We start from the raw sequence: 107,188 nt of genomic DNA on the forward strand, positions 1-107,188 counted from the left end.
TCAGCCTGGCGCCTGCTGGGCCTGGGGCCTGGGCTTTCGATGCCACTGGCATCCTCTCAGGTGAGGAGGGGGCAGATGGGCCAGGTAGGCAAAGCTGTAGCAAGGATGTGCCTTGCTCTTTCCAGTTTTGACTCGAGCGCCTGGCTCCTCACAAGCTCCCCCGGGCGGTGCTGGGGACCTTTGGCCCCAGCGGAGCCAGACATGAAAGAGAGAGCGAGGAGAGGGTTTCCTCACTTCTCCCTGGGTCAGCTCCAGCTACTTGCACCCCCAGCCCCTCTCCCCGACTCCGGCCATCTTCTTCAAGCCTCCCTGGCCCCTCCTGTAGTCCCTAGCTGCAGTCCTCCAGAAGGCCTTCCCCTGCTGCTTCTGGAAAGCAGCCAAGAGTGGACAAGAGCGAAGTAAAGAACTTCCCCGGGGGGAGTTCCTGTTGTGGCACAGCGGAAACGAATCTGACTAGCATCCATGAGGATGCGGGTTCAATCCCTGCCCTTGCTCACTGAGTCAGGGATCCAATGTTACCGTGAGCTGCAGTGTAGGTCACCAATGTGGCGTGGCTGTGGCTGTGGTATAGGCTGGCAGCTGTAGCTCCGATTCAACCCCTAGCCTAGAAACTACCATATGTCAAGGGCACGGCCCTAAAAAAGCAAAAAAAAAAAAAAAAAAAAAAAAAAAAAAAAGAGAGAGAGAACTTCCTGGGTCCCTGGCCTCTCTAACATTCTCCAGCTGTTTGACCAGAGTCAGGGCTTGCTGGGGCCTCCCAGGCTGGCGACAGGGCCGTGGATGCTGGAAGCCTCACAGAGGAGTGACAGACATGACACGGCGGCCTGCTGAGAAGGCTGAGAGCCCTGTGCTACCAGCACCTGCCAAGCAGCCCCCAGGGGCTTGATGTTTGTGTCCCGGGTCTTTGGCTGCTGGATGCTCTTGTCCACACCTGCTCCCCCTGTCTGGCCTCCAAGGCTTGTTTACAGTTCAGCCCTTGGCAGACTAGAGGCCAGGATCCAAGAAGAGAGAGAGAGATTTGGGTGGCCAGGGACCCTCTCCAGGCTTAGCGGTCTCTGCCAGAGCTCTGCAGCCCAGCCTGGCCGTGGAGAGATGTGCTCACTGAGGGGAGAAATTCAGGCCTGCTGCTCCCTTCCCTGCCAACTCCACTTTCCCCATCATGACCATTCCCTCCCACCTTCTGGAATTCTCTCCCTTTGGGATTTTCTCCTCTCCATCTCCTTCCCTTTCACAAGGCAAATACAGCCTCTGGGGGCCGGGGAACTGGCCCACTTTGAGACCGTGTCATGGGTTGTCTTCCTCAGGCTGTTCAGGATGTGTCCCTTGCTCGCCGCATCCCCGTCTGTGAAACCGGGCGGGTGCCATCCTGTTGTCAGGACGGCAGAAAGGCAGTGGCCTGCCCCAAAGATCTTGATTGCCAGAAGTCGTATACCAGAAGGTTCTCGTTACCGTGTGGCCCTCCTCGGGAGCCTGAGGGCAGAGCTGGGGGCAGCTCGAGGGCATTGAGAGAGCAGGTGAGGCCCTGGAGTGGGTCTCCAAAAATCTCAGGCAAATGAGAGTCGGCGGGCACGGTGTCTCTGGCAGGCTTGCCTTTGTCCAAGCCCGTCCTTTCTCCTTCGCTGTCTCCCAGGCCCTCTTCGTCTCATTTCTTCGCTTCTGTCTGGGTTTCTCTCCTTCATCTGGCCTCTCTCCTCCCTCCTGGCTCTGGCTGGCCCCCTTTCCTGCTCAGCCGTCTTCCCCTCCATCTCTCCCCATCGGGTTCGGTCAATCTCTGCCTCTGCCTCCCTCGGAAATACTCAGAGTGGTACCCAGAGTGTGGGGGCTGGGGTGGGCCCAGGGTTCTTGGCGTGACATGACAACTCCTTCCAGCTCCTGTGAATATGTCATTGCTCCAGTTCCCTCTCACTGCCTCTGTCAAGTGACAGGTGAGGGGGGGCTAAATGCAAGGATCTTCCCGCTAACTCTGCCACAGCCCAGTGGCAGCAGCTTCAGACCTTGTGACCCGTGATGCCATATGGCATCAGCCTCACATCTGGCACAGCCCTCACATCTGTCACCGGGCTGTCAGCCCCAGCAGGGAGGGCTTAGGAGCGTGTCTGGGCCTATTAGGCAGCATGTGTGGCTCCCAAGGTGAGAAGTGGGGAGGGTCGGGGGCGGCAGCCCAGAGGGTCCTTGGCAGCACCCTCTCAGAAGCCTCAAGGGCTTGGTCTTTTGTGAGGTGACTCCAGCCCCACTAGGTGTTTGTGGAAGGACAAATGCATGGCTTTGATCTCTACTTGCTCCCTTGTGACCTGCTAGAACAGGTGGCAGGTGTCTCCATTCCAGCTCACTAGGGAAAAGCAACTGCTTGGATAACCAGAAAAATATTCCAGACACTAGCAGGTTTTCCAGAAGATGCCTCTCCAAGCTCAGCTGAGGAGGGAGTTGCAGGACCACAAAGACCTGGAGGGAAAGAGGGAGGAGGGCCCTGGAAGGAGCCCTGGGAAAGTAACCAGAGTGTCTACTTGGAGGTTCTCAGGGATGGAAAGACTATCCGGAGTCATCCAGCCCACGCCCTGGGCCTCTGGCCCTTCCGCAAGAAGGGTTGTTTGCCCTTTAAAGAAGCACTCCTTCCCTGAGAAGGAATTAGCCATTAGATGTCCCACCCCGCTCTTCCTAAAAGGACTAGAGCCATTGTGGCTCCTGTTTCTTCTTAGACTGTAGCTGCCTGATACGCTTCTTTTTACGCCATTCTCTCTCTGTTTTTGTCTTTGGCCAGAAATGTTGAAGGCTTTCTCCCAGGGACCAGACTCCTCATCTAGAAACCTGACTTTCACAGCTGACACGAAACCAGTAGGCACTTGATAATGGATTGCATGGAGTTCCCCGGTGGCCTAGTGGTTGAGGATCTGGCATTGTCACTGCTGTGGCTCAGACTGAATTCCTGGCCCAGGAACTTTCATGTGCCGTGGGTGTGACCAAATTTTTTTTTTTTTTTTTTTTTTTTTGCTTCTTAGGGCTGCACTTGCGCCATGTGGAGGTTCCCAGGCTAGGGGCCCAATCGGAGCTACTGCTGCCGACCTACAGCCCACACCACAGCCACAACAATGCGGGATCCGAGCTGCGTCTGCGACCTACACCATAGCTGGATCCTTAACCCACTGAGCAGGGCCAGGGATCCAGGGATCAAACCCACATCCTCGTGGATACGAGTCAGGTTTATTACCACTGAACCGCAATGGGAACTCCTGGTCTGGCCATTTCCAAAAAAAAAAAAAAAAAAAAAAAAAAATTCTTATATATATTTCTACCATGTGCCAAGTACCGTACGAGGTGGCAGAGCTCCACTGTTGAACACAAGTGACATCGTCAATACTCTTATGGGGTCCAGAGCCCAGTAATCACAAAGATGAAGATGTAAGAACAGGTCATGGTGAGTCTCAGGAAGGAACCGAATAGATCAGGTGCAGGGGCAGAGTTCTCAGAGAAGACCTCTGTGAAGAGGTGATGATGTTTAAGGGGAGGCCTGAGGATGGAAGACCAGCCAAGTGAAGAATGGGGGAAAGAGGTTTCCAGGAAAAGAGGAATACCAAACAGGGAAGGCCTTGACCTCGCACGGTACTTGATAGGTTCAGACACTGAAAGAAGGCCAGCGGGGCTAGAGTGTTCTAGGCACAGTAGCATAAGAGAGCTTCGGCCAGGAGGGCAGGAGGAGATCACAGCAGGGCCTCGTAGGCCACGGAAAAGGGCTTTGGATGTTCTTCATTTGCAGTAGGAAACGTCTGCCGGGTTTTAAGCAGAGGCGTGACAGGATCTGATGTGGGCTTTTGCAATATCTATAGAGACCAGACTTAAAAAGGGGGCAGCAGTGGCTACGAGGAGACCAGGAATGGGGCTGCTGCAGCCAGCCCGGGGAGAGGTGGTGGGGGCCTGCAGCTGGGTGATAGCCGTGGAGATGGAGAGAGTTGGTCAGATTCTGAAGGAACAGCTTCAAAGACGACAGAGTGGTGAGAAGTGGGGGTGAGGGAAAGGGAGACACAGGACTCAAGAATGACTCTCAGGAGGTCCTGCTGTGCTGCAGCAGGTTAAGGATCTGGTATTGTCTCTGCAGGGGTGTAGGTTCGATCCCTGGCCCAGAGAACTTCCATGTGCCCTGCGTGAGGCCAAAAAAGAAGAAGAAGGAGAAGGAGAATGACTCTGAGGTTTATGGCTTGAGTCACTGGAGAGATGAGGGTGCCATCTTATGAGATGAAGAGGGCAGAGGGAGGCTAGGCTTGAGGGAAAAAAAATCAGGAGTTCCGTTTTAGACATGCTACGGTTTTTGTTTCTGGGTTTTTGTTTTTGTTTTGCTTTTTAGGTCCACACCCGTTGCATATGGAGGTTCCCAGGCTAGGGATCGAATCGGAGCTGCAGCCACCGGCCTACATCAGAGCCACAGCCACGCAGGATCCGAGCCACGTCTGCAACCTACGCCACAGCTCACGGCAACGCCGGATCCTTAACCCACTGATCGAGGCCAGGGATCAAACCTGCATCCTCATGGTTCCTAGTCAGTTTTTTGAACCACTGCGCCACGACAGGACCTCTGACATGTGATTCCTGGGAGACACGGGAGCAAAGATGTCAGAGTAGAGAGTTGAGATGCAAGACCTCGGGAGCTCATAGAAGAGGTGCGGGTAGAATGGGAATTTGGGAGTGGGCTGCCCACTGATTGTGTTTCCAGCCAGGTTCCCAGTGACCTCACCTGGGAGAGACAGCAGAGAAAGAAGAGAAGGCCTGGGACCGAGTGGGGAAGAACTACAGTATCCAGGGATTGAGCGGATTCAGCCCACACAGAACACTAAGAAAAAGGGGCCAGAAAGGTAGTTGAAGCATCAGGAACTCATCACAGCAGCTAGGAGAGGAAGGGGTGGTCAACTGTGTCCAAAGCTGGTGGGAGGCTGAGCAAGGTGAGGGCTGAGGGATAACCACGAAGGCCATCAGTGACCTTAACATGAGCGGCTCTGTGGACGTGGAAGATGGGGAAGCCAGATTAGAGTGGATTGAGGAGCAAGGAGGAGATGAAGACGTGGAGACAATACATGGAGAAAACTCTTGAGCAGTTTTGCTGTGAAGAGGAACAAGAAGTGGGGCAGTGTAAGGGGATCGTGGCGTGGAGCCGGGGAGTTTCTTTCTTTCTTTCTTTCTTTTTTTTTTTTTTTGTCTTTTTGCCTTTTCTAGGGCCGCTCTCGCGGCCTATGGAGGTTCCCAGGCTAGGGGTCTCATCGGAGCTGTAGCCACCAGCCGACACCAGAGCCACAGCAACGCGGCATCTGAGCTGCCCCTGAGACCTACACCACAGATCCTTAACCCACTGAGCAAGGCCAGGGATCGAACCCACAACCTCATGGTTCCTAGTCCGATTCGTGAACCACTGTGCCACGACGGAAACTCCTGGAGCCGGGTAGTTTCTGTTAGTTTTCTTAAGGATAGATGATTTCCTTCAGTATGCTCACACGATTCTGGAGGGCTGAAAAGATTGACGGCGTGGAGAAGAGAGCGAATGCCCAAAGGAGGGAAATCCCTGAGGAGAGGAGAGTCCCCTCTGTGGTCCCAGGGCGTAAATGAAGAGATCTGCCATGAATCATTCATAGAAGAAAAGAAAGATCCTCCATTTTGGGGGGGGGGGGTGCCTGCAGCATGCAGAGGTTCCCTGGCCAGGGGTCAAACCCAAGCCACAGCACTGACAATGACGCCAAGTCCTTAACCACAAGGCCACCAGGGAACCCCAGAAAGGAAAAAGAAATCATGGGTTGAGATCCATACAGGGCCGTGTACAGATTTGATGATGGTAAGAAAAAGGAGCTCTCATTTGATGGCTTCTGTTTTCTTGATAACATGGGAGAAGGTCAACTGGTGAGACTTGTTGGGACACATTGGGGAAGGCAGGGAAGATCCAGGAGAGAGGAGGAGGGCCTTTGAAAGTCATCGTAGAGAGAGAGAGAAAGCGGTAGCCAGATAGAATTGAGAGCCCACGCCAGGTTTGAGACCATGGAGATAAAGTGAAAGCCATCTACCCAATTGTGTGGTTTTTCTCCAGTTGCCTTTAGCTACTTGCAGGCATAGAGAAGGTATATGGTTGAGTTTATTGAGGAGTACTGCTTGCAAGGCAAGCAGAGCAGAGGAAGAGGCAGTAAGGAATCCATTGATGGTGTTTTCAAGAGAATGGTCATAATGATAGAACAGGAGCTCTAATGTGGACATGAAAGGAAGGAAAGATAAGAAGGAGGAGCTTGGCATTCCCGTTGTGGCTCGGTGGTTAACGAATCTGACTAGGAACCATGAGGTTGTGGGTTCGATCCCTGGCCTCGATCAGTGGCTTAAGGATCCGGCGTTGCTGTGAGCTGTGGTGTAGGTCGCAGATGCGGCTCGGATCCCGAGTTGCTGTGGCTCTGGCGTAGGCCAGGGGCTACAGCTCTGATTTGACCCCTAGCCTGGGAACCTCCATATGCCGTGGGTGTGGCCCTAAAAAAAAAAAAAAAAAGGAGGAACTTGGAGGAGAGTAGAAAAGCGAGTAACTGGTGGAAAATGCTGAAGGAAGGCCTCTCTGAGGAGGTGATGTTTAAGCTGAGACCTGAAGGATGAAAGAGGAGTTGGCCAAGGATGGAGAAAGAGATTTCCGGGGAAGGGAATAACAAGCAAATAGGTGATCATGATTAGTCCTGCTGTGGGAGTCCTTGTGGAGGTAAACTGGCAGGACCGATGGGGCACACAGAGTGGAATGTTGGCAAGGGAGATTCAGGAGGTGGTCCGTATCTGATGATGACCCAAAATCTAGGTGTGATGATGGAGTGAGTGACTGCATGACAGCATAGGAAGCAGATTATGGAGGCTTCTTCATTATTATGTGGATGTTGGATTCACCAGTGATAGTATCAAGAGTTAGAGTGGGCATACCCATTAGGATGGCTACTATCAAAAACACTGAAAATATCAAGAAAGCAGGAGTTCCCTGATGGCCTAGCGATTAAGGTTCCAGCATTGTCACTGATGCAGCATGGGTTTTTCCTGGCCTGGGAACTTCTGCATACCACGGGCACAGCCAAATAAAAAAAAAAATCCCCAAAATAGAAACTAATAATAACCAGTATTGTTGGAGTTCCCGTCGTGGCGCAGTGGTTAACGAATGCGACTAGGAACCATGAGGTTGTGGGTTCAGTCCCTGCCCTTGCTCAGTGGGTTAATGATCCGGCGTTGCCGCGAGCTGTGGTGTAGGTTGCAGACGCGGCTCGGATCCCGCGTTGCTGTGGCTCTGGCGTAGGCCGGTGACTACAGCTCCGATTCAACCCCTAGCCTGGGAACCTCCATATGCCGCGGGAGCGGCCCAAGAAATAGCAAACAACAACAACAACAAAAGACAAAAAAAAGACAAAAAAAAAATAACCAGTATTGTTAAGAATGTAAAGAAATTTGGGAGTTCCCGTCGTGGCTCAGTGGTTAACGAATCCGACTAGGAACCATAACGTTGCGGGTTTGATCCCTGGCCTTGCTCAGTGGGTTAAGGATCCGGCGTTGCCGTGAGCTGTGGTGTAGGTTGCAGACGCAGCTCAGATCCCGCGTTGCTATGGCTCTGGCGTAGGCTGGTGGCTGCAGCTCCAATTGGATCCCTAGCCTGGGAACCTCCATATGCCGTAGGAGCGGCCCAAGAAATGGCAAAAAGACCAAAAAAAAAAAAAAAAAAAGAATATAGAGAAATTGGAATCCTTGTGCATCGTTGTTAAGAATGTAAGATGATACAGTCACTGTGAAAAACAGTATGGCAATTCCTCAAAAAATTAAACCCAGAAAGGGGGAGAGAGTGGGATGGACTGGGAGTTTGGGGTTAGTAGACATAAACCATTACATTTAGAATGGATAAGCCATGAGGTCCTACTGTAGCACACAGGGAACTATATCCAATATCTTGGGATAGAACATGGGGGAAGATAATATGAAAAAAAGAATATATATGTGTGTGTGTGTGTGTGTGTGTGTGTGTGTGTATGTGTATGACTGAGTCATTTTGCTGTACAGCATAAATTGGCACAATATTGTAAATCAACTATAATTTAAAAAAATTAAACATAGAATTACCACATGATCCATCAATGTCACTTCTGAGTATATACTCCAAAGAAATGAAAGCAGAGACTCAAACAGATATTTGTGCCCTCATGTTCATCGCAGCATTATTTACAACAGACAAAAGTTGGAAACGGCCCTAGTGTCCACAGACAGATGAATAAAATGTACATATATACAATGGAATATTATTCAAACTTTAAAAAGGAAGAGGGAATTCCCGTCATGACACAGCAGAAACGCATCTGACTAGTATCCATGAGGATGTGGCTTTGATCCCTGGCCTTCCTCAGTGGGTTAAGGATCTGGTGTTGCCATAAGCTGTGGTGTAGGTCGCAGAGGTGGGCTCGGATCTGGCATTGCTGTGGCTGTGGCGTAGGCTGGAAGCTATAGCTCCGATTCGACCCCTAGCCTTGGGAACCTCCCGTGTGCCATGGGTGCAGCCCTAAAAAGCAAAAGTAAATAAATAAATTAATTAAAGGAAATAAAAAGGAAGGGGCTTCTGCTACATGCTACAGGATGGATGAACGTTAATGACACTGGGCTAAGTGAAATAAACCAGTTAGAACAGGACTAAATACTGTATGATTCCGCTTATACGAGGTTCCTAGAGTAGTCACCATCTTGGAGCCAAAAAGATGGAATGGTGGTTGCCAGTGACGTGGGGAGAGGGGAATGGGGTGCCAGTGTTTAACGGGTACAGAATTTCAGTTTGGGAGGATGTAAAAGTTCTGGAAATGGATGGTGGTGATGGTGGCACAGCAGCGTGAAGGTACTTAATGCTGCTGGACTGTAGGCTTCAAAATGATTAAAATGGTGACTTTTATGTTATATGCATTTCCCCACAATAAAATTAAAAGTCATGGAGTTCCCGTTGTCGTGCAGTGCGTTAAAGCACCAACTAATATCCATGAGGATGCGGGTTCGATCCCTGGCCTCGCTCAGTGGGATAAGGATCCAGCGTTGCTGTGAGCTGTGGTGTAGGCTGGCAGCTGTAGCTCCGATTGAACTCCTAGCTTGGGAACCTCCATATGCCTCGGGTGCAGCCCTAAAAAGCAAAAAGAGAAAGAAAAAAAAAAGAGAGAGCGCCAAGGGGACAACCCCATGTGACTAGGAACTGAAGTCCCCAGTGAGTTTGAGGACTACCCAGGAGGTCATAGACAGCAATGAGGAAGGACAAAGAGTGGTTGAGGCTGGTGGCAGGTGTGTTCCTCCAGGAAGCAGGGTGTTTGGCAGAAGGGAGGAGTGATGGCCTTGGCAAGCAAGGAGGCACCTGCACCCCAACCCCCTGCAAAGGTCCTGAAAGTCTTGAGATTTGAGAGGGGGAGAAGAAAATTGAGCTTCCACTCAAGAGAACTGGTGAGCAGAGTTCCCGTTGTGGCACAGTGGAAACAAATCTGACTAGGAACTATAAGGTTGCGGGTTCAATCCCTGGCCTCGCTCAGTGGGTTAAGGATCCAGCGTTGCCTTGAGCTGCAGCGTAGGTCGATGTCAAGGCTCAGATCCTGTGTTGCTGTGGCTGCGGTGTAGGCCAGCAGCTGTAGCTCCGATTAGACCCCTAGCCTTGGAACCTCCATATGTGTGGGTGCAGCCCTTTAAAAAAAAAAAAAGAGAAAGAGAAAGCGAGAGAGAACTGGTGAGCAAGTGCTGTCTTCCAGGAATAAACCAGGCATCCATTGAGGAAAGAAGGTGAAAGGGCGCTTTGAGAGAGTAAATTCAGGATGTAGAGGAGCTGGCTGTTGACTGAGGGTTCCAGAGGGCACAGCGGACGGCTTCGAAGGGAAGAGAAGTGGGGGACATCAGGGGATGGGCAGACCATTGCGGGGATGAGAGTCTGGGTTCAGACTCTGGGTGACCAGAGTTGAGAGGACTTCTCTCTGGGGGTGACTGAAGGGAACAGGCACGTGAGGCCTGCTGGGCTGAGTCTCCCAGAGAGGAGGGTGCACCTAGAGGCACATAGGGAGCCAGTTGTGCAGCAGGAGTCTCCAATTTGTCCCCTCTGCTGTGGTGGTCTTGGTTCACTGGCAGAGGACCAGTCAGTCTGCTGGACACCACCCCTCCTCCCGTCTACTCATTGTCTGCTCCTTAACCCTCACCTTCTTGGGCAAAAATCGGGTAGGAAAATTGGCTGTGGAGTTGCACCCACCGGGGGTGACAGTGTGGCTCCACCACAGTCTACAGGTGGATGTCCTAGAGCAAAGGTACTTAATCTCCCTTCCCAGATCGCAGTTGCCTTCTCTGTAAAATGGCAATAGTATCTCCTACTCGTGGGATTGTCGAGAGGCTGGAGTGTGGCAATCGATGCCTGGTACCTGGTTCCCCATGAGTCCTCAGTAAGTGGCAGCTGCTGGTCGCAGCACCGTCCCCTCTCAGCATCTTCCTCATCTTATTCCCAGATGTCGTGAGTCCTCAGGCTCTTCTCTTGCTGACCAACTCTTGAGTCAGGCTAAATCTTTCTCTCCTTTTCCCTAATGCAACCTGACCTGATTTCCTATCCTTTTTGAGCCCCCTCCCTGTTTTCCCCTGGGGTCAGTCTGATGCAGCCAGGGAGGCTTTTGTTTGCCTGACTTTATGTGTCTTTTCTCCAAGATAGAGCATTTGAGTCATTGTTTTTTGTTTCTGTTTTGGTTTTGGTTTGGTTTTTTTTTTTCTTTTTTTTCTTTTTTTTTTGCTTTTTAGGGCCACACATGTGGCATATGGAGGTTCCCAATCTAGGGGTCCAAGCGGAGCTACAGCTGCCATTGCTGTGGCCACAGCCACAGCCACATCAGATCTGAGCCGCGTCCGCAACCTGCACCACAGCTCACGGCCATGCCAGATCCTTAACCCACTGAGTGAGGCCAGAGATCGAACCTGCAACCTCATGGTTCCTAGTTGGATTTGTTTCTCCTGTGCCACGATGGGAATTCCTACATTATTTTAGATCTTGCACCTCCAAGTGTGGTCTGTGGACCAGCAGCCTGGGCACCACCCTGGAATTTGCTAAAATCTTAGACCCGATTCCAGACCCTCTGCATCAGAGTCAGTCTAGCGTGTTGCCCACGTGGTGCGAAGGCACGTTCAAGTCTGAGCAGCACTGCTGGAGTAAGGAGCAGCTAGCGGGACTGAGGGCTCTCTTACCAGAAGAAGGCTTTGTGTTCAAGCTCCTGACAAGAGGGCACCCAGAGCAGCTCCTTCAGAGTCCCGGGGAGGAGCTCCCATCCCTGCCACAAGGAGGACATGGCATCTCTGGGGGTCCCAGCTGCCAGGCAGGATCTCTGGAGTTTCCAGGAGAATCAGGCTCCTATGATTGGAATCAGAGTGCTAATTGGCCCCATGTGGCTCCATCTCCTGCCAGTTGGGAGGGGAGCGACAAGGCTCCCCCAGGAGCCAACCAAATGTAAAGAGAAAGGAGCCAAAGGGAAGGAGGGATGCCTCAGAGTTTCACTGTTTCCTTTCTCTCTTCCTGCCCAGGAGTGCAGGGGAGAGCGCAGCAGCTCAGAATCGATCCATCTTCTTCTCACTTCTCCTGTCCTTCAGCTGTCGTGCCTGGCGACAGTTGTCAGCCTGAGCTCCAGCCACCAGTCTGTCTTTGGACAGTGATGGGGGCATCAATTTAGCCCACAGAGGAACTGGAGTCAGGGTGTCCACAGGGAGCTGGGTTGAGACAGCTGCCTGGAAAACAAGGGGGCAGAGTGCGTGGCGGGGCCGCCCCTTAGAGGCAAGGAGTTGATGGGGGAAGAGCCTGGACTGTGTGAAGTGGGTGAAATTTATCTTCAGCTCCCATCCTCCAGCTCCCCCAGCCAGTCTGAATGATGCTCCCAGTAACATCGCCACCTCACCATCTCCGTGATACGTTTAACCTTCCGAAGTGTTTCCAGAACCATGATCTCATTTCATTTTCTCAACAACGATATGGAGTGAACGGGATCAGAGGCAGATGCGTTAAGATGTGGACCAGCCGACCCGACTCGGCTGGGATGGAGAGAGCTGCTGGCCACAGGGTTGGACCAACCCTGCCATGGACACTAAATAGCTAGAGGATCCAGGTCCCTGAGCAGCCGTAGATGGGGGCGCTGGGATCGTGGGCCCTGTCCGAGAAATTTGGCTCTGGCCGAGGCCCTCGCTGGCCTCCGCTTGGAGGCTGGGATGGAGGAGGAGCATAGAGCTAGCTTATTTGGCAGGACAGTTAGAGACTGTGAGGAGAGAATGGATGTGAAAGCACCTTTTCTTGGATGACGTAATGGGTGGAAAAATGAAAAGAACCACACGGCTAGAAGGTGTTATTTTCATGAGGCGGAAGAAAAATGGCTAGACCTTTCCCCAGGTCACTGACTAGAGAGGGCAAGCCTGGCGCAGGGTACCTGGATGCCTTTGGGGGCCTAGGGTAGGAACAGGACAGACTGAAAGCCTTATGTGCTTTGGGGCAAACAGAAGAAAATAGCAGATCCCGGAAGCAAAGCTGGGCAGGGGGGTGGGGGTGGGGGTGGGAAGAGGACCACAAGCTTTGGCTGCTTCATAATTTTGCTCAGCGTTGCCCTGTTTGAAGGCACCAGAAGCCAAACGTCGTTCAAAGTCAAAGTGTGTATTTCCCCCAGGAGGCCAGTCACGTGACCCGTGGCCAGCTGAGCTGTCATCTGTCACCACTGGCCTTCAGTGTCACTCCCTAGTCTCCAGGCACTTGGCAAATTTCAGAGGGGCTGAGCTGCCGACACAGAAAGATGCTGGGACGGCCCAGGCAGTGTGAAAAGAAGGCTGCTTGCCGAATTGGGGAAGGATGAAGTTAGGGACAGGTAGTCTGGCTCCATCAGGGACAACCCAGGGATGAATGGGCTCCAGTCACACCTGGAGACACGCTTGTGGCTGTGGGAGAAGGAGCTCGGTCCCCTGTGGGAAGATGGGGGGCACCCAGGGACAGAGCTTTAACTTCTCATCGCTCTTCCCATCACTGCCCTTTCCTGGCCTTGCAGCACAGCTCCCGCCTCCTCCAGGGAACCCTCTCCAGCCTCTCCCCTCACCCCCGCCCCCATTAGACTAGAAGATCTTTGAAGGCAGAGATCTATAACTTCTCTGGTGTACCCCCAAACTCAGACTGTCTGAGTAGGCACTCAATAAATACTTGTTGATGGATTCACATAGTCAAAACAGTAAAGCAGAAGACTCGGGTCACAAAAGGCTCTTGTTGGTTCCTCTGGCACCAGGAGGGTCTATTTTCATGACTCCTGGAGGGGCCTCAAGGCCCAGTGGAGACTGAAGTGTCCCCAGCTTGGGAAAAAGAAAAAGGCAGCAAAACCAAGGCTGCAGTGACCAGGGGGCCCCAAGCACAGGACAGTGTATCAAGCGTTTCCACAGGCGCCGGATCTTCCTTGCGATGTCCCTGCTCCACGCGCCACAGCCCGACAGGCTGTCATCGTCCAGGCTGCCCTGGCTGGTGCCCATGACGGAAATGAGCAAGATGAGGTCGGATGACGGCAGGTGCAGGGCTCCTTTTGGAAGCAGCCCAGGGGTGAGGCACGGCGGCAGCTACCACAAGACGTTCTCTGGCTCTCTTCAAGGCCAAAGCTCCTTGCCTGCCACCAGGCACAGAAATGAGAGAGGCGCCGGCCTGAGGCCACCCTCCCCGAGGCCCTGTCCTAGAAGGGTGCCTCTCCGGGACACCAGCCAGCCACGTTCCAGCTTCCAAGGGACTTTCTGTTGAAGAGTGACCATTTGCCTTACCCGTGTGGGAGGGCAGGAGCTGGTTTCTGGATTCATCTGCAGGAGACTTGGCCTCATCCCAGCAGCCCCTTCCATCTCCCTCAGGGGCGCCGGACCGGGCCCGAGCCAACCTGGGTGCAGCAGGAGCTAATGTGGTCAGATTCACATCAGCCAGAGTCTGTCTTCCTTCCTGAGTTCTTCAATGAGAGAGACAAGCCTCGGACCATGCATTTCTCTTTTCTACAATTACTCTAAATCTTCCCACCCTCCCCACCATCCGTAGTCCGAAAGCGCCTCTCTAATTACCCAATCTGTGTCCTGATAAACAACCTAATTGCTCACGACCGTTGGCTCCCGAGGAATTTGGTGTTCTTAGCTAGTCAGCAATCACTCTCCTTGTGTCAGACCCTCTCCCTGCTCTTACAAATCTTATTCTAGTTTGATTAATGAGCTCCTGGTCCTCCGTATCTCCTGCAGAACAGACCCGCCTGGAACCTTAATTTTTGAAAATGCAGACAGAGGCTAGGAAACGCAATACCATTTAGTGGCCAGAAAGCATCTGCCAAGTCAGAGTGCTCATGCTCTGGGTCTCTTGGCCCTGGTCCCCTCTCTTCCACCTCCACCTGCCCTATTCCATGTGCTCTGGCCATGTTTGCCTCCTTCCTCGTCTCTGCACCAGTTCCTTCACAAACCCAGCATTCCCAGGCCTTCACCCCTCTGGGCTCTTCATTCACAGGCTGCCCTAGAGCCATCCTTGCCTGCAGTGTGCCTCAGCCGGGCCCTTGCTGTAGACCCTTTGTGAAGTCCCAGTGTAACTGCAAAGCTTCTGTTAAATTAAGTTGTGGGCATCAGGAGCGCCATCTATAGTCTCTTCCAGGTATTAGCGCAGCGATTTCTCTTCTCCCAGCATGTCTGGGTTCAGGTCTACCTACTGGCAGCCATAGGAGGCAGCTCTCTCTTTTTTTCTTTTTTGCCCATGGAAGCCATTCTCTAGTTGTCCCATTAGTGGAAATAGGTTGGCATTATGCCCAGGTATCTTCCGTGATGGTCCTCCACATGAGCCCGTTTATTTACACACGGCATTTCGATAGTTTATTTTTATAGATAACCCAAAGGATATTAAGGAGTTCCCATTGTGGCTCAGAGGAAACGAATCTGACTAGAATCCACGAGGATGCAGGTTCGATCCCTGGCCTCGCCCAGGGGGTTAAGGATCCGGCGTTGCCGTGAGCTGTGGTGTAGGTTGCAGACATGGCACGGATCCTGCGTTGCTGTGGCTGTGGCATAAGCCAGCAGCTGTAGCTCCATTTTGTACCCTAGCCTGGGAACCTCCATACGCTGCAGGTGCGGCTCTTAAAAAAAAAAAAAGCCAAAAAAAGGATTTAAAATTACACAAGGACTTCATGAAGGTGTTCCACGTTCTGAAAAGACGACACGTTCTTTCTCCAATTAGCTGCCTGTTTCGTGGTCCCTTCCCTCGGGTTTTCATTTCTCTTCGGGAGTTAGTAGCCAGTTCAGAGGGTGCTACCAGTGAACCAGCCACATATTTGCCCTTAGGCTCCTTCGAGAGTCCCAGGATCTTGAGGAAAGGACCGATTCTAATGTCAGGCTCCACGACACCAGTTTCCTCTGTCGCCCCTGGCTCTGTAGACAAGTGGCTTCTCCTTTCTTGACTCTTCTTTCTCCAGTCTGAAATATAAGGCAGTCATCACCTCTGCGGGTGCCAGAGGAGGTAGGAAGCTATGTGCGTGAATTCCCGGGTGCCATGGCCAAGCACCACTATCGGTGTCCCCACCAGCTGCTTCTGAGGCTTAGAAGTTGCCTTTGCATCTTGTTTTGCTCCCATCTTCCCCTTCCCCCAGTCATGTGATGCAGGAAGAGAGCGCAAATGATATGGAATGTGAGCAGCTGCCAGCAGAGACGCTGCGACAAGTGACCATTCACCGGGACCCTATATATGGCTTTGGCTTCGTGGCCGGCAGTGAGAGGCCCGTGGTGGTGCGATCTGTGAGGCCAGGTAGGTGTCGCTCAGTGTCTCCTCCTGGCCCTGGCTCCTACCCCTCAACACTCACACATCTTCCCAAAGAGCAGAGCACCTGAGAATACCACGTGGCCAAGGAATTCAGAAAGAGCGGGTGAAGACTTGCCAGCCAATAACTGTGCGAGGGAGCTGGTCTTTTAGGACTTCTCCACGGCCACTGTTGAGGCTGCTTGGGCTCTAGACAGAGGCTGCGGTTGATGGTTTAGTACGGTCTGGGTCTTCATAAAACGTTCCTTTGCATAGAATCTTCATAGAGGAAGCATACTGCCTTGGATGAGCACTACCCATCCAGTTCGGTGCAACAAGTATTTATAGACTGCCTACTCTAAGCCCATCAGGGTTATAGGGAAGTACAAGACAGAGGTCCTGCTCCCAAGAATCTAGCCACCAGGCTGTGGAGACAGGTACATGCTTAAGAAACTGTTCATCCACCAAAGACTGGAATCAGGATACAGACCGCAGGTGGGAGAACGGGGCGAGGTGGCGGTGGGGGGAAGGAGAATGAATCTTTGAATGCCACAATGGTAAAAATAATGCCTACCATTGATGAAGCCCCTACTGTGTGCTTTACATCATCGGGTTCAGTGCTCACAGCCACGCCTGCAACTTAAGCAATAGCATTCTCATTTGACAGATGAGGAAACTGGGGCATAGAAATGATTTGTCCAGGGTCACTCGACCAGGAGGCGGCAGAGCTAAGATTTGCGCCTGAGCCTGTGGGATGCCACGCGGGGGAAGCAGGGCTTGGATGGGACCACTTGGGGTGGCCCAGGCAAGAGCCCCGCGGGCAGTGTGAAAGCGTGCCGTCCTGAATGAAACGGGAGAGGGCCTGAGCACTGTTTTGTTCCGAATCTTGCTAGGCATTGACAAAAAGACAGACGGAAAAGAACTCTATTCCTGACTTGCTGGGCCTGAGGCTTTAGATGTTTACAACAGCTTCTCGCTCAGTGAAGAGGAGCAGCCGGAGTACAAACTGGTCTAGCAGAAAGTTGATGAATTTGGCAATCCTCAAAGGAAAAGAGAAAGATTTTTTGTAAGCTCGCTCTTCAACTAGAGGGCATAAAGGAAAAAAAAAATTTTTTTTTCAGTATAGGAATTTGTGGCTGACCTAAGGCTCCCGAGTCGGTCATGCAGTTTGGTGAAAGGCTTTGGAGTCTCAGGTCCAAAATCACAGTTGTCCTGGGAAAGAGAAACCAGTTGAAACTTAGTAACAGACCACCAGGAGCCCCTGCTTTAGCTTCAGAGGAGACAGGATTCACAGGGTCGCTGCTGGTGGTGTGAAAATGAGGAAGAAGGGATTGGAGGAATGGAGAGAAGGAAAGCCACAGGCGAGAGCACCGGAGGGCGTGGGGCCAGCAGGCTGATCGCGGACCTGCCTCCAGCCCAGGTGGCTCCCACCTGCAGAGAACTTGTTTCTGAGACCCCAGGAAAAGATAAGATGCATCCTATAGAGGAACAGTTGTGGCTGAACAAGCCAACAAACCATTCCGTGAAAACAGTAGTAGACTGAGTAGACCACTGCCATCAGAAAGCCAGGACCTGTGATGGAGCTTGAGTTCCGGGAGGACCTCTTCCATTCAGAGGAAAGATGGATGGATGGATGGATGGATGGATGGATGGATGTAAAGGAAGGAAGGATGGATGGATGGATGGATGGATGGGAGGGAGGGAAATAGGTAGAACGGCCTCCACCTAAAAGACTGGCATTTCAGGAGGAAGTAGATGGGAGAAAGGAAATGACTTGAAGGAATTGCCCCTCGGAGGATACCATAACTACCCTTTACAGAATTCTTACCAATATCAATCAGTTGTTTTAAGTGCCATGCCTTCATCATCCCATTTATCCTCCCCACATTCTTATGATGTTATTTTCCCCATTTCATAGATGAGGACGGAGAAATTCAGAGAGACGAAATGTCTGGTCCAAGGTCCCACAGCTAGTGGATTGTAGATTCGAGTGTAGGGTTCAGGCTGGCTACAAAGATTGGACTCTTCACCACCATGTTCCCCATTTCTTTTCTTTTTTTTTTCTGTTTTTTTTTTAGGGCCGCACCTGTAGCATATGGAAGTTCCCAGGCTAGGTGTCAGATTGGAGCTACAGCTGCCACCTATACCATGGTTCACGGCAACACCAGATCCTTAACTCAGAGGGAGGCCAGGGATTGAACCTGCATCCTCGTGGATTCTAGCTGGGTTCATTACTGCTGAGCTACGATGGGAACTCCCTCCCATTTCTGAAGAGTCACTGGGCTATCGAGAGACTGGACCAAGTGGGTCCAGAGCCACCACCCTCAGCACACAGGCCCCACACTCCAGAGCCATTGATCTGTGCTCAAGTGACACGGTTGCCTTGTCGTTAACGTTGTAGGATTTGCACAGCACACTTAGGAGGAATAGTTGGGATCTGGCCCTTTCAAGTGCGTATAAACAAGCATCTGGGCTGGTTTGAGAGTGCAGCAGGTCATTCAGCATCTCTTTCGGCTTTGACTTAGGCTGGGTCGGATTGCTCATTCTAACTAAATCTCTGAAGCGCTTTGCTCCAAGAAGATCTTTGCTAAACCCCAGAGGCAGCACAGCCTGGGGCACCCCTCAACCCCACCGGGAAACTAAGGCCCTCAGACAGGTCTGCTTTTCTTTTTTGGCTTTTTCTAGGGCCATACCCGCGGCATATGGAGGTTCCCAGGCTAGGGGGTCTCATCGGAGCTGTAGCCACCGGCCTACACCACAGCCACAGCAACGTGGGATCCAAGCCACGTCTGCGACCCACACCACAGCTCACGGCAACGCTGGATTGTTAACCCCCTGAGCAAGGGCAGGGATCGAACCCTCAACCTCATGGTTCCTAGTCGGATTCGTTAACCACTGCGCCACAACGGGAACTCCAGACAGGTCTTCTTTCTAAACCTTGATGGTCAACGCAGGGAGGAGAGAAAGCAAATTTCTAGCTGCCCGGCTTTAGGGTCTGTGCCTCGTTCACCTCATTTCTCAGAGAAGAGCATGTCTCAGCGTTGAAAGAAGCTCTTCTAGTCCATTCCTCTGTCTCCAGGCAGGCTTTTGCCTGCATCCTTCCAGACCAGCGAGAATGAATCACGCTCGAGGAGGAAGATTCCTGGTCGTCCCCTCCTGTCACCTGTAGCACCTCCAGTGGTCTGGAAGGCCTTCCTTGTGCCCAAGCACGTCCCTCCTGGTGAAACGGAAGTCCCTGTTTCCCTTTAGGCCCTTAGCCAGGAAGCACTCCTTAGCCTTGTCTGGGCGCCAGGGCTGTGCTACCACCCGACTCCCAGCCAGAGGAGGGCCGCTCCATTCTCTTTCTCCAGTTCCCTGCCCTCGATCTATCCAGGCTCGAAGGGCAGCCCTACCATCCGCACCGTCTCAGCCCGCGCCGTCTCAGTCCTCAGCGCTCACATCTGCTTCTTCAGCTGCTGGCGACTCCCTCCTGCCCAGGCCTCGTGCTTTCCCGGCAGTGGCCCCAAGTCCTCACGCTTCTCTCCTCTCCTCTCCTCTGCAGGGGGCCCCTCTGAGGACAAGCTCCTGGCTGGTGACCAGATTGTGGCTATTAACGAGGAGAACGTGAGCGAAGCCCCCAGGGAGAGGTTCATAGAACTTATCAGGTAACAGGGAACTCGTGGGCCTGGGCAAGGGCTGGGTACTGCCCTCCCCATCCCTCCAGTGGCATCGCGATGGTGGCCACAGCCCTCCCTGGCCTCAAGAGAGGGGCCCTCCCAGAAAGGGCGGCCCTAGCCATACTCTGGCTTAGTCCAGTGATGTGTATAGACACAAAGAACAGCCAGAGCTCACCTCACCTCCCTCCCCAACTGCTCCCTCACCCCCTCACCCAAGCCCTGTGGTTTTTGACTTACTGTGCAGTGGGACAGACCAGGTGACCCATGAGGACCAAATAAGCCATTCAAAGGACATTCTGAGATAAGCACAATGTGAGCAAGTCGTAGTTCCCCCTCCCCCGCCAAAAAAAAAAAAAAAGAGGAAAATCTAGGGGTTCCTGTTGTGGCTCAGTGGGAACGAATCTGACTGGCATCCATGAGGACGCAGGTTTGATCCCTGGCCTCACTCAGTGGGTAAGGGATCCAGCATTGCCGTGAGCTGTGGTGTAGGTCACAGACATGGCTCAGATCCTGCGTTGCTGTGGCTGTGGGGCAGGCCAGCAGCTGTAGCTCCTATTAAGACTCCTAGCCTGGGAACCTCCATATACCGAGGGTGTGGCCCTAAAAACACAAAAAGAAAAAAGAAAATCCAAATCCCTGGCCAACCTAGTCCTGGGTTGAGGAAGGCAAGCTGCCATAGTGAAATTTGCTTACGGTATGTGCGACCCCTTAGTGGCCTCCCCCATGGTGGCAGGTAAGACAGTGAAAGGAGTTTTAGGAGAACTGCCACCATCTGTCCCTGGGAGTAACCACGCTGACTTTCCCCCTCCCTATCTCTGTACACACCATGCCACCACATACCACACACACACACACCATGCATACCGTATACACACGCAAAACATACCACCACATACCACATACACACATCATTCATACTGTGTACACACAAAAAACATGCCACGATATGCCACCCACACCCACACCCCCACACCATGCATTCCTTATACACACAAAAAACATGCCAGCACATACCACACACACACACACACCATGCATACTGCATGCCACACACATCCCCTTGCACACGACATACACACACCAAACATGCTACCGCATCACCTCCACACATACCATGTGACCACATACCACACACATACACACACCGTGCATGCCATATACACACACGAAACATGCCATCACACACCACATGTGCACCATACACACCACATACCACACACACACACCATGCCCTACAAACATGCCCACACCCACATGTGTCACGTGCTCACACACACACATACACATACCATATACACTCCCCCCCCATCCCACACTCCCACCACATGTACACACATACACCACCCACCCGTCCCTTGCTCAGACTTGATGATAAGGAATGAGACGATAGAGGTGACGGCTCTAAACTCCATGGACGGACCTCGGTTTGGGAGACCCTGGCTCTCTTCCCCTCGGGTGGAACCAAGTGCTCATTCTCGGACTCTCTCTCGCTCTGCTGGGTGGTGTCTGCGCCATCGCTGCCTCCGTCTCCTTCAACCCCACCTCGGTTTGGAATGTTTTCATCCTACTTGTCTTGCTTGTTCTCCGAAAGCTCACCTGCCTCCAGAGCCCCTCCCTCACCTTCAAAGGCAGACTTAACGCCCTGTGGTCCAAGCGGCACCCCCTCGCCAGCTCTGGAGGGGGTGGCAATGCTCCCCCACCCCTGAAGTCCAGAGTAGATCTTCCGCGACATGCTCCCCTTCAGCTCAGTATCCTGGCATGTGTCCCGTCCCTAGTGACCTTGAGTTTGTCTCTTCTCCACATTCCATTCGCCATCCCCACTCCCTACCCTGCACCCCTCCCACGCCACCACTACACCAATAAAGGGGTGAGTTCTTTCAACCCCATCAGGGCATGTTGGGGTTCTTTCAGCCTGGCCCCTCAGAAGTCTCTGCTGCTAGTGGATATCTTTGTACCCCAGAACAACGTAGCCCAATTTTGTGAGGGAGTCTGGAGCACCTTCGGGGTCACGATAGAGCTCACTCATGTGATACCCTCAGGGGCTAGCAGATCACTCATTCATTCAGTGAATATGTATTATATCGAGTGTCCTCTGTGCATCAGGCATTGTTCTAGGCACTGAATATACAGCAGTGAATAAGACAGACGAAAATCCTTGCCCAGTGGCGTTTCCATTTCCAGTGAAAGGAGATGCACTGTCAGCAGTAAACCTGATAAATGAGTCATCGTACAGTATATGAGAAGCTCATGAATGGTACGGAAGAAGAGAAAGGGGATCAGGGAGTTCCCGTTGTGGCTCAGGGGTAATGAACCTGACTGGTATCCATGAGGATGTGGGTTCCATCCCTGGCTCTGCGCAGTGGGTTAAGGATAACACCATGAGCTGTGGTGTAGGTCGCAGATGCGGCTCGGATCTGGCATCGCTGTGGCTGGGGCATAGGCCGGCAGCCGTGGCTCCCATTTGACCCCCTAGCCTGGGAACCTCCATATGCTGCAGGTACAGCCCTATAAAGACCAGAAAAAAAAAAAGAAAGAAAGAAAAAGAAAGGAGATCAGGTTAAAGAGGGTTAGGAATGCCCGGCACAGGGGTCCAGCGTGCAACTCATAGTAGCACGGCCAGTGTCGGCCTCCATGTGAAGGTAGCATTTGAGGAGAAAGACTGCAAGGAAATGAGAGCGTCAGAGATGGAAGAAGGGCCCGTGTAAAGGCAGAGCGTGTCAGGCGTGATTGGGGAACAGAGGAGAAGCCAGCGTGTGGAGCGGGGTGAGGGAGGGAAGAGTCGCAGCTACTCTAAGGACGTCGGCTTTGTTCTCCATGAACCCGGGAGAGGTGGCAGGGGCTGGAGCACAGGAATCACATCATCTGATTTCCTCCAGGCCCCTGCCTTGTTCCAGAAACAGCATTTTCCATGGTGTTTTTCCCTAGCACACAAGTCCCGCCTTCTCCAGGGAGCTTCCCAGAGACTCCTCCCTGGATGCTGCCTCACAGAAGATAGGAAATGCTCCAGGTCCTTGAATACCCAGAATCAAGGACCATCTTGACTCTGCTTCTGGAACCCCTTTGTTCCCAGAAACATTTGCAAAAGGCCAGCCAAGAGAGGGGAAGCGCCTTCAAGGCAAACTCTTTCCATTTCTTTTCGTTCTTTTTAAAAGATGATGTATTTCTCGGAGAGAATTTTCATAACCTCACAGCCTGTTGGATCATTGGCATAATTCCGATCTCAAGAGCTTCGGATTCTTCATCCTTGTGAATATTTGCTATCTGGAGAGTCTTGCCTTCCATCTGTTGCTCCCTGGCTCTCATTTTTCGGTCCTTCAATTAAAACAAATCTGCTGAGGATGAGTCATGATGACCAAATGACCTCCTTTGGGTTTTTTCTTTGGATCTCTCCTCTTGCTTAAATACCAAATTGCCAATAATCATGGTACACAGTTCCCAGGACTCTGACTGTGCACCCATGGAGTTCCATAATTCAGGTCTTTCTTTTTCTTTGAGAATTTTTTTTTTAGCCCAAAGGGTTTGAGGTTTTCTACTGAGAGCATATGAGAAGGAATATAAAAAAAGAAGACCTGAAAAATGACACCCCCGGAGATAATGGTAATACCATCTTCAGCTGGCTGTGTGGACCTATATGGATGGTGGATGTCAGGCGCTGCGAAAAATGGGAGGCGAGGCAACCATGCAGATATTTAGATTGCCCTCTGTCCTAATCCATATACGTGAATGCAGCCCAGGGGAAAATTCTGGTGTGGCTTCCTGTGCTAGATGAATACCCAGTGCATGATACACAGCTCTCCTGTTCCCTCTTCTCTCTGTAGGAGCGCTAAGGAATTCATCGTTCTTACAGTTCTGCACACTCATCAGGTGAGTGAGCGTCTTTGCCTTCCGCCCTGCCTCCCGACCGAGGCAAGCGCAATCCCATGTTGGAAAGTGGCAGTGATGGAGAGGGGGAGGGCAGAGACGGGGACCAACACTCTTGTGAGCCAAGGATTTAGGAGTGAACTTGAAAGCATCCCTCCTGAACATCTTGTCTACACGCACCTCCCGGATGCGAGGAGTTGGAAGGGCTCCACCCAGGGCTGTGTTCTGCCTTGTGCTCTCTTCTTTACGCCGCTTAAGCAGCTCGCTGCCCTAGTTCCAGCGTGCTTTCCACCTCCTTTTTGCTGTGCCCCATCAAAATCTAGCTGTCCAGTGTCTAGCTCCCTTAATCCTTGCAGATGGTGAGTTCTGATCTTATTCCTTCATTCATACAGGTGTATGCTAATTGGCCCATGCTGTATGAGACCTAGCACTGCAGGTAGGGGATTAACCATAAAGTTGCTGGGGAGGTACAGTTGGACATACAGGCTCATCTTTGTCCTGGTTCAGTCATTAACTGGCCATGTGACCTTGAATGAGTCAATTTCCTTTTCTGAACCTGTTTCCTCATCTATAAATTGAGGGATTTAGATTTAGACTAGAGTAGTGTTTCCTAGACTCGCCTGATTATAATGATCTCCAGGAATGTTTATTAAAAGTGAAAACCCCAGAGTTCCCGTCATGGCTCAGCAGTTAACAAACCCAACTAGGATCCACGAGGATGTGGGTTCCATCCCTGGCCTCGCTCAGTGGGTGAAGGATCCGGCATTGCTGTGAGCGGTGGTGTAGGTTGCAGACACGGCTCAGATCCTGTGTTGCTGTGGTTGTGGGGCAGGCCGGCAGCTGTAGCTCCTATTAGACCCCTAGCCTGGGAACCTCTATATGCCGATGTGGGTGCGGCCCTAAAAAGCTAAATAAATAAATAAATAAAAGCGAAAATCCCCAGGCTCTTCTCAAAAGTTGGAATCAGAATGCATGGTGTCCATTTCTAGGTCACATCCTTATAGCAATCTTAGCTCAAATGCACGAAAACTCAGAGCCCTTCTTCCACCTCCAGCCTAGCTGTCCCTTTCCAGTGTCCCCAGCACTCCCCTGCACCCAGCACTGATGTCCCCCCACCCCATAGCCACAGGAGAGGTCACATCTGTTGGGGATGGAGGACATGAAATCAGGGGAAGCTTCACTGAGGAGGCGGCACCTGAGCTCTACCTTGAAAGATGGGGCAGGATTTCCCAGGCAGAGATGGAGAGAAAGATTTTTCCAGAGAGAGAAGTGACAGTGGTGTGCAAAGCCAGGGGCAATGCATAGGTGCAAGACATGGGCTCGTGAGTCAGGAGGATGGGGTTCAAATCAAACTCTGGCACTAACTGCCTCTTCTGTGTCAGTGAACCTTACACACACACACTTACATACATACATGCTTTCTGGTTTTAGACTTATCTCGATGGCTGTTCTGTCTCTGGGCATGCAAGCTCCGCCCCACAGTGGGTGGTACCTATAAGCTCCTCCCTCCCCACCTTACTGCACATGTGCAGTCGCCTGGTGGGCGGTGGCCCGCAGTCCCCACTCCCCAATCTCCTGCCATGAAAATGGCTACCAGTTCTCCCCTAAAATGATGCTTGTGGTGTGGTTAGAATTTACCTCTCTGATCAGAGACCCACTGTGGATTGCTTCGTTAGTCAAGTCTCCTCAAATGTCACTTCCTTGTAGAAGCTTTCCTGGACTCTGGTTTCTAAGATGGCATCGACCCACCACTATTTCCTGATACTGCTTAATTCTCCCAGCAGAGCTGAAAGATTATATTGTTAACCCCCACTTTTTTTTTTTTTTGGTCTTTTTAGGGCCCCACCTGAGGCATAGGGAGGTTCCCAGGCTAGGGGTCGAATCAGAGCTGTAGCTTCTGGTCTACACCACAGATAACAGCAGCTTGGGATCTGAGCTGCATCTGTGACCTACACCACTGCTCAGGGCAATGCTGGATCCTTAACCCACTGAGCAAGGCCAGGGATCAAACCCACATCCTCATGGATACTAGTCAGGTTCGTTAACCACTAAGCCATGACGGGAGCTCCTGTTAACTTTTTTTTTTTTTTGCCTTTTCCAGGGCCGCACCCTCAGCATATGGAGGTTCCCAGGCTAGGGGTCTAATCAGAGCTGTAGCCACCCGCCAACACCACAGCCACAGCAATGTGGGATCTGAGCTGCATCTGCAGCCTACACCCCAGCTCACGGCAACGCCAGATCCTTAACCCATGGAGCGAGGCCAGGGATCAAACCCACAACCTCATGGGTCCTAGTCGGATTCATTAACCACTGAGCCACAACGGGAACGCCATGTTAACCTTTTTATTTTGAAAGAATTGTAGATTCACAGGAAGTTGCAAAGCTATGACAGTGACATCCCTGTGTAGCTTTACCCTCTTTCTTGCAACAAAGGTTACATGTGATGTAACTACAGCATCATATCAGAACTGGGACATTGGAGTTCCCTGGTGGCCTAGGGGTTAAGGATCCAGCATTGTCACTGCTGTGGCTTGGGTTGCTGCTGTGACGCAGGTTCGATCCCTGGCCCGGGAACTTCCACATGCCGCAAGTGTGCCCCCCCCACCAAAGAACTGGGACATTGACATCAGTACAATGTGTGTTTGTGTTTCATTGTCAGTCTGTCACATGTGTGGGTTCATGTTTCAACATAGTCAACATACTGGACAGTTCTGTCACTGAAAGTGTCCTTCATGTGCCCTTTGATGGGGCACTTACTCCCCACCTGCAATCCCTACTACTCTGTTCTCCATTTCTGTAATTTCATCATCTTAAAACCATCGTAGAAATGGAATCATAGAGTGTGGAACCTTTGGGGATGGGCTTTTTTCACTCAGCACAATGCCCTTGGGATGCATCCAAGCCATTGCTTGTCTCCACAGTTTGCTCTTTTTTTATTGCTGAGTAGTATTCCGTGGTATGGATGTACCACTGTGTAGTCATCCAGCCACGGTGGGACATCTGGGTTGCTTCCAGGTTTTGGCTAGCACGAATAAAGCCGCTATAAACATTCATGTACAGGTTTTTTTTGTGAGCATAAGTTTGCCTTTCTCTGGGACAGATGCCCAGAAGTGTGATTGTTGAGTCATATATTAAATGTAGATTTAGTTTATTAAGAAACTGCCAGTCTACTTTCCGGAGTGGCTGTACCATTTTACATTCCCATGAAATATTATACTTATATGTATTTATTGTCTGTCTCCCTCATTGGAAAGTCAGCTCCACGAGGATAGGGACTATGTTTTGTTCACTGCTGTATCCCCAGTGCCTGGAACAGCACCTGGCATAGAATAGGCACTAAATAAGTATTTTTGGAGGGAATGAGGGAAACCCAGCTTCCAGCTGTCAGGGCAACCTGATCTAAAATGAAACGCAAGTGTTCCAATGCAGGTGCAGACCGAAGAGCTTAACACTCACCATCTGTGTCTCAGCTCTTATCCCAGTGCCCCAAACACTCCTTGGCCCCCCAGTTCTGATATCCCCACTGCTCCATCCCACGCCGTCTTTGCCATGGCCAGGGCACTCCCTTCTCCTCCTTTGTACACTTCTTAGATCTTCCTGCCCTGCAGATGTCTGTCCTCGTCCTGGTCCCCTATCCTCTAATACATGACTGTTTCCTTGAAGACCTGGCTTGAGACTCATGTCTTCCAGACTCCTTTGCCTAACCTCAGCGAGAGTTTGTGATTCATTCATTTGTTCATCAAACATTTACTGAAGGCCTGCTATTCTAGGCGTTCTTCCAGGCTGGGAATCCAGCAGTCCCCAGGGCAGACATGGTCCCTACCCCCAGAGAGCTTACATTCTAGTTCTTGGCCTTGTGCTCTCTAAACCTGAGAAACATAGAAACGTGGGCGAGCACAAATAACACAGGCGTTAAAACAGTTAGCAACCTGTACAGGAGGGGCCTTCTAATCAGAATGAAAGCCATGGAGTTCCCGTCGTGGCTCAGCAGAAATGAATCTGACTAGTATCTAAGAGGACACGGGTTCGATCCCTGGCCTTGCTCAGTGGGTTAAGGATCTGGCCTTGCTGTGAGCTGTGGTGTAGGTCACAGATGTGGCATGGATCTGGTGTTGCTGTGGCTGTGGTGTAGGCCAGTGGCTGCAGCTTGGATCGACCCCTAGCCTGGGGACCTCCATATGCCACGGATGCGGCTCTAAAAAGACCAAAGGAAAAAAAAAAAAAAAAAAAGGAATGAAAGCCAGCCACAAGCACCAGAGCAGTCTTGGAGTCTGCCTAACTGTGCCAGGTGTTAACCCTTTAGTTGATCATGTGTAAAAAGATCCCAGGGGAGAAGTCAGGTGACACCTAGGAAGTTTAGGGTCAGTGGCTACTGACTGATCAGTGGGAAAGGATCCCTCAATATTTTACAACAGGTATGGCCATTTCAGTGCATCCCAACCAAATGTCAGCCTCGCATATAGTCAATCCTCATTATTCACGGATTCCATATTTGCAAATTTGCCCACTACCTAAGATTTATTTGTAACTCCAAAATCAATTGCCACGGCGCTTTCCTGGTCATTTGCTGACATGCACAGAAGTGTGAAAAACGTGAAGCTCTCAATGCACACATTCCCAGCTGAGGCCACCCAGATAAGGCTCTGTCTTATTTCACCTGTCATACAGAGGTGTCCAGAGGATGGAGAGGGTAGGGGCAGCCCAGTGTAGTCCAGGAAATTCCGGCTCCCGGGACAGCTGGATGGGGTGAACCCCAACACTGATACCTGTTAGTGCGGCGGCGTCAGTCAAGTCACTTAACACGTCAGAGCCTCATTTTCTCCCCGTGACATAAAGACAGTTGAATCTACCAGGTTGAGTTTTTGGAATTTAAGATTATAATCTATCTCTTTCTCTCTCTCTCTCTTTGCCTCTCTCTCCCCTCCTCCCCCCTCCCCCTTCTCTCTCTCTCTCTCTCTCTCTCTCACACACACACACACACACACACACACACACTTCCTCTAGAAATACCCATTCACTAGTCATTCGTTCAGCACTCGAGGTGACTTTACAAACCATACAACTGTGAAAAACACAAATTAACTGAAGCTTCTCTCTTACACTAAAAGCGAAAGCTTCTTGAAGGAACCCCCCCTTCCCCCAGCCAGCACAAGTTCACTGTTATAATGTTATAGCCCCTACATGGTACTTCGTCTGCAGTAGGCACTTGGCATCTCATGGGTGCATGGAGACTGCCACCTTTTACCAAACTCATCATGTTCATGCTTGACAATCTCCCAGAAGACAATTTCCCGATAGGTCCAGGATTGGCCCAAGACTCTGTCCTTTGAATAAGAGCCACAAGGAATTCTGATGCTCAGTAGACTTTGGGAAACATAGGACCAGACAATCTCTAAGACTCTCGCCATTCCTACATTCCAGTGGCCAGTAATGGTCTAATACAGTGGTTCTCTATCCTGGCTATCCAGTAGAGCCTCCTGAGCAGCTCTTAAAACATTGATCCTTGGGTTCTAGCCCTGACCAATTGAATTCGAAGCTCTGGGGACAAAGGTCAGGTATCAGTCTTGTTAAAAGGCTCCCTTGATGATTCTGATATGTAGCCAAGGTACATGGTTTAATGTGTAGTCTCTCTCCGATGATGTTTTTTCTTTTTAAAAAGAGTGACTCTTGGGAATTCCCTGGTGGTCTAGGTGTTAGGATTCAGAGCTTTCACCGCTATGGCCCGTGTTCAATCCATGATCTGGGAACTGAGATCCCACATCAAGCCATTGCATACGTACCACAGCCAAAAAAATAAAAGAGTGACTGTGACCTTGGCAGATCTTTGGGAAGTATTTGGGCAGTCATAGGGATCCTCAAACCACACTGTATAGATAACCACCTCATAAGTCTATATGTATTTAAGAGTGTTCTTTAGTCTTTGAATAACAAGACTATTATTCCCTATGATTGACTGAATACTTGTTAATTTTGGTACCCTTAGGAATTTCCTTGTGGCACAATAGGTTAAGGACCCAGCACTGTCACTGCAGTGGCTTGGGCTGTTGCTGTGGCTTCGGTTTGATCCTCGGCCCAGGAACTTCTGCATGCTGCAGGGGTGGCCAAAAAAAAAAAAAAAATCTCTCTCTATGTAAAGAAATTTGGGAGTTCCCTTCGTGGCACAGCAGAAACAAATCTGACTAGGAACCATGAGGTTGCGGGTTTGATCCCAGGCCTCGCTTAGTGGGTTAAGGATCTGGCGTTGCCACAAGCTGTAGTGTAGGTCACAGTCATAGCTCGAATCTGTCATTGCTGTGGCTGTGGTGTAGGCCAGCAGCTGCAGCTCCGATTAGACCCCTAGCCTGGGAACCTCCATATATCGCAGGTGCAACCCTAAAATGCTAAAAAAAAAAGGGAATTTGGTACCCTTAGACTTTCGTACATCATATGTCCTCAATAAATATTTTTAAATAAAGTACTAGCTTGTGACCTAGCATAGCCCTGAAAAACAAGCAGACACTCCCTTCAAATGAAACCGTAGTTTTCTGCTTCTGCAAACTAACCTGTACCAAGAGTCTCAATCCCCTCTGCTGGAGTCACCTGCCCAGTAAAAAAGCCAAAATAACAGGAACCACTGAAGAAAAACTAGTTTTCCACAGAGCTTCTTGAGTATAGTGCTTTCACAGACCACAGGGCCCTAAACCCTATTTGCTGAATTGATGGACTAATTAACCCTCCCTGGCAATCAACTACTATATTCTGTGCCTGCTCTGTGCTTGGAGCTGGGGGGAGACATAGTAATATAAAATGTCATCTCAGGGTTCCTGTTGCGGCCCAACAGTGACGAACCTGACTAGTATCCATGAGGATGCAGTTTTGATCCCTGGCCTCGCTCAGTGGGTTAAGGATCCGGCGTTGCCGTGAGCTGTGGGGTAAGTTGCAGACGCGGCTTGGATCCCGAGTTGCTGTGGCTGTGGTATAGGCTGGCAGCTGTAGCTCCTATTTGACCCCTTGTCTGGGAACTTCATATGCCGCAGGTGTGGCCCTAAAAAGGCAAATGATAATAAAATAAAATGTCATCTCTCCTACAACCAGGGAGGAGGATGCTGGAGCTCGGGAAGAATTCAGGACCGAGGTAGAATCTGAGCTGGGTTTTAGAGATGGCCTTTAGCTGAGCAAAAGGGACACTGGGACATCCTGAAGGGTGAGGATCATGAAGAGAGCACGAGCTGGGCACAGAAGTTGGAAGAAGACTGTGTGTCCAGGGAGCTGTACGCAGAACTACCCAACTAGGCAATAGATGGCGAGGGAGGGTTCTGTGTGGTTTGTGGGGGGCCTGGGGAGCTGGAGAGAGGACGTGGTCCCCTCTAGGCAGTCCTGAGTGTGGGAAGGAAGGCCCCCTGGGTCCCTTATCCGTGGGCCCACGAAGCCAAGATGGCCCTCCATTTTCCCAGGCTCCCACCGTGGTTGCTATGGGAATTGCTTATAAGTAGGCTCAGGTGTCAAAGAAAATGAGCCAGCGGGAAGGAAAATCAGGAGGCTGTCAAAGCTTCAGGGACCCGAGCTCCATCTTTTCAAAATCCTTGCACACTTGTCAAAGTAGGGCCCTATCATACACGAAGACATTGGGCCCCATACCTGTCTTTAGCCAGCATGCACGTGAGCACAACCCTGAAACCTGTACTAATAGAGCCACCAAATTAAAAAATGGTCAGAGAATTGGCAGTTGCTGAATTCAGTCCTAAGGGATGAAGGCAGGTTCCTCGCTTCTATTGCTTATTCCACTGAGCTGCTGGCTTCATATTTACTTCAAGGGACTTGCAGTGGCCCCAGAGGTACTTAGCAATTCTGGTCCCGTGTTTCAAGCCCAAATTCATTTTAGCCAGAAAGGGTGCCTATTGCGAAATGAGCCTCCCAGCTGCTTGGAGGAAAAATGGGGTCAGTGAAGGGCTCAGATGTCCCCGCTTTAATCTATGCCTAGTCGGTTAGGACATTTTCAACAGTATAGACTCCTGGGCCCTACCTTCTCTTGCAGTCTGGTGTGGACCTCGAAATCTGTGTTTTAATGAGCATTTCCCAATGATTCTTATCAGGGAAGTTTTAGGAACACTGGATGAGTGCATGCCAGAGTCAGTGCCTGAGTCTTCCCTTCTTCTGTAAAGGGCCATATAGTAAATATTTTAGGCTTTGTAGGCCATACGTGGTAGCTCACTAACGGCCATGGGCAATGCATAAATGAAGAGAATGGCTCTGTTCCAACAAAGCTTTATTTGCAAAAATAAATGGGCAGGCGCTGGCCCACACAGGTGCCCGGTCTATTGGCTCCTGAAGTATGTTCGTGACTCCTTCCTGACACCGTGTTCGAATGTTGACCAGGGCCTTCCCAATTCTCCATAGTTTAATTCAAGGGAATAACTCTAGTATCAAGAACGCCAGGCCCCTGGGAGTTCCCGTTGTGGCTCAGCAGTTAATGAACCCGACTAGGATCCATGAGGATGCAGGTTCGATCCCTGGCCTCGCTCAGTGGGTTAAGGATCTGACGTTGCTGTGAGCTGTGGTGTAGGTGGCAGATGTGGCTCGGGTCCTGAGTTGCTGTGGCTGTGGCTGTGGTGTAGGCTGGCACCTGCAGCTCTGATTCGACCCCTAGCCTGGGAACTTCCATATGCCACAGGTGCAGCCCTAAAAAACAAACAAAAAAATTTTGAAATTTTAAAAATCAAAAAAAGAACTTCAGGCCCCATAGTTGCTCTTCGAAGATGCTATAGGACAGGGCAACCTTTGAGAGCCCCTCACGTCACGCTGCAAGGCATTTGTCACCTGTGTGGAAACATAAGGCTAGATGTGACTCCGTGACATGTAGCAGAGACCAGCTGGCAATGAGTGAGTCACAGTCAGTGATCGAGGCTGAAGACTGAGAATAGGCTGGAGTCTTAGAAACCAACAGGACAAGGGTCAGTGAGGAATGAGGCACAAACAAGCTGAAAATAGCTGTACAAGAGACACTGGAAATGACTATAATCCTTGAAAATACTGGCAATTCCACTTTATCTTTTCTGACTTTGCTGCTATAAATATCTGACTTTTTTTTTTTTTTTTTGGTAGTGGCATCTTTAGGAGAGGATCTAATCGTAGACTTTTGGTAGGGATAGCAAGGAGGCTGGCCTCTCTCCGTAGGTGAATACATAAAAAAATACCAGTTCAGATTCTTCATATGTTCAAACCCATTCAATAGGACCAAGGTAAAACCAGACCAGGGGACCAAAGACCAGGAATGGACTTCCAGCTTCAGTCTGCTCTGCATGATGATGGCCGATCCAAGACTCGGAAAATCAGGGTGCTGGTTTTGGCTCCACTGCCTAATTATTTTGATGCTTTGAGTAAACTATATCCCCTTCCCCAGCCTCCATTTCCCATGTGGAAATGAAGGGTGGACTCCCTGGCCCATTCAGGTCTCTAGAGATCCCTCTTTCTACATCGTGCATGGGGACACTGGGTGACAGATGATCACAGAGAAAACAGGGTGGCTGTCAGGTAGAACAACGATTTCACCTACCTTGTGCCTGGCACCTCTGGCAGAAATTCGTGCAACACACAAAGGCATTTCTCCCATGAGCAATCAATACTGTGAGCACTTTCTGCAACGATCTCCAGCCCTGGATTGTGCTCTATTGGGTGCTGCCGACCAATTGTCCTTGTGGCTCAGGATGAGAAGTCTAAGGTTCCCTTAGCACAGGGGTTCCCAATCTCTTAGCTGCATTTCGAAATCATGGGAAACTTAAGAAGATACCAAGGAGTTCTCGTGGTAGCGCAGTGGTTAACGAATCCGACTAGGAACCATGAGGTTGCGGGTTCGATCCCTGGCCTTGCTCAGTAGGTTGAGGATCTGGCGTTGCCATGAGCTGTCGTGTAGGTTGCAGACGCAGCTTGGATCCCGAGTTGCTGTGGCTGTGGCATAGGCCGGCAGCTACAACTCCAATTAGACCCCTAGCCTGGGAACCTCCACATGCTGCAGGAAAGCGGCCCTAGAAAAGACAAAAAAAAAAAAAAAATACCAATACCTGAGCCCCATCCCCAGGAATGTGATGTCATCAGTCTGGATGGGGGCGGGGGTGGTGGTGGTGGTTTAAACTCCTCCCTCTGGTGTTTCTGTCACTTAGCCAGGACTGAGACCCACTGCCTGAGGTTCTGCCGGACTCGGGTTGAACAGGTGGCTTTCTGCAATTTGCCCTCTCTGGGGAAATGAGATTGCTGGCTTCAGAAGGGAACACAGCTGGGACCAGAGCCCAAGAGCTGATGAGGATGTTTGTTTCTTGTGTGTCTTTATCTTAGGGTCCTGCCCTCCTGTGGCTGCTCTGGTAAAGGAAACTCAACTGTGGCTTTAATGGCAGAAAATAGCTTAAGTTATTGCCTTCCCAGCTGGCAGGGACCCTTCAGGGCCTTAATCCAAGGAATGCTTGATTGTAGGGCTCGCAGGCTCCATGGCAAGGCTGGCAGGGGAGGTGGTTTGGAAGAGCCGCAAACCTGGCTGATTCCCCCACGAAGTCTTCCTTGTCTCAGTAAATGGCATCTCCATTCTTCTCTTTGACTCCTGTCTTGCTCACTTCCCACAATCAACATAGCGTCTTGGTTCTAACTTCAGAATCTATCCAGAATCCACTCACTTGCCATCCTGCCGGTTCCCATGATAACCATTTCAGCCCAAGCCTCCATCACATATGAACTATATTCCAACAGTAGACTCCAACCTGGTCTCCCTCCTCTGGCCACCGCCTCCGGCATGATTTTCCACCCAGCAGCCACAGGCATCCTTTCAAAAATGCAAGTCAGACCCTGTCTGCCCAAAACCCTCCAAGTGAAGCAGAATCCGAAGGTCTTGCCACGGCTCACAAGGTCCTCCATGACCCAGCCCCAGCTGCCTCTCTGAGCACTACCTCTCTGGCTCCATCATTCTGCTCCAGCCACACTGGGCACCCTGGCTCTTTCTCAGGTGCCCATCCTCCTCCCACCTCAAAGACTTTATTGTTCTTTCCACCTGGAAGTCTTTCTGCGGGTATCCTCATGGCTGTCGCTCGCTCACTTCCTTCAGGCTTCTTAAATGTCACCTCCTTGACAAGGTCTTCCCTGACCAGCCTGTCTAAAATAACACCACCCATCACTACCACCCATCACTGCCTGTCTCTGCTGTGATGCCTTATTCTGCTCAACTTGTCCTCCCAGTCCTTACTTGTTCCCTAAGAGGAATTTCTGGTCTGTCTGTCCTTGATTGTGTGGACACTCCTGGAGGGAGCTTTGTCCCTCTTGTTCACTGCTGGGTCCCTCATCACCTAGAACGGTGCCTGGTGCAGAGTGGACCCTCCCTAAATTTGCCACATGAAAGAATACATGCATTTCCTCGAATCCATGGCACACTCAGGAAGGACTGAGTTTCCAGCATTTGCTAGCCATGTGTCCTGCTGAAGTCATAGGCGTTTTCAAGAACTAGAGAGACTGGCGTTCCCCGCTGTGGTGCAGCGGAAACGAATGTGACTAGTATCCATGAGGATGAGGGTTTGATCCCTGGCCTCGCTCAGTGGGTTAGGGATCCAGCATGGCCATGAGCTGTGGTGGAGGTCGCAGACGAGGCTCAGGTCCTGCATGGCTGTGGCTGTGGCGTAGGCCGGCAGCTGTAGCTCCGATTCAACTCCTAGCCTGGAAACTTCCGTATGCCGAAGGTGCGGTCCTAAAAAAAATAGAGGAAGTAGAGAGACTAGCTGATTCTGTGGGATAGAATCGGATGACCCAAAGTAGCAAGAGAACCCAGAAGACCTGGGTAAAATCCCCAAGGTCTCTATTTTCAAATAGTGCAGGAATTGTGGGTAAATCCTTTTGGGGTGCCAGGCCTCCTTCTTCATCAAAAATACTATTTTCTATGAGCCTCCTTCCTAGAGGCAGGGCATATTTCGAAATGAATAAGATCATTTCTATAAATCCTTTGAGATGTTCATATTCCGATGTGAAAAAAAAACCCACCATTTAGGTATAGCTCACATTAAGGAAACCAAATATATAAACCTTCAGTGTATGTTATTACCAAGAATTTTTGCAAACTCCCCTAGGCCTAGAGCATTAATAATGGGATTCAATTTAACCAAATTCGATTCATGCCCCAGCTTATTCAGAACATACCAATCATCTCAGAAAGCACTTAGAACATTGCCTTGCACCTAGCAGGGAATCAATACTGATTTATTGACTTATTGATGAGCAAGGCAAAGGGTATCCATACTGAGACATCTTACTTACTGAGACATGTGGCAACGGTCAGGGTTGTCCCAGGGATCGGGAACTTACTGGCGCTCTGCTCTTTTTCCAGTCCCCCAAATCTGCCTTCATCAGTGCTGCGAAGAAGGCCAAGCTGAGATCCAATCCTGTGAAGGTCCGATTTTCCGAGCAGGTGGCGGTTGGAGAAACACATGCAGTAAGTGCGGCTTCACCCTCCTCGCCTCGGTCCTTGGCCAGAGTCAGCCTAGCCATCGAGCTCGGGGTCAGTTGCCCATCTGCTTCATCTGACAGCATCACAAAGGAGTTGGAGGGGTGACCTTGACGCTCCAGGGAGGGTGGGTTAGCGAGTGAGGGGGGTGTGGTATCCAGCGAAGCCCTGGGCATTGTGTGGAGAAGGAAAATGTATCAATTTCACTCAGAATCCTCATGGTGCTCGGAGAAAGTTCCGTGTCTTTCACAGTAGCTTATGCTTAGAACAGGTGCTTCCTAAACATCTTTTGGCTCCTTGATAGAAACAGGAAGGAGGTAGCAGTTTTCTGAAGATCTGGTGACACTGAGCACTCTTCACAAAAAAAAAAGTAGAGGAGTTCCCGTCGTGGCGCAGTGGTTAACAAATCCGACTAGGAACCATGAGGTTGCGGGTTCGGTCCCTGCCCTTGCTCAGTGGGTTAACGATCCGGCGTTGCCGTGAGCTGTAGTGTAGGTTGCAGACGCGGCTCGGATCCTGTATTGCTGTGGCTCTGGCGTAGGCCGGTGGCTACAGCTCCGATTCAACCCCTAGCCTGGGAACCTCCATATGCCGCAGGAGCGGCCCAAGAAATAGCAAAAAGACAAAAAAAAAAAAAAAAAAAGTAGAGAGACTAGCTGATTCTGTGGGATAGAATCGGATGACCCAAAGTAGCAAGAGAGCCCAGAACTAGGACGCCAGGACACCTGGGTAAAATCCCTAAGGTCTCTATTCTCAAATAGTGCAGGAATTGTGGGTAAATCCTTTTGGGGTGCCAGGCTTCCTTCTCCATCAAAAATACTATTTTCTATAAGCCTCCTTCCTAGGGGGAGGATCGTGCAACTCCACGTCTTGAGCAAAGACGACTGTGCAAAGGAGAGCAAAGCAGTCTGAGGGAAATGATACAGACTCACTGAGTCACAGAGCTTTGAGTAACTTCTGGGAACCTGCTGCGGTTCCCTGAACTATAAGGAATGCAGAATAAATACCTGTTCCCTGCCTCTGGGTACCTCTCAGTGATGTTGGGAGGACAAGTGGTTCAGATTGAGATGGTATAGAATCCACCTCAGCGAGGTATGGTTTTAGGTGGCAGGGGATGCTTGACAGCTCAGGCCACGTGGCAGCCAATCTGGGGGGGGGGCATTGATCATGGCCAGCCCCCCGGTCTTTCTCACTGCTTTGTGGGGCTAACATGAACTGAGCTGTGTGCCCCAGATAAGCAAATGAGAAGAGATGGCTGGAGAGCAGGGAGATGTGTATTAAGCGGCCATGGATGATAACTGAGTCCCCCTAGGAATCCGCAGAAGCTGGCGATGCCCTGGGGGGGGGGGTGTGTGAGGGCAGGCTAGCCGGAGCTATCAGGCACTGGCATGCTTTTGCAGGCATTTCTGTACTGAGGCACAGCTGAGAAAAGCTAGGAGGCCCAGCCTGAGTGGGGAAATCAGGGGAGTATCAGACACCTCTCTAGGTCTTTAAGGCAGAGCCACTCAGAAGGGAAGGACAGAAGTTCCATTGTGGCTCGGTGGTAACGAACCCGACTAGTATCCATGAGGACGCGGGTTCAATCCCTGACCTCGCTCAGTGGGTTAAGGATCCGGCGTTGCCATGAGCTGTGGTGTAGGTCACAGACACAGCTCGGATCTGGCGTTGCTGTGGCTGTGATATAGGCTGGCAGCTGTAGCTCCGATTGGACCCCTAGCCTGGGAACCTCCATATGCCTCGGGTGAGGCCCTAAAAAAGACCGAAGGCGGTGGCGGGGGCGGTGGGGGGGGAGATGGACAGAGAACACAGCTGTCTTCCATCTCCATTTCCCTGACTCTCCTCCCCAATCTCCTCTTTCCATGCTCGAGGAAGCCAAAGAGACAACTGGGCCCTGCTGGCCGAGCTGTTGGAATAACTGGTGGCTGGGCTCCATGTCAGCCCCAGCAAGAGGTTGACGAGAAGCCAGGGCCGGTGAACAGAGAGAAAAGGGAAGAGTGTGGTCCTTTTGGATCAGGGTAAAGCTGACTCCGACTCTGAGGTCCTGGTCACTAAGGGGACATTTGGGTTCCGAGCCCTGCAACACCCAGAGGAAATGAGACTTGAATTTGGAAAGTGCGGACAGGTGCAGCCTGTCCCAGCTCAGCATCAGAGTAACCCACCAAGGCCAGGCCACCAGTGAAGAACCCCTCCCCTCCTCTCCCCCCCTTTTCTCCCCTCTCTGCAGCTCCCTGGCACTCTTCCCTCCTCTCCCCTTCTTCTACACGACTCCCCTGTCCGCGTCCCCTCCAGCCGCAGGCAGAAGCAAGCCCTCCCTCCAGACCAAGCTGAACATGAACGCCCCAGAGGGGCTAGAACCCACCCAGGGTTACTCTGTCGCTTCTGGACAGGCCACCAGGTGTGGTGGGAGGCTCTTGTCTGGGAGGGAAGCATCCACCTTCCCTGTGCTCAGGAAATGACCTGATGTCCCAATGCCACCACCACCATCACGACCGTCGCCACTGGGGACCAGAGCAGACTCACCACTGGGCCGGACCTGGGGGAGGCCAGGCCCAGGTGACTCTGGGCTGCCCTATCATCCATTTCTCTTCATGTTCCAGGGCTTTATTAAGCAGCCAGAGCAAAAAATAAATCCTGTGGGCGTTCCTTGCCAACTCTATTTTTAAGCAAAATCAATTAAGTAATTATCTGAGTCCAACCCAGCGTGCTAAATAAAACCAGCCACCGCTGAGCGTCATCAGTCTGGGAATCCGGGGCCTCTGGGCTTGGCGGGAGCGAGGCGTCTCGGGATCAGGGAGAGAACTGGGGAGTCACTTTTCGAACTTTAGATCCCATCACCCCCCACCCCCCGGCACTGTGGCTTGACTCCATGCGGAAATGCCCTGATGTCACAATAGCACACCCCCGCCCCCACCATACCCCGACCCAGGAGGACTTGTTTGTTTGTGGTTTCATACTTTGTCCCCAGATCTGGACTGTTCTCTTCTGGCCTCTCTCGTGGGCCAAACCTGCCAACTCCTTTAAAATCAAAATCCAGTTCATTGACAATTACTATTGTGGCTCCGCAGAAACGAACCCAGCTAGTATCCATGAGGATGCGGGTTTGATCCCTGGCTTCGCTCGGTGGGTTAAGGATCCAGTGTCACCGTGAACTGTAGTATAGGTCGCAAGTGCAGCTCAGATCAGGTGTGGCTGTGGCTGTGGCACAGGCCAGCAGCTCCAGCTCCGATTCCACCCCTAGCCTGGGAACTTCCATATGCCGTGGGTGCGGCCCTAAAAAGACAAAAAAAGAAAAAAATCCAATTCATCCAGGAAACCTTGACTATCTTATAGCCATTGGTCTGTTCTGCTTTTATTGTTGTTCTCCAGTGGATTTGTGTGTGTGCATGCAATGCATAACTCCAACAAGAATGTAAGGCTAGACTCCGGTCCTCTGCTTTTGCCGTAGTCCCCATGGGGCTTGGCATGATGCTGGGTACATAGCAGAGGCTCAGTGAATTCAGGAATCTGGCCGTCTTCTGCAGCTTTTCAGTTCCTATGTAACTGCTGATGTTGGCCCGAGGAAATGGTCGGATTCTCCTAATGAGTCTAATCATTCCAGTAAGCACATATTAAGCAGCGACTGTTCATATATTCAGCAGCCATTTATTGAGCACCAACTGTGTGCTGGGAACTCTGCCCAATGTCGAGACTACAAAGATTGAATAGGACATGGTTGTGGTATTCCAGATTCTCTGTTTGATTGTGAAAGGCAAACATTCTTCGAAAATATAAAAGCACTTAAGAGAGGTGTGTGTAAGTTGCTATGGGAACAAGTGTGAACACCAGGTCCAAGTACCTGATGATATTGGCCAGGCGTTACAGAATTCATATGTGATCTGGGTTCTGGAGGATGAGTAGGAGTTTGCCAAGGAGCAAAAGAGGAAGGCAGAGGGAGCCGTCTTTATTTAGTAAATACTTATTGACAACCTAACATGGGCCACTCTATAAATACAGAAACACCTGGGCCAGAAAAGCAGTTGTTAAGGAATTATCAGGGGTTCAAAAATGGACTTTGCCAGTGATGCTCAATCAGGGTCAGTACCGCCCACTCTCAGAGAGCTTTGGGAAATGCCTGAGGGTGTTTGGGGTCATCCCAACTATTTGGCATGCTCTTGGCATTTAGTGTCTCAGTTAGAGATGCTCAGTGTCCTACAGGGTGTGAGGCAGTCCTTGCATGATGAGTTGTTAGAGGTATGGAGGCATGAAAGAGCAGTGTGGGAGTTCCCGCTGTGGTGCGGTGGGTTAATGATCCGGAATTGTCTTATGTGGCGGCGCAGGTTCCATCCCCAGCCCAGCTCAGTGGGTTAAGGATCCAGCGTTGCCACAGCTGTGGTGAAGGGCAACGCAGTGGCTTGGATTCGATCCCTGGCCCAGAAACGTCCATATGCCAAGGGTGTGGCTGAAACGGGGGAAAAAAGAGAGGGTGGTGTGGGTACCTCCAAGACTCTGGAGAAGTAGGCAGGAGCCCGGTCAGAGAGGACCTAGGGGACCAGTTAGGAGGGAGAATGGCAGAGCAAAGGCCTGATGTGGAAGCAATCTCAATGTGCGAAGGGCCCAGTGGAAAGGAAAGCGGCCGTGGATGATAGGAGGTGAGAGCAGGTGAGTGAGGCGGGCCGCTAAGGCCTTCCATCAGCCCTCTGTGTTTGGTGGTCCCTGCAGGCCAAGCCCCACTCTGATCTGTGGAGCTTTGAGCCGCAGTGGACTCCACGTGTGCTGTGACATTGAATGAAGGGGGAGCTTTTGCTATGGCCCCGTGTCTTCTTGGAGGATTTGTTTCTGGTCTCCACGTAACGTTATCATTGATCAATTGCTCCCTCTGTCTGTCTGTCCCTCCCTGCCTCTGGCTCCCTGTCCCCTTTTCTCTTTTCTCCTCCTTTCCTCGCCCCTCCTCTGGCTTCCCTCCTCCTTCTGTGTGAGCCCCTCTCCTGTCCTTTCCCTGCCTGTTCACAGAAAATGATGAAGAAAGAAGCTCTTCTCCTCATCCCCAACGTCCTGAAGGTTTTCTTAGAAAACGGGCAGATCAAGTCGTTCACATTTGATGGCCGGACCACTGTTAAGGTACGCAGAGTCCCCTCTCCCGGGTCAGCTTTGTCCTCTCCAAGCGCGCACAGCTGCTGAGCCCCGGGGTCCTCTGAGTCTACCCAGAGCCACTCGCTGCCAGAGCAAGGTGGCCTTGGCCTTTGAGCTCCTGCTGCTGGGAGCACCAGGTTGAAAAAGCATACACTCCGCAGTGACTGTGCTGGGGGACGGTTGTGTGCCCAGCTGGGTGTAGGACTGAAAAGGTGTGTGCGTGTGTATATGTGTGTGTGTGTGTGTGTGTGTGTGTGTGCGCACGCGCGTGCACCTGTGCGCACGCATCTGCTTCCGAACTGCTCTGTGTTGCTGTTGCCCTGCATCCTTCAGATTCGGCGGAGCTAAAGACTGTGACGATCATTAAACCATTTATAAAGCCAAAGTGATGTGTATTGATACAATAACACCTACGCAAGTGTACACACAGAAATCAACAAACCATCTCTCGGGAGATTAGCTTATCCATGCCTTGCTTTTAAAATAACAACCAGATTTTAAGCACTGAACCAAGATTTGAAAAGTCCACCAACAACAGTCCCTTTGGCGATTCCTTTCACAGGAAGAGCAATTACTGAGCTCCGATTCTTAACGGCTCAGCCAGTAGTTACTCCCCTGAGGAGGAGGGGCGATGGTACTATTAACCTCCAGGTTCGAGTCAGCTCTGGAACAGAAATATCAGCTCCTGCTTCTCCTGGATTCTCTCCAAAGAGAGAATACCAGAGTTCCCGTTGTGGCTCAGTGGGTTAAGAACCTGACGTAGTCTTCTTGGAAATCCTGTGAAATTAGGTTGTTATGATCATTATACAACTACAGATGTGATAAATTCATTTGAGTAATAAAAAAAATGAAAAAATAAATTTAAAAAAACTGCAAAAAAAAAGAACCTGACATAGTCTTCTTGAGGATGCGGGTTCAATCCCTGGCCTCGCTCAGTGGGTTAAGGATCCGGCATTGCCTCAAGCTGTGGCGTGGGTGCAGATGTGGCTCAGATCCGCTGTTGCCATGGCTGTGGTGTAGACCTACACCTGCGGCTCCGATTCGACCCCTAGCCTGGGAACCTCCATATGTGGCAGGTGCCGCATTAAAAAAAAAGAGAGAGGGAGAGAATACCATCCCCCAAATGAATGTTTCCATGCTATTAATGCTGCCCAGACTGCTGGGAAGTTACAGCGCCTGCCCAGAAAACCCACCTTGACCCACAGGTGTCCTGCTGGTACCCCTGCTGGGACCAGAACAACCCTATAAAGATAGAAAGCCCTGGGCCAGGAAGCTTTCCCTAAGAGATCTTATCAGGTGCCCAGAATTGGCCTTGCCAGCTGTTCTCAGCCAGGGTCAGCCCTGCCCCCTCCGAGTGTGGTTTTGGGGAATGTGTGAGGGTATTTGGGGTCATCCCTGTAGTCTGGCATTTAGTGTCTCCGGATCAGAAATGCTAACTGTCCTGCAAGGAGTGGGACAATCCCTGAATGATGAAGAACTGTCCTGTCCCAAGTGTCAGTAGCGCCCAAGTTGCGAATCCCTGGGCCATGTTGATTGAACCAAGGCCTTGGGCTTGAGTGGGGCCCCCAGGTGACCTGGGACAAAAACATAGTCCTGAGGTTGCCCCAGGATGGTGTCTTGCCTATGGAAGGCTTCCGTCTGTGGGAGAGACATTGGAACTGGGCCCCCCGGGGGTGTCCAAGTGTCCCTCCTCCAGATGTGGGTGTCAGAATCCTCCTTGTTTTTTCTTTTCTTCTTCTTCTTCTGTATCCGTGGTGTGCAGAAGTTTCCGGGCCAGGGATCGAATCCACACCACAGCAGCGACCCAAGCCACAGCAGTGACACTGCCAGGTCCTTAACCTGCTAGGCCACCAGGGAACTCCCAGAATCCCCCTTGGTGTTAATTGATGGGCCGCTCTGTCCACCGTAGCTCTGTCTCCACACCGGTGCATTTACTCCTCCCAGTTCACAGCATCTCCTCCACTGGGGCCTGCAGGTACCCTGCCGTCCAGGACAGCACTGTCCCCTGGCTTGTGATCTTACACGTAACTTGCAGGGAGGGTGCACTGGCTGTTCATTGGAACTTGGACAGGCTGCCAAGCCACTTGTCCCAGAGAGGTACCTGGGTGAATCGACAGCCTGGCACGGGGGCTGTTACACTTGTAACACCAGTTGGCAATCACCAGCTTGGCTATCCACAGTCCCAACACAGCCGAACTGCAAAAAAAAAAAAACACCTCATTTGTCGCTGCCAGAACTCCAACAACACTGGCGCCTCTGTGACTACTTGGATAAAGAGATGCTCTCAAGTACCCACCAATTGCCAGCCTAACATTTGAATAGCTAAAGGGCTGTCCATGTTCACTGAGGGGCTTGTTTGGCAACTCTGGCTGGAAAGCAGCTTCGCATTCCCAAGCCTGCTTCTTGCCGGCCTTTGGGGGGGTGGGGGGTGGGGCTGAGTGATGCCAACTCTACCAACGGACCCGCTGGAGGCTGGTGTATGCCGAAGTCACAGCAAATAGATGGCAGAAGTCTCAAAAGTGGCATGTGGACAGCCCCCATGGGTAGGTTTCCAGACACCCTAATATTCAAAGGAGGGCAGCAGAGCAGACGGAGCACAGAGGTAATCAGATTCGTGACTGTACATGAAACACGTGACATGGTTCCTCCGCCCAGACACATTTTTCAAGTTGTTAAATTGATCGTCTCGAAAAGCCAGCTACCGAGTTCCCATCATGGCTCAGCAGAAACGAATCTGACTAGGATCCATGAGGACACAGGTTCAATCCCTGGCTTTGCTCAGTGAGTTAAGGATCTGGCATTGCCATGAGCTGTCGTGTAGGTTGCAGACGCGGCTCGGATCCCGAGTTGCTGCGGTTGTGGTGTAGGCCGGGAGCTATAGCTCCAATTCGACCCCTAGCCTGGGATCCTCCATATGCTGCGGGTTCGGCACTTAAAAAAAAAAAAAATGCCAGCTACACTCAGCAGTGAACATGATTGCCAGTAACTCCAGTCACTTGATTTAGATGATGAATCCCAAAGTTGTCTGCTTTTTAATCATGTAATTATGGCTTTGGCTTTTGTTAATTCCTATGGAAAGAGTTGCTGGACAAACCAGAGTGAACATTCTGACTTCTGTGAGAAGGTGAGGGCAGAGCCAGCACAGTGCCTGGCACTTAGTACGCACACAGGAGATAAATGTGTTGAATGGAAGGAAAGAGGTGGGGAGGGACATAACCTTATTATTATTATTTTTTTTTTTTGGCCGCCCTGCGGCATATGGAGCTCCCGGGCCAGGGATCAGATCTGAGCTGTAGTTGCGACCTAAACCGCAGCTGCAGCTGTGACCTAAACTGAAGCTCAGCAATGCCAGATCCTTAACCCACTGTGCCAGGCAGGGATTAAACCTGTGTCCCAGCACCCCCAAGACACTGGTGACCCCGTTGTGCCACAGCGGGAATGCCAATGACCTTCTTTTGGTCTGTGCCCAGCCAGCCCAAGTTCAGAAACCTCATCTCCAACCCCCTGCAACTTTGGTGTTCCCCAGGCCTCAACAGCACTTGTGGGTCACTCTCCTCTGCCTAGCCCACTTCCCCAGCCTCAGTTTTCTCCCCAGGACTATCTTTCTTTCTTTTTTTTTTCTTTTGTCTTTTTAGGGCCACGCCCTCAACACATGGAAGTTCCCAGGCTAGGGGTCGAATTGGAGCTGTAGCTGCCAGCTTATACCACAGCCACAGCAACTCTGGATCCAAGCCACATCTGCGACCTACACCACACCTCACGGCAACACGTATCCTTAACCCACTGATAGAGGCCAGGGATCAAACCTGCATCCTTATGGATACTAGTTGGGCTCATTACCACTGAGCCACGATGGGAACTTCTTTTTTTTTTTAATCTTTCTTGATGTTCAGTTGCCCTCCCCTATCTTGGGGACTTGGGTATCTTAAAGCTGGAATAGATCGCTCTCTCAAAGTTCTTCTATCTTCCATAGGATGTGATGGTGACATTACAGGACCGGCTTTCCCTGAGGTACATTGAGCACTTTGCTCTTGTCCTTGAGTACGCTGGACCAGAACAGAACCACAAGTTCCTGCTTCTCCAGGACAAGCAGCCCCTGGCTTATGTAAGTAACTCCTTTGTCCTGGCTCGATAGCTTTGCAGGTGGCCTCTAGTAGACCACCAGGTACTCTCTTTCTGGACAATTTATTATATTGGGTTGAGCCAGCTCCTAAAAGTCACAGTTCTCAATCGAGGTCTGTACAGCCCACCTGCAGAGGCCTTTTAAGAATGTCCCTTACGGGAGTTCCCATCGTGGCGCAGTGGTTAACGAATCCAGCTAGGAACCATGAGGTTGCGGGTTCGATCCCTGCCCTTGCTCAGTGGGTTAAGGATCCGGCGTTGCTGTGAGGTGTGGTGTAGGTCACAGATGTGGCTCAGATGCCACATTGCTGTGGCTCTGGCGTAGGCCGGCAGCAATAGCTCTGATTAGACCCCTAGCCTGGGAACTCCATATGCCACAGGAACAGCCCTCGAAAAGGCAAAAAGACAAAAAGACAACAAAAGACAACAAAAATGTCCCTTATGACCCAAAGAAGGCATGAAGGTGATAAGTCATAGCGGTCACTAGTGGAGAAAGCCTGGGGTGGTGATTCACTGCTAGACTTTTTCCGCCTCCGAGAGGAAACTTGACCTTCAGGTGATGGCTGTAATACAGAAGGGTCAGCGAGTGGAGTCTAGCAAGACCCCTGAGGCTAGGACATGTGTGGGCTGGGAATGGGGTGAGTCATGCCAAGAATGGACAGCAGGTCACCCATGTCAACTTGCAAGGCAGAGCAGGAGAAAGTGTCTTAACTTCCTAGCCTTTGCCGTATGGAAACAGGCTGGGAAATCCAGGATTGCTGGATAGTGTTTCACCAATGGTGAAGCACCAAGAAGAGTAAGGGAGGCAACCAGGACCAGTCCATATTCCCAGGGAAGGAGGGAAGGAGTTGAAGAGGGACAGTTGGGAAGAAATGTCTAATGAAAGCGAAACAAAAACTGAAATCAGGGAGTTCCTGTCGCAGCTCCACGGCAACGAATCCGACTAGTAACTATGAGGATGTGGGTTTGATCCCTGGCCTCGCTCAGTGGGTTAAGGATCCGGCATTGCCGTGAGCTGTGGTGTAGGTCGCAGACATGGCTCGGATCCCGTACTGCTGTGGCTGTGGTGTAGGCCAGTGACTGTAGCTCCAATTCGACCCCTATCCTGGGAACTTCCATACACCACAGGTGCAGCCCTAAAAAAAAAAACAACAAAAGAAAAAACAAAAAAAACCCAAAACAAAAACAAAAAAAACAACAACAAAAACTAAATCAGACACACACCAAAAACATGAAAGGATTTAGGAAAGAAGAACTCTCCAAGTTTAGCTCCCAGCCCAAATGCAGTCGAGACTTCCAGGTTCCCATCTGTAAAGGAAAAGTTATGGGTGACCTGCCTGGAGGGAGGCCTATGTGCGTCCCTACCCCTCAAAAGGCCTTTTGCATCCAATTGGTCTCCTGTTCCAAATGGGATTTTAAGCATTTTTATCGCTAAAAAATCTCAAACATCCACCAAAGCAGAAGGACTCGGATAATGAAGCCTCATTACCCATCCCAGCTTCGGCAGTTGCTGGTATATTGCCAACTTGTTTCAGCCATACCTCCGAATGAGATTTTTCAGTCTTTGATTTGGTTTCCCATCAGCAACTTCCTGTGATTGAGGCTGAGCCCTTCTGCCAGGTAAAGGCATCGGCTCCACAGCAAGAAAAGTCAGAGAAGTTCCCAGGAGCCTTTTCTTCCTACCTTGTGTCTTGGGTCTTAGATTGTTGATAAAGGCTAAGTCATGAATAAGTGATTCAAAAATTCTAGTCACTTTTGGAAGTTCCTGTGTGGGGCAGCCAGTTAAGGATCCAGTATTGCCGCAGCCATGGCCCAGGTTACAGTTGCAACTCGGGTTTGATCCCTGGCCTGGGAACTTCTGCATGTGTGGGTGCAGCCAAACAAAAACAAAATCAAAAGAAAGAAAGAAAGACAATTCGAGTCCCTTTGGGTCAGAAGGACAGACCATCACTTTCCCCAAGGGCGATTAGAATTGGCCATGCCGGAAGCCAGAGCAGGAAACAGCACCCAGCTCTGCCCCAAGCCCTGCCGTCAAGCTCCCCAGCTGGCTCCCGCCATGCCAGCCATTGATCCCCACTCTCTTTTTCCTCCCGCTTCTCATCCTCGCAACTCAGGTAGTGCAGCGGACACACTATCAAGGAATGAAATGCCTCTTCCGGATAAGCTTCTTTCCCAAAGACCCCGTGGAGCTGCTACGTCGGGATCCTGCTGCTTTCGAGTACCTGTACATCCAGGTAGAGTCTGGCTTGGGGATACACAGACAGACAGACCAATGGACAAACAAGCAGGCAGGCTGTTCTGCCCTCACAGTGAAGTCGCTATGTAAGTTTTTCCAACCTACAGGGAGCTCTGAAGGCTCTTTTCCTATTCTCCTTGTAAGCCATGGTCAAGTTGGTTGGCCTGGTGACCTGAGCCAGTTGTGGCTCAAAATCCTGTCTGTTTGTCTAGACGGATCTCATCAGTTTTCAGCAGCAAATAACCCCAGTAACTCTGGCATCATGAGATTCCCCCAGTTGACTTGGGGTAACAGGAGGTCCCAGTCTCCAATCCGTAGCACCAGGAGGAGACGATTCCCAACTCAGTTCACCCGGAAACACTTGCTGAGCACTTCCTCTGGGCCAGGCCCTGTGCTAGGTGCTGGCAATCACGCTGAGCACAGAACAGTCTCAGATCGCTAGAGCTCATAGACAGATAAGTGTGCAAATAAATACAGGACAGTGTGACAGGCACTAGGAGCCTGGCAGGGTGCAATGTCAGAATGGGCACTCAGCAAGCAATTTACCAACTCTCCAACGGGCACAGTGCAGGCTACACGGACGAAGTGATATATACATACTTTTAGCCTGGAAGGATGATGGACATTTGCTGTGGGCAGAAGTGGAGTGGAGGGGGCACTTTCTTGGCAAAGGGACTGACTTGCATCTACAAAGACTTGGTGGCCCGAAATGGCGCAGCACAATGAGAGACCTGTGAGCAATGTCTTGTGGCTGGAGGGCAGAACGTGAGATGAGGAGCAGTAAGAAATGATGTGGGAGAGACAGGAAGCAGGTGGTGAAGGGCTTGGTAGATCCACCAAGCACAAGCGTTAAAATGATATAAGCCAGGAGTTCCCACTGGAGCTCAGCAGTAATGAACCTGACGAGTATCCATAAGTATGCAGGTTCGATCCCTGGCCTTGATCAGTGGGTTAAGGATCCGGCATTGCCGTGAGCTTCGGTGTATCTGCTGCAGACGCGGCTCAGATCCTATGTTGCTGGAGCTATAGGGTAGGCCAGCAGCTGCAGCTCTGATACGACCCCTAGCCTGGGAACTTCCATATGCCGTGGGTGCGGCCCTAAAAAAAAAAAAAAAAAAAGACAAAAATAAATAAAATGATTTAAGCTAGGCAGTGGTTCTAAAGTGTGGTTCCCTACACCAGCAACATCAGCATCAACCGGGGAACTTAATGAGAGATGCAAATTACTGGGCCGGAGTTCAGTCCCACTGAACCCAACCTCTGGGAGTGGGGCCAGGCAATTTGTGTTTTAACAAACCTTCCAGGTGGCTTCTCATGCCCCCCCTGGTGATTGGGAACCACTGCTTTAGGGCAGTGGGTCTCAACCCTAGCCACACACTTAGAATTATCTGGGAAGCTTTGAAAACAATGTCCTGCTCCACCCAAGACCAAATAAATCAAAATCTGTGGGAGTAGGGTGCAAGCATTGTTATTTTTTTAAATTCCTCAGGTGATTCTAATGCACAGCCCAGGTAAAGAAATTCTGCTGTCAGGTCGGGGGCACAGAAAGGCACATAGCGTGGTCAGAGGAGCAATTTCAAAAATGTTTCCATAGTGCTAAGGAAATATATCAGCTAGGGAGCTATGGCAGTTATCCAGAGCAGAAATGCTGTGGGCCAGAACCAAGGCAGTGATGGCAGGGGTGGGGTGGGATTCAAGAGATATCTAAAAGGTTGCTCTGAGTGTCTTGAAGAGGGGGTATCATCCTACAAGCTAGAGAACCCGGGGTGGCGTGGGTTTGGGGGAAAAAGGAGTTCACTTTGGGATATGGTATGTTTTAGGTGCCCGTGGGGCAGACAGAGTGCTTGATGAGAGGGGAAGAAAAACCTCAAAACTCATCTCGGATGGTGATACCTGGAGATGTGCGATGGGACATCACGGTGGTCCTTTCTGCCCCTTCTCAAATAGCCTTGGGCTCCTTTACCAGCGCGCCAGGGGGCATTGGGTTGCGGTTCCTCTAGGAGTTGTATAAGTTTACTTCTCGTTTTGTTGGCCTTACATGTCTTCATCCAAGCTTCTGGGGATCATCTTGGTTCAGATATTTTGGAATTTGGTGACAAATCCTTGCCCACCCTCTCTCTCCCCTTTATAACAATATGAATTTCAGCCGCCTTCCTTCTTTTACGGCTAAACAGTCTTACTGAGGTCTGACATAACCAACAGCACATATTTAAAATGACAATTTGATGTGTTTAGACATATGTTTATATCCATGAAACCATCTCTATGATCAAGACATGGTACACATCCAACACCCCCCCCAAAGTCTCCTTCGGCTCCTTTGTAATTTGTACCCCCATTCCCAGGCAACCACTGGTCTGCTTTCTGTCACTATAGGTTAGTTTGCATTTTCTAGAGTTTTATATAAATGAAATCATACGGTCTGAACACTTTTTTTTTTTTTTTGTCTTTTCAAGGCCACCCCCGTGGCATATGGTGGTTCCCAGGCTAGGGGTCAAATCAGAGCTACAGCTGCCAGCCTACACCACAGCCACAGCAATGCGGGATCCGAGCTATGTCTGTGACCTACATCACAGCTCATGGAAGCGCCGGATCCTTAACCCACTGAGCGAGGCCAGGGATGGAACCCGCCACCTCATGGTTCCTAGTCGGATTCGTTTCCACTGCGCCACGATGGGAACTCCTGAACACTTATTTTGATCTGGCTTCTTTCACTCAGCGTAGTGATTTTGAGATCCACCCATGCTGCTACAAGTATCAGTAGCTCCTTATTTTTTATTAAGTACTATGCCATGGTCTAGATGCACAAAAATTGTTTATCAGTTCACCTGCTGATGGCCATTTGGGTGGTTTCCAAGTTTGGGCTACTACGAATAAAGCGTTTGTGAGCCTTCGTGTACAAGTCTTTGTATGACATGCTTTCTTTGCTCTTGGGTAAATACCTAAGAAGGGAATGGATCGATCGTATGGTAGATTTAGCTTTCTTTAATTTCTTGAGGAAGCTCCAATACTATTTTCCAAGGTGGCTGTACCATTTTATATTCACACCAGCCACGTGTTCCGGAGTCCTCATTCCTCCACATCCTCATCAGCACTTGGTGTTGGGATTATTCTTTTAGTTTCAGTCATTCCAATAGTGTGCAAGTGCTATCTCATTGTGGTTTTCCCTGATGACCAAGGATGTGGAACACCTTTCCATGTGCCACGGTGTCATCCTGCATCTTTTTTCGGCAAAGTGTGTGTTCAAATCTCTTGCCCATTTTTTTCTGTTGGGGTTGTTTGTTGACTTATTATTGAGATTTGAGAGTTATGTATGCATTCTGGATACAAACTGTTTGTTGGCTATGTTATTTGTGAGTTATTTTCTCCCACTCTCTGGCTTGTCTTTTCAGTTTCTAAACAGTATCTTTCATAGAGCAAAAGTTTGAATTTTTATGGAGTCCCGCTTGTCCCTTTGTTCTCTTATGGATTGCACTTATGGTGTTATATCTAAGAAGTCTTTGTCGAGTTCAAGGTCACAAAAATTTTGCTCTTTTTTTTTTCTCCTAGAAGTGTTATTATTTTAAGTTCTGCATTTAGGTCTGTAATCCATTTTGAGGGAAAGTTTGTATGTGATACAAGCTACTGATCAAAGTTCTTTTTTTCCCCATATGACTATCCAATTGTTCCAGCACCACTGATTGAAAAGACCATCCTTTCTCTCCTTTTGTGTCTGTGTATGTGTGGGTCATTTCTGAACTCTATTCTAATCCATTGATCTGCTAGTCTACCTTCATGTCAATATCACACTCTTTTGATTACTGAAGCTTTATAATAAGTCTTAAAATCAGGTGGTGTTCATTCTCCAACTTTGTTCTTTTTCAAAGTTGCTTTGGCCATTCTAGGTCCTTTTGCATTTCCATGTGAATTTTAGAATTAGCTGGTTAATTGCTACCAAAACCTTGCTGTGATTTTGATGGATTGGTGTGGAATCTATACTTCAGTTTGGGGAGAATTGACATCTTAGTGATATTTTTTCCAACCCATGAACACAGTCTATTTCTATATCTATTTAGGTCTTCTCTAGTTTTTCTCAGCAGTGTTTTCTATTTTTCAGTGTACAGGTGTTTGACATGTTTTGACAGAAAAATGAAATATCCTTAATTATTTCATTTTTTGGATGCTGCTGTAAATGGTTTTGATTTTTAATTTTAATTTCTGGTTGTTGCAAGCATGTCAAAATGTAATTGGTTTTGTGTATTGATGTTATATCCTGCAACCCTGCTAACTCATTAGTTCTAGTAGTTTCTTCTTCTTCTTTTTTTTTTTTTTTTTGTAGATTCCTTTGGATTTTCTACATAGGTGATCATTGATGAAGCACTCCTTTTCCACTTTCTCCTGTGTTGTAGTGATACCACTGTAGCTCTCTAGTCTCTTAGCTCATCCTGGTTCCACCTCAACACAACGGGCAGCTGGTCTAACCAAGGCTGAATCCTTCATAGCTGGGATTCTGACCTTCAGGGTTCAGGGTTCATACATTTGGCCAGTAGTTCCAGGAGACCCCTTTTAGGAAGGCTTAGGGAAGACTGACTCATCACTGCTTTTGACCTCCAGACCCCAGGGAATAGAATCTCTGTCCCATCTCTACAATCCATCTCTCACCCTGGGCCTCTGGGCCAGAGCCCTATAGAGAGCTCCCAATGCCTTTCTTCCTTTGACCCCATCTGAGATGGTAGGGGAGCCTCAGATGGTTGGGGGGCCGGGAGGGCGGTAAGTATAGGCCCCAGAGAAAAAGCAGGAGGGTCTCTTACCAGATGAAGAAAAAAAAGGAGTGGTGCCACGTCGCACTTTTGCAGCACCCCAGATGTTCTGCCCATTTGTGCCTTGCCATTGTGGGTACCGGTCACTGAGAAGAAGTCTGTCCAGGGAGGTTTCATTATGGCTCAGCGGGTTAAGAACCTGACATAGGAATTCCCATTGTGATGCAGTGGAAACGAATCCGACTAGTATCCATGAGGACGTGGGTTCGATCCCTGGCCTCGCTCAGTGGGTTAAGGATCTGGCATTGCCGCAAGATGTGGTGTAGCTTGCAGACAAGGCTCAGATCCCGTGTGGCTGTGGCTGTGGCTGTGGCTGGCAGCTGTAGCTCCAATTTGCCTCCTAGCCTGGGACCTCCATATGCTGCACCTGTGGCCCCAAGAAAAAAAAAAAAAAGAAGAGGAAGACTGTCCAATATCTGCTGAAGGAAGCAAATAGTGTCTCTGAGACCCAAGGTTCCTCTGCTACCTCTTCCCAAGGACAGATCCTTCCTCTTCCCCTTGATCTAGGATGCTTCCCGACACCCCGATTCTTTTCTGGGATGTAAGAGAGGCCCTCAGGAGGTGGGGAGGGAACATCTCCTTTAACTGATGGGTTTGGACTGCCCTCTCTCACAGAGTCGGAACGATGTCATCCGAGAACGCTTTGGAATGGACCCCAAGCCGGAGATGCTTTTGGGCCTCGCTGCCCTCCACATCTATATCACGGTCTCAGCCACTCGACCTAGTCAGAAGATCTCGCTCAAGAATGTGGAGTGAGTTGTGCCAGGGCCCTTCCAGATGGGGGCAGATAGCTGTGTAGGGAGAAGGTGCAGCGGTTGAGCTGGGCTCTGCTTTTTAGGAAGGTAGGCCTGGGATGGGAATGAGACCTGGAATTCCTCACACCTATACCATGACGCCCTGAAACTACAGCTTCTGGGGAACTGCGGCCAGTGTTCCCTGCCTGCCTCCAGCCCTCCCTCTCTCTCTCTCTCTCTCTCTCTGCTAATCTCCCTTCCTTCATCTCTGTCTCTCAGATTCCATCAGTTTCTGTCTTACCATCTTCCTTTCCCTGTCTCACTCCGTCTCTCTAATGTCTTGCTTTTCTTCTGCTTTTAGGAAGGAGTGGGGCCTGGAACCCTTTCTGCCCCCCTCCCTCCTACAGGGCATCAAAGAAAAGAACCTCCGGAAATCTCTCTCTCAGCAGCTGAAGGCCCACCAAACACATCCTTCCAGCGGCACCAAGGTATCCAGAATTGGCTTCTGGGCACCCGGCTTGGGGACTAGTAGCCCCGGGAGATCCCTGAGTGGTCTTCTGGGGGAACCTCCCCACTTTTTTTGTTGACTTGGGGACACATCCAGCTTGGCCAGATATAGGGGGCCGTTGTGAAGAGGTGTTTCCCAAGCCCAAGCCTCCCACAGGGACAGCTCAGTGGCAAGTCACTGGGAGAGCCCAGGGTTCTCAAAGCAAAGGGGCCAAGAGGCAGGAGGAGAAAATGCTTGGATCGTTTCACCCGTTTAGTCAGTGCTGGTTGAGCACCTGCCAGGTGGACTACCCCAGACCCTGGGAGACATGTTTCCCATGGAAATGACTGCTCCGTCCCTCATTAGCTTTCTAACTCGGCAGTCCTGGTCCAGGGAATTCTGGGAGAGAAAAGCCCAGCCTGATGGGATAAGGGTCTGATCTGGAGAGTGGGTGGCATGTGGAGGGCTCAGGTCACCACTGTGCTCTCCTGCACCTTCTCGGGTGCCCTCTGAGGGACCCCCGCCCCCACTCCCTGCTTCCCCAGCGCCTAGGTCCCTTCTCAGGTTTGTAAGGCTCAGTCGGCTGGCCTAGAGCCAGGTGGGTGGTGACAGGTGCTAGAATCCGCATGCAGGTGGAGACACTAGACACAGTTGCCCCCAGATATCCAGATATTCCAGATCCCCCCCACCCATTACCAACTAGCTTCTCTTTTAAGATGCAAATCCCCCCCCCCCAAGTAAAGCCATTCCTACCTAGCTGTGCATATTTAATCAGAGGGTTTTCTTGCCAGTGGAGAGCTTCAGTGCTCCCAACCGGCATCTCAGCAAATATTTTTTCCAGCCCACCCCCCAGCACCCCCACTCCACCCCAGAAGCTGGGCTGGAGATACAAAGATGAAGAAGGCCAGGTCTCTGCCCTTGAGTCAGGCACAGGCTGGTGGGGAAGCGAGAGGCAGTCCCAACATTGTGCCGCCTGGTGCAGGTGCCCTGGAAGCACAGAGGAGGAACAGCCTGTACCAGCCCGAAGGAGATGGAAAAGGCCAGGAATTGGTGCAATGGATGCCAGAGTTGGGTCTTTTTTTTTTTTAATGTCTTTTCAGGGCCGCACCCGTGGCATATGGAGATTCCCAGGCGAGGGGTCCAATCAGAGCTGTTGCTGCTGGCCACGGCCACAGCCATGGCAATGCAGGATCCAAGCTGCGTCTGCCACCTACACCACAGCTCACAGCAACGCCAAACCCTTGACCCATGAGTGAGGCCAGGGATTGAACCTGCATCCTCATGGATACTAGTCAGATCCGTTTCCTTTGAGCCGCAACGGGAACTCCAACCAGCGTTGGGTCTCATAGGACAGATAGGAGATTGTCTCAATGCAATAAAGGGAGGAAGACTTTTCCAGGCAGGGGCATCCAAGTGGTTCAGCATATGCCAGGGCAAAGGGTTCAAGGAACCTGCCTGGGTAGGATGGGGGCAGAAGAGGAGGCAGAGGAGTTGGCAGGAAGCTGTTCCTGGAGGGCCCGGTGTGCCGTGGAAAGGCGATTCTGCTTCATCCCATAGGCAGCACGGAGCCATTGAAGGATTCAAGCAGTCAGCTGACACGATTGTGTTTTAGGCTGCTCCTTCTAACAGCAGGGTGGCAGGGTGGCCAGCAAGGAGTGTTCGTAGTAAAGGTGACTTGGCTGTCACCCTGAAGCAAGTGGGGGATATGGAGGCAGGAACCATGGGGCTAGAGAAGAGGGATGGGTAGGGTGGAGAGGGAATCAAGATGACTTGGTGTGGGAGTTCCCGTTGTGGCTCAGCAGGTTACGAACCCAACTAGTATCCATGAGGATGCGGGTTTGATTCCTGGCCTTGCTCGGTGGGTTAAGGACCCAGCATTGCCACAAGCTGTGGTGTAGGTTGCAGATGTGGCTCGGATCTGGCGTTGTTATGGCTGTGGTGCAGCTCCGATTCAACCCCTAGCCTGGGAACTTCCAGCCCTAAAAAAGCAAAAAAGATGACTTGGTGACCAGCGGCCCTCAGATGAGAAGCTGAGGGAGGGGTCCAGTGTGACTCGCAGGTTTCTGGCTCAAGAGCCCAGGGGATGCCTATAGCACCGATGGAGACATTTCCCTGAAAGAATGCCAGAGGAAGGGCAGGCCTGGGTCTTAGGGGTGCTCAGGATTAGAGGTATTGAATGGGACCCCCCAGTCTGTTGGGAATGGCCAGTATAGTGACCATCAGGAATCTCAGGAGAGAAGGTATAGATGTCGTGGGGTGTCCAGGTTGGGGAAAGTCATTGAAATTAACCCAAGAACAAAATGAATAAGCTGGATTCTTCAGGAATGAGGATCGGGAGGTAGGAGAAGGGTTTAGAAAGGGGAGTTCCCGTCGTGGCACAGCGGAAACCAATCCAACTAGGAAGCATGAGGTTGCGGGTTCGATCCCTGGCCTCGCTCAGTGGGTTAAGGATCTGGCGTTGCCATGAGCTGTGGTGTAGGTCGCAGACATGGCTTGGATCTGGCGTGGCTGTGGCTGTGGTGTCGGCCCGCAGCTGTAGCTCTGATTCAACTCCTAGCCTGGGAACCTCCATATGCTGCGGGAGTGGCCCAAGAAATGGCAAAAAGACAAAAAAAAAAAAAAAAAAAAAAAAAAAAAAAAAAGGGAGATGAGGGAGTTCCTGTTGTGGCTCAGAGAGTTAAGAACCCGACTAGGAGTTCCCGTCATGGCGCAGTGGTTAACGAATCTGACTAGGAGCCATGAGGTTGCAGGTTCGATCCCTGGCCTTGCTCAGTGGGTTAAGGATCTGGCATTGCTGTGAGGTGTGGTGTAGGTCACAGATGTGGTTCAGATCCCACGTTGTTGTGGCTCTGGCGTAGGCCGGTGGCTACGGCTCTGATTTGACCCCTAGCCTGGGAACCTCCATATGCCGCGGGAGCAGCCCAAGAAATGGCAAAAAGACAAAAAAAAAAAAAAAAAGAACCCGACTAGGACCCATGAGGATGTGGGTTCGATCCTTGGCTTTGCTCAGTGGGTTAAGGATCTGGCGTTGCATGGAGCTGTGGTGTAGGTCGCAAATGCGGCTCCGATCTGGCGTAGCTGTGGCTGTGGTGTCGGCCCGAAGCTGTAGCTCTGATTCAACTCCTAGCCTGGGAACCTCCACATGCCGTGGGTGTGGCCTGAAAAAGTAAAAAAGGGGTGGGGGATGGGATGCTAGAGTCTGGCTAGAGCTGTCCAAACTGGAACCTTCCTGCAGTTTTCCCCAGGGGGCGCTCGCACTCCCACGGTAGGCTTGCTAACTCGTTGGACTGGTGCCTGCGCTAAGCTGTTGACCCTCCTTCCTGTGAATGCAGGTTTGTCTTTCGTGTGCACCTCATGTCTCTCATATTTCTGGGTGGGTTGTTTCCACAGGGCTCTGCAATTCAGGCCAAACTCCAGTATCTTCGAATTCTGAATGAACTTCCGACGTTCACGGGCGTTTTGTTCAACACTGTGGGCCTGGTCAGTGAGGGCAGGGAGGGGAAGGGAGCCCTTGGGGGGATGCTTCTCCTTAGTTGGGGGGACTCCATTAGATCTCTGGGGTGGCATTTTCTGTCAGCAAATAGTTCCTCTTCCTCCTTCTTCTCCCTCTCCCTTCCTGTGGTGCTCTGGTAGAATGGTTAATGTAAGAAGCAATATTTGTTTTCACTGTCCCTCCAGGGCTCTTTGGTGCCTCCTTTCCTCAATTTCAGGGGTCAGCAAACTTCTTCCATAAAATGCCAGAGAAGTGAATAGTTTAGGCTTGGCAGGCAGGCCCTGAAGGTCCCTGTCGCAACTACTCAGCTCTGCCACTGCAGGCGCGGACAATGCCTAAACAAATGAGGCTGGCCGTATTCCAACAGCTCTTTATTTCAGGACCCTGAAATTTGAATTTCATGTGATTGTCACGTACCATAAAACATGGTTCTTCTGAATTTTTTCCAACCATTGAAAAATGGACCAAACCATTCTTCGTTCGTGGGCAGAGGCCTGGATTTGGCCCGGGGGCCAGAGTTTGCCAATCGTTTCATTGCTCTTACTCATTCATACTCCCTCAGTCCCCACCCCAGACTTCCCCTCTGCCTGCCTGGAGCCTTCACTAGATCCCCATTCATCTCAGGTGGGGCATAGTGGTCCCTCCAACCAAGACTGTGACCCAGGCTAGTTTACCTCCGTGAGCCGCAGGGAAAGGAAATTCAAAGTACCTTGCTGACTGCATCCAGGTGCTTGTCATGCACTGGGGAACACGCTGTCATGCTCGTGGGCGCGTTGATGGAAAGCCGCGTATCGAGGTGTCCAGAGCAGATGGAAGGGGTTCCTCGGGGTGATGCTAATGCCACAGAAGGGGCCGGCAGAGGGCTCAGGCTTGATGGCACCAAGGAGCCTGTTGGGACCCCTTAAGGGCATCCAGCCCATCAGGCACAGAGGTGGCCCTTTCCATACTGGGATTTTAGAATCACTGAAAGCCCGCTGCTGAAAGTTTTGTCAATCATTCCGCTGGGGTAAGACTGCTGGGGTGCCTGTGAAAGGGCAAATATCTTCCTGAAGAGGGAACCCCCCCCCGGCCCCCGCCAGCCATGAGGCCAATATTTAACACCTTAGGCAGGGTTACATTTTCACTTTAGCTTTGAGCGCCAGGTGAGAAGTGCAAATTTGAGTGGCTGCTAGTGTGGGGGGGGTGAAGACCAAACACAGGATGCCACCTGTTCAGACAGAGCCCCCAGTCAGGGGCCTTGAGTGGCTCCTGGCAACAAATGGGAAATCCCAGGAGCTCGGTAGGATGAGGGCGCCCTGAAAGCACCTAAACACACCTCACTTAGTTGACGATTTTGCTAGAACCAGCCCTCCTGCTGCCCGCTTCACGCTCCCTGCTACTGAGGCTTCTGTGTCCATTTAGACTGATGAGTCGAGGCCCTGTCTTGGGAGCAGGGATGTTCCCAGACCATTTTCCCCTCGAGGTTGTCCTCCTGCCCTGTCACTGAACTCCAGATGTTTCGAGACCTCCCAGCAGAACGGGTCCAATGCCTGTTTTCTATCTCCTCCTCCTGCCTCCTCGCCTCGCTTCCTCTGCCCATCCTTCTGGGAATGCTGCCCGCCACACGGGGTCACCAGGATGAGAAGCAGTCGGCCACCACCCTCCTGGTGGGACCCCGTCACGGCATCAGCCATGTTATTGACCTCAAAACCAACCTCACCACTGTGCTGTCCGAGTTCAGCAAGATCAGCAAGATCCAGCTGTTCCGGGAGAACCAGGGCGTGGCCCGGGTGGAGACCAGCATCATGGATGCCAAGGTAAGCCTGCCATCGAGGGGCTGCTTCTTCCCAGGAACAGGCCTGGGGAGCAAAAACAGAAGGTAACTTGAGAAAGAGAATTTGAGCCTGTTGGGTAGGATTCAGTGATTCTGAAGTGGTTCAGACACTGGGCCTTTGGGGGCTCATCTTTCCATTCTCAACCTTCTGGGACCCGTCTTGACCCCAGATTAAGGTCAGCCCATGCTAGGGAAGGCTGGGAAGTGTCCGATCAACCCGTGAGAGATCTTCAGCCGAGGACAGGGGGGCTTGAGGAACTTGGAGCTACCCCCAGGCCATCGCTTCCCAATCATTCTCGTGTCATAGCATGCTTCCCAATCATTCTCGTGTCATAGAAGATCACATTAGGAGTTCCCATCATGGCTCAGTGGAAATGAATCTGACTAGCATCCCTGAGGATACAGGTTCAATACCTGGCCTCGCTCACTGGGCTAAGGATCTGGCATTGCCGTGAGCTGTGGCGCGGGTCACAGACGCAGCTTGTATCTGACGTTGATGTGGCTGTATTGTAAGCCAGTGGCTACAGTTCCAATTGGATCCCGAGCCTGGGAACCTCCATATGCCATGGGTGCGGCCCTAAAAAGACCAAAAGAAAAAAAAAATCGCATTAGTGGAGGAGTTTCAGCTGTGGCCCAGCTGTGGCTTAGGTCACAACTGCATCTCAGATCTGCTCCCTGACCTGGGAACTCCATATGCCGCAGGGCGGCCAAAAATCAAAAAGCAAAACAAAACCAAAAACCGAAAAAAAAAAAAAAGAAAATCAAATTCATGGAGTTCCCTGGTGGCCTAGCGATTAAGGGCTTAATTGTCACTTCTGTGGCTCGGGTTCAATCCCTGTCCTGGGAACCTCCCCATGCCATGGGTGTGGCCAAAAAAAAAAAAAAGAAGAAGAATAAAATCACATTCACCTGGGACACTGGTAAGTGGGCCAGCCCCAGAGACTGTGGCCACCCCAGGGCCCACCTGGCTGCCCCAGAGGCTAAAGTGACATGGGCGCCTCAGTTGGGGAGGCCTGCCACAGGCACACACAGATTTGGATTCATGGAGGAGGGGGTGTCTGAGTATGTGGACAACAACAAGGGGCCCTGGGGCAACCGAACAAGAAGGGCCTTGCCCCCAGTTCACCTTCCGGTGTCTAGAATCTTAGAACCTTTGCTCATAGATCAGCTCCTTCAGACTGGTAAGCAGCTGTCGCCTGGGCAGAATCTGGCAGCAGTGGTCATCCGCCCCCTCCACGGCTCTCCTGTTTGAACACCCAGTGACCAGTGTGGGCAGGGGGCAGGCCTGCCTGCCAACTGGCGGAAGCTGTGAGAGGAGGTGCAAGTTTCCTTTCTTAAAGGATTTCCCAGGGGGAGATATTGTTAGCAGATTAAGAGGTGGAATGTTTGCTGTTTCTAAAAGAGCAAATTATTTATTTTTGTCTTTGTGAAACCCAGAAAACTTGAATATGTTCATCTTGCCACCCTGGATTCACAGGCTTGCCATTGGTTCAGCAACCTGCCTGGAGCTGAAATTTAATTGGCTCGTGGCCACTGCCTCAACCAATGATCGCTGCCTTCCTCAGATGTTGCTGGGTAAAAAGCCAAGCAGACAAGTAGGGAATGGGGGAGAGGAAAGACAAGACATGCAGGGGAGACATAAAAAGGGTTGAAATGGAGAAGCAGCTTCTCAACTGAGTCCTATGTTCTACAAGTAATTCTCAACCTTAGATACAGAATAGAATTTCCTTGAGAGCTTTTTTTTTTTGTCTTTTTGTCTTTTTGTCTTTTTGCCTTTTCTAGGGCCAAATTCTCGGCATATGGAGGTTCCCAGGCTAGGGGTCTAATCGGAGCTATAGCCACCGGCCTACACCACAGCCACAGCAACAACACAGGATCCCAGCCATGTCTGTGACCTACACCACAGTTCACGGCCATGCCAGATCCTTAACTCACTGATCGAGGCTAGGGATTGAACCCACAACCTCATGGTTCCTAGTCAGATTCATTAACCACTGAGCCACGACAGGAACTCCAAGAGCTTTTAAAAAATACAGATGACTGGACCCCACGCCCAGAGATTATGATTTAATTGGTCAGGGCGCAGGCTGAGCATCAGGATTTATTTCTTTTTCAGTTCTGAAGTTGATTCTGTAGGACAGCCAGGTTTGAGAACCACCTGACCTCTAGGTCCAAAGTTCTGGGAGGAACCAGTCCGAGCAGGGTCGGTGGGTGTTGCCTGAGTGAAGAACATTTTTCTCATTTCTAGGAGTGATCTGGCCACAGTTCTGGGCATGAATGCTGCCCGGGAGGGGACACACTCCTACTGGGGAGACTAGACTGACAAAGAAAGGCTATGACCTACCTTAGTAAAACCACATCAGAACATGTATGGAGTTCTGGAATCAGACAGACCTGGTTCAAATCCCAGCTCTCGGGAGTTTCCGATGTGGCTCAGCAGTAATGAACCTGGCTAGTATCCATGAGGATGCGGGTTCAATCCCTGGCCTTGCTCAGTGGATCAAGGATCTGGCATTGCTGTGAGCTGTGGTGTAGGTTGCAGATGCAGCTCAGATCCTAAGGTGCTGTGGCTGTGCCATAGGCTGGCAGCTACAGCTCTGATTCGACCCCTAGCCTGGGAACATCCATATGTCTTTTTTAGCAGCCCTAAAAAAGACAAAAAAAAAAAATCCAGCTCTCCCATTTCCTGGTTGTGTGGCCTTGAAAAAGTGTCTTAACCTCTCTGAACACTGAGTTCCTCAACTGCAAAATGAAGTGCCTATCTCCAAAAGTTGTCATTCAGGATTCAATGAGAAAATGTGGGTAAAATGTCTTAGGACACTGCCTGACACAGAGTATGTACTCAGCAAACATGATCTGTTATTTTTGCCAAAGCAAAACAATGAAGAAAGGTTCACGAGACATGAATTTTGTAGATAAATGTGGTACGGAACCCGGAACAAAATAAAAGGAAGGGGTTAACCAGACAGAACTAGCTTCCCACAAGAGAGTGTTTTAAGCTGGATCTTGAAGTGATGGGCATGGATTAGCAGTGAGAAGTGGGATGTGTTCACAGGCAGAGAGCAAGCACACGAATAAGCAACCGATGTGTGCAGGTCGATAAGCATAGTTGCTTGGCTGGAGAGGAGAATAATGAGAAAAATAGATTGGAGAGAGATTGGAAGTGGGCAGAACAAGCTGGGGAAAAGCTCCGAAGGCCAGTCCCAGGACTTGAGATTCAGCGTGATTGAATAGTGGGAATCCACTGTAGGCCCTTGAGCAAAGGGGTGACAGAATGAAAGCTGACTGGGACCAGTGTGCTAGATGGATGGGTGAAAGGCTAGTGTGAAGCCAGGGATTTATCCCTTTCTCAGGTAAAGTGGCAGAGGCAGGATCAATCATATAGTGGTAGAAGGAAAAGAGGAAGGTTGAGGGAGAAAAAAAGATTCAGATTTCCACTAGACAATCATTTAGTATGAACTTACTGTTGCTAGGAAGAATGCTAAACCCAAAGCGAAATATAAAAGGTGAAAAGAAAAAAAAAAAAAAAACTTGGCTTCTGGCTCTCAAGAAGCTTACCATCTTGTATGAGAAAAAGAAGTGCACCATTATACACATACCGAAGGAGATACCATAGAGGAGGTACCAAGAGTGTGTCAGACTACAAAGGAGGGCAAAATTAAATCTGGTTGCAGGGGGGAGTTCCCATCATGGCTTAGTGAAAATGAATCTGACTAGCATTCATGAGGACGCAGGTTCGATCCCTGGCCTTGCTCAGTGGGTTAAGGATCCAGCGTTGCTGTGAACTGTGGAGTAGGTCGCAGCCACGGCTCAGATCTGGTGTTGCTGTGGCTGTGGTGTAGGCCGGCAGCAACAACTCTGATTCGACCCCTAGCCTGGGAACCTCCATATGCCTCCAGTGTGGCCCTAAAAAGACGAAAAAAAAAAAATCTGATTGGGGGATTGAGGAAGCTTCCTGGAGGCACTTTCTATAAGCAGTATCTATGTTTACTGAGTGCTGTCTCTCTCCATATATATGCACAATGGGAAGAATTTAGGAGGATGGGATTTGGGAAGCTCCATACAGGAGAATGGCTTCCTTGGGCTCAGTAGGCATCTTTCCTTAGGGCCAGTGCTGGAGCCAGCTGACCCAGGTGAGTATGAGCTAGTTGACATATGTATCTCTCCAAGGTCTGCATTCAGCAACGTCACATTGATATCTTGAAACTGGGCCCGGTGGGAGTGTGTATACCAGGGAAATTGGCAAACATTACAAATCAGGACTTCAGAGAGCTGGTTGATAAACGTTTACTCGAACACCACTGCATGGAGTACCCTAAAGAAACACTGTTTGAATTTCCTTAACAAGGAACATGAAGTTAAAGAAACCAGACTTGGCCATTTTCCCCTAGGTACACCATTCTGGTCTGGGAATATTCTGGAAGAGCCTGATGAAACAGATTATTCACTTAAGGCAGTTGTTCTCAGCTCTGACTGCACATTAAAATCATGTGGAGATTTAAAAACCACTGATGGAGTTCCTGTAGTGGCTCAGCAGAAATGAGACTTACTAGTATCCTTGAGGATGCAGGTTCAATCCCTGGCCTCACTCAGTGCGTTAAGGATCCGGCATTGCCATGAGCTGTGGTATTGGTTGCAGACACGGCTCGGATCTGGCATTGCTGTGGCTATGGCGTAGGCCAGCAGCTGTAGCTCCAATTCGAACCCTAGCCTGGGAACGTCTATATGCTGCACCTGCGACCCTAAAAAGCAAAAAAAAAAAAAAAAAAAAAAAAAAAAGCAGAAAGAAAGAGAGAGAGAGAAAGAAAAGAAAGAAAGAAAAAGAAAACAAAACAGGAGTTCCCATCGTGGCTCAGTGGAAACGAATCTGACTAGTATCCATGAGGACTCAGGCTTGATCCCTGGCTTCACTCAGTGGGTTAAGGATCCGGTGTTCCCCTGAGCTGTGGTGTAGGTCGCAGACGCGGCTCAGATCCCCACATTGCTGTGGCTGTGGCGTAGGCCCGCAGCTACAGCTCTGATTTGACCCCTAGCCTGGGAACCTCCATATGCTGCAGGTTTGGCCCTAAAAAAAAAAAAAAAAAAAAAAAAAAAAAGGACAATAAATAAATAACAAAAATACATTAAAAAAAAAAACCCACTGATGTCCAGGCTTTTCTCAAACTGTTTAAACTGGAAGGTCTGGGGGCCAGGTGTATGGAGGTTTTTAAAGCTTCCCTGTGGTTCTAATGTGGATCTGACCTGAGAACCACTGCCTTAAAGTGATATTCTGCCTGGCCCCCACTTGGGTGGCTCTGCTCAGCCTTTTGCCAGTGCTGTGGAGGCAAGAACTCAAAGCTACCGGTCCCCTGGGATTCAAGGACCATCATCTTGTACCCTTAGCCCTTCAGACCCCTGGATTCCCACCCCCCCCTACCCGTTTTCAGGGATCTGGCATGAGCTGAGGCTACCCCAGGGCCAATCTCCTCCCTGATTGGCATCCCAAAGTGCCGGATGCCTTTAAGTTCCCAGAGCACCCTGGGAAGGAGCTGGGGCTGGAACCTGTCCAAACAATCTCTGCTGTACCTTCTCATGGCTGGCCATGCCTCCAACCCCCTTATCCTTTTCTGCTTTTCCATTTGAAGACAGCCTGAGCATATTATTTACAGTTTTCACTCAGCTTCCTTGCTCTTAGTGGGGTGAACGTGAGGTAGTATGCAAATATTATTCTGCAAGAGACCGCAGTCTGGGGCTGAGACTGCGCTGGGCCATTACCATACCCCATCACCACAGAAGCACATACAGGGGTGGGGGTGGGGGAAGAAGCCATCAAAGAAAAGTCCCAAGGGATTTCTGGTGGCCCAGTGTGTCTCCTATTCTCACATTTGAGCCTTATTGCTCTGGTGCTTTCTGTAGGGACAAGCATTACATTAGACGTCATGATCATTAAAATCCTATTTAAAATAAAATGTTGTTTTTGAAGGTTTCCGAGCAAACCTATCCAGTCGCTTTGCTTGCCTGCCTTTGATTTGATTTGTACCCCTGCTGGCAAAAATTGCCTCTGTGTTCCTTTTGCAAGCTGCATTCGGCCCGTGCTGGGGAAGCAGAGGAGAGGCTGCTGATTATGCTGTGCTTCGCTTGGCCCTCTCTGGGCACAAGATTTTTGCCTTCATGCTGTTTTATTACCGACATTGGGTTATATTTGGAGTCAGAGATAAGAGGGGAAATTGAAGTCAGACAGTAAAGTCAATCAGCCAGTTACGCACTCAGCCTCTGATCTGTCCATCGGCCAGCGGACCAGCCAGCCAGGCAGCTAACCAGTCAGGATGTCAGGCTGTTAGGCATTCTGCCTGCCCTTGCAGCCAACTCATCCACCAGGACATCAGTGAGCCAGAGTGCTCTGCAGCCAGCTAGTCTGTCAGTCTGTCCATCAGCCAGTCAGCCAGTCAGCCTGTGCTTTGGTCCAGTGGTCTCTCATTCTGTTTGTCAAGCCAAGGCCATTGCCTCAAAGAAGCTCCCTCCAGCTTCTTTAACTCTGATCAAAGTAGCCACCCATTCACACCCACCCACCCACAGTCGAAGACATTCTGTGTTCTGATCAAGCTCTCTACTTTTGCTTCATAGCACTCATCACACCTTGCAGTTCTATCCCTTCGCGTGATTATTTCGTTGACATTTTATCTCCTGTGAGATGATATGTTCCGTGAGGGCAGGACCCGTGTTGGTCCCATTCTGGGATGCATCTCTTGGCGGGTCGTGCTGTCCGTGAGCCAGCTTGCTGGGTGGACAGACCGGGGCACAGGGGCATTTCAGTCAGAGGGAAGAGCATAGGTTAAGGTAGGAAGGGACCTCTCTAGCACCCTGTAAATGATGCGTTGTTGCTGGAGCACGTGGTGGGGGGCAGTGATGGGAAGAGAGCATGGGCAGCCTTAGTGGGAGATATGCTTGGAGCACTAGGTTGGTCCACAAGAGGTTTTGCATGACATCGGAAGGCAGTAAGTAGGTTTTAGGTGATGCGCTATTACAGGTCTTCAGGGAGAGTCGTGTTCTAGACCAAAGTGGGTAGAGATGAGAAGCAAGCAGGCCAATCGGGAGACTATCGAAGGCCCCCACCTTTTCCATGTCATGAAAAATAGCACAATTTGTATGGGCCACTGGAATCCACAGATGAGGCAGCTTGTGGCCAGAGGTAATAGGACCCAGAGGCGGAGGGGCTCGGGATCTTGGCACACTTGTGACCCATTCACATAGACCTTGAGAAGTTTGGGTCTTGGAGGAAGATGATGAGGGTCTGAAATAAAGCAGTGGCAGGGAGTTCCCATCGAGGCTCAGCAGTGGCAAAATAGACTAGTATCCATGAGGATACAGGTTCGGTCCCTGGCCTCGCTCAGTGGGTTAAGGATATGGCGTGGCCGTGACCTGTGGGATAGGTCGCAGATGCGGCTCGGATCTGTTGTGGCTGTGGCGTAGGCCGGCAGCTGCAGCTCCGATTGGACCCCTAGCCTGGGATCCTCCATATGCCACAGGTGCAGCCCTAAAAAGATTTTAAAAAAGTAAAATAAAATATTATGTCCTGAGTTCCTGTAATACTTCCAGTGAATCCATGGTATAGAATACATAAATAAGTAAATACACAAGGAAAGCAAGCAAGCAAGCAGAGACAGCCAGTCTTGGCCCCTTGCAGCAGTGGTGCAATCAGCTCTCCACACGCAAAGCTCTGTGCATCCTTCTGCCATTGGTGGCCAAGGGTGAGGCAGAAAGGAGGGATATCTTATTCTCTCCCCTCCCACATTCCATTCCCTTCCATCTCTACTTTGTCGCGCACAGGTTGACCGTTCTGTTGTGATTGAGAAGGAGTCATTAACTGGAGATACAAACATCTCCTCTGCCCCTTTCAAATAATGATCCAAAGTAGCACCTCATCCCTGGTCCCTTTGTCACTAGAGAAAGGAGCCGTTGCTCTTCTTTTTCCTGATGGTATTGAGTGAGCTCCATAGGAGCATCACTAACTCATTGCCTCTGGGGCGAAATCCAAATGTCTTACTGTGGTGAGCAGTGTAATTGGATGAACAGTAACCATTAAATAACTCAAGACAGGATTCGATCCAGCGCAAGATGGTTTGATATAGACCCAGCACTGTACAAGCTCTGAAAGAGGAAAAGAGTTCAAGAAGGAAATAGACTAAAGATGGTGACTTGGAATTCGCAGCTCAAAAATGAAAGTTGTGGCACAGTGGAAACAAATCCAGCTGGTATCCATGAGGATGCAGGTTTGATCCCTGGCCTTGCTCAGTGGGTCGGGGACCCGGCGTCGCCGTGAGCTGTGGTGTAGGTCGCAGACGTGGCTCGGATCCCACATTGCTGTGGCTGTGGTGTTGGCCGGCAGCTATAGCTTGGATGTGACCCCTAGCTTGGGAACTTCTACATGCTGCACCTGTGGCCCTAAAAAGCAAAAAAAAAAAAAAATTAAGTAGAAGTTGATGCCTTCTGGAGAAGAACTGAGGACTGAGCCTGGGGCATCAGGTGGGGAGGTTGTGCAAGACACCCAAAGAGGGAGCTGGGGGTGGTCAGAGATAGAACTAGAGCACTGAGTCACTGCACAGAAACAGAAAACAAGAGAAGAATTTCCAAAGTACAATGAGATCACAGCTGACAAATGAAACAAGCTGAGAGGTGTGATAATGAATACAAATCTTTGTATTTAGCTGGAAAGAAGCTTTACTTTCAGATCAGGACAAACTATGACCCACAAACCAAACTTGACCTACCAATGCTTGCTTCTAGAAACAGTTTTCTTAGAATACCATCAGTAGGAGTTCCCCAGTGGCTCAGTGGGTTAAGGATCAAACGTTGTCACTGCTATGACTCTGGTTATGGCTGGGGTGTGGGTTCCACCCCTAGCCTGGGAACTTCCTCACACAGGGGGTCCACCAAAAAAATTTAAAAAGAACACTATCATATAACACCCTTTTCTCTCTCTCTCTCTCTCTTTTTTTTTTTTTTTTTTTTTGGTTTTTAGGGCCACATCTGCAGCATATGGAGGTTCCCAGGCCAGGGGTCTAATCAGAGCTACACCTGCTGGCCTACACCATGGCCACAGCAACACGGGATCCGAGCCACATCTGTGGCCTACACCACAGCTCACAGAAATGCCAGATCTGAGCCATGTCTGAAACCTACACCACACCTCACGGCAATACTGGATCCTTAACCCACTGAGCAAGGCCAGGGACCGAACTTGAAACCTCATGGTTTCTAGTCGGATTTGTTTCCGTTGCACCATGACAGGAACTCCTATCACACCCATTTCTTTAGCTTACAGATTATCTATGGCAGTTTTCACACAACAGCAGAGTTGTTGCAACACAACCTATATGGCCCACAAGGCCTAAAATATTGCCGATGTAGTCCTTTAGAGAAAAAGTTTGCTGCACCTGCAGCATATGGAAGTTTGCAGGCTAGGGGTCGAATCGGAGCTGTAGCCGCCAGCTTACACCACAGCCACAGCAACTCAGGATCCGAGCCGTGTCTGAGACCTACACCATAGCTCATGGCAGTGATGGATCCTTAACCCACTAAGCGAGGCCAGGGATCGAACCTGCAACCTCATGGTTCCTAGTTGGATTCGTTTCCTCTGCACCATGACGGGAACTCTGACTCATTTCCTCTTAATTCTTTCAGCTCTTAATGCCTTGTTTGGGAACCCTCAAAAGATAAGATGACCATGGTTCCATGGCTCCCTCTTCAGCCATCTTCAGCAGTCTTTATTTGGAGGTCACTGTCCTATGGCAGGGGAAATACTCCTGTGGCTGACTTCAGTCTGACCCAAATTTATTTTCAAGCCACACTTTTTGGTTTGCTTGTTTGTTTTTTGGATGTGCGCATGGCATGTGGAAGTTTCCAGGCCAGGGATGGAACCCGTGCCACAGCTGTAACTAGAACCACAGCAGTGACAACACTGGATCCTTATCCCACTGTACTACAAGGAAACTCCTCGAGCCACATTTTTAAAATTACAACAGAGATATTGGCAAGGTTTCTTGAAAAGGTGCTCCTTTTTCTGGCATATCATTTTTTGAGCACATCTTTGCCAGGTCGCTGAAGCAATCAACTAGCTAACCCCCAGATGATTTGACTGATTTAGGGTCAGGATCAGAAGTCCAACAGAGTATGCTAGTAATTCCCAAAGTGAACTAAACAAATTAAAACAGGAGTTCCCGTCTTGGTGCAGCAGAAATGAATCCTACGAGGAACCATGAGCTGGTGGGTTGGATCCCTGGCCTCGATCAGTGGGTTAAGGAACCGGCGTTGCCGTGAGTTGTGGTGTAGGTCGCAGACACAGCTCGGATCCTGCGTTGCTGTGGCTCTGGCGTAGGCTGGAGGCTACAGCTCTGATTAGACCCCTAGCCTGGGAAACTCCATATGCCGTGGGTGTGGCCCTAAAAAAAATTTTTTAAAAAAAGAAGAAATGAGTGAAGTTCCCTTCGTGGCGCGGGTGCAGCCCTAAATAGACAAAAATAAATAAATAAAACAAAACAAGCCTACTACCACAAGATGATCTATGAAAATAGATTTTTTTCAATCAAATAATTGGGAAAAGTTGGAATACTAAAGCCTCACTCTCAACGTTTCACAGTGCACATTAAGGTAGTAAAGGATCTAAGAATTCCCGGAAGTACAACTATCTTCATAGCTTTGTTTAACTCACTGTTTCACACACATATTTGAACAGCAACTCTTTTTTTTTTTTGGTTTGCTTTTTAAGGCCACACCCTTGGCATATGGAAGTTCCCAGGCTAGGGGTCGAATCAGAGCTGCAGGTGCCAGCCACAGCCACAGCCACAGCAATGTAGGATCTGGGCTGCGTCTGCAACCTACACCACAGCTCACGGCAACGCCGGATCCTTAACCCACAGAGCGAGGCCAGGGATCAGACCTGCAACCTCATGGATATTACTCCGGTTCGTTAACCGCTGAGCCACGACGGGAACTCCAACAACTCTTTTAAGGAGTACCAGTTAACACTGTGAGGAAACTTTGGGAAATGGAAAAGGAGGGGAGAGCATGAAAGTCTGAGCAGGGCTGCAGACGAGAAAGACTTCGTGGCCCAGAAGTCAGTAAGGATTGGAGTGCATGGAGTGTCCATGTCCGGGGAGCTGTTCCGGGTATCATAGGGGGTTAGAGAGATGAGCAAGAGATAGTTTGTGCGCTTGAGGAAGTAGCCTAGACTCCCAGGTTCAGCCCTGCTCTCCCAGCTGGCCCACATGTCTGCTGAGTCCTGGCAAACCCAAACACAGCCACACAGCAGTCATGTGATGTTACATAATTTTAGTCTTCAGTAAAAGTGGTTCATTAGATGTGTAATGAAAGGTTGGTTCATTTTGATACCTGGGTAAGCGCTTACTAGAAATAAATTCTCGGAGTTCCCATTGTGGTACAGCGGAAACAAATCCGACTAGGAACCGTGAGGTTGCAGGTTCAATCCCTGGCCTTGTTCAGTGGGTTAAGGATCTGGCATTGTCGTGAGTTGTGGTGTAGGTCACAGACATGGCTCGGATCCAGCATTACTGTGGCTGTGGCATAGGCCAGCAGCTGTAGCTCCGATTGGCCCCCTAGCCTGGTAACCTCCATATGCCGTGGGTGCGGCCCTAAAAGGACAAAAGAGAAGAAAGAAAGAGAGAGAGAGAGAAAAGAGAAAGAGAGGAAGGAAGGAAAGAAAAGAAAGAAAGAAAGAAACTCTCAAATCAGAAGAAATTATTTGTCAGGTCATGTGTCTTAATTGGGGTTCAGAAAGTATGGTCCTCATAACGATTCAAGTCGCCTTGTCGCTGCTGTTCTTCCAGGCATGCACCTGCCCACCTCCTTCCTGTGTCCTCACGTTTCCTCCCATCTCTCCCCCAGCCTCTGGTGCTGTTGATGGAGTGGCCTGAAGCCACCAACTTTGCCTGCCTGATTTCGGGGTACTGCCGCCTCCTGCTGGATTCCAGGAAGATGGTGTTCTCCAGGCCCACCAGCCAGCCTCTTCCACCTCCAATGATCAAGGCAGGTAGGGCTGAGCCTCGGTTTTTGCTATATCAGAGGCCCTTTGGACCCTGGAGACATGGAGGGAGGAATGCTGACCCCATTTTGCCAGTGCCTGGTTTACCGGGAGCTGACGTTGTACCACAGGGTCCTACCTGGTACAAGCCAGTGGAAAAGACAGCCGGCCTTCAGATGGGCCTGTCCCACAAAGGATGCCTGTGACAATACATTGTGTCAGTCAGTGAATGAATGTAAGCTTAAAAATAGCAAAAAAGCATAGTTCCCTGGTGGCCTGGCGGGTTAAGGATCCAGTGCTGTCACTGCTGGGGCTCAGGTCACTGCTGTGCCGCGGGTTTGATCTCTGGCCTGGAAACTTCTGCATGCGGTGGGCATGACCAGAAAAAAAGAACATAATAGCAAACAAGGAATACATAGAACCAATTCCAGAATCACAGTGGATCTAAGGCAGAGCTTTAGAGGTAGAGTGATCTAGGAGAGATGCTTGGGTGGGCTGGCTCAGTTAAAAGTGGAGCTTGGAAACGAAGCTGCAACCTTTCTCCTGTTCATTGGAGTGGGCACTGACAAAGCTGCCTGGAGTGAGAGGCCGTGGAGGGGTAGGAGAGGCTGTACAGGCCCAGAGTGCAGTCCAGCAGGAGGCTTGGAGATAGGAGGGGACGATCACGGAGGACAAACTGGGTCACTGCAGCCACCCCTCAGCTGTCCTGGGGATGGCGCAAACAGGGGCCTCAGGACAGATCAGCCCAGTCCACATACTGCCCCTCCCGAACCAAAGTAAGAGGAGGGCACCCAAAGAACAGACGTGTCACGTATTAGACCCAGCCCTTCCCCGCCCTCGCACCCCAAGGTCATGGGCAGAAGCTGAGACCCACCACCTGCTAGTCACCATCCTCACATGCTGAAGACTCCACCTGCTTGCTTGCCTTGCCGCTTGATTCTCTTCTCCCTCCAAAGCTGTCTTGGTTTGCAGTGTGGGTCACATGCGATCTAGGGCGAGGAGTTTGGGAGGAGAAACACACTCCTGACCGATGCCCCAGCACCCTGTGGGCTGTGTACCCACACCCCGCCTCATCTCATCCTCTCTTCATTACGACCATTGTGACAAGCCCATATTTCCATCTCATAACATTGGCCCATAGGCATTAGGAGGTAATCCAGCAAACCCAGATCTGGGAGTTCCCACTGTGGGGCAGCGGAAATGAATCCCACCAGTATCCATGAGGATGCAGGTTTGATCCCTGGCCTCGCTCAGTGGGTTAGGGATCTGGCGTTGCCTCGAGCTATGGTGTAGGTCGCAGACGTGGCTCGGATCTGGCGTGGCTGTGGCTGTGGGGTAGGCCGGCGGCTACAGCTCCAATTAGACCCCTAGCCTGGGAACCTCCGTATGCCACGAGTGTGGCCCTAAAAAAATAAAGCAAAAAAAAAAAAAAAAAAAACCCAGATGTGAGCAAGGACAGGTGGCCTCAAGGCATCTGAAGGAGGCTCCACGCAGAGAAGCAGAGGAACTGACTTAGAACAGAAGGAGCCCAGGGGCTGAGTGGCTGCGGGGCTCCAGGTGAATACTCCCAAGTGAGCAGCCACATGTGCTATCAAACCTCTGATGGCCACAGGATATCAAAGCCAGTGTAAACCTTGTCACTGTCATCGGTGGTCCTCCTCTGTCATCACCCGCAGTGATACCTCTTACTGAGCAGGATAGAGAGGGAGGAAGGGAAAACGGGGACCAGAAGGCAGAGCCTGGAGCCCAGTTGAGAACAGGCTGTGAGAGTGAGGGTTGCTTGCCAGGGGAAGTCCACTTAGAAGGCCCAAGGGGCAGCTCTCAAGTCCCACCCTGCCTGCTGAAGGTTTTCTGTCATCTCCTCAGCACCCTAGCAAGCATTCCCCTTGCTGCGGAGAGAGTGGCACCAAATGAGGGACATGGGCTTCCGGGGTCCGTGCAGTCCCACTGAACACATCACACACATGGCATCCCTTTTGCTGTTCGAAGGCAAATGGATTTCGTTGGATTCTCCTCGAGGTGTTGCAGCCTGGGAATGAGGCTTCTAGAAATGCAGGGCCCCTCCCTGATTCCCGAGAGACCCCTTGGGCCTGCAGAGGGACAGGGGCTCTAGCACAGGGCCCCTCTGTCCACGCAGGAGCCAGAGGGACCACGGTGCTGTCCCTGCCATTTCAAGTGCCTCACCTCCCCAAGGCCTTGAGTCCCCGCCAGGCCCAGTTGTGTGGCCTTTGGGGACTATTAGATGCTGCGTTCAACAGTAGCCACCCAATGCTCTTGGCCTGTGGGGTAGGGTGGGCCTTTCGGTTCAGCCTGTCAGGAGCTAGTGTGCCCGTCTTATCCCATGGCCTCAGGAACAGGCAAGGGGGGGACACAGCAAGGGGCACCACTGAGGAGACCTCTGCCCAGGTAACAGTGAGGGGCCATGGGTCCCTGGTACAAAGTTGAGTGGGCTTCCTCCATCGTCCCACACTTTCATTTCAGAACAGAAGCTCCAGGGCCAGCTGCTGTTTAACAAAGGCCTCTAGGGAACAGGAATCCTGCCAACCTCAGCCGGGCTTTCCCCTTGGGGGCCCAGGCTTCAGCCCACTCGGGAACTCTCTGGCCGCCTCTCTATTCTCATCCCTTGACTGCTCCCCGCTGCCAGCTAGGCCAACTCAATCGTCAGGCGGCCGGGCCAAAAGGATGCTGTTAAACCCGACAACTGGGAAAGAGAAAGCATCCCTTGTCCTCCAAGACTGAGAAAAAAAGGAAAGTGGGGATGTGGGAGGGAAGAGATTATCTCTGGAGCTTTATCAGCGGTTTCCCCATAGTAGGTGTTTCATTATTCACTCAACAACACTGTCTCCAGCGTTCATTATGTACCAGGCGCTGCAGCTAGAACCATGAGTAACACATGTGGTCCTTGCCAGAGCTTACAATCTGGGCGGGGGGGGGGGGGGCGGGGGCGGATATAGACAAACGATTAAAGGGATAATGTCAACGCGGTTAAGTGCCAATGCACTTATTTAGGGGAAATTCAGCTGCCACGACAGAACAACACCCAGGTGTGAGAACACAGCTTAGAGAAAAGCTCAGACAAGTGCCAGTTTGCCACCTGTTCTGGGCTGGTGGGAAATCCAGACGCAGCTGCCATCTCTCTCCAGCCTTGAGTTCCCTTGGATCCTGGGGGAATCCAGGAAAACAAGGCTTTGGGGGCCCCCGACTGAGACCACGGTTGGAGGAGCTCCCTCTGCATTTCTCCCATGGTTAGAAAATGGTTCAGTCTAGGGAATTGAATATTTTGATTAATGGCTACTACATAGCCCATGCATGGCGTACCAATGATCATGAAGTTAAAACTCAGCCACATGCACAGAGGGCTAAAGCTAGACTGAATATAGCAGACTCTTTTTTTTTTTTTTGGATAATTCAAAAAGAACATACAGTTATTCCAAGGCCTTTAGGTCATTATTATAACTGTAATGACCATCAAAGTGTAGAATGCAGCAAGATCAAGTAGTAGAAAGCTGCTTGAGTCTACATCACACTGACTCTGTGTGTGTGTGTGTGTTCTCGTGAGAGTGTATATGCATGCATGTATCATATATATTTTAGCAAAACTCCAGATGGATCACCATCCTGTTTCTTTGCAAGCATTTCTTTTAAGTCAGTCTTCTGAGTGGCCGAGGACAGAGGGATAGACTAGGGCACCCCTCTTGGGGAAAGCTGATGAGCAATTTACAGCAGACTTGAAATCTGGGAGGCGTGCTGTCCCAGCCATCCGCCTACCACATCTGGCTTCACTGGCATTTTTAACCTTCTGTCTGGAGGAGATTTCAGCTTTTCCAGGCTCATTTTCTTCTCCTCGCAACCCCATGCTGCCCCTCAGATCTGTAATTCACAGTACCAGGCGGTGGGCTGTGCATCACCCAGGCTCGACAGCCTGGTGTTGGGAGAGGTGTCCGCCTTGCAGGGAGAGGGGCCACCTTTGGATGTGCAGACCTTGTCGGAGAGAAGTCACCACCTGCTTATTGGACGTGCCCCTGGGAGCCACCTCTGATGGCAGTTTATTGGCAGGCTGGCTATGCTGATCGTTCAGCTGTGTCACAGGGAGTTCACACCTGGTGCGTGGTCGGGACGTGTGGACACTGCCTGTGGGTAGAGACCTCCTGATCTGATAGCTGTGCTCCTGGCTCAGTGCTCCCTTAGAGCACTTCTTACCTAAGGCACAGAGGTCACTACATACTCCTGCCCCAGCCGACCCAGCGTTCCCTAGGTCCAGCCACTAAAGTCTGAATTGAACCCACTCGATATAGTTACATTGACTGTGTATTTAGGGGGGCAGCAAGGTCCATGGTGGGCAGCAAGGGCCTGGGATCTGAAGTCAGAGAGACTTGAGTTCTAGTCTCCGCTCTCCCATATCCTACCGTGGGATCATGAGAAGTTCGGTAAACTGAATCTCACTTTCCTCTTCTGCACCCTGAAGATAATAAGCGTACCTACTTCCTGAGCTTATTGGCCATTTGTATATCTTTTTGTGGTGAAATATCTATTCAAATCCTTTGCTTGTTTTTACTTGTGTTTTGTTGTTTGTTTGTTTGTTTGTTTGTTTGTTTGTTTTTGGCTTACAAACAATGAAAATTTATTACAGTCCTAGAGGCCAGAAATCCAGCCTCAAGGGACTGGCAGGTTAAGGTGTCTGGTGAGGACTTTGCTTCAGAGATGGCCATTTTCTCTTTCTGTCCTCACATGGTGCTTTGCTCATTTTTACAATAGGCTGTTTTAGGAAGTTGCCATTGTGGCTCAGCAGTAGAGAACCCAATTAGTATCCATGAGGACACAGGTTCAATCCTTGGCCCCACTCTGTGGGTTAAGGATCCAGCATTGCCACGAACTGCGGTATAGGTTGCACGCATGGCTTAGATTTGGTGCTGTTGTGGCTGTGGCGTAGGCCGGCAGCTCTAGCTCTGATTTGACCCCTGGCCTGGGAATCTCCATATGCCACAGGTGTGGCCCTAAAAAAGACAAAAGAAAGAAAAGAAAAGAAAGAGAAAGAAAGTCCCATCGTGGCTCAGCAGAAACAAATCTGACCAGGAACCATGGGGTTTCGGGTTTGATCCCTGGCCTCGCTTAGTAGGTTAAGGATCCAGCATTGCTGTGGCTGTGGTGTAGGCTGGCAGCTGTAACTCAGATTAGATCCCTAGCCTGGGAACGTCCACATGCTGCAGGTGCGGCCCTAAAAAGAAAAAAAAAAAAAAAGAAAGAAAAAGAAAAAGAAAAAATTGGGCTATTTTACCATAAAAGGCAGTTTCTTTCTGGACTCTGACTTCTATTCCACATGACCTATGTGTCTAAGCCTTATGCCAGTGGCACAGTTTTGATTATCATTGCTTCGTAGTAAGTTTTGAAATCAGGAAGCATGATTCCTCCTACTTTGTTCTTTTTCAGATTGTTTTGGTTGTTCCGGGTCTCTGGTGATTCCATGTGAATTTTTGAATTAGCTTGTCAGTGTTTACAAAGTCAGCTGGGATTCCAAGAGGCACTGTGTTGAATATAGATCAACCTGGGAAGTATTGCCATCTTAGCAATATTAAATCTTCCAGTCCATGAACACATAGTGTCTTTCCATGTGTTTAAAACTATTTCCGTTTCACAGATGTTTGGTAGTTTCCAGTATATACATCTTGCACTTCTTTTATTGAATGTATACCTAAGTGGTTTGGTCTTTTAATGCTATTGTAAATAGAACTGGTTCCTAACTTTATTATCCTATTGTTTGTTGCTAGTGCATAAAAATACAATTGATTTTTGTACATTACGCCTTTGTCCCACAACCTTGCTGAGCTTGTTTATTAGTTCTAATGGCTTATTAGAGGATTCCTTGGGGTTTTCTGTATACAGGATCATGTCATCTACTAATTTGGTTTTACTTCTTCCTTCCCAAGCTGGATGCCTGTATTTGATTTTACAGTCTAATTGTCCTGGCTAGAAATCCAAGTATGGTGTTGAATGGAAGCAGGGAAAATGGCAATCTTGGCCTTTTTCCTGATTTCAGGGGAAAAGCTTTCAGTCTTTCACCATCGAGTATGATGTTAGCTTTGCTTTTTCATAGAAAACCTTTTATCGTGTTGAGGAAGTTTCCTTTTTTCCTAGCTTGTTGAGTTTTCTCATGAAAAGGTGATGGACTTTGTCAAATGATTTTTCTCTATTGAGATGATCATGGAGTTTTTGTCCTTTATTCTATTAACACAATATATTACATTAATTGATTTTTGGATGTTAAATCAACCTTGCATTCCTGTGATAACTCGACTTGGTCATGGCGTATGAGTCTTGGTATATGCTGCTGGATTCAGATCGCTAGCATTGTTGCAAGGGTTATATTATATTTTATACCTATAGTCCTAAGAAATATTGGTCTGATTTTTCTTGTGATGTTTTTGTATGATTTTGGTATCAAGGTAATAGTGACATCATAAAATGAGTTGAGAAAGAGCCCTTTTCTATTTCTTGGAAGGGTTTGTGAAGAATTAGTATAAATGCCTCTTGGAGCATTTGACAAAATTCATCAGTGAAGCTATTTGGACTGGGCTGACCGACTGACTTGATTGATCGATAAATTGGTTTGGGGAGAGTTAATTACTAAATCAAGTTATCTTCCTATTATTGGCCTATTCAGATTTTCTAGCTTTTTATTTATTTATTTATTTTTTGTCTTTTTAGGGCCGTGCCCACAGCCTATGGATGTTCCCAGGCTAGGGATCCAATCGGAGCTGTAGCCGTCAGCCTACACCACAGCCACAGCAACGTGGGATCTGAGCCACACCTGCATCCCACACCACCACCGCTCACGGCAACGCTGGATCCTTAAGCCACTGAGCGAGGCGAGGGATCAAACCTGCATCCTCACGGATACCAGTCAGGTTCATTACCGCTGAGCCACGACAGGAAATCCCAACTTTTCCCTCTTCTTGAGTCAGCTTTGTGTATTTCCAGGACTCCATCCATTTTATCTTAGGTTATCTAAGTTGTTGGCATAAGCTTATTGCACGTATTCCCCTTACAAAAGAAAATTCCCCTTATAATTGATTCCATGCCTGTAGAGTCAGTAGTAATGTCCTTTCTTTCATTCCTGATTTTAGCAACTTGAATCTTCTCTCTTTTTTGCTTGGTCCCTGCAGCTAAAGGTTTGTTAGTATTATTGATCTTTTCAAAGAACCAACTTTGAGTTTCATTGATTTTTGTCTATTTTTCTATCCTCTCTACATTACTATTTCTTTCATTCTGCTTGTTTTGGGTTTAGTTTGCTCGTCTTTTTCAAGTTTTGTAAGGTAGAAGGTCAGGTTATTGATATGAAGTCTTCTTTTTAAGTGTAGGTGTTTATACTTTCCCTCCAAACCCTACATTAGCTAGATCTCATAAGTTTTGGTGTATTTTATCTTCATTGTCATTCGTGTCAATGTATTTTCAAATTTCCTTTGTGATTTCTTCCATCGGTCACTTAGGAATGTTTTCTTTAATTTCCACATATATATATGGATTTCCCAAATTTCCTTCCTTTATTCATTTTTAACTTAATTCTGTTGTGCTCAAAAAACACATATTATTTCATTCCTGTTAAATTTATTGAGGTTTATTTTGTGACCTAACATCTGGTCTGCCCTGCAGAATGTTCCAGGTGCGCTTAAGAAGAATGTATATTCTGCTACTGTTAGGTGACATGTTCTATAAATTTCCATTAGGTCTGGTTGCTTTAGAGAGTGGTTCAGGTCCTCTATTTCCTGGCTGATCTTCTGCCTTGTGATCAACTATCCACTTTGGAAAGTAGGGTATTGAAGTCTCCAACTCTTGCAATTGAATTGTGTATTTCTCCTTTCAGTTCAGTTTTTGCTTCCTGTATTTTGGGGGTTCCATTGTGAAGTGACAGTACCGTGCTCTTGTGATGGTTGTAAGCTCTCATGACAAGCAATACTGACACATGGACCCTGTCACACTGGAATTTGAAAGGCATTGGGAAGGGTTTTTTTCCCAGCATCTTGACCGCCATGATGAACTATGGGGTAATGGTTAAAAACATGGGCTTTGTGGTTCGTCAAACCTGGGCTCAAATCCAGACTGCCGTTTATAACTCATGTGACCTTGGGCATGTCACATAACTGAAGGGATCAGTTTCTGTCTCTATCAAATGGGGACAGTGGGTTGTTGTGAGGATTCAGTGGGATCATGTGTGATAACCTCCGCCTAAGTCAGCGCTTGCTTGCCATCTGTCCATCTGCTGTTAGCAAAGCGAGTTGGCATTGTCTGAGCATATTCCCATAGATCACAGGGCGAGGGGCCCCCAAAAGAAACTAAAAGAGAGAAGCCGTAAAGAAAGAAGGCATCAGCTCTGGATCATTTTCAGATACACCCACTATCATTAAAAGCCGTTGGGGAGTTCCCGTCGTGGCGCAGTGATTAACAAATCCAACTAAGAACCATGAGGTTTCGGGTTCAGTCCCTGGCCTTGCTCAGTGGGTTAGGGATCCGGCATTGCTGTGAGCTGTGGTGTAGGTTGCAGATGCGGCTCAGATCCCCAGTTGCTGTGGCTCTGGCGTAGGCCAGTGGCTACAGCTCTGATTCGACCCCTAGCCTGGGAACCTCCATATGCCGCAGGAGTGGCCCAAGAAATGGCGAAAAGACAAAAAAAAAAAAAAAAAAAAAAAAAGCCATTGGCTAGAACATTTTGCCACATGTATATAGAGCAGGCAGGCTGGCCCCCATATGAATACAGAGAAATGATATGGTTTGAGGAATTGCAAAAGTGCTCCCCCCACCCTCCTCCCCACATGTGCAGCATATCTTTCCTCTGCTTTCCACATCCGGATGCTCCGAAATCTACTAGGATAGCTCTATTCTTTTAGGGTCCTTCCCTCTATTCTTTTAGGGTCCTTCCCTCGACAGTCCTCTTTGAAGTGCTCACTCTTGGGACAATCCTAGCCTGTTTCACACTTTCCCGCTAAAGCACTATGAACTTGTCAGATTCATTTCCTTCTGCTAGAAGAGATCCAACCTAAATAACACAAGAGCGAAGCTCCCCGGTGGCTCAGCGGGTTAAGGATCCAGTGTTGTCACTGCTGTAGCTCAGGTCACTGCGGTGGTGCAAGTTCGATCCCTTGCCCGGGAACTTCTGAGTGCCTGCCGTAGGCATGGCTAAACACCGAAACCAAAAAACACAAGAGCAACAGAGTACCAGGGCTTGGAGAGGCTCTGAAGAGAGTAGGGTTTGGGACAGGGACAGTGCCAAGGGGGACATAAAACAAACCTCACGTCTTTAAGTATGCTTACAACTGACTCTCAGATCTGACATACCCACGTAAGAGTCCAGCTGTGCCCAGATACCCAGGTGTTCACCCTCACCCCACCTCACCCCAAGCCTTGCCCCATTTCACAGGTGATGGGGCTCTTGGCAGCCCAGGCCATTCGGTTCTGCTCACTCTACTTTCAGGGTCGACAGCACCATAGCTGCCCCTTCCCCTCATCTCGAGCAGCCAGATAGTGCTCCCTCTTGGTACCCGCCATGCAGCCGGGTGCCAGAGACCCAGGCCCGAGACGCTAAGGGAGCTGAGCACCAGGGCTCATCTGTTGATTCTCTTTCTGGGTTTAGATTACATGCACAGCGCCCACCGCCCTGTCACTGGGGGCCACCTGGGGAAAAAGGAGAGTAGTTATGTGGGCAGCGTGGGCACCAGCCCCAGGAAGTCGAGCCGCTGCACACCCCCACCTGCCGACTCTGAGCTTGTCAGCTTTTGCTACCTCCACATGCGGGAACAAAGGAAGGAGCCAGAAAGCCGGACTGATGTCAACGAGAACTTAATCTTCTTTGAGGAGACCAGGCCCCGGACCAAGTCGGATCCCACGTCCAAAAGCTCTGGCCAGGGTTACGATGTGATCCCCGACGACTTTGATGCAGCTAGCCTAGACCACGAGCCTTGTGCCAGCAGGGCCCGGTCCTACACTTTGGACAATTCCCTTGGGGCCGAAGCCCTGAATTTCTACTGTGACTCTTGCAAAGCCAAACTCCAGGAGCAGCTGGGCCCTCGCAAAGGCGGGAGGCCCGGCTCCTCTCGTGACAACATGGTAGACCTGATGTCCCTCCCGCCCCCTGGGAGTGAGGAAGAGGAAGAAGAGGAAGATGAGAGCACTTCGCTGCTGCCTGCCATTGCTGCGCCACCTCCTGGTTTCCGAGACAACAGCTCTGATGAGGACGACCCCAAGCGCCGGGCCGTCCAGAGCCAGGAACAAGGACGCCACCTACGTGGGCTCCTGTATGATGAGATTCCAGTGACACTGATTGACAGCGTGCAGACCCGGACAGTCCGAGATCATGCCCAGGAGCTAGATGATGCCCTGGTGTCCACTCTGCAGGCTCTGGAAGCCCTGGCAGCCTCAGAGGATGGACCACACCCCCCACCCCCACAGACTGCAGGTAACAGCCCGTTCCTCCTCCCTCTTGCCTCCCCTTCCTTCTCCTGGCCAAGCAGGGCCAGCAGGTGTCATTTCTTCTTCCCAAGCAGAGGTCAAAGTCACCGTGGTGTGTCAGGGCAGTAGACGGGCCAGAGGCAGTTCAGATAGGGTCGGGAAGGGGAGCAGAGGGGCAGCGATCTGCCTCACAGCCCCCGCTAGAGCTCTGCCTCTCACCATTCCATCCCTTTGGAAAAGTCTTGCAGATGGATCCCGGGGATTTGGGGCTGTGACAGCTACGGAGCCAGGCCAGGATGGAGACTCAAAGCCAAATTGTCAGAGATATAGAAGACAGGCAAAGAGCATCCAGCATGCATATAACTGGAAGAAAAACAAAACGGCCAATTAACCACCTAGGGACCTGGGAGCAGGGGAGCCAGGGACCATCACTGCCCGGCTGAGGCCTTTATCCCACCTAAGAGCGTTGGCTCTCGGTCATACGCACTCACCTCCTGGCTTCTTCATCACTTTCAGTGTCACCTTTGCTTTGGCAGGGCACCCAACCCTTTCTGAGCCTCATTTGTGTCATCTGAAATGGATTTGAGAACGACAGTCCTATCACAGAGGGGTTTTCTGAGGATTAAATGAGATCATTCGTGCCAAGCACACAGACACTGCCTAGAACATACAGGGACTCAGTAAGTGGTAGCTATTATTTATTGGTCAGTGGGCACACCACACAACATGCATATTGTTCCCTGTAATAGACCCACATACGTCTATCTTGTGGACAAGGACACACGCCCCCACGATCACACATACATCCTTCCATACACATCCGCCTTCAAGCGAAGAGGTCAGTGCTGCAGCGACAGAAAAGGAATAGGGAGGAAGAAGGCATATGAGAAAGCAGATGAGGCCAGGGGGAGTGTGGACAGAGACGGGCAAGAGACTGGGGTCCGAGGGAGCCTGGCTGACCAGGGAGAGAGTACGAAGCCCTGCCTTTTCTGTATGTGAGAGCATCCTTGGTGTCGGGCAGCCCCCATGTGTTCGGCCCCCAGGCCTGGCGTTTCTCTTTGCTCAGAGTCTGGAGCTCCAAACACCAGCTGCTCCCAGGCTAGAGGCCCATGTGGTCGCCAGCGAGAGGCCAAGTTCAGCTAAATGGCCTCAGCTGCAGGGACTGTAGGCGAGCCTGGCCAGATGAGGAGGGCCGCAGAGAGATGGAGTGCTCTCTTTGCCAGCTCTCTTCAGGACAATGAAACAGAAATTTCCTAGCTGTCGAATCTAAAAATAGTGATGATGAGCATGTTGTTTTGCATGTGATTTGCATGTTAATTCGCCATCCAACTGCCCAGATCTTCTCTCTGCCTCTTTGGTTTCTTTTTCAGTGCTTTTTTTTTTTTTTTTTTTTTTTTGGATTCCAGCCCTTTATACCCCCTCCCTCAGCTTGCCTCTCTGTCCCCACCCCTCCCGTCTCCCCTCTCCCCCCTCCCCCACTCCCGAACCCCTCCCCCAGGCCTGACTTGTTCATAATACCGCTGAGTAACCTTGATCTCCATAGACACTCTCCATGTGGTTGTCAAGGTCTGGACCTGAGTGAGTGCTGCAAACCCTGTCGATCTTCCTCCAGGTCTGATTGTGCTGGCCACAATCACCCCCGAATCGTCTCTGGACTCGGGCCATGAGACCAACTCTTCAGAGCTCACAGACATGTCAGAGATGATGTCAGCCATGAAGCAGCACCAGAATACTACCTACTTCCTGGCCCAGCACCTCAACAAGGACAGTCTCCTGGCCCGCAAGGACCTGCCCTTCCGGATCCAGAGCTGCGCAGCCCAGGCTGTTCTCACGGCCCCTTACTCTCTCGGGCGCCCGGATCCCAACCCGTCCCTCCAGCCAGCTGTCACAGGCCAGAGTCCTGGCCCCCCTGGCGCTCGGAGGAAGCTGCCCCCGTCGGAGGTCCAGCCCCAGCGCGAGCGAACCTACGCCCTGGCCGTGCACCCCGCGCTGTCCCCGCAGCTGAGCGAGCAGAAGAATCTGAGCCTGCTGTCCCCAGTTCCTGAGGACAAAGGCCCTGGTCACACTAGGGCAGGCCTAGAGATGTCACTGAGGGCCGCCACACCGTCCCTCAGTGAAGAGCAGGTCTCTGAGCTAAGGGAGAGCCTGCCCAAGGAGGTCAGGTTGAGCCCCAAGCTTATCCTGGACCCCAAGGGCAGCGTGACCCCAGCCATCATCTCGGCCGCCCTACAGCAAGTGGTTCACACTAAGGGTCTACCCGCCCCTGGCAGGGCCTTGGGGAATGCCCCGAGCGGTGCGGAGAGAAGGCTGGAGGCCAGCATGGGGAGGCCAGAAGTGAGCATGATGAGCGGCAGTGCCAATAAGAATCTGAAGTTCAAAATGAGCCCCGGTGCCCCGGACACCTCCCGGAATTCCCAGCAGCAGCTGAGCCCGGAGGTCTCTTCCGGCTCCAGAGCACCCACAGGCAGCCGAGCTGATGGCCTGCACCTCGCCCCGCAAGAGGACAGGCTGCCTGTTCAAAGCTTCCCTCCCAAAAGCTATCTGTCTCGAGCGAGTCGAGAGTCGGTGGGCAAGCAAGGTACCGGGGAGGCAGCAGGCAAGGGCGGGCCCGAGGGCTCTAAGCCGTCCTTGTACAAGCAGGGCACCGTGTCCGGCCAGGGGGAGAAGGGGCCGCTGGAGAGCACCCTCCAGAGCAGCAAGCTTGAGGAGACCAGCCTGGTCCCCCGAGCCGGCTACCCCATGGTTCTGCAGAGCCCCAGCTGCCAGGCGCGAGGCCACAGCCCCAGCAGCCATTCTCGAGGCCAGAGCCCCAGCTGCCAGGCGCGAGGCCACAGCCCACTGAGGCCTCAGGCCACCAGCCGGCAGGTGAGCACCATGCCCTCTAGGAAGATCGAAACAATCCTGGACGGAGCCCACTCGGCCTCCGAAGGCCCCACCAAGCCCAAATCATCCCGGGGTCCTTTCCGGCTCCGCAACTTATTCTCTGCCACCTTCCCGACCCGCCAGAAGAAGGAGACTGATGAGCGTCAGGCCCAGCTGCAGAAGGTGAAGCAGTACGAGCTGGAGTTCCTCGAGGAACTTCTCAAGCCACCAAGCCAGGGGGAGCTACCGGGCGCCGAGTACCTGCAACCCCCGGCGCCAGGCCGCTGCAGCTGCCAGGTCCGCAGCAGTCCCGTGCAGCAAGGGCCTGGCATGTCCCGTGAGCAGAGGCGCAGCTGCGACTGCAAGCGCATGTGCCGGGGGGGCCGGCCTCAGGCCCCCCAGACGCCGGTGCCCAGTCTCCGAGGGAGGGAGAGGGACAGGGTCCCCCCTACCCAGAGGCAGCCAGAGGCCGGCCCAGGCTTGAGCCTCGGCAGCCCCACCGGTGTCCGGCGCATCCGCTCCACCAGCCTGGAATCCCGAGAGTGCCGATCAGACCCTGAGAGCGGCATCTCGTGCCTGACCACGTGTGCCTCAGGGGGCGAATGTCTGGGAGCTCCCAACTACAGGAAGCTGATGCGGCGCTACAGCATCAGTGAGCTGGACCAGGGCGACAGGGCCTCGCTGACCTCGGACGTCTATCCGCACCCACCCCTGGGCATGCTGCCCAGGGAGGCCAAGGAGGTAGAGGCAGGCCTCCCCCTGGGCGTGGTTCCCAAAAGCAAGTCGCTCGAGTCACCCACTCTGGGAGACCCCTCCTATGTCCACGTCGCCCCTGAGACCAAAGGCCCCAGACAGATGGCCGTGTTCTCACTGCCAGAAGAGGTGTACCGGAAGCCCGCCGAGCTGGACGAGGACAGTGAGAGCGGCAAGTGCTGCTCCATCCGCTACTGCTTCTACTACCGCAAGTGCGACATGGCAGACGACGCCAGCGACGGCAAGGATGAGCTCTCCTACTCCATCCCCATGAAGATCCTGCCCGGCATGAAGCTGGACGAGCAGGTGGTGCCCGTGGTGAGCAGGACCCTGCAGGTGCTGGATGCCGCCACCTGCAGCAGCAGCAGCCCTGAGGCCTCCCGCACCCAGGAGATCGACCTGCGGGTGTCCACCTTCGAGGGGAGCCTGGCCAGGATCAACGCCCTGCGGGCCCATGCCTACGGCCTGCCTGATGGCTTCCTGGCTGCCCGGCTGGACACCAACGAGCTGCTGACGGTCCTGCGGCAGTGCGTGGCCAGCCCGGAGGCCCGGGCCCCGAAGCCCTATGTCTCCCAGATCTCCGAGTACAAGCTCGAGCTGGCTCTCAAGTTCAAGGAGCTCCGGGCCTCCTGTCGCCGCGTGGCCAATGTGGACAAGAGCCCCACTCACATGCTGGCGGCCATCACGGGCAGCTTCCAGGTGCTGAGCAGCCTCATTGAGACCTTCGTGCGGCTGGTGTTCATCGTGCGCTCCGAGGCCCAGCGCCAGGAGCTGCTGGCCAAGGTGGAAGAGGTGGTCAGGAACTACACCTTCCTGCTGCGTGCGGCCGAGGAGTCCACCGCCCGGAACCTTAACCAGCAGCAGCAGCAGCAGCAGCAGCAGCAGCAACCGCAGCCGCAACCGCAACCGCAGGCAGCAGCAGCTGTAGGGGCGGCCGCGGGGCACCCGCCAGGCTCCCCAACTTCGGCGACTGTTATGAGCACATTCACCCGCTCCTTAAAAACCCTCATGAAGTAGGGCATCTGCCCAGACCGGCCCCTTCCCCCCTCTTCCCCCCACCACGGCCCCAGGTTTGAGCTTTGTGGTCTGTGCATCTTGTGGTGAGTGTCTGTGTCTGCTGGGCCAGTCCGGGTCCCAGGAGCCTTCCGTCTCCAGGGAGTGCCAGCTCCCTGGACTGAGGCTGTCCCTGAGGGCGCCAGGCAGCTGCCATCCTGGGTATCCGCGCCCCTTCCCTAGCCTCTGGGCGTCACTGTGAGGGCCACGGCCCCCCCCACCCCCACCCCCCGCCCCCCGTCACCACGCCCGCCGCAGAGCTGTATTTTCTCTCTTCTCTAGGGCTGAGACATCGGGCTCACTTCCTGCTCCACTGTGAGGGCCGGAGGGAGGTGGACCTGAGACAGGAGGCCTGTGGGCCTCACGCGCCTCCTGGCATCTATGCGTTCCCCTCCAGGGAGCAGCGGCGGTAGCAGCAGGCCACGGCGCGCGCCGAGCGAGCGAAGGGGAGAGGGCGCGCGGCCCCGATGTGCCCGCCCACCCTGGGCTCACACTCACTCGGCAGGAGCCACCCCAAGAGGGCCCCGTGCCCCAGGTGGTAGGTCCTCCGCAGAAAACAGCCACATGGGGCTGTTCGCAGCCGGCCCGATCGGCTGGCCGCCTCGGGAGCGCTCGCCCCCAGGCCCAGTAGCTCCACACCAGCCATCCCCAAAGTGCCCCGCCTCTCACCGAGGGGCAGGGCGGCTCAGCCCACTAGGGAGCAAGCCTCCGGGAATCACCCCGCTCGCTCGTTCTGGGTAAGGTACCTGGTGAACCCGTCTGCCCTGGGGAGACCCAGCGCAGGCCCCGGAGCCCGCCTGGCCCAGCCCTGCCCAGCGCAGGGGCTGCCGCTGCCGGCGCGTGCGGCTCCTCTCAACATCTCTCTACCAGACAGACTGTCCTTAGGAGGCCAACGTAGCTACAGATTGGGGGTGGGGGGTGGGGGGTGGGGGGAAGGGGGTCGGGGTGGGGGGTGTTGATGACTATATCTTAAACTTCTGGAAGCTAGCGTGATATGTTAATCCTGAGTATACGCTTTTGGCTGTGTATTGACCCTGTGGATTTGTCTCTCTAAGAAAAGAAGCTGAGCGCCTTACCCGGTGCAGTCCTGCACCTCTCTCTCTCTCTCTCTCTCTCTCTCTCTCTCTCTCTCTCTCTCTCTCTCTCTGTCTCTCCTCGGAGTCATCTGGAAAGGAGTTCACACTGTCTAGCATCCTCCTTGACACACATCTGCAGCCGTCATCGTCCCCCCTACGACGTTCCTGGGAGTGAAGACACGGAGTCCCTACTAACGGTCCCATTGTAGGGAACAAAGAAAGCCAATGTTTCTTCTGTATAGATTGATCCTCGTCCACCCCTCCACACCTGCCCATTTGCCACATGCTCGTGCCCGGTGTCTGCCCTCTCTTTCATCATTCTGTGAGAGGCCCATGTGAAATCCCCCATTCTTATGTGAGTTTTATAACGATGTACACTGTGCTTAACCCCCACCCATCCTTGGTTCCCTCCCACCCACCCCCACCCCCCTCGCCCCCGCCGTGCGATAAAGGAAGGATTAGAGGAGCTCCTTCTGCAGAAGCCAGCCCCACCCCCACCCACCGCCACCCCCACCCCGCTTCCTAGCCTCTCCTCCCACAGGACCAAGTTGTTGAATGGGCCAGAGATGCAGCCAGTGGGGAACCCTTGACCCCGTGACCACCGCGAGCCTGCGTGCTGACGTGGTCCTCCTCTTCTGCCAGCTCCTTGATCCTGCCCCATCACCACTCAGGTGACCCCGCCTGTGTCATTCATTCCACCGCCATCCTTCACCTCTCCCTCAGCCTCATGGAGAGGACACATTTTCTAATGTCTGTATATAGTATATATACTACATAAAATATATAAATTCTATATATATACACTAATTTATGTCTTGTTTTTCAAACAAGAATGATTAAATCTATTCATCTTACTATCCCAATAAGGCTTGGCGGTGCCTCTTTGTGGGTGTCCTTGTGTCCTTGAATTGTTGGCAGCCAGCGGTCCTCTGAGTGCTCCCCTTGGGGTTCTGGGCCCCGGTGGTTGAGGAGAGCGGAGGACCCTGCTCCTCCCACCTCCCCTTTGCTCCTCTTAGAAGTGTTTCTTGGAGTTCCCATTGTGGCGCAGCAGTAACGAACCTGAGCAGTATCTATGAGGACGCAGGTTCGATCCCTGGCCTCGCTCAGTGGGTGGGTTAAGGATCCAGCCTTGCCATGAGCTGTGGTGTAGGTCACAGGTGCAGCTCAGATCCCTTGTTGCTGTGGCTGCAGCACAGGCCTGCAGTTGCTGCTCCGATTTGACCCCTAGCCTGGGAACTTCCATATGCTGCGGGTATGGCCCTAAAAAGACCAAAAAAAAAAAAAAAAGTGTCTCATTGGTCACAGGAGTTGGACACTGTCTACACCTTTCTCTTGACCCTGGTGCCTTTGGCTCATCAGATCACCATGGCTGTGACCTCAGAGCTGAAGTGGCAGATGAGCACAGAAATACAGAATGCTCCAAGCTGAGCACAGGAGGGCCTCGGGGTTGGGAGATAGGGATTTTGGTCAACTCTCAAGTCACATTGGGAAATGGGGCTTCTTCCTCTGAAAGGTGCCAGTTATCTCAGAACGCAGTCTGGCTGCCTGTAGTGCAGGCTAGCCAATCCCTGGCAATGGGCCTCTGGCAATTTCTTGGTGGTGGTGGTGGTGTGGGGGGGTGTTTCCATAAGACCCTGAGCAGAGTTGGCTTCTTTGGCTTTTCAGAGTTACCTAGTGGTTTCTCCCTGACCTGTTTTCTTTCCGGTAATCATGGACCCCCACTAGCCTATGAGATGCCTTTATGCCTACCCACCATGATAAATTAGAGAAAAAAACAAAGCCAAAGAAGTCCTCTGGGTGATGGTAGCCCCATGGGCCACATGGCTTGGTAATTTCAGCCCCACCCACTTGCTTCGTTGGCCAGGTGTACAAACTACACAACCCTGTACAGTGGCCCTGATGAGTCACGTCCTCCCAGAGCTTGGGCACAGATGCTCTTTCTCATATTTGCAAAGGTCGCAGCTAAAATGGTTTGGGAGCCAAGCCTGGAAAAGGGGCCATAGACAGCCCAGTGAAGCTGGGTGGCTCTGCATGGGGGAGGCCACCAGAGGTGACAGGCCTAGCTCTAGTGGAAGAATTCTTTGGGGAACTGCCTGCCGGGGCTGTTGTCCTAACAACATCAAGGCTGGGGCTCTGGAAGTCAGGGCCAGTGTTAAGTGAGGGCTGCCGCCACTCAAAATGACCTGACTGGCCGGTCCGGAAACTTGGGCTCCTGCACCATACTGGTAGCTCCTTCTAGTCAGAAAGCATTCTTGCAGTTGCTGCTCTGGCACAGTGGGATTGGCAGCGTCTTGGGAGTGCTGGGCTGCAGGTTCAATCCCCAGCCAGGAACAGTGGATTAAGGATCTGGCACTGCCATAGCTGTGGCTTAGGTCATGACTGCGGCTGGGATCTGATCCCTGGCCCCGGGCCTCCATATGCCAAGGGCAGCTAAAAATGAAAAAAAAAAAAAAGTGTCTACTCTTGGCGTTCCCGTCGTGGGTCAGCAGAAACGAATCTGAGTAGCAGCCATGAGGACACAGGTTTGATCCCTGGCCTCGCTCAGTGGGTTAAGGATGTGGCATTGCCCTGAGCTGTGGTGCAGGTCGCAGACATGGCTCAGATCTGGCATTGCTGTGGCTGTGGTATAGGCCTGCGGCTATAGATCTGATTACACCCCTAGCCTGGGAACCTCCATATGCCGAGGGCGCAGCCCTAAAAAGCAAACAAAAACAAAAGCTTCGAAAACTCCCCTGGGGTGATCAATGGGCTCATTTTCTGTAGATGCCAGGCTGTCTCCACAGTAGCCAGGAGAACTGGTGGCGGGTGGGGCCAAGTCTTTCCACCAGCATCTTCCTCACTAGCTTCAGCCTGAGCTGGAGCCTTAAACTGATACTCTCCAGCCATCCCATACCTGACACGAGTCCCCAGAGCCTGACCCCTGCCTTTCCGACTTCAGTCAATTAAAGGAACATGGGTTTGTGCCATTGGCGTGGGCCCAGGATGCCTGCGGTGCTGGCACCGTCACATTTTTTCCAAGCTGTTGTCAAGGCATCGTGGATAATAGGCAATTCCATCAGCAATGAGTTGGAAGGACTTGTCTCAGGCAGAACTCCTCCTGCCAAAGGGGCAAGGCAGGACCAGCTGCCAGCACGGGAAGGGGCATGAATTTATGTCTTAGGATCAAATTCCTTCAGCCACTAGGGTGGGAGTACTAAGTCCATCCTATGCCCCATTCGGTAGGCTGGAATCCAGACTCTGGCTGTGTCTGGAGCTAGGAAGGGGTCCTCTATGGAGTGGGAGGAAATGACCCTGCAGTTCCCTTTCCAGCTGGGGCAAAATATCCTAGATTCTGGGGCGAGGAGGTCTCTTGATTCCAGCGCCCTGACCTACTGAAAGTGTTAAGTGGGGGAGTTCCCGTGGTGGCGCAGTGGTTAACGAATCCGACTAGCAACCATGAGGTTGCAGGTTCGGTCCCTGGCCTTGCTCAGTGGGTTGACAATCCGGCCTTGCCGTGAGCTGTGGTGTAGGTCGCAGACGCGGCTCAGATCCCGCGTTGCTGTGGCTGTGGCGTAGGCCGGTGGCTATAGCTCCAATTCGACCCCTAGCCTGGGAACCTCCATATGCTGCAGGAGCGGCCTAAGAAATGGCAAAAAGACGAAAAAAAAAAAAAAGTGTTAAGTGGGAATTAGGAGCCCACCTTCTCACAGGGACAGAAATGCTTGTTTCTCATCAACATTCTAGCAACTGCTTACCACCCATGACCATGCGCCCTTACAACAAGTCCTTGGGTACTGCCCATGCTCCCAGCATCAGGGGGACATCCCCTGGTGCCCTTGCTGATGTTTCCAGCTATGGGTTCTGGACTTACCTGCTGCTTAGCAACAAGCTCAGTTTGAGCTGCCCTGCCCTCCCTCTGTGATGTCTGCCCTGCCCTCCGTCTGTGATATCTGTCCTTCCCTCTGTGTGTTGACTCTTCATTCTTTTTTTTTTTTCCTTTTTGGCCAGCATACGACATATGGAGTTCCCAGGCCCCGGATCAGGTCCAAGCAGCAGTTGCGACCTACGCCGCAGCCACTGCAACATCAGATCTTCAACGCCATGTGCAGGGGTGGGGATCGAACCTGTGTCCTGGTGCTACAGAGATGCTGCCAATCCCGTTGCACCACAGCGGGAGCTCCTGACTCCTCATTCTTACATTCACAGCTTTGGCTGAAAGGGATATGCATCCATAGTATGTTGGGAGCCTTCCACAACACACAAAACTCCACCCTGCCCTTAAGTGTGCACACACAACTGTGTAGGAGCACTTACCATATGCCAGGCACTGTGTTAGGTACTTTACACTCATGATCTCATTCAATCTCCCGGAACAGTCTTTTGATACATACTATGAGCATATCCACTTTTCTTAGGAGAAAAATGAAGCCCGGAGAGGTCAAGTCACTATCCTGAAGTCACACAGCTGGTAAGCAGTAAGCCAGCAGTTTTTGAAACCTGGCCCAGGCTTTCACCTGCTACCCTGCAGTACTCTGCCCAGTGCCACCTGTGAAGCTCTTCCCATGAAAACAGGCATGGATGCAGCCACACTTAATCAGAAGATGGCCTGTAACTGTTGCCCGGGGTACAGGCAGCATGTGGGTAACTGGTGGTGGGTAACACTGGGATGTAAGGCGAGGGATACCGCAAGCCCACCTGCCCCTCCCCCACCTCTCTTCCCCAGGCTGCCTAATGCCTCATGCCTTTCGGAACCAGGGGGTATCTGTGCATGAAAATTTCGGGGTAGGGCAGTTGTGTTCAAAAAGCCATCATCGGAGTTCCCGTCACGGCTCAGTGGAAATGAATCCAACTAGGAACTGTGAGGTTGTGGGTTCGATCCCTGGCCTTGCTCAGTGGGTTAAGGATCTGGTGTTGCTGTGAGCTGTGGTGTAGGTCGCAGACATGGCTCAGATCCCGTGTTGCTGTGGCTCTGGCGTAGGCCGGCAGCAACAGCTCTGATTAGACCCCCTAGCCTGGGAACCTCCATATGCTGTAGGTGCAGTCCTAAAAAGACAAAAATACCCAAAAAAGCCACCATCAAGAGCTCCTATTGTGGCTTATCAGGTTAAGAACCCGACTAGTATCCATGAAGACGTGGGTTCGGTCCCTGGCCTTGCTCAGTGGGTCAAGGATCCGGCGTTGCCATGAGCTATGGTGTAGGTCACAGATGCGGCTCAGATCTGGCGTTGCTGTGGCTGTGGTGTAGACCAGCAGCTGTAGCTATGATTGGACCCCTAGCCTGGGAACTTCCATATGCTACAGATGCGGCCAAAAAAACAAAACAAAACAAAAACATCAAAAAACACCATCAAAATGAGGGGATGCCCTGTGTTCCTCAAATTGGGGTATGAGTCTCCCAGGGCCATGACCCATATTCCCTATATATCTGCATTTTTCCCAAAGACTTGGGAGGCAAATATCACACAAACACCATCTTCAGTGTTTTTATGTAAAAATATGGAGAGGAATGCAGATGTTGCACACCCTGTGAAGAAAACATATTTCAGGAGTTCCCGTCGTGGCTCAGTGGTTAACAAATCCGACTAAGAACCATGAGGTTTTGGGTTCCATCTCTGGACTCACTCAGTGGGTTAAAGATCCAGCGTTGCTGTGAGCTGTGGTGTAGGTCGAAGACGCAGCTCAGATCCCGCATTGCTGTGGCTCTGGTGTAGGCCGGCGACTACAGCTCTGATTCAACCCCTAGTCTGGGACCCTCCACATGCCACAGGGGTGGCCCAAGAAATGGCAAAAAAGACAAAAAAAAAAAAAAAGAAAAAAGAAAAAGAAACATATTTCAAAGACACTTGACACTCGTGCCTGATAATTCTGGCCTCATTCCTATGCCCACCTACCCAGCATCCAGCTTCATTCTCCCCTACCCCAGCTTTGGAGGAAAGGCTGGCCATGCTTGGAGGCCATCAGACACATTAACTGGAGGTGTGGGCCCCAAGGGGAGGACATCCAGGACCTGCCTACCTCCATGCATCTGGGGCCAGCTGGGGATGCGGCGGGGGGGGGTCAGGCACTTCTTTGGGGATAAGGGACCTGGCATGACAGGGTGGCATGAAGGGACTCTGGGAGGAGATAGGGCAGCTTTACCAAAGCCCCCTTCTTGGTCCCGGGGTTGCCTCTTACACCCATTAGCACAGGGTCAGCCCCGGGCACAGACAGAGGGGAGCCAGATTTTGTGCAAGCCGAGATTTCTGCATCTGCACTGAGCAAGCAAAACAGGGAGGCCATGTGGGCTCCGGTGAGCGGTTCCCCCCAGAATCAGGGCTCGGTTCTATTTTTAGCCCAGCTGCTGACTTGCCGTCTGATGGGGTACAAGTCATTTCACCTCTTTTGGGTCTTTTCTCTAAAATGAAGATGACTGAGTCTTCAGCCTCCTTCGGCGGCTCGGAGGATTAATGAGGTGGTGCTGAAAAAAACAGCTATAAAAATCCCGGATCCTAGCTGTATGAGCTTAACAAGTGCAAATTGAACTGCCCCGTTTGCAGTCGGTCCAGAGAAACTAATTAAGCTTGCACCGAGAGCCTGGCACTAGAAAATTGGATGCCTACGTCCTTCAAATAACCATCTTTCCCCTCAAAAAGGCATACACGAGGCCTCCTTCCTCTTGGGCCTCTCTTTTGACATTGGGAAGCCCACCTCCTGCTACCTCAGTAGAGACCCCCATCCTGGGGTGGACACAGGTGGATCCAAGGCTCTTCCTGGCCTTTGGCCAACATCCCGGCTTGTTTCTCTGACACCCTTCTCTCATCTCTTCAATCTCATCCTCCTCGCTAGAAGCAGCTATGATCAGAGTTCCCGTCGTGGCGCAGTGGTTAACGAATCCGACTAGGAACCATGAGGTTGCAGGTTCAATCCCTGGCCTTGCTCAGTGGGTTAAGGATCCAGCGTTGCCGTGAGCTGTGGGGTAGGTTGCAGACATGGCTCAGATCCCGAGTTGCTGTGGCCGTGGTGTAGGCCGGTGGCTACAGTTCCAATTGGACCCCTAGCCTGGGAACCTCCATATGCCGCGGAGCGGCCCTAGAAAAGGCAAAAAGACAAATAAGAAGAAGAAGAAGAAGAAATAGAAGCAGCTATGATTGCAGGAGGCTTGATCTTCTCGTTTTTCCTCAATATTTAGGCTTAGCGCACAGGAAACGACTCTCAGCGCCCAACACTTAGCCAGCTTCCCGGTGTTTAGTTCTTGTGTCCCACTCCCACCCTAGCATTTTGCCAACCTATGGTGGTGTGCCAAGGGCAACAGGAGAAATGACTTTTTTTTTTTTTGGTAGTTTTTTGGTTTTGTTTTGTTTTTTGGCTGCAGTGTGCAGCAGCTCGATGTGGGACCTCAGTTCCCAGACCAGGGATTGAATCCAGGCTGCAGCAGTGAAAGCACCCCATCCTAACCACTAGACCACCAGGGAACTCCGGAGAAATGATTTTCAAAGACTCAAGAGGGCAGGGAAGGGGAGGGCAATTCAGCTCCCAAGATCATGGCAATGTTGCTTAGAATGCAAAACTGGCTTCGTTCCCACCCCCTGATTCCTTCCCTACTCCATTCTCACCAGGATATCCTGGCCTGACTTCTCAATACCCTGCATGGTAATAACCATCTAGGCCTGCCCTCCCTTCATGACCTCTTCCTCCTCTTCCTCCCCTCCCAGTAGAAACTGGTGTTATGGACATGCATTTGGTTGTGAGCCATCTGATTAATATATAACGCAATTTATGTTGTGCCTCCAGGCTTCCTGCAATGTTAGATATAGTCATAGCCAGTGCAGGATGCAATGAATCTCATCTTTTAATTGGTATGCTTGCCTTGTGACCTTGGTAATGAGGCTGTTGGAAATCCCTTCTCTCAGTAGTGGGATTATGCCAGTGGGGAGGATCCAAGCCGCTGAGGTAAACAGTCTTCTCTTTGCCTTTTCTAGAACCCTAATCACTCAATCCCCCAGCCTGCCTACTTGTAAACCAAAAAGCCCATCCTTCCCTGCCTACCTTATACACACTTGAAGATAAATCTGCAGTATGGGCAAGCTGTTTGCAGCTTCTTGGAGCTAATTACGACTCCCGCTTCCTAGTGTGATTTATAGACCAAAAAAAAAAAAAAAAAAAAAAAAAAAAAGAACACAAGTCAGAGTTCCAGTGATGGTGCAGAGGAAACGAATCCAACTAGTCTCCATGAGGATGTGGGTTTGATCCCTGGCCTCGCTCAGTAGGTTAAGGATCCGGTGTTGCCATGAGCTGCGGTGTAGATCACAGATGTGGCTCGCATCCCAAGTTGCTGTGGCTGTGGTGTAGGCAGGCGGCTACAGTTCTGATTCAGCCCCTAGCCTGGGAACCTCCATATGCTGCGGGTTCAGCCCTAAAAAGCAAAAGAAAAAAAAGTGTTATATGGCAATGGCCTGACTCTTGGCCCCCCAGGACAGGGAAATTGGTAGAAAATTAAGACAAGGACAATCAGCCCTGCCCCTTTCCTATCCTGGCACAGCAAGAATGTACAATGCCTCCAGGGACCTGGACAAATTCAAAGAATTGACTTGAAAATGGACAGATTTTTCCCCTGCTGAACGACGGAAGAGGCTTCTCTCTGACCTGCAGTTTCTCCAGCCCTAAGCCCACACCAGCTTGCCTGCGAGCAAACGCCCTGCACCAGCAGCCAGGAGATTTGGGTTCTACTTGTGGCTCTTCCAAGAAATAGCTGTGAGACCTTGGGCGTTCACTTCCTTTCTCTGAGTATCAGTTTCTTGCTACACAAAAGGAGTGGGTTGAACAAGAAGGCCAGCCAATTAACCTTGAAAAACACCTTTTCGGAGTTCCCGTTGTGGTGCAGCAGAAACAAATCTGACTAGTATCCATGAGGATGAGGGCTCCATCCTGGCCCCGCTCAGAGGGTCAGGGATGTGGTGTTGCATTGAGCTGTGGTGTAAGTCCCCCAAGGCCGCTCCGATCCTGCGTTACTGTGGCTGTGGTGTAGGCCGGCAGCTGAGGCTCTGATTCGACCCCTCGCCTGGGAACCTCCATATACCAAGTGTGCAACCCTGAAAAGAAAAAAAAAAAAAAAAGCACCTTTTAGCTACATTCTTTCATTTAAGCATTTTTTTTTTTTAGGCAAAGGCAAGTACTTCTAGCATCACCCAAATATTCCCCAGGTCACTAATTAAACTGGGAGAATTCCCCAGTTCCTAAAAGTTAACCACCTGAACAAACCACAGGGCTCGCTTGACCTTGCCACTTTCATCTAATCCCCTTCTGCCAAGGGGAGCGGTAATCTCCAATCTCTTAAATCCCCAGATGAGCTCCCTGGGATACTGACCTTGTACTGTAAAGCTTACATTCACTGGAAACCAGCTCACGGCAACCCTAGAAGCATAGGAGAATGATATGCATCTAAAGGGTCCCTGCAAATCCTTTTTTTTTTTTTTTTTTTTTTTTTTTTTGCTTTTTAGGGCCACACCTGCAGCATATGGAGGTTCCCAGGCTAGGGGTCGAATCAGAGCTGTAGCTGCAGGCCTACACCACAGCCACAGCAATGCAGGATCCGAGCTGCATCTGCGACCTACACCACAACTCATGGCAACGCCAGATCCTTAATCCACTGAGCATAAGCCAGGGATCAAACCTGCAACCTCCTGGTTCCTAGTCGGATTCGTTTCCTCTGTGCCATGATGGGAACTCCCCACCAAATCCTAATGTAAAAGGCAGCAACCTTTGCTTTATGAGAGAAATCTTCTGGAACAGGATTTGGCTTTAAGACTTTTGTTAATAAAACCAAGAGTTACATTTATGCCCTTTGCTCTCTGAATGGACTCCTTAAGTGAATCCTTTTTTCTGTCTTTGGTCCGGTCATGCAGCGGCTTGATGTGGGATCTCAGTTCCAGACCAGGGATGAAACCTGGGTCTCATCTAACCATTAGACCACCAGGGAATTCCTTCAAATGAATCCTTTTTTTTTTTAGGGCCTCATCTGTGGCAGATGGAAGCTCCCAGGCTAGGGGTTGAATGGGAGCTACAGCTGCTCATCTATGCCACAGCCAGAGCAACACCAGATCTGAGCTGCATCTGCCATCTCTGCTGCAGCTTGTGGCAATGTCAGAGCCTTAACCCACTGAGGGAGGCCAGGGATTGAACCCACATCCTCACTGACACTGTGTTGGGTTCTTAACCTACTGAGCCACAGCGGGAACTCCTCAAGTGACTCCTTTTGAAAAGCCATTAATACTCACCTCCTAATATATTTTGGGCATCCATCCAGATTTTCAGTTCAAATCCTTTAGCATTTAAAATGAATCCACTTCAAGGATCTGTGCTAGGGGCTGTGGGAGATACATGGTCTCTGGCCTCAGAAAGCTTTTGTGCTGGAGTTCCCATTGTGGCCCAGGGGTAACAAACCCGACTAGTAACCTTGAGGATTTGGGTTCAATCTCTGGCCTCACTCAGTGGGTTAAGGATCCAGCGTTGCCGTGAGCTGTGATGTAGGTCACAGATACAGCTTGGAACTGGCTTTTCTGTGGCTGTGGCGTAGGCCGGCAGCTACAGCGCTGATTCATCCCCTAGCCTGGGAAACTCCATATGCGGCCTAAAAAGAAAAAAAAAAAAAAAGAGTTTGCATGCATGCTCATTGAAGACACAGAGAATATGAGTTTGGGCATTCAGGGCCCAATGGAGGGGCCAACTCCTGAGAGCTGGTGCGCTCAGCATGGGCACACAAGGCTGTCTCTTACAGATGTGATGCACTTTGTAGTGATCTTTGAAAGCCCTTTGAAAGGCTTCCGGTGTGCTTACGAATGACACCTCCCTGCCATCACTTGGGCATTGAATTAGAAGTTGGCTGAAATCGTGAAGGTTAGGATATGAACAATGACAGGTCACACTGGCCTCGAGAGGGAAAAATCAGAACAGAGGCAGGAAAGAAAAAAGAGAAAAATCCCTTGAAAGAAATACTAATACCCAGAAGGAGCAGGAAAGGTGGCTGGGCGATGAAAAGGAAGTCTAACTAGTCGAAGCTGATGCTAGAAGGAGCCCCACGTGCTCTGGGATTGAAGCCGGAGGCCCGGAAAAGAGAGATTCTGCTGCAACTCCTTCCTTTAGTCGTGCAGGGGGTGGGAGGAGAGAACCAGGAGTTTTTTTTTCTCTTGACTCGGTCTGCTGAGTTGTTCTGGGGTTTGGTTTTTGATTTTGTCATATTGAATGAATATTTTATTTTATTTTATTTTTTCTTTTTTTTGGGGGGGGCGGTTATTGAAGAGTTCCCCTTGTGGCTCAGCAGGGTAAAAATCCGACTAGTATCCATGAGGATGTGGGTTTGATCCCTGGCCTCACTCAGTGGGTTAAGGATCCGGCGTTGCCACCAGCTGCGGCGTAGGTCGAATATGTGGCTTGGAACCTGTGTGGCTGTGGCTGTGGTGTAGGCTGGCAGTTGCAGCTCTGATTCGACCTCTGGCCTGGGAATTTCCATATGCCACAGGTGTAGGCCTAAAAAGACCAAAAAAAAAAAAAAAAAAAAAAAGAAAGAAAGTTTATTGAAATATAGTTGATTTGCAAGGTTGTGATAATTTCTTTTTTTGTTGTTGTCTTTTTTCTTTTCTTTTCTTTTCTTCTGTCTTTCTGTCTTTTCTAGGGCCACACCCGCAGCATGTGGAGGTTCCCAGGCTAGGGGTTGAATCAGAGCTGTACCTGCCAGCCTACACCACAGCCGCAGCAATGCCAGATCTGAGCTGTGTCCTCAACCTACACCACAGCTCATGGCAACGCTGGATCCTTAACCCTCTGAGCAAGGCCAGGGATCGAACCCGCATCCTCATGGATCCTAGTTGGGTTTGTTAACCACTGAGCCACAATGGGAACTTCCAAAGTTGTGATAATTTCTGCTGTACAACAAAGTGATTCACATGTAGACACATCCATGCTCTTTCAGATTCTTTTCCCATATAGATTACCGCAGAATATTGGGTAGAGGTCTCTGTGCTATGCAGCAGGTCCCCATTGGCCAATCATTTCATACACTACAGTGTGCATCTGCCAATCCCAAACCCCCAGTCTATCCCTCCCGCCTCCCTGTCCCCTTTGGTAACCATAAGTGTGTTTTCAAAGTCTGTGAGTCTGTTTCTGTTCTGCAAATAAGTTCTTTTTTATCCACTTTTTTTCTTTTTATAGCGGCATCCACAGCATATAGAATTTCCCTGACCAGGGGTCAAATCAGACCTGCAGCTGAGGCCTACGCCACAGCCACAGCTACACCAGATCCAAACCCCATCTGCGGCCTATGCAGCTTGCAGCAATGCCAGATCCTTAACCCACTGAGCCAGGTCAGGGATCAAACCGGAATCCTCACAGAGACATATGTCAGGGCCTTGACCTGCTGAGCCACGATGGGAACTCCAAAACAGCATACAGTTTTCTTTTCCTTTTTTATGTTTTATTGTTTTATTTCCTTCTTTATTTTTGGCAACACCCATGGCATGTGGAAGTTCCAGGGCCAGGGATCAAACCTGAGCCACAGCAGTGACAATGCTGAATCCTTAACTGTTAGGGCACCAGGGAAGTCCCTGTATCCTTTTATTAGAATCCACATATAAGTGGTGTCATATGATGTTTGTCTTTCACTATCTGACTAACTCCACTTAGTATATCTGCTGTTAAAGTAGTGATTTCTGAATCTGTAAGACTTCTTGAGGAAAAGGCTGTGTTTTATTCGTTTCTGCAATCCAAAGGCTGAGCTCTGGTTTGTGTTTGTGTGTGTGTGTGTGTGTGTCTTTTTTTAGGTCTGCACCTGCGGCATATGGAGGTTCCCAGGCTACGGGTGGAATCAGAGCTGCAGCTGCTGCCCTACACCACAGCCACAGCAATGCCGGATCCGAGCTGCGTCTGCAATGAACACCACAGCTCATGGCAACCCCAGATCCTTAACCCACTGAGCGAGGCTGGGGATCGAACCCGCATCCTCATGGATACTAGTCAGGTTCATTATCACTGAGCCACGATGGGAACTCCTGAGCTTTGTATTTTGCCTATAGCTTCTGCCTGCAGAAGGAATGACTGAAAAAAATGGATGAATTTAGAGCCTTCAATAATGCCTGGAATCTCAGAGGGAGGCGAAACCAGACCTGCCCTATGGGGGAGGGGGAGGGGGGGCCCTTCCAATGAGGAGGGTGCTTACAAAATTCTCCCAGTGGCCCTGAGCTTTGGAGTTAGCTGGAAATATGAAAAATGGGCAAGAGGGCATTTATCGGCCTTTTCTAGAACAAGATAATATGTGCTCCTCCCCCTCCCTTTCTCTCTAGCTTGGGAATCAGGACTCGAGACCTTGCCCTTGCTCCTCTACAGACTGGCTTTGTTTAGGTCAGGCTTAACCCAAGAGAGCCAGTAGGAGGTGGACATTAAGGGATTTCTTGTAAAGAAGTAGCTTACCGGAGTTCCCATTGTGGCTCAGTGGTTAACGAATCCGACTAGGAACCATGAGGTTGCAGGTTCGATCCCTGGCCTTGCTCAGTGGGTTAAGGATCCAGCATTGCCATGAGCTGTGGTATGGGTCACAGATGTGGCTTGGATCCGGCGTTGCTGTGGCTGTGGCTGTGGCGTAGGCCGGTGGCTACAGCTCCGATTCAACCCCTAGCTTGGGAACCTCCATATGCCGCAGGAAGCGGCCCTAGAAAAAGAAAAAAAAAAAGCAAAAAACAAGAAGTAGCTTATTACCATTGTGGGAGCTGGCTAGGCAAGTCTGAAATCTGTGGGCAGGCCATCAGGACGAACAGGCTGGAACTCCCCCAGTGGAATTCCTTTTTCCTCAGGGAAACTTCACTTCTGCTCTTAAGAACTTCCAACTGATTGAATCAGACCCACCCAAATTGTCTAGGAAACTCTCCTTGACTTAAAGGCAACCATTGGGAGTTCCTGTCATGGCTCAGTAGAAACAAATCTGACTAGTTAGTATCCATGAGAACACAGGTTTGATCCCTGGCCTTGCTCAGTGGGTTGAGGATCCGGCATTGCTGTGAGCTATGGTGTGGGTCGCAGATAAGGCTTGGATCTACCATTGCCGTGGCTGTGGTGTAGGCCAGAGGTTGCAGCTCTGATTCAACCCCTAGCCTGGGAACCTCCATATGCCATGGGTGTGGCCCTAAAAAAATAAAATAAAATAAAGACCATTATGAGGAGTTCCTGTTGTGGCTCATTGGGTTAAGAACCCAACATAGTGTCGGTGAGAATGTGGGTTCGATCCCTGGCCTCCCTCAGTGGGTTAAGACTCTGGCGTTGCCATAAGCTGCAGCAGAGGCGGCAGATGCAGCTCACATCTGGTGTGGCTGTGGCTGTGTCATAGATCAGCAGCTGCAGCTCCCATTTGACCCCTAGCCTGGGAGCTTCCATCTGCCACAGGTAGCGCCATAAAAAGAAAGAAACAAACAAAACCTGTCTCCCAGGTTATAACATGCAGATTGGCTCGAATAAAATTCTCAAAAAAAATTTTTTAAGAAGACAACCATTATGAATATTAATCACATCTACAAAATACCTTCACAGCAACTCCCAGATTGGGGTTTGATTCAGTAAGTGGGACCACAGCCTAGACAAACTGGTACCTAAAACTCACCACCCTATGCTTCTAGTTGCCTTTCTTGCCTGAGCACCCAACACACCTTCCAGCACCTCAACTCACCACACCTGCGCATTCATCCGCCCCAGGCCTTAGATTAAAGCGCTTTTCAAGATTGTAATCCTTGGTCTTAAGAAGCCCATTTCCAGAGGTCCTATTGTGGCTCAGCAGAAACAAGTCTGACTAGTATCCATGAAGACGCAGGTTTGATCCATGGCCTTGCTCAGTGAGTTGGGGATCCAGCATTGCTGTGAGCTGTGGTGTAGGTCTCAGATGCGGCTCAGGTCCTGTGTTGCTATGGCTGTGGCATATGCTGTGGGTGCAGCCCTAACAAGCAAAAAAAAAAAAAAAAAAAAAAAAAAAGGCCATTTCCTGTAAACCCCTTCCTATGTTTTCTCAATTTGATTGAACTCACGCCGCTCACCACACTTAACCTTATCTCTGTAAGCACCTGTCTTCCACACGAGGGGGAAGAATTGTATGCTTTGTTGCTTTTCTGTAGGGCAACCCTCCGGAGGCCCTGGGACACAGAAGGATCTCAACACATTTCTTTTAAATAATACTAAACTTACAAAACCCGTTGCTATTTACAAATGACTCAGCACACTCTTTTCAAAACCTCACATTTTTTTTTCCAGCATGTGGAAGTTCCTGGGCAGGGATCAAACCTGTGCCACAGCAGCAACTGAGCTGTTGCAGGGAAAATCAAATAAGTGATAAGCGGATCCTTAATCCACTGCACAACAAGAGAATCCCCCCAAACCTCACATTTTAGGATTTTTTTTTTTGTCCTTTTAGGGCCACGCCCACGGCATATGGAGGTTTCCAGGCTAGGAGTCGAATTGGAGCTGTAGCTGCTGGCCTACACCACAGCCACAACCACGCCAGATCTGAGCTGCATCTGCGACCTACACCATAGCTCACGGCACCGCCAGATCCTTAACCCAGGGAGCAAGGCCAGGGATTGAACCTGCGTCTGCGTGGATGCTAGTCAGATTTGTTTCCGCTGAGCCATGATGGGAACTCCACATCTTACGATCTTTAAGCCAGCCCCTCACCCATTGTATCTATGCTGATTGTCTCATTCGTCCGTGTGCATCCATCCCTAAAGGTCTGAGGACATTTTTTCCTGAATGACTTCAAGTCTCCTTTACATGTTCTCCCCAGGACTGCCTTACCTTAGATATTGACTAAGAAGCCCCTCCCTCTTTGTTTACCTTCTAGAGAGAGACCAAAGGAACAAAGAGAGCAGCATTTTTTTCCACACACATTTATATCCTGGAATCTGCTGATTAGATTACTTGGATTCTGCCCTAGTGGGATAATCAGTTTTAATGAGCCCAGGGTTCTTTGATCATTTATCTAGAGAGAAGATCCCTAGTGTTTATCAGGTTGTCAGAGGGGTCCATGCTATCCAAAAGGTTGAGATTCACAAACAACATCTCTCATCCTTCTTCTTAAACCTGACTGGTGCAGCAAAGGACATTACTAACTTACCTTCCCAACCTGGTTTGCCTGCCTGCAATCTCTTCCCGACTTACGAAGCCACACAGCTAAATTTACCAAAAGCACAATTAACATCATGTCATTCCTGGAGTTCCCGTTGTGGCTCAGCAAGTTAAGAACCCAGCGTAGTATCCATGAGGATGCGGGTTCAATCCCTGGCATCGCTCAGTGGGTTAAGGATCTGGCATTGCTGTGAGCTGTGTGGTACATTGCAGATGCTACTCAGATCCTGTGTTGCTGTGGCTATGGTGGAGGCTGACAGACATAGCTTTGATTTGACCCTAAGCCTAGGAACTTCCATATGCTGCAGGTTTAGCCTTAAAAAGAAAAGTTAAAGGAGTTCCCATTGTGGCAAAGTGGAAACGAATCCAACTAATATCCATGAGGATTCGGATTTGGTAACCCCTGGCTTTGCTCAGTGGGTTGGGGATCTGGCATTGCTGTGGCTATGGGGTATATGCCAGTGGCTACTACAGCTCCTATTCAACCCCCAGCCTGGGAACTTCCGAGGGTGCGGCCCTAAAATAAAAAAAGAAAAAATTTTTAAAAATCATGTCATTCCTTTACTCTAGAATAGTCAATGGCTTCCCATCACTTGCAGAATAAAATCTCAACATTGTACCTGGTACTCCAGCCAAGGTAGACCCTTTTCTCAAAACCTCTATCTTTCCTTACCTTTGCTTCCTGCCAGGAGAGAACCACCTCCTCCCAATCATTGCCTCTTGTCAACCACAAAATTAATCGAGTCGATCTAAGAAAGAAATGAAAATTTTTATTCAAGCCAAACTAAGGATTATAACCGGGGAGACAGTCTTTCAGAAGGTTCTGAGGGAGTCCCTGCTGTGGCACAGCAGGTTAAGGATCTGGTGGTGTCTCTGTGGTGGCTGGGATTCGATCCCTGGCCTGGGAACTTCCATATGCCTCGGGTGCAGCCAAACAAATGAACAAACCAACCAAAGCTCTGACGACTGTTCTTCCCGTTAGAGGTCAAAGTATAGTTATATAAGTTTTTGATACACAGGATTATACATCAAATCATGTATGTATGGACAGTTTATCTAGTGTATTGACAGTTTACCTAGTTTTTTTTTTTTTTCTTTTTAAGGCAGCGCTTGAGGTATATACAAGTTCCCAGGGCTAGGGGTTGAATCAGAGCCACAGTTGCAATCTAAATCACAGCCACTGGCAATGCCAGATCCAAGCAGCATCTGCAACCTATGAAGAAGCTTGCAGTAACTCGGGATCCTTAACCCACTGATTGAGGCCAGGGATCAAACCCAAAACTTCGTGGACACTATGTTGGGTTCTTAACCCACTGAGCCACAATTGGAACTCCAGTTTAACTAGCCCTGATCTGTGCATACAAAGTAGTGAGGGAATTCTTACTGTGGCTCAGCAGGATAAGGACCCAACATAGTGTCCGTGAGGTTACAGGTTCCATCCCTGGCCTCACTCAGTGCATTAAGGATCTGGTGTTGCCCCAAGCTTTGGCAGAGGTTGCAGAGGCGGCTTGGATCCAGTGTTGCCATTGGCTGTGGTGCAGGCCCCAGCCAGAGCTCTGATTCAACCCCTAACCTGGGAACTTCCATATGCTGCAGGTGCGCCCATAAAAAAAAATATGAAAGTAGTGGGTGGGAGTTCCCTGGTGGCCTAGTGGTTAGGACTTGGTGCTTTCATCTCTGCTACCTGCATCAAACCCTGGTCTGGGAACTGAGATCCCACATCAAGCCACTGCATGCTGCAGCCAACAAAAAAAAAAAAGCATAATTTAAAAAAAAAAAAAAGTAGTGGGTGACCCCTTGCAAGCTAGAGAAGGAAGTTAATCTCCTAAGAGGTCTGGTAAATGCCGATGTACAATACACATCAAAGGGCAGGAAGGAGGCCCAAACGGGTAGAGAAACATTTTGCTTACATTTTTTTTTTTTTTAGGGCCGCGCCCACAGCATATGGAGGTTCCCAGACTAGGGGTCCAATCGGAGCTATAGCTGCCAGCCTACACCACAGCCACAGCAATGCAGGATCCAAGCCGTGTCTGTGACCTCCACCACAGCTCACAGCAATGCCAGATCCTTAACCCACTGATCGAGGCCAGGGATCGAACCCAAAACCTCATGGTTCCTAGTTGGATTGCTTCCGCTGCTCCACGATGGAAACTCCTGCTTACATTTTTCTTGTCTTGCCACAAACTATGAATTTTATTTTATTTTAATTAATTTATTTATTTTAAAATCTGTTCATTTTCTTGCTGGCTTTGTTCACAATGTAGGTTTGTTTTTTAGGGCTACACCCGTGGCGTATGGAAGTTCCCGGGCTAGGGGTCTAATTGGAGCCACAGCTACAGCAGCCACAGCCATAGCAATACCAGATCTGAGCCACGTCCTCAACCTACACCACAGCTCATGGCAACGCCGGATCCTTAACCCACTGAGTGGAGCCAGGGATCGCACCCATGTCCTCATGGATCCTAGTCGGGTTTGTTACTTCTGAGCCACACAGGGAACTCCAGAATATGAATTTTACTTCATCACTGTCACAACCCTGCCTTCCTTCAAGGCCTAGCTCATGTGCTTCCACCTCCAGAAATATCTCCCAGGATGCCCCAGGCAGAGGTGACATGTTTTACCCCGGAGTCTGCATATCACTTAGTTTGGGTCTGATGTCTAGTTGCACCTCCAAAATCTATTTTCCTCTGCTTCCTGAGTGCAGGGCCACCTAATGAGACATTTCCTGGTCTTTCTTGTAGTAGGTGTGACTTGCAACTAAGCTCTTGCCATGTGACTAAATTCCAAAGAAATGTGATGGAAAATGAAAGGAGCAAATTCCACGTGACTCGTTTCAAAAGAAATCCCTTGCCTGGACTTCTCTTTCCTCGTTCCCATGGGCTGGAATGTGGAGGTACTCATAACCTAGCATGGAGCAGAATGATCCATTGGCCTAAGCCTGGGAGCATGTTATGCAAGAGAGAAATAATCTGTGTTATTTGAGCCACTGTATTTTAGGATCTGTGTTACAGCAGCTTACCCTTTACCCAAACACAGGGTTCTCTATGGTAGTGTATTTAACTGTACTGTGTCTTATAAATATTTGTATGAATGTGTCATTTCCTCTCCTAGGAAGCCATCTCCTAATCGGTATCCTTGCTTTTTGCCACTTTCACTCTTTTTCAGCTGGAATGATTTTTTTTTTTTTTTTTTTTTTGCCTTTTTTAGGGCTGCACCCGAGGCAGATGGAAGTTCCCAAGCTAGGGGTTGAATCGAATCGACAGCTGCCAGCTTACGCCACAGCCTCAGCAACATCAGATCCGAGTCATGACTGCGACCTACACCACAGCTCACGGCAACGCCGGATCCTTAACCCATTCAGTGAGGCCAGCGACTGAACCTGAATCCTCATGGACAGTAGTCGGATTCGTTTCCACTGTGCCATGACAGGAACTCCCAGGAATGATCTTTTTACATTTCGTTTGTTTGTTTGGCTTTTTGGGCCAGGTCTGCAGTATGTGGAAATTCTCGGGCCAGGGATCGAACCTGAGCCACAGCAGTAACTTGAACCACGGCAGTGACAATACCACCAGGGGACTTCTGGAATGATCTTTTTTATTTTTTTCTGGCTGTACCCATGGCATGTGGAAGTTCCAGGCCAAGGATCAAAACTGTACCACAGCAGCAACCCAACCCTTGGCATTGACAATGCTGGATCCTTAACCCACTGGATCATTAATCCTTAATGATCCTTTTAATAGAGAAGTCAGATCACATCATTCTTTGCTAAAAACCCTCACTCGGGAGTTCCCGTCGTGGCTCAGCAGAAACGAATCTGACTAGCACCCATGAGGACGCAGGTTTGATCCCTGGCCTTGCTCAGTGGGTTAAGGATCCAGCATTGCCATGAGCTGAGGTGTAGGTCACAGACAAGGCTCGGATCCTTGGTTGCTGTGGCTGTGGTGTAGGCCAGAGGCTATAGCTCCAATTGGACCCCTAGCCTGGGAACCTCCCTATGTGGGTGCAGCCCTAAAAAGACAAAAAAAGAAAAAAAAAAAAAACCCCTTACTCGGGGGTGGGGGGGGGGGAACGGGACAAAGAAACAGAAAGAAAGAAAAGAAAAACATTGAAACAAAAATATAAAAAATTAAAAATTAAAAAACCCTAGTAATAGCAGAAATCCTGAAAATAACCTACAAGGTCCATATGGTTGGTGGTTGGTACCTTTTTTTTTTTTTTCTTTTTTTGGCTTTTTAGGGCCACACCTGCCGCATATGAAGGTTTCCAGGCCAGGGGTCGAATCAGAAGCTGCCAGCCTTCACCACAGCCAGAGCAAGGCCAGATCCGAGCCATGTCTGTGACCTACACCACAGCTCATCGCAAC

At 50.6% G+C, this 107,188-nt stretch overlaps 1 protein-coding gene across 3 annotated transcripts; it reads left to right on the forward strand.

The window, feature by feature from the left end:
- On the forward strand, positions 15,139-87,574 carry FRMPD3 (FERM and PDZ domain containing 3). Of its 3 annotated transcripts, XM_021080188.1 has the most exons (14): positions 15,139-15,772; positions 19,305-19,407; positions 23,238-23,283; positions 35,612-35,716; positions 40,718-40,825; positions 44,811-44,942; positions 47,074-47,193; positions 52,610-52,746; positions 53,090-53,216; positions 56,606-56,695; positions 58,325-58,504; positions 70,402-70,546; positions 80,160-80,981; positions 82,587-87,574. In XM_021080188.1, exons 1-14 carry the CDS (start codon positions 15,625-15,627, stop codon positions 85,604-85,606), a joined length of 5,283 nt encoding a protein of 1,760 aa, XP_020935847.1. In that variant the 5' UTR covers positions 15,139-15,624; the 3' UTR covers positions 85,607-87,574. The 3 variants fall into 3 exon arrangements, with proteins under 3 accessions (XP_020935847.1, XP_020935849.1, XP_020935848.1); XM_021080190.1 differs by lacking the exon at positions 80,160-80,981 and having other exon boundaries at positions 82,587-86,542; XM_021080189.1 differs by lacking the exons at positions 15,139-15,772; positions 23,238-23,283 and having other exon boundaries at positions 19,303-19,407.

Source organism: Sus scrofa, chromosome X, assembly GCF_000003025.6.
Source record: "Sus scrofa isolate TJ Tabasco breed Duroc chromosome X, Sscrofa11.1, whole genome shotgun sequence".
Classification (NCBI taxonomy): Eukaryota; Metazoa; Chordata; class Mammalia; order Artiodactyla; family Suidae; genus Sus; species Sus scrofa.

Bases quoted from the DNA above. Each gene is read 5' to 3' on its own strand.
- FRMPD3 (XM_021080188.1), top strand. From the start codon at position 15,625: ATGCAGGAAGAGAGCGCAAATGATATGGAATGTGAGCAGCTGCCAGCA. The intron at 15,773-19,304 runs GTAGGTGTCGCT...TCTCCTCTGCAG, and splicing joins GGTGCGATCTGTGAGGCCAG to GGGGCCCCTCTGAGGACAAG. The intron at 35,717-40,717 runs GTAAGTGCGGCT...GCCTGTTCACAG, and splicing joins CGGTTGGAGAAACACATGCA to AAAATGATGAAGAAAGAAGC.